General features: G+C 42.8%; 1 protein-coding gene across 1 annotated transcript; it reads right to left on the minus strand.

Annotated features, from left to right (window-relative positions):
* Positions 1 to 5287: 5287 nt before the first annotated feature.
* LOC126412482 (UDP-glucosyltransferase 2-like) lies at positions 5288 to 114815 on the minus strand. The gene is made up of 7 exons (XM_050082102.1): positions 114759 to 114815; positions 97306 to 97490; positions 84219 to 84400; positions 79724 to 80183; positions 68204 to 68426; positions 29834 to 30053; positions 5288 to 6442 (listed from the first exon to the last, which is right to left on the minus strand). The coding sequence occupies exons 2-7, from the start codon at positions 97486 to 97488 to the stop codon at positions 6163 to 6165; spliced, it is 1548 nt and encodes a 515-aa protein (XP_049938059.1). The 5' UTR covers positions 97489 to 97490; positions 114759 to 114815; the 3' UTR covers positions 5288 to 6162.
* Between the last annotated feature and the right edge of the window lie 29364 nt (positions 114816 to 144179).

A 144179-nucleotide genomic window follows, 5' to 3' on the forward strand; every position in this document is an offset into this window, starting at 1 on the left:
ACAGTAAAAACAATATAATTATTTATTTCATTCAGTGTAACTGCCCAACTGTTTGAGATTTTCATCAAGTTGTTGTTTGAGATTTTCATTATTTTCATTAATTTGTTGTTTGAGATTTTCATTAAGTTGTAGCAACAATGCCATAACTCGATCCATGCCAAAATTAGCTGCTGTATTCTCTGTGCTGGGTGATGGTGTATCTGCATGTGTCACGTTTTGTGTACCGGTAACCATTTGGTCATTGTCTGATTCACAAAAAGGTTTGCCAATCGGATGTGCACTGTTGGTCACTACATCGGAATCAAATAAATTTGACGTGTTTTGTGTATATTGTTCACCTTCGTTAGAAATATTTATCTGTTCACTGTGTAAATTTTGCAAATCTGGTGTGTTAAACTGGGCAGCGTTCATTGTAACGGAAAGTGCCGCGTCATCAAATGTCGTTAAATTTCCAGTGGACATAATTGAATTTGTTTGCTCATCATTTGGATCAGAATCATAACTAGTGATCGGCACGCACCGATTATCTGTAATTAGAGGATTATCACTATTACACTGAGTGTCGCTAGTATTATCGGTCAAATTATTCGAGTCGGCTTTTTCACTCATTGCACATCGCGATGTACTGTTAGCAGTTTTGCACGGCATTTTCACAACTCAAAGCTAAGCACAAAATCAAACAAACACAAAGCAAAAATGGAACAAATACACTGACAACAAAGAGCAATAAATTGTCGATGATCTGTGAATGAAAGAGTGACAGATTAGTAAATGCGTTGCGCCAGATGCAAACTTCATTTAACAATAGTGTAAATAAGAGCAGATATATGACTACTTCTCAGAAATTCACAAAAATACGATCCTGGCCGGTTGTCAAGTGTAACCTCCCCACAGTAAAATAATATGAATAATATTCAGATTTAGTGTAACCTCCCCACAAAATAAATTCCGTAACCTCCCAACAGTAAAAAATATAACATTGAGATTTAGCGTAACCTCCCAATAAATAAATTGCGTAACCTCCCAACAGTAAAAACAATATAATTATTTATTTCATTCAGTGTAACTGCCCAACTGTTTGAGATTTTCATCAAGTTGTTGTTTGAGATTTTCATTATTTTCATTAATTTGTTGTTTGAGATTTTCATTAAGTTGTAGCAACAATGCCATAACTCGATCCATGCCAAAATTAGCTGCTGTATTCTCTGTGCTGGGTGATGGTGTATCTGCATGTGTCACGTTTTGTGTACCGGTAACCATTTGGTCATTGTCTGATTCACAAAAAGGTTTGCCAATCGGATGTGCACTGTTGGTCACTACATCGGAATCAAATAAATTTGACGTGTTTTGTGTATATTGTTCACCTTCGTTAGAAATATTTATATGTTCACTGTGTAAATTTTGCAAATCTGGTGTGTTAAACTGGGCAGCGTTCATTGTAACGGAAAGTGCCGCGTCATCAATTGTCGTTAAATTTCCAGTGGACATAATTGAATTTGTTTGCTCATCATTTAGATCAGAATCATAACTAGTGATCGGCACGCACCGATTATCTGTAATTAGAGGATTATCACTATTACACTGAGTGTCGCTAGTATTATCGGTCAAATTATTCGAGTCGGCTTTTTCACTCACTGCACATCGCGATGTACTGTTAGCAGTTTTTAACGGCATTTTCAAAACTCAAAGTTAAGCAGAAAATCAAACAAAGACAAAGCAAAAATGGAACAAATACACTGACAACACAGAGCAATAAATTGTCGATGATCTGTGAATGAAAGAGTGACAGATTAGTAAATGCGTTGCGCCAGATGCAAACTTCATTTAACAATAGTGTAAATAAGAGCAGATATATGACTACTTCTCAGAAATTCACAAAAATACGATCCTGGCCGGTTGTCGACAAGTGTAACCTCCCCACAGTAAAATAATATGAATAATATTCAAATTTAGTGTAACCTCCCCACAAAATAAATTCCGTAACCTCCCAACAGTAAAAAATATAACATTGAGATTTAGCGTAACCTCCCAATAAATAAATTGCGTAACCTCCCAACAGTAAAAACAATATAATTATTTATTTCATTCAGTGTAACTGCCCAACAGATAAATTTCGTAACCTACCAATAATACAATGTGACTAACCTCTCAATTAAATTGCGACTCACTTATAACCTTTCAATAATTGACTGTGAATTTAAACTGGTAAATTTTGGACCTCAGCAGTGCGGCGTCATGGCCCTGAAAATTCATTCTGAATAAATAGAAAAATCTTAGGTCGCCGGATAACTCGTATATATCTGCTCCTATGAGACATTTTTCTGGCGTAGCTCAGTGCAATGCTGGCCGATAGATTTGTCATGTGTAAAAAGAAACAACTGATTTTTCTTTTCAATAATCGGGATGACCAAGGATTGGAGAAATTAGTAAATTCTTTAAATTGAAATGAATGATTGTCAAAAGTTACTTTTTATGAGAAAGATTATTATTCAGAGATTTTTTTAAAACATTTACATGGGATTTGATATAACAATACTACATACGCGCGAGGCTGCTTTTACGTTATACTACAGCGCTCAGGCTCCGCCATCGCTCCACCACGACCGGCCCAGCCAGCACGATACACCAGTCTGCTAGCAACTACTTCCTCCTACTGACACATTGTTCCTACAGTTGACAACACTGCTCTCTGGTCTGAGATTCTCTTATAGCTTACATATCGCAGGCACCGCGTGAGCAATCCATCGAAATTACATCTGCTCGAGTGCGCTAGCAACAAATTCCTTATTCATAGACCTCTTACAACCTGTACAGTTTTTAATTGGTAAAATATTTTCATAAATTGCTTTCGACCTGGCACATTTGTTACTGATTTTGTTCGTAGATTACTCTTTTAGGTTTTTAGCTTTGAAATCTTGCTACAGGCACGAAAGTCGTTGGCTTCGCTCTGGATATGTCTTACACACTCGCGCCTTCGATGTATTTACGTAAAATCACCTTTAACAGTCATTTCTCAGAGAACTTCAGAATTGTTTTCCATTGTGACATGACCACTTACACTGGGTAGTCTATTGCAATCTAATTTCCTTCACTGGAATAACAACCGACTATTGTTGCGGGTACATTATTTATGTTACCATATTGCGCTGACGTTGTGCTCCAGGAAGTGTGTGTTTTATTTTCATTACTCGATTTTCTTATAATAAATAACAGCGGTTAGAAGCAAATAAACATATTTTCATTGTGGAGATGCAAGGTGATAAATATTTATGGCATTGGTTATGAAGGATAATTTATTATAAAGAAGTATTCCTCAGTCGTTCGTAAAAGATACAGTAGCAAATCGCACAGTGTTGTGTTTTGCACCACATGTAATGGAATGTACGTACGTGGTCCACTCCAGAAACATATACATTCACCAAAATAGTGAGTACAAACATTGAGCAAAATTACATGAAAAGCCCATAATATTTTAATACATTTTTGTCTTGAAAACTGTAACTTTTTTGAAACGACGGTGTGGTCTACTAAAAAGAGCCACTGCGATGTTACTGGTAAGTACCACCAGGGTTTCAGAAGGAGGCTGCTTATAAACCACAAGAATTACAGATAATAGACACACATCAGTGGATGGAACGTCTCTCCAAGCTTAGCTTCGTAATACACGCCGTGGCGTAACTACAGAGCGCGCCACTAAAGGCAGCGGAGTCAGAAAATGGTGTATAATGGAGCGATGCGCGCGATTTGTGTCCTTGAATCGCTAAATGTGAGTCGGTTGTGACGGTTCAGCGACGATTTTGTCCCAAATATCAGGTAAAAACTCTGCTGATAATTCAGGCCACTCGGAACAGTTAGTTCCGTTCTGACGTTTACAATGCTACCGCAGAAAGACTTCTTGTAGAACCTGGTTGTAGTGATCAAGCCACGTTTCATGAGTGTGGAAAGGTGAATCGTCGTAACGTGCGTGTTTCAGGCAAAGAAAGTTCACGCGAGATTGTGGCAAACATTTGTGATTTTCCTATAGGCACCTTTTTTCCCATCTCTCTTAAAAAAATTTATGAATTTTTATTTTATTTTATTATAATTTTTTTTTTTTCAGAGAAAGCTGTTACTGGTTTCGTGCACGTGGTCGTGCTTGAGAAACTGATTACGACACAATTACAAGAAGACAGCGCTGACTTGATTTTGGAATGTGATGGTGCTCCACCACACTTTCTTCCCCACAGTCGTTATCACCTGGATGTCAAACTGCCTCAGCGTTGGACTGGAGGAGCAACGGATCATGACTCTTCTTTAGTTACCCATATAGTCACCTGGCTTAACTCCTGGTGATTTCTTCTTATGAGTTATGTCAAATGTCACGTGTTGCTGTCGCCACTGGCACTTTGGAACAGTTCAAAATGGTTCAAATGGCTCTGAGCACTATGCGACTTAACTTCTGAGGTCATCAGTCGCCTACAACTCAGAAGTAATTAAACCTAACTAACCTAAGGACATCACACACATCCATGCCCGAGGCAGGATTCGAACCTGCGACCGTAGCGGTCACGCGGTTCCAGACTGAAGCGCCTTTAACCGCACGGCCACACCGGCCGGATTTGGAACAGTTGTAAGAAAGCATAATTAATGTGGTTGTTGATATAGACCATGCCATGTTGGGACACGTGTCGCATCACAGACGGTGACAATACCGAGCATCTGTAATGTGAGTTACAAACCTGGAGAGAAGTTCCATCCACCGATTATGTGTGGTTGTTTACTATATGTCTTGTACATTACGTGCATCGTCTTCTGAAACCCTGGTGGAATTTATAAATAAGAAAGTGCTGGATTCGTCACGATGCAGTTGATGACGATGAAATACCACGAAAGGTTCAAAGGGCTACTTTAAAAGCATCATATTCTGTTCCTGATTATGAAAAGTAAAAAAAGTCAGTGTTTAAAATTGTGAGATACGTAGCCACAAACTTTTGTTCGAGTTCTAGCAAAGCAGATTTGTGCACGATGCAGCAAGAATGAGTGATTTTTCTTTACCTATATGTGCCGTATTTTAGATTAAAAGCCGGCCGGAGTGGCCGAGCCGTTCTAGACGCTACAGTCTGGAACCGCGCGGCCGCTACGGTCGCAGGTTCGAATCCTGCCTCGGGCGTGGATGTGTGTGATAATCTAAGAAGTTAAGTCCCATAGTGCTCAGAGCCATTTGAACCATTCTTTTTAGATTAAAAAAATAGACTATTTTCTTTTGTGCAGTGCGTTTATTTCTTTTGTTTTTGTGTAATAACGCATGACTGGAAGTAATACATACACAAATTCTAGACATGTGTTTCTCAAGCACTTCTTTTTGCCACTTTAGGCTGTATATATTTGGTAGCTGTGTATTTTGACGTCGTTTCTTTTAACAGGTGGTGCCTGTCGCCAATCCTAGGTATATGCAGATTACATGTTATTCCTCCCGATGGAAAGCAATTTGCAAGCGATGTTCAATTTGTTCAGTTACAGCCTCTGGTTTGTTTTTGTCTGTCTTCGGCTAAACTAGTAAAAGAATAACAACTTTTCAGCTAAGTGAGCAAATATTTGTGTGTGTCGACGGGAGTACTTTGCAAAACAGATACAGTAATTGTTGCGCCCTAGTGTACTCGTCGGACAGCTGGCAGAACAAAGTGGGGCAGCTTTCGCTCAGTTTGAAACGAAATGTAGCCAGTGTGACGTGTTGTTGCTGGGCGTGCGGTACTCGGCAGCCCGAATGTCTCAGGTTACAAGTAGGCTCTGTCATCCTGCCCAGGGATACAGCCAGCGGCTGTGTAGGGCTGGCTTTGAGACCTGACACACTGATGCAGAATAAACTCTTACTGGTATGAACTACGAATGAAATTGGGATTATCATTAGCAAAGTTTTGCACTAAAATTAGCCACAGACTGCAATGCTCTGGACGAGACTCACGCGACAGCACCTGACTACTGATGATTTAGTTGCAACACCACATACTGGACGACGACGATATGCAGTATTTTTTTGGATTGGTGACGGTAAAAGAGCCCCATCAACGTTGAAAAGAATACACAGGGAGGCGTGTGGAGCAGACGGATTATCAGAAGGCTCCACTGTGACACCACTTTGCAGCTAGTACGGGACAAATGACACGGTTCTGGAGACGCTGGCGTTCAGGCGACTTTGGCTTTGACCCTCCAGGCGCTGAGCCCGCTGAAGAGACGCCTCGCCAGCAGGTAGGCGGCGGCGGAGGCGGCGGCGGCGGCGGCCAGCACGAAGGCGATGACGTCGAGCAGCAGCAGCTGCCACCAGCGGAGGTCCAGGGCGGCGCTGCGCAGGTGCGGCGCTCCCCTGTGGCGCATCACGTACTCGATCCACCAGACTGCGCGCTCCACCGAGTCCGCCTTGTGCTCCCTGAACACCGCTGACAGCCGCTTCATGTTCTCCTTGTACCTGCCGCAGAGAGCGACCAGTATTAAAGGGAACCGCCGACTTTTAGCAGATCTACATCTACAGACTAAGAAATAACTAAATTTTCAGAAAAACTGGATGAGTTATCCAAGACAAATATCTTCACAAACAGAGCAAGTCAATAAAGCGTTCATCCACTTCTGGCCTTATGCAAGCAGTCACTCTGCTTGGGGATTGATTGATACAGTTGTTGGATGTTCGCCTGAGGGATATCGTGCTAAATTCTGTCCAGCTGGAGCGTGAGATCATAGTGCTCCATAATGCTCCAAACGTTCTGAATCGAGGAGACATCCGGCGGTCTTGCCGGCCAAGGTAGGTTCTGGCAAGCGGGACGACACGCAGTAGAAACTCCCGCGACGTCCTATACCTCCAATGTTAAATGTAAGGAACATTTTCTGATGAACTATTAACACCAGAATGATGAAACTTTTACAGTATAATATTACATACATTTAATACCATGTACCATATAGATTTTAATTTATTGGTGCTTTTTTGGGAAGATATTAATTATTTTGTTACTGAAAATAATTGACACATTTTTTGGCAGAGTATCTTTGAAATAAAATCTGTTATCAATTATGTATCACAAAAAGACTATGATACAAGGTGCATATTGGCACTGTTTACATTCCTTGAAAATTTTAAGTCTTTATCTCTAATAGTTTAGCAGAAAAAGTTTCTTATATGGTAAAAAAGTGAACTTGTGGAAAACGAGTTTCAAAGTTTCGCTAACATTTTAGTGGAGTCCAGCACAATAAGAATGGTTTTCACTGTCACTAGACATCTCCCCATCTAGCCTTCTTTTCACACCTTTCATTCTTTGTCTGGCTTGCTCCTCACACTCCTTTTCTTTCCTTTCAGCATCCCGTTTCCTCTCATTGTCTATTGACATCATTGCACTCACCATGTACTTTCCGGGCATCACATCCAACTTCTGCATCACATTGCACTTTATAATGTTACCTTTGTTGTACGTAGCAATGGCATCATATACTCCAAAATGAACGGTATGAATTTCCACAAACACATTTTTTGGGATTCTGGTCCAAATTACATTATTCACACTCTCATTTTGATTTTGTGTACGTCCATGGAGACATTTCTTCAAAAGTTCAGTTGCAGAAAGATCTCTGAAAATTGGTTTTATAGCCTTCATGACAGTTTCTGGTAGACTGTGATGATGCTTGTATACACGTTCAGATCCCTGATATTTGTTGTACTTCCACCAGGAATTGGGTCCTTGTGGGCATAGTCCATGTAGTGGTTCCTCGTCAGTCGATAAGGGTTGGTAATGAAGTGCCATTACAGCCTTTCCCATTGCATCAACACTGTGAGTATTTTGTCTTATTGCCAGTCCATAGCCTCTCTGCAATCTGTTGGTTACCTCGTCTGTCAATCGTTTAGCTCCACCCAAAGGTTTTCCATCACAGAGTACTTGGCCTTTCATTGTGGTCTTCAGTCGACGCAGCCTTGTTCCCATATGTTTCTGAACGTGAGCTATGCACTAAAGGTAACATCATTTCCATTCGGTTTCAGCTCAGATACAGCAGAAAAAGACTTCGAAACACCATCACGCAGGAACTGTAGGTTCCACAGAAGAGAGCGTCTGAAAATGTCTTTCACACCGGAAACTTCCATGGCCCCACTAGACCCACTGTAATTCCTTCGACAGTTTTCTGCATGCTCTTCCTTCACTCTTTTAGGACACCTACAGTGCTTGGATTTAATTACAACATCTATAACTTTTGTAGTACCAGCACTTGTTGCCGTTATTACCCCATTATGTCAAGTGTGCCCGCGCTTCTGCCACGTACCATCTAGTGCGACAGTCAGGTCCCGAGGATTCTGAACATCTGGAATTTCTTCATTCACCGCCACAGCCTCCTCCACTGCTTCTTTCATGGATTCTTGGGCAATATCTTCAACACAGGATCCAACAACCGAGTTATATTTTGAGAATTTCGTTGGTGGTGGTGGTAGATTCATTACACCACAAAACATTTGACCAGCGGAGTATCCCTTACCGATTGACCTTAGAGCATAAACACATCTAATATTTACACCATAGTACTTGCTTTTCTCACTATCAGTTTCACCTTGGCCTATTTCGACATATTCTGAGTTCCAAAATAAAACACTGTAATGACAACTAGTACAATGGAGACAGATTTCTGCTGCAAGTCCTATGTGTCACTTTACATTTGCTGACATACCCAATTTGCAACATTCCTTAAACAGTACTGAACTCTCAATCACCTTTGAGAGCAATGAAATGTTAATTGTTTCGTTCACATTATCCTCACTACACTTCTCCAATAAACTGCAGTATTTTTCAGTTGATCCATGCAACTTCTTGCTTGTGCTCGAGACAGGAGTAGATTTCACTTAATGAATAACCTCACTATTTTCAGAATCATTTCCCAAGGTCGGAGAAATTGTCACAGTTCCACTAGTGTACCTCGGAGGAGGCTTCTTCCTCTTGTAAACTCTGTTACTACATCGAGACATATTTGATAAGTTCCAGTTACGCAATAGAAATACAACACAAATCGTGCAATAACCACCAAATGCTCAATGTAAACAACAGTATCCAATACGCAGACAAATCGTGTTGCCAACATAATATAAAGTCTTTGGAAAGACCGGAAGTTTTGAAAAACGATGTTTTCAATGAACATGTATCCATGGAAATTCAATGTCGCGACATGCCCTCCACAGCACATTATTGAAAATAATATTTTCAATACTTGGAGTTGAGCTACAGGTAAGATTAATATGTCATTTTAAAGAGGAAGATCTGTAGTATTTTATTTCACAATAAACTGAAAACCCGAAATTTTCATCATTTTTAGGCTCCGGGTTCCCTTAAAGGCGAGCATTATCCTGCAGAAATGTGAGTCCACGATGATTTGCCCTGCAGGGCAACAAAATGCGTAGAGTAAGGGCGACATACCGCTGTGCTCTAAGGACGTCGCGCATGACAACCAAAGCGGTGCTGCTGTGAAAAGAAATGTGACGCCAGACTGTCGCTCCTGGTTGTTGGCCATTATGGCGGGTGACATTCAGGTTGGTTTCCACACTGGTTTCTGGGGAATTCGAAGTGGTATTCATTGCTTCTACTCCAGTCAATGAGATTCCAGGCGGGAGACGTGCCTTGGAGGTTCCCTAAACAGCGGTGGTATACGAACCTCACAATCGCCTGCCACACAGCTCGACATCCAGGAGTCATGATCTGGGGTGCATATCTTCATTTATTCTAGTGGCAGGACCCCTTTGGTTGTTATCCATGGCACACTTGTAGCACAGGACGATATTCTATACCCTGTTTTGTTTACCTTCATGGCAAGCCTTCGTGCGCTTGCACTGCAGCAAGACAGTGCCTGCCTATGGCGAAAATTTCTACTGCTTCTCCTCGCGCTTGCCAAACCCTACGCTGGCCAGCACGGTCACCAGACCTTTCCCCAGTAGAGAACGTTTGGAGCAATACTGGCAAAGCCCTCCAACCATCTCCGGATTGTGACGATCTAGCCCGCCAATAGGACAGAATTTGACACAATATCCCTCACAGGGACATTGAAGAACTCTGCCAATCATCGCTGAGCCGCATAACTGCTTGCACAAGGGCCCTAGAAGGGGGTCAACGCTTCATTGACTTGCTCAATTTGTGAAGCTCCCTCTCTTGAATAATTATGCAATTTTGTGAAACTGTAATCGTTTGTTTATCGGTATCTTAACATTGCAGCTACCGATTTCCGTCCTATTCGGATAATTCCTTCCTCGTGAGTCGGTCTTTTGTCTTAAAGTGTATAAAAGAGTAGCACTTGACGAAAGCTGCACATATATTCAATGAAATCTTGATGAGGTTTCTAAGTGGTACAAAGACTGGCACTGGCTATATGTTTACAGAAATGTCATATTTTGCACATCACAAAATCAGAGAAAAGTAATATCCTGCTGAAACCCCTCCGTCAGATTTCTGGATGACTCGTTTCTTCTAGATTAATTTGTGCCACCTTTTAAGATTATTTCCCGCAGCTCACTGTATCCAAGAACAAGAATGTATCAGATATAACGGAAATAACTGCGATCTGACAAGTAGCTAGTATCCTTATCCCTTTCCTTTCTGTGTGGTTTTATGCACCTCTTACTATAGTGATGTACAAGCAATTTTAATATTATTATAAGAGGTTTCGATTGTCTTCTTGCGACAATATTTCCGGTGGGGACCGCCCAGCCAGCTTCAGGGGAGTGTCCTCCAATGTCTGTGTCAGTGGCGGAGACTCACCTGAAGATGGCTAGACGGTTACCAACCGAAATATTGTCTCAAGAAGGCAACATGATCCGGCTGCAATCCAGAAACCTTGTTTTATATTCAGTACGCCGGGAAAACTTCAAGAATCACAAGTTTAATTTTAATAAAACAATAAATGTTCCACCATTTAGCATGGATAGGTATTCGTGTTTCATTTTGGTCATACCGTGTTTTCTCTGGGCGGCCTTCTCTCACATTCCTATGATGGCGGCATATCGGCGCCTCACTGACAGTTACCAGCTTTTAGGCGCGCTTTTTCTTTCACGGGTGAGCCTGGTCGGTTACTTTCCAATGTTTCTGGGGAGAGGGGCTCGCGACGGTAACCTCCTCTCACGCCACAGGCTGCCAGTAGGTTACGTGCATCGCCGACCATTGCTGTTGTAGGCACGCCTTTTTCTTTTGTGGGGGCGTCAGGAGGAGGCAGGTGCAAAGTGTTTTGTGAGTATGGACGTTGGTTCGGTAAAGTTTACACGTATCCAGCGTAGTGTCTGCTGTTTTGCTGCGATGGTTTAGTTCAACCAATAGCGGCGGTTGCATGCCACTGACTCATTTGGATGATTGCCTAGCACCCCCTCCCCATCCCCCGCCCTCACACCACGGCCAGCTCACTATTTCTATGGTATCTATGAATGTGGAGTGGAGAGTGGTCCATGGAGACAACATTTTCGTTTCTAATAACTTGCGACCCACTCCTGTCTAAAGTATGATCCATATAACTGTCCCCTGTATATTTATGTCACTCCAATGTAAATTTTATTTATATGCAGTTTTTAAGTGTGTGTTTATTAGAATAAATAAATAGGGGATTGACTCGACTTTTTGTGTTAATACTGGATATGTCTTCCCCCTTATTACTCCCTGATTTTGCAAATACAGCACTAATTACTCATTTACGAGAGTCTTGGGATCGGTCAGTTCACACAAATACACCCAGAGAGGGAACAGCTATTACATCAGATTAATTGGCACAATTGAAGTCTGGAGTGAGCAGACCACGAGACAGCGTCGCGAGGATTAGTCGGTAAAGGAGCCATTGGTCTGCTGGACGCACCGTCGTTATGAGCGTCCAAACAATTTATTAATTGCAATGAGGTGGAAAGGTGCAAAGTTTTCATTAAGCACCGGCATGGCCGGAAATGGCCACAACACGTTTGACACACAAAACAATGTCTTCCACACACTGCTGGGGAAAGAGAGCGTGGGATCTCAACCCTGCTCTCCACTAGAGCGATACAAGCACGCGGATTCCATGGAGTTGTCGGAGTTTGAGCGTCCGTCACGGAACTGGACGGGACATTGGTCACATCTTTTAGCTTGTACAAGAGGAGGGAACGTTGACTACGTCCTAAGCTTTCTCTCCCCGGAAGAACCGACCAAGGACGCAGTCGTCTGCTTTCAGTCGCCTATCAGACTGTATGTGGTCAGTAAGATGTGAGACAGGATCGTTGTAGAAGGTAAGTGCTTGGTAGCGTGCTTTCTGCCACCAGAGAAACAATCATTTGTTTCATTAGTTTAGCTTAGACTTAAACTAATTAAGATCCGTTTACAATAGAGTGTGTCGTATGCTTCATTGATGTAAGTCGAGTAATTACTCTGCGGAACAAATCCACAGTAACTACAATTCGTTGGCTGTTTATTTCTTTGATAGGGCCTGGCACCTCACTGATATATATATCCCAGTGGACAAAGGAAAACTAGGGGAAGAAAGATCATGTAGTCGCAAAATTCTGCACAGTGATAGAATAGACCACCATGAATAACACACTACAAAACCCAACCGGAGGAGTGTGAGCATTGGGTGGGGGTGGTGGAGGGGGGCGTTTAAACGTTACTTTTTTACGTTTTCCTTCTAGCGAAAACGTTTCCCGGGACTACATTAAATTACGTACAAGTTCTGATCACTCTTCGTCCAGGACTAATAGTTTCCGCGTTACAGAACGTGAAAAAAAAGACATATTACTAAAAACAGTTTTTTAATATTATAAAATTTATATTTACTGTTATATGAAGTGGATTAAGAACAAATTTTAAATATCTATACCACGTCTAAGTTCATTTGAGCCATATTAATGGATTTTTATGTTCTGGGGTACAACAGGGTGAAGGAGGCGGACTTGGAGGTTAAAAGCGCGAGAGAATGTAGGTTGCCGGATCGGTATAACTTCGCGAAACGTCCTTTAGTTGCTTTTCGTGTTGTCGTAGGTAGCTTGCAGACCTTTGAAGAAGGGGATGGCATGACAAAAATCAGGCGACTTACCTTCCCTCGCGCTTCTGCTCTCCACCTCCCGTCCCTGGACCCTGTTACATCCCGAGAAAACAATTTATCCCTTACTGCGTGTCTAATGCACTTAGACGCGATACAGATATTTAATATCTGTTCTTGACCCACTTCATTTAGAAATGAACATGAATTTTATGCCATTAAAATATTACTTTTAATAGTACGCAATTTTCCCATTCTGTACAATGCTTCTAGACAAAAATGAATTGGAAATTTTTTTTAGGAATCTTAATTTAGTACTGGGAAATATTTCATTTAGAAGTCACGGTTTTCGCGTTATTCAAGCCTTCAAAAGTCCCACTCCCCTACTCCACTTTCACCAATGTTTTCCTCTTTTTTTCTTTTTTTTTTAAAAAAATGGGGTTCATTACACTCCTCCATTGTACAAAAATTTGCAACTTAGGAGCTTTTTCCTCAATTCGATCGTTTTTTATCTTCATTGACAGAGCTAATATTTCAGTATACTGCTTCACAAAAAATGTGAATCGCCCTGAAGGGGAGGAGGAAACGAAATGAAACTGCACGGAATGTTTCAGTGATTACAAAATCGAGTCAAATTTACAAAGAACAAGGCTGTATGAGGCCACTTATCAGTATGATGTTGCACCACCTGTGGCCTGGATGCGCCCAGAGATTAGGTTGGGAAGGCGCTGTGTCGTATCCTGAAGCAATAACTCCTGCTTCTGGTCCTCGATATCCTTGATACTGTCAGCTGAGAACGTGTTGACGTCCGAGCTTGTCCCACCCATGTTTTATTGGGGACAGATTTGGGGATCATGCTGGCGACGGAAGTACTTCAAGATGACGTAGAGTGTTGCTAAGGATGCGTGCCACATGTAGAAGTGCACTGTCCTGCTGAAGAATGGCAACACGATACTGTCGCATGAGAGGTAACACATGAGGACACAGGATGTCCGTGACGTACTGCAGCGCCATCACAGTTCCCTAATCTCCTGTCAGCCGTGACCTAAAGTCATAACCTATAGGTCCCCACGTCAGGAGTGACACCGCTGGACCTCTTCAAAACAGTGGATGAATGTGACATCTCCACAGACCGCCACCGTACTCGCCAACGATGGATACCCGTGGCAGTGCTTTAGCACAATTCGTTATTGGACATTATGTGACACACTTCAGCGGCAGTCCACGCTTCCCGATCTCGCCATCTGGTGTTAATGGCAACCTACACACATGACGGTAACGGCTCAGTTCAGCTGATGCTGTTTTCCGCTCTGTGGTGCAGGATGACAATGAGTTTTGCATTGAGTCAACTACCTGTTCTCGACTGGCAGACACAAATGTAAAGGGGTTTATGAAGATCCTCCCTAACTGTGGCAGATGTGGTCTTCCGGAGCCTTAACGAAGAGTATGCCGGCACTCGCGATCTCAGGCAGTCCCATGTCGAGCCACTGTCACAATCGAATGCCCCACAGATTTGGATATTGCACGATTCGACGAGGAAGCCCAATAGAGACCTACAGTGAGCATCATTCCAAACTGTCAGGTGCTGACGACGCTCTCTCACACGACTACGCGGCGTCTTCGAGTCCGTCACGGTGATCACTCAACATCTGACGCTGTTCACGCCGCTTATGCTCTCTTCCACGCAGCGTGACAACACTAATACCGTCTGTGACCGCTCTGTCACAGACGACAGTAACTCTTAATCATTTACGTACCCGCCGGTGGTCTGTAGGCATACGACGTTACACTGACATCAGACCATGTCTTCAGGGAGCTGTACTTTTTGTCAGGTAGTGTATTACTTCGCCACAGTCTAGTAGTTTTTATTAACAGTAGCCACAAGGTAACGTGTTTCGTTTCAGGAACTAGCTCCTGGCTCAATACGTTGCGTTTTAGAGGACGAAACGAAGTGACCGGTACATAAGATGGAGCACCAGCAGACACCACTAACAGCACATGTAAAATAGCGTGCACCAGATGTAAATATCCAGGGATATGAAATGTAACCGTCACATAGTCTCATTCGGAGGCAAATAAGATGGAAGCATTCACGGGTAGCACAGAAAAAGCAATCAGCCTACAAAGACATTGCTCATAAAACACTCGTGGAACCAATCCAAGAATACTGCTCAAGTGTATAGAATCCATACCAAATAGAACTAACGCGGGATACTGAACTATACAAAGAACGGCGGCACAGATAGTTACGAGTTTCTTTGGCCAGTGGGAGACCGTCACGGAGTGCTGGAAAAACTGAAATGGCGGACGCTCGAATATAGATGCAAACTATCCTGCGAGGTCTACGAGTACTTACAAAATTTCAAGAAACAGTTTTTAAGTAAGGAATATGGGAATATACTACAACATATTCCTCCAGCAGCTCTGGCGGAGATAAGATTACACTAGTGTTCAAACAATTATTCTTTGCGCACTCCAGACGACAATGGAAGGAGAAGAAGCTCTAGTAACGGGTATGTTGGTAAGCAAAGTCACCCAGTCAGTCCACAGTGGACTGCGGAGTACAGATGTAGAACGTAGGTGTGATTGTATAAGTTTGCTGTCAGCAGTACGAAGATACACTCATGTTCAGAAAAAAACAGAACACCTTGCCCAGATACAGGACACTCATGTGCACACGACACGTACATCAGTATGTTCTGCAGACATTGTTAACATTTGAACCATGTTGGCCCATGGGTCAATGTCGATGTCGCAGCGGAACACCACCTACCGGCAAAAGGTGCCTACGGCCCTCGTTGTCGCCATAAATCGAAGACAATACAACGGTGTGATTTGAGCAGCTGTGCAGGATGCCTCGCAGATGTTTTTGCGAACCGCACCGCCAAGTCAGTGAGTTTGAAAGAGGGTGCATTATTGGCATGAGAGAATGTGATGCATACATCCTGGAAATTGCTCTCGTGTGGGACGAAGTGTTTCAGCAGTGCAACGACTGGGTGCAGAATGGTTCACGGAAGGCCGTAGAACCCGACGAGATTCCTCTGGTTGACCACCCAGACCACCCACCGAGAAGACCGACACGTCAACCGAATGGCATTTCACGACAACAGATCTTCCACCCCCCCCCCCTCCCCTCCGGCTCTGGCGCAACAGCGGAATACTGTAACACATTCTACTCTATCAGAGGTGACACTCTGACCAAGTTTATTATGGCATGGGTTACGTGCGCTTCGTCCACTTTGACGAATGTGCAGAATTGGTGTATGGAGCGACGTCACTGGGAACAGGAATGGCATCAGATATTGTTTTCCGACGAATCCAGGTTCTGTTTGTTTGAAAATGATTGCCACATTTTGATTCGGCGCAGATACGGGAAGCAGCATCACAGTGACTGCATTCGCACAAGACATATAGAGCCAGCTCAAGGCCTTATCGTGTGGGATGCTATTGGATACAACTACAAATCACAGCTGGTGCGTGTTCAAGTCTCTGTGACCAGTGTGTACTATGTGAATGACATGCTACAACCGGTGGCCATACTCTTTCTGCCCAACACCCCAGACGCCATTTTTTCAGCAAGACAATGCACGACCACATGTTTCTGCACGAACGCTTGCCTTCTTGCTGTCACAGGAATTCAGCCTTTTGCCCTGGCCCGCCAGATCAGCAGACTTGTCGCCAATCGAAAATGTGTGGGATGTGGTGAAACTACGGGTGCAGCGCTTTGACCCATTGCCAACCACCACATATGAACTTTGGAACAAACAGGTGAACGCATCATGCATGGCTATACTGCAGGACGCAATTCGCGCCTTATACGCGTCGATGTCATCGCGCATGAAGCAAGTTACCAGGGGCCATGGCGGCCGCTGTGTCCAGTAGGCAACAGGGCACACGCTGAACCGAGGAGACTAAAGCGCTTATCATTTGAGTAGAACACATTAATGTACATGTCCTGTGAGTATGAACGTCCTACCTCTAGTCGCTCAACGTGTTCTTTTTTTACTGATCATGACTGTATTGTATGTTATTTCTACGTATGATTTACAAGTAGCTTCTGTATTCGATTATTTTTATGAAAAAAGAAACTGCTCAGGTGCGAGTAGGTCAGGCGCACTGGGGATTTCGTACAGACTTAATAATTTATGCAGACAGTTCATGTATTTCGGGAATAGAGGATCTAGACTATTTTGCCAGTTATCGACATTGATAGTGGAAAAAAATCTGTTCCAAGGCTAACAAAATTTTCTCGGGATCCAGCCGCGTCAGATGGTTAAAATCCCACGAGCTATCGACCGAGCTCTGCTCAGTCATTGTCAGATGGCAAGACTGACTGTTGTGTCGCCGTGGTCGCGTCGTTATATAGCCGGACAGCTGGCTGTGACGTCACTGGTGCTCTCTTCCTCGCCATATGTGGTAATGTTTTCATCCCGCGTCCGTCGCGCCCGTTTTAATCTTGCGATGGCCGGGTCCCAGGCTGTGCTGAGCTGCAAACCGCCGTCCTTGTTGATGGTGTTTTCAGAGGTTTTTATTTCAATAGCTTCTTCTATGATGCTATCCCAAAAGAAGGCTAGCCTCTTAAGCTCTCTAGCCTTCCTGCTACGCTGTCGAGATGAGAACACGATTCCACGATTTGCCGTGGTGAGCCATCACATCAACACCTCGGCAGCCAGAAGAATCTATCGTCGTGTCAGCTTCGCCCTGTTGCTGGAAAGGTTACACTACTGGCTGGTTCTAGGCGCTACAGTCTGGAACCGCGCGACCGCTACGATCGCAGGTTCGAATTCTGCCTCGGGCATGTATGTGTGTGACATCCTTAGGTTAGGTAGTTCTAAGCTTTAGGGGACTGATGACCTCAGATGTTTAGTCCCATAGTGCTCAGAGCCACCTTACCACTGCTGGCTATCCATCACCAATTGACAGAGGTACTCTCGCAATTAGATTGGGAGTTGATCGAAGCGGCCATCTCAGCACAACAGGTGTCATCGCAAAGGAAGACCACTCAGAAATAGAAAGATAAGTTCACGCGGCAACAACAACACGGTGCAGAACGAAAATCAACAGGACGAACTGTCAACATGACGCGGGTGCCATTTCGGCGCTTAAGAAAGGTCTTAACTTCGCACTAGCGCCTCGGAGCATCCCTATCTGTGACATTATAAGTGGGGTAGAACAAGCAATCCGCAAGACGCCTTGCGAGAGTGCAGACGAAATTCGCCGAGAAACGTACCGTATCATTTCAAAATCTAAACCACCGAGGTCTAACTTGTCTAGGGCTGAACGCAGTGGTCTTCACGCGCTCCGCAACGACCCCCTCATCGTGATTCTGCCAGCTGACAAGGGCAATGCATCCGTCACTCTGAATAAAGCTGACGACGACGCCAAAATTCAGTTCATTCTTGAAGAGGATACATACGGGAAACTGCCACGGGACCCGACGTCAAGAATAATGAGGAAGACATCAGAGCTTCTAAAGCAGTCAACACTGGATGAGCGCATTATTAAGAATTTCCTCCCTCAGGCGCCGAGACCACCTACGCTTTATGGACCACCAAAAATCCGCAAGTTCCATTGTGAACACCATTGGGTCACCCACTTACAGACTGGCAAAACACCTGGACAGCCTCCTTGCGCCGCATGTGGGTCGTTGTGTGCATCACATCAAGAACACCGACGACTTTATCAACAGAATTAAACAACTGCGTCTTAGTCAAGGAGATGTAATGGTTGGTTTTGATGTGGTCTCCTTGTTTACGTGTGTTCCGGTCAAAGACTGTATAGATCTCCTCTCCCAGTTATTTGATAGCACAATTGTGGGACTGTTTAAGCCCACGTTGACATCGTCGTATTTCCTACATGGCGGGCAGTATTTCGACCAGTTGAACGGCGTGGCTATGGGAAGCCCATTAGCTCCATCCTGAGCCAACCTTTTTATGGAAAAATTTGAAAACATCGCCTTCGACACGGCTCCAGCTAAGACAAGTTGCTTTTATCGTTGCGTCGATGACACATGGTCGTGAAAAACTGGGAGAATTCTTAGAACACCTGAACAGCATTCACAGCCACATCAAGTTGGTGCATTGCCCTTCCTTGGCGTCGTCGTTCGACGGAAAACCAATGGGCACCCCAGCCATTGTGTCTACAGGAAATCGCCACACACAGATTGGTATCTGCACGCTCTCAGCCACCACCATCCGGCTCAAAAACGTGGCGTTCTGAATACCTTCGTCCATCGTGCTAAAGTCGTCTCAGACGCTGAAAGTCTGCCACTAGAGCTGAGCCACCTCCGAAAAGTCTTCAGGGAAAACGGGTACAGCCACGGACAGGTGTCACAGGCTATATCTGGTGTGACACGCAAGAAACACGCCAACAGAGAAGAGAAACACCACCGGAGAAGAAGGCAAGAGACTTGTGTTTTTGCCTTTCTGTGGTACAGTGTCGGGAAAGATTAGCCGGCTCCTGAAGAGATATAACATTTCATCGGTGTTCAGGCCCCCAGCAAAAATTTGACAGCTCATGAGGCCTGTGAAGGACGAACGCCTGGAGTGTACAAGATACCACGTCAGTGTGGCTGTTACTACGTCGACCAAACAGTACGCACTGTGCAGCAACGCCGGACGGAACACGAGAAGTGCTGACGCCTACGCTATGCAGAAAAATCAGCCGTGGCAGAACACGCCCTAGAAAATGGACACTGAATTCTATTCGACGAAACATCTGTCGTTATGAGGACGAAGGGATTTTGGGATAGCGTCATAAAAGAAGCTATTGAAATAAAAACGTCTGAAAAATCCATCAACAAGGACGGAGATCTGCAGCTCAGCACAGCCTGGGACCCTGCCATCGAGAGATTAAAACGGGCGCGACGGACGCAGGATGAAAACATTACCATTTATGGCCAGGAAGAGAGCACCAGTGACTTCACAGCCAGCAGTGCGGCTATATAACGACGCGGCCACGGCGACACAGGAGTCATTCTACCACTTGACAATGACTGAGGAGAGCTCGTTCAAAAGCTCGTGGGATTTTAACCACCTGATGCGCCTGGAAGCCCCAGAAAATTTTATTAATTCATATCGCCGCGAAACCACGCATTCATACACTGTCAATAATGTTTTAATTTCAATAATTGCCCGGTATTGTCAGAAGGAGAGCAATCTCTATGTCAGTGTAAGAAAGCTCCCAAAACTGAAGTTTTATTGCCCACATCGCAGTTTATGCATATCCTGATAAATAGTTTCAGCAATGTTATATTGTCACTTTCAGATCATCGGATACATGAATTATAAAGCCACTACATGTGGCACATTGTCATCTGGCCATGGAGGTGAACTGACGGAAAAGACTTCCCCATGCAACGTGAAGAACTCGAAAATAAAAGTCATAAGTGTATCGGCAAGGCACAGAGGTGTCAAGTACGTCAGATAAAACACATACACCTTGACAGCAGGCTAACTATCTATTTGATGTACCTCTATGGTTTCCTGATACGGTTATGGCTTTTATGTTAGTGTACGAGTACTTAAGTGTTGTATGGCAGTTTCTTTTCTGTGAGTTTACCTCCATGTTTTCAATAGCAAGATGACAGTGTACGACACGTAGTGGTCTTATCATTCACGTATCCGATGATCTGGAGATGCCAACGTAACTTCGCTGAAACTAGTAACCCTATACGTATCATGTACATCTACATTATTACTCCGCAGTTCAAAATAAAGTGCCTGGCAGAGGGTTCATCGAACCACCTTTAATCTACTACCATTCCATTCTCGCACAGCGTCCGAGGTCTAATTTTTCTTATTTTATTGTGATTGTCATTTCTCCCTATGCAATGCCAACAAAATATTTTCACAGTCTGAGGAGAAAGTTGGTGTCATGAAAAGGTCCTGCCGCAGCGAGAAACGCCTTGATTTTAATGACTGCCACCCCAATTCGTCTATTAGCTGTGATCTAGGCAATAATACTTCTATTTTGGAAACTTTTTTACATGTTAATTTTGAGTTTGAAGTTGGATAGCAAATAACAAAAGAAATATTCTTTTTGTGTGATGTAATTACAAATTAACAAATTTCTGATTCTTATCCTGTCCTTGTACTGTGAATCCTTTCTTATTGCCAAATCTCATGACTCTGGTCCAACGGGAAGTACCCCGTAGTTTTTGATGAGTGTATTCGCGAGTACCAAAATATGTGACACAAATGGCTGTGTCCTGTTTTACATCGCCAAGAGAACGTCAACCTTAATATGTGACATATATTCAACTTGTTCCTGAGAAAAAGGGTTTAAAACAGACAGACAGATGGACAAGAAAGAAGTGATCCTATAACGGTTCCGTTTCTATAGACTGTTACGGAAACCTAAGGTATATGATCCTATAAGCATCTGAATGTAACTTCGTGGCACATGCTACCTGTCTGCTTACCGATTGCTGCGGCTCTTCTATCTAAAGCATCACTGCACAGCACTGATGGAAGGAGATGTAACCATTCAAAACCACCCTGCTTATTAACATCGACATCAGAACCGTTACAGGAATGAACACGTTGCTCTGCAGCAGAGGGTACGGTGTTTCGAAACTTCCCGGCACATTAAGACTGCGTACAGGATCGGGACTCGAAACCGTGCCTTTAGCAAAAGATGCTCTTACCAAGTAAGGTACTCAGGCACGACTCAAAAAGGATCTCACGGCTTCACTTCCGCCAGTACTTCGTCTACCTCCCTCTGGTGGGCCACGGTTCAAACGCTGTCGAGATTGAGATTTTCCGCGATTGGCCTTTTCCTTCTTCATCCTTTACCGAATTCAAACCTGTCCTCCATCTCCAGATACCTCTATGTTGACGAGATATTAAACTCTAATCTTAATTTTTTTGGAGGACGTTGTTCTAGTTCTTCCATCAATGAAAAATCCTGTCGTATGTGGAGACTTTCATGACTAAGAATGATGCAGGTAAGGTTATACGCGTTATAATGTTGCCCGTGGAAGACATTAACTGAAATACAATGGCTGACGAAAGAGCGAAGCTGCCACAAGGGGAGGAGCAAACGAAGTGAGATGGTATGTGATGTCTTCTCAGTGTTTACAAAATGGAGTCAAAGTTCCAAACAACTTGGCAGTGTGAGCCAACTCATCGCTGTCAGCTTACACTCCCTTTGAACTGGATGCATGCAGTGATTCACTTTGGAAGACCATCGTAAAGTCGTTGCATCTCTCCTGAGGGAAACTGGCCCACATGTGTTGTAATTGGCCCTAAATATCCTGGATACTATACTCGTCGGAAATGACCTCATAGCTAATCTCTTTAGTCCCATTAATCCCACACATGTTTTCGTTTTCCTTTTCTTTTTTTAGTCATGAGTCTTCTGAGAGGTTTGATGCGGCCCGCCACGAATTCCTCTCCTGTGGCAGCCTCCTCATCTCAGAGCAGCTCTTGCAACCTACGTCCTCAGTTATTTGCTGGATGTTTTCCAGTCTCTGACTTCCTCTACAGCTCCCTCTAGTATCATGGAAATCATTTCCTGATGCCTTGACAGATATCATATCATCCCGCCCTTCTCCTTGTCAGTGTTTCCCTTATATTCTTTTCCTCTCCGATTCTGCGCAGAACCTCCTTACTTCTTACCTCGTTCCTCACCTAATTTTGGACGTTCTTCTATAGCACGACATCTCAAATGCTTCGATTCTTTTCCGGGTTTTTCAACTGCCATGTTTCACTACCATTCAACGCTGTGCTCCAAACCTACATTCTCAGAAATTTCTTCCTCAAATTAAGGCCTATTTTTGATACTAGCAGACTTCTCTTGGCCACGAAAGCCGTTTTTGCAAGTACTAGTCTGCTTTCGATGTCCTCCTTGCTCGGTCCGTCATTGGTTACTTCTGTTGCCTAGGCAGTAGAATTCCTTAAGTTCATCTATTTCGTTACCATCAATTCTGATGTTGTTTCTCTCTGTCGTCATTTCTGCTACTTCTCATTACTTTCGTCCTATTTATATTTACTCTCAATTCATATTCTGTACTCATTACACTGCTCATTCAATTCCGCAGATCAGATAATTCTTCTTCACTTTCACTCAGGATAGCAATGTCATCAGCGAATCGTATCATTGATATTCTTTCACCTTGAATTTTAATCCCACTCCCGAAACTTTCTTTCATTTGCCTCACTGCTTCTTCGATGTACAGATTGAACAGTAGGGGCGAAAGACTACATACTTGTCTTACACCCTGTTTAATTTGAGCAGGTCATTCTTAGTCCACTCTATTCCCTCTTGTCTCTTGTACATATTATCTATTACCCGTCTCTCGCTATAGCTTACCCCTATTTTTCGCCGAATTTCGAATTTCTTGCACCATTTGACATTGTCGGACGCTATTTCCAGGTCAAAAAATCCTACGAATTAGTCTCGATTTTTCTTTGTCGTGCTTCTATTATCAGCTGCAACGTCAGAATCGGCTCTCTGGCTGCTTTACCTTTCCTAAAGCCAAACTGTCGTCGTCTAACACATCGTCAAATCTCTTTCTATTAAGAACACATATCGGGATCTTGCTTGCCACAGGAGTACCTCATCATCGCGCAGACAGTCCATAGAGACACATTTCTGGAAAAGCATTTTTCTGCTGAAAAATGGCAGTACGATACTCTCGTATGAAAGGTAACACATGAGGACGCTGGATGTCCGTGACGTGCCGTACTGCTGTCAGAGTTCTACACCTGCATCTACACCTACGTACTCCGCATGGGACCGTATGGTGCATTCCTCAGTCACAATAAGCCGTGACCTGAAATCATACCTGATGGCTCCCCCCCCCCCCCCCCCCTCTACCGATACGCACACAGCTTGACGGTAGGCGGGAGGTAACACCGCTGTGCCGCTGCCAAGGTTGCCGGCACACTCGCCGGCGGCTGTCGCCCTGGCCAGTGCAGAAGCGCGACTCGTCGGTGAACACAATGAGGCGCCATTCACGCGCAACCCGCGGCTCCCGGTCACGGGACAACTCCGAACTCGGTCAACTGAGCTACTGAGATGTTGTATTTTCACACCGCCACATCTCATCACATAAAATACTGATTTGAGTAATGAAAGAGGCTAAGAGCCATTTATTTGCCAATGTATAATATTTAACTATGCATTGCAATGATGTAGTTTGACGATTTACAAGGGGAAATCAATCCAGCGCTACTGACGCGTCAAAGAAACTATAGGCTAATTCAGCGCGACTGTAGAAACATCGATATTAAAGACAGACTCTTAAGACATTTGAATATTACAAAAAACAAGAGCGCAACCTATCGTCCACTGCCGGACGATATTTCTCTTTTTATCTCCTGTATAATACGGACGCACCTTTACATAGGCGTCATTATAAGATTTGTAATTCGTTTAAATCTACAGAGATATACTATTATTTTGTTGCATGTGAGACTAGTATGTGAGAAAAACGCAGAGTGGTTAATGAATGAACATTTCTACGTTATTTCTAAACTTTTCAAACCACTCAAGCTCTGTCATTGTTATTGACTTAAGTGTTAACATGTTATACGTGTTTTTAATCCAAGTTCGTACATATAGTGTCAATTACTCTAAATTTACGTTTGCTTTGGTAGTTGCACAACCTTAATCATTTACTTTCTATGTGCCAACTTCTTTTCCACAGAGCCAACAGTGTTCGAAGCGTCATTGTGAGGACAAAACAAAAAAAATATGGTTCAAATGGTTCTGAGCACTATGGGACTTAACTTCTGAGGTCATCAGTCCCCTAGAACTTAGAACTACTTAAACCTAACTAACCTAAATACATCACACACATCCACGCCCGAGGCAGGATACGAACCTGGGACCGTAGCGGTCGCGCGGTTCCGTACTGTAGCCCTAGAACCGCTCGGCCACCCCGGCCGGCGAGGACGAAACAGTTGAAGCCGACGTCAACATACTACTTACATTCTCCCGTTGTAATCTCAGTTTTAAACTGGCCCTTAGGTACATTTTCAGTGCGAGTGACGTCCGGGAATTTCTTAGCAAACTTTACTTCTCAAATCGCACATCGCTCGCACAAAGCTTCGCTGTTCCACAATGGTACGCGGCACTTTCTAAACGGTAAAGGGAGCCACGCAAGTATATGTTGCTTCCCCTTAGTCTGATGCTTAGTTGTAATAATAATATTTCCTTACATGAGATTACACTGTTAGCGGCAACGTACGTGTGGGAGGGCAGTTATTTACTCCGATTTCTGTTAGTCTCCGGTCTCCGAGCATTGGTGTGGGACGATACAGCCTCGGTGAACAGCAGGACGATCCATCCTAGCGGTGATCAGTGGCGGTCAGCGGGAACCTCGGGGACGAGTGTGCCCGCGCCCACGTGTTCCCGTGCAGTGCAGCGTCGGGCCACAGTCACATGCGAGTGCCCAGCAATTCTGGGCCTTTCATAATTCCGCGATGACGCTCCAATCAGACTCTGCCAGGTGCTAGTACTAGTTAAAGTCTGTCTCGCATCTGCGTGTCCTTCACACTCACTGCTCGAGATCTGACGCTGTTCACAAACCGTGTAAACCCTGCCACTCCTGGTAACAACAGTGCGAACAGTACCAACGCACTATGTTCACATAGAGAACAACAACTCCAACAGTTTACATTCCCACCGATGGTGTGTATGTATACGGAATTACACTGACATCGGACTCTGTCTTCTACATCTACATCTACATTGATACTCCGCAAGCCACCCAACGGTGTGTGGCGGAGGGCACTTTACGTGCCACTGTCATTACCTCCCTTTCCTGTTCCAGTCGCGTATGGTTCGCGGGAAGAACGACTGTCTGAAAGCCTCCGTGCGCGCTCTAATCTCTCTAATTTTACATTCGTGATCTCCTCGGGAGGTATAAGTAGGGGAAAGCAATATATTCGATACCTCATCCAGAAACGCACCCTCTCGAAACCTGGCGAGCAAGCTACACCGCGATGCAGAGCGCCTCTCTTGCAGAGTCTGCCACTTGAGTTTATTAAACATCTCCGTAACGCTATCACGGTTACCAAATAACCCGGTGACAAAACGCGCCGCTCTTCTTTGGATCTTCTCTATCTCCTCCGTCAACCCGACCTAGTACGGATCCCACACTGATGAGCAATACTCAAGTATAGGTCGAACGAGTGTTTTGTAAGCCACCTCCTTTGTTGATGGACTACATTTTCTAAGCACTCTCCCAATGAATCTCAACCTGGTACCCGCCTTACCAACAATTAATTTTATATGATCATTCCACTTCATATCGTTCCGTACGCACACTCCCAGATATTTTACAGAAGTAACTGCTACCAGTGTTTGTTCCGCTATCATATAATCATACAATAAAGGATCCTTCTTTCTATGTATTCGCAATACATTACATTTGTCTATGTTAAGGGTCAGTTGCCACTCCCTGCACCAAGTGCCTATCCGCTGCAGATCTTCCTGTATTTCGCTACAATTTTCTAATGCAGCAACTTCTCTGTATACTACAGCATCATCCGCGAAAAGCCGCATGGAACTTCCGACACTATCTACTAGGTCATTTATATATATTGTGAAAAGCAATGGTCCCATAACACTCCCCTGTGGCACGCCAGAGGTTACTTTAACGTCTGTAGACGTCTCTCCATTGATAACAACATGCTGTGTTCTGTTTGCTAAAAACTCTTCAATCCAGCCACACAGCTGGTCTGATATTCCGTAGGCTCTTACTTTGTTTATCAGGCGACAGTGCGGAACTGTATCGAACGCCTTCCGGAAGTCAAGAAAAATAGCATCTACCTGGGAGCCTGTATCTAATATTTTCTGGGTCTCATGAACAAATAAGGCGAGTTGGGTCTCACACGATCGCTGTTTCCGGAATCCATGTTGATTCCTACATAGTAGATTCTGGGTTTCCAGAAATGACATGATACGCGAGCAAAAAACATGTTCTAAAATTCTACAAGAGATCGACGTAAGAGATATAGGTCTATAGTTTTGCGCATCTGCTCGACGACCCTTCTTGAAGACTGGGACTATCTGTGCTCTTTTCCAATCATTTGGAACCCTCCGTTCCTCTAGAGACTTGCGGTACACGGCTGTTAGAAGGGGGGCAAGTTCTTTCGCGTACTCTGTGTAGAATCGAATTGGTATCCCGTCAGGTCCAGTGGACTTTCCTCTATTGAGTGATTCCAGTTGCTTTCCTATTCCTTGGACACTTATTTCGATGTCAGCCATTTTTTCGTTTGTGTGAGGATTTAGAGAAGGAACTGCAGTGCGGTCTTCCTCTGTGAAACAGCTTTGGAAAAAGGTGTTTAGTATTTCAGCTTTACGCGTGTCATCCTCTGTTTCAATGCCATCATCATCCCGTAGTGTCTGGATATGCTGTTTCGAGCCACTTACTGATTTAACGTAAGACCAGAACTTCTGGGTGATTCACTATTTTTTCCAGACAGTTTCTGAAAGATAGTGACTCTTCTTCTCGCAAATCACTGTTAGTCTCTTTTTATTACCGTGACGAGTTCAGAGATTTAAATCTCACAAGTTAGTCTAAAATCTTTCATATGTCATTAGGTTGTATTCCTGAAAGTCAGACATGGAAGTGATACAGAGCAGAATCAGTAAAAGGACGAACGTGCTGTTTTACTGTGGGTTGGGTCCGGTAATCCAACTCCCATTATTGGAATCTCCATCCTCACACGAAGTATGCGGGTGACACAACCACACTCTCCAACTGAAGACTTCTTAAATGTAAGTGTGTCTCACCCTTATCGTTCCATTGCGTTTCTGTTTCTTGCAAAGACTTTTCTTTTCTTCAGTAGGCTACATAACATCACTTCCTTCACTAACTGATTTTCGAGGAATTTTTAGATTATTTTATGTTATCTGTATACGGATAGCTTTTGCTATAAACGTACGTCTTAAAAAAAATTGGTTCTGAAATGCAGTCAATTGTTCGGAATGAGATGTCCTCGTCTGTTTCCAAACGACGACTACCTTTCTTTATAAAATGGGGAGCTCTCATTAGGTCCAACTAAGATAGTATTAGGTGGGCGCGTAAGTTTGTAGCGCCTTTGTTTTGCACTTTGGTGTTCCAGTTGCTATGGGTACCGGCTGTCATTTCCTGTTTGTAGTTCACTGTTGTTCTTTAAGTTTACATAGTGTCATTTAGAGATAGTGACTGGAGCGGTGGACGCTAGAAAATGTTGTAGACCTACTATGTCGAGAAATCGGAACGTCTCCGACATACTCTCCCCTACTAGTTCGGTAGAGGGGTGCCAGCAGCGAAGGCAGCCAGAAACATATGCTCCGTGTATGGCGATAATGAGACAGGACGGAGCAAGGCAAGAAAATAGATCGTTTTGACATTAATGACTCTCCACGTTCAGGAAGACCTCCTGGGTTTGATGAAGATCGTTTAAACGCATTAATTCACAATGGTCCTTGTCAGGGTACTCGAGGACTGGCAAGTGTCATGAGCTGTGATCATTCCACCATCGTGCGACATTTGTACTTAATGGGGAAGGTTGAAAAATCGGGTGTATTTGTACCGCATGCTCTAAACCAAAATCACAAAATTCAGCGAGTGGCCATACATGCGTCTCTGCTTGCTAGTGATCAATTGGCTAGTGAACAACACCGACCTTTCCTGTCCTGTATCGGTAATGGTGACAAGAAATTGTGTCTTTATGCTAGCATAAGGAAAAGAATGGAATGGTTGAGCCCATGCAAAGCAGCAACTCCCCAAACAAAGACCAGCGCACATCCACGAAAGATAATGTAGTGCATCTGGTGGAACAGCGGTGGTGTGGTGTACTAACAATTGCTTCCCCGAGGTCTAACCATCACTCCCGGCTTCTGTTGTCAATAGCTGAGGCGTCTTGCACCTGGAGTCCGTGAACAACTACCAGGAAGACTGTGTGAAGTGATGTTACTGCACGATAACGCGCGGCCGCATTCTGGTAGACTCACAAAATAACTCGAGGAATTGTCATCTGACTATTGGGTGGGCTTGTTACTGGAAGTTACGGAATCCAGTTGATTATGATCCCGCTTCACTCGACTTTGTTGGTTACACATGCTGCCGTAACATGCTTAATACACTGTACTGTTTCGATTTGAAGAATTCGTTGTTCTCTGTCGTTTTGGTTCGTACGTTGATGGCAGATTACGGGAGGGGCCTGAAGATGACGTCTTTGCAGTAGAAACTGGTAACATGTTTTGAGTAAACGACGTCGGATTACAATAAAGCTATTGGTTTCAATAGTCATTATTCAGTTGTTAAAAGTTATAGTAAGGATTCTGAAGAGTTTCGAGCGCACATTATTTGGGAAGCAAGAGCAAAGAGCACTACTCTTTTTCCATTGTTCCCGTGAGATACCGAAGTTAAGCGCTGTCGTGCATTGTCGGCAGTTGGGTGGGTGACCATCCAAACCGCCATGCGCTGTTGCCATTTTTCGGGGTGCACTCAGCCTCGTGATGCCAATTGAGGAGCTACTCGACCGAATAGTTGCGGCTTCGGTCAAGAATACCATCATAACGACCGGGAGAGCGGTGTGCTGACCACACGCCCCTCCTGTCCGCATCTTCCACTGAGGATGACACGGCGGTCGCATGGTCCCGGTAGGCTTTTTAGTGCCTCGTAAGTTGCACATAGATATTACTGTAGAGTGGGGAACGCTATTAGAAACTTCATTTCTGACGAATCGAGTCAGCGTTCGTTAACAGTGATTTAGAGAGGCACAACATAAATCAGGCTGGACAGCTGAAGATTTGTTCAGACACTGCCGAGTATGAAGAGCATCAGATCTTTCTTTGCCATCTCATAGCGGTTGGAACCGACTTTTGGAGACGGAGCACGCCCGCTACTTACATGCTGTCCTGCTGTATAGCCCTGAGGTCGCGCAGCAGAGCGTCCTTGGTGACGTCGGCGTACTCCAGCCAGAGCCCCACCTGGGCCTGCTGCACCTTGGCGGCGTTGTGGGCCTGGTCGGAGAAGAAGGGCACCACCAGCAGCGGCACGGCGTGGTACGCCGCCTCGTTGAGGCTCTGCAGGCCGCCCTGGCTGATGAACACCCGCACCTTAGGGTGGGCTGCGGAAACAAACAGGTTACCTCCAAGTCAGCAGTGGGCAGCGGCTGAAGATATGGCACGCTCAGTAAGTAACTCCTAGTCGAGACGTGTTTTGCTTTCGCTAAACACAGGTTACGTAACTCTAAGATTTTGTGTGTTTAGGGGAAGGCGGGGAAAGATGGGGAAGCTAATTATAAATCCTTACAAAAGGGTTAAAAATAAACAAATTCAAGTAGGTTTGGTTATCATTTGTTTACTTAACCACTGAATTACAATAGCACGCAAAGAAACCTGGAAATTTGTTACATTCAGTTAGAAATATCTCAATTTGAAACATAAACTGCCAATTCGCCGTCTTGCCCCATATGCGGGGTAAGATGGGGAACTAGCATGAATTCATCTCTAAAGCTTAAATAAGGACTGGAATAACGAAATCATGTGACGATAAGGTTTCGATACATGGTTCTGCGAATTGTTGAATCAGGTATTACGTTTTATTTGGGCCTCTTACGTTCACACAGTACACAAGTGTGGACAGCCTCGTCATCATCACTTTCTGTCCCTGCTCAAGTGTGGTGGGCCCAGCGTCCGCAGCTAATACACCGTATCCAGCGTCCTTCAGACAAGTCATAGCAGTGTAAACGTTCTTCACGCTCTTCCTCATTGTCATTCGGCCTTAGTTTATTATCGCTTGAGCATGAAAGTGTGGTTAAGACATCAGTAGCGTTCGTCACTTTTTCGTTGTCATTATGTCCTTTTGGTGGTATCCCAGGTTTATTAAACGTCTTTGAGAAGAGTTTTCGTTTACATGCAGCACGTCTGGGGACTCCTTTTCGTTTAATTTCTTCAGATAGTTCACTCCTATAAGGAGATTCGGTTAAAACAACGAGTTTTCCACACCTTTTAGATGCTTTCCTTTTGTTTTTTTATCCACCTTTGGAATAGCTAACACCATTTCAGGACTGGTAACCTGAAAGTTAGAGGAAACAGAGGCTTGATAGTAAGTTGTTAATTGTTTAGGTGTTTTACGTCTGGACAACATCTCTGGTATTTGGTCTTCCATTTCTGTAACTTCAGATGCGTGAGCATGATGAATGTCTGTGGTTGAACAGGGAAGGTAATCACTTTCTTGAAACACATTTCTCTTTACAGGCCAAATGCCTGTTTTCCGAAACCCGTTCACTGCTATGGACATTGTAGCTGAATGAATGAAGGCTTTGCCGAATAAACTTGCGATCTGATGCAGCGTAACAACTTTTCCAGGATGGGTGCGAAGCCACGATCTTACTTCATCTTCGTGAAATTTACTGAGAGATTTCATAAATGCCACGTCCAATGGTTAAAGACGGTGTGAGCAGTGTGGTGGCAAACACAGCAAGACAACCCCATTTTCGCGGGCCACATCTATCAGTTCTAAATTCTTGGTGTGCGTTTTGTGGCCGTCCAATATGAGAAGTATTGGTCTTTCCTTTGACGCTCCAGTAAATGCAATAAACTTCTTAAACCAAGTCAAAAATAGTTCTTTCGTCATCCAACCAGTTTCTTGGACTTCTACCCAGGCACCAGGGGCAGGCCAGTCTCAAACGCTTGTTGCATTCGTTTTTGAGGATAAATTAACATAGGTGGTACGTAGCACCCCGGCGCTGAAACACAGATTTCTGCAGTCACAGTCTGGCCTCTTTCTGCTGAAGTAACTGCTCCCACCTGTCTGCACCCTTTCAAAGCAACCACCTTTGTGTGAGCTTTTGGAATGACTGTTAAACCAGTCTCATCGCAATTGAAAATTATGTCTCCCGTAAACTTGAAAGTGTCTAATTGACTTTCTAACAGATCGAAAAACTGATCTACAGCAACTCGATTAAACCCCATTGCTCGTGCGATTGATGTGGCCTTTGGTTTTCGTATTGTTAAGGTAGGATTTCGTGTAAGAAACCCATTTAACCAGTCTCTTCCAGCAGATTTGGCTGCAGTATTAGATGGATGTTTGACGTTGTTTCGTTCAGCTAGCTGAAAAACAAGTTCACAAAGTTCTTTAAGTGTTAGGCCAAAATACTGTCCTTCCATCTGTGTTAAGTAGTCCTTAAGATCTGCCTCTTCTGTGGTAAACACACTAGTGATTGGTCCTAACCTTTTCAGAACTGTATAGCCAGGATTAGCACGTTTCTTTGCCACACGTCGTTCAATCATTGTCTGTGGCATGTTGAACTGTCGAGCAGCCCTGAAAGAACCCAAATGACCTTCTATAACAGCATTTACAGCGCCTTCCATTGACTCCAATGACCAATCTTGCCTAGACGTTTGTCGCCGATTCTTGCGAACCATCTGAAATAAAACACGTGGAACGTACTATTGAGTCAGATCATTCCTGGTAATCTATATTATATAGTAAATACCATATTTCCAATAGTCAGTTGTTAAAGCATAGCAAGAATAATGACTCTGCACGTTTTGTGTATTTTTATTCACCATATAGCCTCAGGCATACTTTGTAATTAATTACGAAACGTTGGAATAACAAATACCATTCTATTTACAATTGTATTCAACGTATAATATACGTGTTCAAAACCCGCAGTGAGGTAAACACATGAGACGATAAGAAGATAATGGTTGGACAAATAGTAGGGGCAAGACGGGGAAGTTCCCCATCTTGCCCCACCTCGTCTTGCCCCCTACCATGCTGTCAGGTTATGTTACGCCTACATGAACACTATGTAGTGAACATTGACTACTGACACTGCAATTTACTGTTAATAAGACATACTATTCAGTGCTATATATACAGTCTGTAAAAATGTTCACGAAACACATGTTTTAGGACCTCGAAAGGTGTAAAACATTGCAAATCAATATAACAATTGTAGTACTTTGCAAAGCTCTCAGAAACCGCCTCGAAATTAAGGTTCAGCAATGCCAACACACTGGGACCTGTGTACTGATGATGTTGACGTAGCTATCCACGGATGACAACACTCTAACTGTGGCTTACAGCCCTTCCCCGTCTTACCCCACCTCCCCGTCTTGCCCCGCCTTCCCCTATATTGCTTGTGTCTTCTGCAACTGACAGCTACGCAGCTTGGTAACTCCATGATTAAAGGTACGAGGGTCATTAATGAGTAAAGAGACAGATTGATCTGGGGAAAAAACTGTTAGTAGGGCAAGTTTCATACTTTTATGGCATTAAGTTGGCATCACTGGGATGAGCCCTGATAAGCTGATGTATCAACATTGTTTTGTTCATAACCTCAAATATACATTTCAACATGGTGAGTCCGCTTGAAACGTCCACATTAGTTGAACAAAGTTCTGTTATTCGCTTTTACTTGAAGGCGAGAAACCAGTGAATGTCTAAAGTTTATGGTGAAGGTTGTATGAATAGTTCAAATTTTTACAAGTGGATAGAGCCGCTCAAAAACAGTCGCGACTCAGTGACTGACGAACACCGTTCTGCCCGACCAGTTGCAGTTTCAACGCCCTCACTTGCAAATTGAACTGATGACGCTACTCCTGTCGACCGCCGTGTGACTGTGGAAATGATAGGTTATAAGGTTCAAGTTAGTACTGGTACAGTTCATAACTTCCTTTATCATTTAGCTACAATATAGCAGGTCAGCAACTGGAAGCAGTTAGTTCCATAAATTATCTGGGAGTAGGCATTAGGAGTGATTTAAAATGGAATGACCATATAAAATTAATCGTCGCAAAAGCAGATGTCAGACAGAGATTCATTGGAAGAATCCTAAGGAAATGCAGTCCGAAAACCAAGGAAGTAGGTTACAGTACACTTGTTCGCCCACTGCTTGAATACTGCTCACCAGTGTGGGATCCATACCAGATAGGGTTGATAGAAGAGATAGAGAAGATCCAACGGAGAGCAGCGCGCTTCGTTACAGGATCATTTAGTAATCGCAAAAGCATTACGGAGATGATAGATAAATTCCAGTGGAAGTCTCTGCAAGATAGACGCTCAGTAGCTCGGTACGGGCTTTTCTTGAAGTTTCGAGAACATAACTTCACCGAGGAGTGAAGCAGTATATTGCTCCCTCCTACGCATATTTCGCGAACAGACCATGAGGAAAAAATCAGAGAAATTAGAGCCCATACAGAGGCATACCGACAATCTTTCTTTCCACGAACAATACGAGACTGGAATAGACGGGAGAATCGGTAGAGGTACTCAAGGTACCCTCCGCCACACACCGTCAGGTGGCTTGCGGAGCATGGATGTAGATGTAGATGTATATTATCTGTGACAAGCTGAAGTACCGCAAAACATGTGCAAGATGGGTCCCAAAGGAGTCGACGCGGCTACACTAGGAAACAAGGTTGAGAGCTAAAGGAACATTATGAAAGAGAAAGTGAGCACTTCCTCAACAAAATTTTGTGACTTAACTTGGGTTCACTATTATGAGCCAGAATCAAAAAGACGAAGCTTGGAGTGGAAGCACAGCAACTCACCTCTCAAGAAAAAATTCAAAACCGAAGCATCAGCAGGAAAAGTCATGTTGAGGGTGTTTTGGGATCCTGAAGGTCCATTTTATTGTGATTATCTCGAGGAGCAGAGTACAATGAACAGCCGATACTACTCGGATTCGCTTTTAAACAAGGTGAAGCCAGCCATAAGAGAGAGACGCTGTGGATCTCATAGCCGGCCGAAGTGGCCGTGCGGTTAAAGGCGCTGCAGTCTGGCACCGCAAGACCGCTACGGTCGCAGGTTCGAATCCTGCCTCGGGCATGGATGTTTGTGATGTCCTTAGGTTAGTTAGGTTTAACTAGTTCTAAGTTCTAGGGGACTAATGACCTCAGCAGTTGAGTCCCATAGTGCTCCGAGCCATTTGAACCATTTGATCTCATAGGACAGGTGTGATTCTCCAACAAGACAACGCACGCCCTCAAATTGCCCAACTAACCCGTGAAACCATCGTCAAAATGGGCTGGGAAGTACTGCCTCATCTCCCTTACAGTCCTGATTTAGCACTTAGTGATTTCCATTTGTTTGGTGCACCGAAGGAGGCATTACGTGGGAAGAGGTTTCAGGACAACAAGGATGTGAAAAAGTTTGTGGGATATTGGTTTAAATATAAAGATAAAAAGTTATTTGCACCCGAAATAAAAAACCTTGTACCCCGTTGGAACAGGTGCATAAATGTTCAAGGGGATTATGCTGAAAAGTAGGAAAAGTATTGTTTTGTAAAAATAAAAGCTTTTTTTCTAGAGACCAATTTGTCTCTTTAATTATTGAATGACCGTTGCATATTACGTTGTAGGTTTTCATAATACGGATACTAGCAACAGTGTGGAAGGAGCTATTATCTGCAAGAGATACAGCCTGAAGTCGTAAGGCTTCTGTTGTAAATCACTCACCTATACATCCATTACTTGTCCTAATAACCGTGGACAGTATCACTGTCAGAAATAAATTCTGTGATCTATTCAATACGCATCTTGAAGATATGCGTAATGAATGCTAAAGCTTTCTATTTGAATAGCGAACACGAAACGTGAATAAAATCCCAATTGACAAAAAAATCCTGGATACTGTTATGACTTCCATTGCACTCTGTGTGGTTCTTCAGTGGATACAGGTGCGAGGAACAGATGTTGTTCATGAACAGATAATTCAAATATTAATTTGTTCTACATTTAATATCAAATAGTAAATACAGTACATGACTTTGTTACTGTTGCCACAGCGGCAGTTGCTAATGGTAGCTTTGAATGTTGAAACGTATACAGACACAAGAGATTTACAAATCTGTCAGTCTTCAGTACACTGTCTATTCAGAAGACGTCGAGCCCTGGCCGCAATGCAAGTCTGTGGCAGTGGCGTAATCGTTCGTGGCAACGCCGCGTGCAGCGTTGGCGGCTGTACGAAATGCGGCGGCGAAGCTGCTGGCGCACTTATTTGAAAGTGCGGTCGACCGGATAGCGGCCGATACCGCAGATCGCAACCGTACGAAAGCTAGGCACCAAGAACTAATTGTTACCTCTGTGCTGTTGCACATCCTAATTGGTTAGCGTTGTATATCGAATTATCCAGCGGTAGCTGGATTGCTCGCATTGTTGACACCCCATTCCACAACCATAGACCGATTCCAAAGGGAAAAAAGGTTACTCTCCTAGAAATATGTATGTGAACAGTTCAGCAAGTTGTAGTATCTCCCGAGAGCTTCGGATGATTTGTCTGGGTTACTTATAAGTCTAGGGCACAGCGACTGCATGACTCTCCATTGCCTAAGGAACGGGACCTATTCGGGATGAATGCGTGCTCTTGTGAGGGGAAAAGAAAAGAGAGAAATTCACCAACGAAAATTGAACATATGGAACTATTATACCAGGAGTGTCTGGTGCCAGGAGTGGGAAATGCCCGTCCAGCCATCCAGTTTTAACTTTCCGCTGGTTTCCCTGATTCGACTAAGGCGGATGATGGGATGGTTCCTATGAAGAGACCACGGTCATTTTGTCCCTCGCTCTGTCCAGCCTTTGAGACCTCGTTCGCCGATCCGCAGTTGACCCCACAGTCCTCTTTGTTTCATTGTACCAAAAACCTCTCGAAGAAGTAAGACACGAGGGGTCCTGAAGTTTTAACGGAGTTACGGTCTGACTACAAATCTTCAGGGGCTGGATTTGAATGGACTGTGGGAAAAAGGGAAAAGAAGGGAATCAAAGTGTTGGAGATGTAGTACTACAGAAAGATGGTGAAAATTAGGTGGGTGGAGGAGATACGAAATGAGGTTCTACACAGAATCAGCGAGGAGATGAACAGCTGTGAAAAACTGACAAGAAGAAGGGACGATAGGACATATGTTAAGGCATAAAGGAATAACCTTTATGGTATTTGAGTGACTTGCAGAGGGTAAAAGCAGTAGGAGAAGAGAGACATTGCAATAACCAAAAAATAATTGTGGGCATTAAGTGCAAGTGCTGCTCTGAAACCAAGGGACTGACACAGATGAATTAGGAGAGGGCCGGAGATCTTTCAAGGGCTAATAATGAATGTGCTGTGGTCATAGGAGCACCCTTTAGATTGATGATAGCTCCACTTTTCCTGTACTACTGGTTGTTAACGTGAGGGAGAAAGGAGACCATGATGACTTCATCCACATGCTACATCTCAGCTAGGAAATTGAAAGGCTTATCTATGCATACACTAACATAGGGAACTAGATGAAATACATTTGATGCACTTCTTACTCACCCAGAAAGCCCTGCTGGGGCAGCCACTTTATGACAACGTGAGTAGTGGGGTAATGTTGGTATGAGCAGATTTCGTTTGTGTAGGTTGCGTACATTAAAGGGCCAGCATACATTCAGAGGCAAACTTGATTGATTTATGACTTTAACCTATGACAATTGATTTATGCCCCTTGAGGGTTGATTTACTAACCCTGGGAATAATCCCCATCCCTCCTCTCGCCCTCCACCTCCCCCAGCCCTCTGGGAAATTTCCAATCCATCTTCCCTGCCCTTGCCAATAGAAGCACACTTTTGATATGAAATTAATTTAGTACTTAATCAAAAAATCATAGTTTTTTGAATGTGTATATGTTTTTATTATTAAAAAATAATATGCGGTTTTCGGTAATATCAGTGAGATGGATAGACGGCTCTTCCCCATTCCATGTGAGGGTGAAATGCCACAGTGGGTGGAGAAGATGGAGACGGACCTTCAACAGTGTGAGTATGTGTTGGATGACTGAGGCAGATGCCAAGGAGCCAGAGTGAAATAGGGAATTTATATACATGCACTCGTTAAACTAACATATAATAATAGTCAATTTGGGAGGCAATTTTTTGCAAAACAGCATGGCAGAGGTACCGGGGGTCGGCGAAGACTGTTTTGTTAAAGCAGAGTCCAATGAGGCATTCCCTGCCAACAAGGGCACCGCTAGTCACTGTGTGAGAAGCCACCACTTCCACTGCTGCTCCCATCCCTGCTCCCACCTAGCACTGCCCTGGCATCCATGAGCCACCCTCCTTTTGGCAACTGGTTCAGGGCTGAAGCAGCAGCAGCAGCAGCCACAGCCGGGCTGCTCAGACTGGCGCAAAGTTGCTGTGCCTCCTCCTCCTCCTCCTCCTCCACCTTCTTGTTCTCGCTAGAATTGGCAGCAATGCAAAGTAGAGCACATGACTCTCTGCTCTGCTCCACAAGCAGCCACATCACCATCGTCAACTAGTTGTAGCAATTGCAGTAATAGCCCTGTGGTTAGTGGTAGCTCTCTCTCCTATCGTTTTAGTGAATGATATCCCAATAGCAACATCATACCACAATTGGAATACTCGGTGATTGCAGATGCCGGTGAGGAGCGAATCTCGTTGATTGTGATCGAGAATCTGGCAGGAGGGTACTGCGACCCTGTTGATTCCTAAAAGCATGCCTTCATGTTCTGGAAACAAAGCTCATCAAGGTTGTATCCCCCTACCTCTCCCTCCCCCCCCCCCCCCCCCAAACCTGTCTCTGACATTAAAGAGACAATTCATTGTTTTTGGTGGGAAAATGGCGTGATAACACGGAGCACATCAATCACTGGACAGTTTCATGGGTCCACCTTCAGAACTATGAGGGTTGTAACTTTAATAGTGGCAACTATTTATCTACAGCTCGTACAAAACAGATACGGTTTCAAAGTTTTACTGACCTTCAGAGTAGTCACCAGCATTGTGTCTAACGCATTGCCAGCGATGTGTAAGTCGTATGATACTCTTAGCAGTGCCAGTTGTGTTGACAGTTAGAGTGGCGCGTCTGTTGCCTGACGAATTTGTAGCAGCTCTGAAGGCTTAAGTCAGGGGAGTGCAGTAGGTGGTATAGCACTTAGCAACCCCATCAGTGAAACAAATCAATAACAGCTTGCAGTGTATATGCTTGAGCATTGTCCTGCAAAATAATGGTCAGGTCCTGCAGAAAGTGTCATTACTTCTGTCTCTATTCCGTTCAATTTTGGAGCGAAACCTACGACTAGCTTAGAGACAGAAGTGATACACTTTCTGCAGGACCTGACCATCATTTTGTAGGATAATGCTCAAGCACGTACACTGCAAGCTGTTACTGATTTGTTTCACTGATGGGGTTGCTAAGTGCTATACCTCCTACTGCACCCCCCTGACTTAAGCCTTCAGAGCTGTTACAAATTAGTCAGGCAACAGACCGCGCCACTCTAACTGTCAACACAACTGGCACTGGCAAAGGATTATACACAGTGCTGGTGAGTACTTTGAAGGTCAGTAAAACTTTGAAACATGTATCTATTTTGTACGAGCTGTAAGTAAATAGTGGCCACTATTAAAGTTCCAACCGTTGTATATTGGCTCGATTTTCCGATATGGAAGTTTGGGGGTCAGCTAAAGCACTCAGCCGAATACTACACCTGGACATGCATATGCATGTCTGTGATCTGGTAAATGGGGGTCAAGCTATACAGAGCTATCTGAAGATATAGCCGCCAACATGCATGCATTAATGTTAAAAATAGAACCAACCAGGCTTTCTTTGGATGGTCAATTCTAGCTTGTGAGAGAAATCAGGAGAAAAACCTGCATCTCGATAAGGTAGATACTATGACATTCATAATGTTATAACTTTCACAGTATTGAGTTCCCCCTTGAACTCCAGGATGTATCTAAATTTGAGGTTCAGAATACCGGAACATCGGTTCATGTCTATTGCCTGGAAAAACGCAAGAACGAGCATACAGTTGTTGGCCCACCTACATTTCTCAAAATCTGCTGGAGAGCGTAAGATGCATACCCGTTTTGTTCCATAATCTAAGTGGGTATGACGCTCACTTTCTTCTTGATCACTTGACTAATTTCAGCATGAAGAATGATCAAGTTAGTGTCTTACCTGAGACCGTTGAGGCCGGCCGGGGTGGCGGAGCGGTTCTAGGCGCTACAGTATGGAACCGCGTGACCACTATGGTCGCAGGTTCGAATCCTGCCTCGGGCATCGATGTGTGTGATGTCCTTAGGTTAGTTAGGTTTAAGTAGTTCTAAGTTCTAGGGAACTGATGACCTGAGAAGTTAAGTCCCATAGTACTCAGAGCCATTTGAACCATTTGAGACCGTTGAGAAATACATTTCATTCTCCAAACGAATGATGCCAAGAATTACGCTTCGCATCCTTAACTTGCTATGCTTTATGCAGGCACCACTCCAGAAACTCGTTGAAACTCTACCTAGGGGCGATATGCATATCATTCGAGCTGCATTTCCTGATGAGTAAAAGTTTCATCTTGTGACTAGGAAGCGGGTTTCCCCATACGAGTATCTGGATAGTATGGCAAAACTTAACGAAACAAGACTACCCGACATAACTGCATTCTCCAGCAACCTTACAGGCAATGCCATAACAGATGCACAATATGAGCATGTCATGAATGTGGTAGTTCAACATCTCCCCTTAAGGAAAGTACAAACAGCTTCGTGGGCTTGCTTATGGACGTTTTCGAGAAATTCCGGTGTCCATGCTCGACCACATATTCTCTGGATCTCATCTTTTGTTACACAGCACATGGATTGTCCTGGGACGCTATGTTCAAGAAAACTAAGAGCAGCATCAAATTATTGACCGATGCTGACATGCTTCTTTGCTTTGAGCGAGGGATCCTTGGGGGACTTTGTCAATGTGTCCATAGGCACGCCAAGAGAAATAAATAACGTATGGCTGACAGGTACAGCACATCCCTTGATTCGAGTTACATCATGTGCCTGTATGTCAATAACTTACATGGGCACGCTATGCAATAATCACTGCGGATTGGGGAATTTCGGTTGGTGCCCAAAGATGAATGCAAGAGATTAGGTGGAAAAATCGTTGTGGTGATGGCAGCTGATTCTGATGAGCGGTATGTGGTGGAAGCAGGACTCACATATCCTATTAGTTAGCAAGATGTGCACGCTGATTTGCTGCTGAATCTGGAGTAAATAGTTCAGCGAGGGGCTCCACCCCAAAACTGATGACAACGGTGGAGGATAAGCGGAGATACATTATTCACTGTCATAATCTCCAGCAGTTTCTCAGGTTTGGGGTGGAGTGGTTACAATCACCAGGACTATCTCCTTAAAGCAAGCCCCATAGTTGAAGGAGTATATTGATCTGAATATGGCACTGATGTGCCACTTGAGAAACTTTTTTTTTTTTTTTTTGAGTTAATGAATCATTCAGTTTTCGGTAAAACAGTGGAGAATTCTGAGGGACCATCGTGAAATTTTGATTAGAATCTAATGGGATGGGCGGTGGGGCATAACAAAATGCATCGCCAGACGAAATTTTAAACAGGTTACAATATTCAATGAGAACTTTGTTGCTGTGGAGATGCCAAAAGTTGCAGTAGAGTTTACGAAACCTATTTATGTGGGGATGCGTGTACTAGACTGATCGAAACTCAACATGTACTGCTTTCATTATGAGTTTGGAAAACCTCCTTTCGCTGATCAAAAATTACTTTATACGAATACAGGTAGATTCATCTATTGGCTGAAGAACTGCAATCCATATGAAGTAATGAGGTACCAAATAAATGAATTCGACATTTCCTCATATGTGATTGACAATCCTTACAGTGCTGTTCCACAGAACAAGAAGGAATCGGCCTTATGAAAGGCGAGGCGAATGGATTGCCGATTGTGGAGTTCGTAGGTGTGTGAGCAAAAATGTATGCGTATCACACTTAGCAAGGTGCCACTCAGAGGCGGGCTAAGGGTGTGCACCTTGTGGCATCAAGAGCCCTCTCTAGCGAAGACTGTTTGCCATGTCTGAACAGCGATGGTCCAACACAGCTGCAGCACATGATGTGGCAAACTAGTGTTCAATCGAGACGACACGGGGTGTACACTGCGTTGCAATCTAAAGTCGGCCTGTCACTTCATGACGATAAAAGAATCGTTGTGGTGATGGGATTGAAACTCTTGCGTCCTCACACTATTCACTTGTTGTGAAAGAAGTGGTGGGGGACTCTGATTGCGTGAAAGCGAGAGAATGAGATTTAGTGTAAATGCTGCAGAATAGTATGACCATTTTATCATAGTGTGGGTAACTGAGTGTCTGTGCGTGTGTCACGTAAATTTTTTTATTTATGTGCACTATGTGTCTACTGTGTACACCAATGTAAATACATTTGCACACTGCGTATGCTAAATAAAAGACTATGTAAGTGTGGATGCACACAACGTATTTGCTGATCAACAAAAAAACTGTATACAATTGTAAAACAAATATATGTTCGAGAAACAACAAATGTATATCTTGTATCTTGCAAATGGCTCAAATGGCTCTGAGCACTATGGGACTCAACTGCTGAGGTTATTAGTCCCCTAGAACTTAGAACTAGTTAAACCTAACTAACCTAAGGACATTACAAACATCCATGCCCGAGGCAGGATTCGAACCTGCGACCGTAGCGGTCTTGCGGTTCCAGACTGCAGCGCCTTTAACCGCACGGCCACTTCGGCCGGCTTGTGTCTTGCACACCATATATATATATATATATATATATATATATATATATATATATATATATATATATATATATGATGTGCAAGGCATCACAACAACGTTTCACCAGGTAACGTCGGTCAACTGCTCTGAAAAGCTAATCATTTGTATATCACATCATCTTCTTCTTGTCGGTTAAATTTCGCGTCTGTAACTCGTCATCTTCGTGGCGCAGCAATTTTAATGGCCAATAGTGTATATCTGTGAGGATTGACTAAATGAAAAAATTCGTTGCCATACGTCTTTGCTGTTGTTATTTACAAAAAACCTATCCCAGTTTTATATATAGAGGATGTGGAGGACGCAAATGACATTAGTTTTGAACTTGAAGGTGGAGTTTAACGTGGAGAGTAAAAAAATGTATAGAATTGTTGCATGGGAGCATGCCTATCGTACAGCACGAATTGGCTTATGGGAGCATGACGCATGTGACTGTGTCCCCTTCCAAAGATATAGAGCACAAGTACTTTAGGAAACCATCGACATAGTATTTGCATAAAACTGTGTTGTATCAAAGTAGGAACAGGGTAAAGAGAAATCATACACTGGCTGTGCGGTAAAAAAAAAAAAAAAAAAAAAAAAAAAAATCGTTTACTCTCATGCAACTTAAAAGTATACATAATTTTACATTTTCATCAGCAGATACAGCAACACTATTTTCACACATCTTCCTGAGTCGATTTAGATCAGGGCACCCGCAGAATTGCAGGTCTCGAATAGAAGCAAACTTGAAGATTCGACGCGTCCATGTGTTCTTCTCCTCGCCTCTGATGTAGATGGTAATATCTGTGTGGTCGACTAATCAAAACAACTTTACCATTTCCGTATAGGGTATACCACAATCATGTCAGTGAAGCCCATGGTAGAAATATCTTAACCACTTCGCACTCCTCCATGTTTTTGCACACTTCACATTCTTGAAAGAACTCGGGTGTTTGCTGAGTATGTCTCTGTTACTCCAACATCTTCTGTGAGTTCTGTGAATACAACATCTTAAAACATGAACTGTCTACACTCATCATCATAGAAACTGCGAGAGTCTGCAATGATGTTCTCACCTTCAGACACCATGGTGGAATGCTCTGGGTTTGGCCGCAGCCCTTGTTAACTTATACAGCTCATTGCACGACAATGGTGAGCACGCAGTAGGTAATCACACAGTCACGTAGAACTGGAGCATATGCTGCAGTAAGATCTGGGGTGGCTGAGTGATCAGCGCGACAGAATGTCAATCCTAAGGGCCTAGGTTCGATTCCCAGCTGGTTCGGAGGTTTTCTCCGCTCAGTGACTGGGTGTTCTTTTATCCTAAACATCATCATTTCATCCCCCTCGACGCTCAAGTTGCTGAAGTCGAAAGACTCGGACCCGGCGAACAGTATACCCGACAGGAGGGCCTAGCCACACGACATTTGCATTTTTTTAGTGATTTCTGGGAAATCTGCCGAAGATTCAAATTCAATTCGTACTTCTGTAGGCCCAGATTTAATCATCTCGTTCAGTCTTGAGCAATCTATTACGATGATTGGCGCCAGCTCCTTGAATTTCCGTGGACTGAGTAGACTCCCTCCTTCTCGTAGTACGAAGCATGAAACTGTGCATACATGTCATATGACAGACTGAACACATTTTCATCCCACTGCAGGTGTAAATTATCATACGGGTATAATTCGGAGTTCAGGTACTCTCTGGCATTAGTTAACCTGCAATTATCAAATTCGCTCTATTAATGTGCTACATTCCTTCTTCTGTTGGTCTGAATCGCAAGTAGGAGGAACCTGGCTACCTCCATTTAAGGAAAAGTTTTAATAGACTACGTCTGCTTGCTGTTGGGGGACTGGGTACTCGAAAACCACCCATGAGTGGAAAGATAACAGTATAAATACACCGGCATTCAGAAATTTTAAAAGCTTCAAACCCTGCTCATCCTATACAGTAATGTATGGCATTTTCCATATTATTTTGTTGATGGTGATATCGTTCTCCCCTTGAGTTCCTTGAATGTATGAATTGGTATCTATTGCTCTCTGTACGAGAATAAGTTTCTGTTTAGCAGTCAGAACAGTTCGCTGTCAAAGTATCCCATAAGCAATTTTAAAGGTATACATGCACTAAATCACTTGTACTCTTCCACTGTTCTATCCACTGCCTCGTCTACGAACCATCCAACATTTTCTGAATAGTTCAGATACGAGGGAGAAGCAGAGACATATGTTTTAAGAGTTGATGTTATGCCTGCGTTATATGCACGATCAGTCTCGACTCTGCTAAGTTCATTTTGTACCTCATGAAACAGGAATGCTGAAGCATACATGTAAGGTTCGATGCCACTGTAGCTGTACCATCCCTTTTCGTAAATGATCCATCAATGTACGAGTATGTGGAACTCCTGCACGTGATGGTTAAAGCGACTTCATATTGGGTGACAATCCTAAATTTGTCGTTCTTGCTAAAAGTGATTGATGCATAAGATTTATGCGAGAAGTATTCCTGACCTATAGTACACTCGTCATATTCCACTGGGCTAGTTACACCGAACGACGTCACTGCGTGGCTTCAGACCCACTGATTTAAGGAACTCGTAGTTTGCACGTGTTATCACCTTGGAGTTCCGTTGTAGAGTACTGTACTGTGCATTGTGTACATCGTGTGTTTGGCTTTACTCCCGTCCTCTCTTCGTTAGCAATATGGGGACGCCACGATTCCTGACTGGTTGAACTTCGTGGACAACGCTTCTGCCTCCAACAGGTACGGGCTGCTTGAAGGCTACTACCGCTTCATTGTCTGTACACTTTCAAGGTCACTGTTTGTTCCGCTTTAGATGTAGCCGTACAATGATTTCTTCGCCACGAAAATCGACAAGCTCATTGTCGTGGTCCACAATACGCAGCTTCAGTTACTCAAATATCTGAAATGATGCTGGGAGGTAAGCCCGCATCTCGTGGTCGTGCGGTAGCTTTCTCGCTTCCCACGCCCGGGTTCCCGGGTTCGATTCCCGGCGGGGTCAGGGATTTTCTCTGCCTCGTGATGGCTGGGTGTTGTGTGCTGTCCTTAGGTTAGTTAGATTTAAGTAGTTCTAAGTTCTAGGGGACTGATGACCCTAGATGTTAAGTCCCATAGTGCTCAGAGCCCTTTGAACCATTTTTGCTGGGAGGTAAATAGCATTGTTATGGCTGCCAACGATCTCATACTCTGTTCCCACCGATGGGAAGAATCCGTAAATTGTTACTGAGATAAGAATTTGTTGCAATGTTACACTTGACACATATTATACTGACAGGAACTATATCCACTGACTGATCGGATCTGTAGAATTTATTAGGCTCCTTCTTCATAACTTGTCCTTCTGTAAAACCCAGTAGCTGTCATATTGAACCTTTCTGGTTAAAGTCAGTCTTTGCACTTGTCTTTATTTGAGATTTAAGTGTATTGGTGTTTGCACGGAGCGCTATCCCTTTTCCAGACCGTTCTTCGGTCAGTCGTTTAATTCGTCAGTATCGTATGCACTAGGTTCTATGTCCACACTTTCTTTTCCACCTTTAATTTCGAGATGAGATTTATTGTTAGCCTCTGTGATATTCGAAATATTGTTGTAAGTCTCCAGTACAGTCAGCGCATCACTTCCCACTGCTTAAACCAGTCAGTAGGAAGAAATTCGCACGTAATACTGACGATCGTTATTTTAAAGTCAGAGTATACGACACTGCATCTGAACCTTGACTGGTGGGTGGATGCTTAATGCTTCTTCGTAAACGTTAGGAAGAATGTGCTGTGCCTGCAGAAGTAGATTAAGTCTTGGTAGCTCTGAAGATTGTAGAACATTTGTCTTCTGTCGGTGAAATATCGTTGTAACAGTTCTGGCGCCTGGATGAGCCAAAATAGTAGACGTTTATTTGTACTTTTCTTAACATGCGTCACCCAGTGGTTTCCTGGTCCTCCAGCAACATCTCAATTCATAATTGCACATTCTCCGGATTTCCACGTAGTCTTCGGTAATAAATCTCCCATAAAATTCTTATGGAATCTTGGAGTGCTGAATTGTTTTCTGATAAACTTGAGAAGATCTTTATTTATAATAGATCCATCCAGTACGATAGCTAACAAGCTTTTTTTTTCAATTTATGAGTAGACCTAGTCCTTTATTGTATGGTGTTCGGCATAGACCTTTCCGATGGCTGCTGCTTCCATCACGTAGTTACGTCTTCTTGCTTTGTCCAGTTGCTCCGGGGTGTTCTGTGCGTTCTTGCCTGTTCTGGTAACAGTAGCAGCACCGACAGCCAATAAGCCCGTCGCTGAGAGACTTGCTGGGGCTGGAATGAGGAAAGGGATTATCCCACCTGATGTCTTGAGTATCGGTAGAATCCTGGGTGCTTTAACGGGTCCTTTATGCTTCAGGGCACTCTTAGCTGCATACATCGCTGTCAGGATACAGTTGTTTAAACATCCCCGCCCTGGCTTCTTCTTCTCGTTCTTCAGTGCAAGACGTCCAACGTTCATAAGTCGTTTGTAATCATCACCCCCGAAGTCAAGCTTAGTTTTACCGCGCATGATTTTATCACCTACAAATGCTGCAGTGCGCTGTCCTATACCGATGTCCTTTCCCTCACGCACTGCCTTGGGTTCATCAGCTAAAATTGGCTCTGCAGCATGACGTCTTGTGCGATCTTTATGTTCTGCGTACGGAGTGTCGGGTCCTAAACACACCTCGTCAAGCAGATTAATGCTCTTATCACCACAAACGCTTTTCAAGTTTTGTACCATGTCTGCAGTAATTATACACTGGAATGTGCTATTCGACAGAAAGTTTGTCGAGAATGCCTCCATCTCCTATAATACACTCCTGGAAATGGAAAAAAGAACACATTGACACCGGTGTGTCAGACCCACCATACTTGCTCCGGACACTGCGAGAGGGCTGTACAAGCAATGATCACACGCACGGCACAGCGGACACACCAGGAACCGCGGTGTTGGCCGTCGAATGGCGCTAGCTGCGCAGCATTTGTGCACCGCCGCCGTCAGTGTCAGCCAGTTTGCCGTGGCATACGGAGCTCCATCGCAGTCTTTAACACTGGTAGCATGCCGCGACAGCGTGGACGTGAACCGTATGTGCAGTTGACGGACTTTGAGCGAGGGCGTATAGTGGGCATGCGGGAGGCCGGGTGGACGTACCGCCGAATTGCTCAACACGTGGGGCGTGAGGTCTCCACAGTACATCGATGTTGTCGCCAGTGGTCGGCGGAAGGTGCACGTGCCCGTCGACCTGGGACCGGACCGCAGCGACGCACGGATGCACGCCAAGACCGTAGGATCCTACGCAGTGCCGTAGGGGACCGCAGCGCCACTTCCCAGCAAATTAGGGACACTGTTTCTCCTGGGGTATCGGCGAGGACCATTCGCAACCGTCTCCATGAAGCTGGGCTACGGTCCCGCACACCGTTAGGCCGTCTTCCGCTCACGCCCCAACATCGTGCAGCCCGCCTCCAGTGGTGTCGCGACAGGCGTGAATGGAGGGACGAATGGAGACGTGTCGTCTTCAGCGATGAGAGTCGCTTCTGTCTTGGTGCCAATGATGGTCGTATGCGTGTTTGGCGCCGTGCAGGTGAGCGCCACAATCAGGACTGCATACGACCGAGGCACACAGGGCCAACACCCGGCATCATGGTGTGGGGAGCGATCTCCTACACTGGCCGTACACCACTGGTGATCGTCGAGGGGACACTGAATAGTGCACGGTACATCCAAACCGTCATCGAACCCATAGTTCTACCATTCCTAGACCGGCAAGGGAACTTGCTGTTCCAACAGGACAATGCACGTCCGCATGTATCCCGTGCCACCCAACGTGCTCTAGAAGGTGTAAGTCAACTACCCTGGCCAGCAAGATCTCCAGATCTGTCCCCCATTGAGCATGTTTGGGACTGGATGAAGCGTCGTCTCACGCGGTCTGCACGTCCAGCACGAACGCTGGTCCAACTGAGGCGCCAGGTGGAAATGGCATGGCAAGCCGTTCCACAGGACTACATCCAGCATCTCTACGATCGTCTCCATGGGAGAATAGCAGCCTGCATTGCTGCGAAAGGTGGATATACACTGTACTAGTGCCGACATTGTGCATGCTCTGTTGCCTGTGTCTATGTGCCTGTGGTTCTGTCAGTGTGATCATGTGATGTATCTGACCCCAGGAATGTGTCAATAAAGTTTCCCCTTCCTGGGACAATGAATTCACGGTCTTCTTATTTCAATTTCCAGGAGTGTAAGTCTCCTATCACGCATGTTGTGCTACTTTGATGATTGTGCTCTATGCACCCCATTTTATAGCAAATCTTTAGCGTCAATCCATCTGTTTTATGTAGCAGGAAAACCAAGCCATTTATTTAACTGGTGCTCTTTTCTCTCGACGTCTTATGACACAATCTGTGAGAAGAGTGGTTCTGAGATCGGCTGCATTTTTTCGGCGTAAAACCATTCTGAAATTTCAGTGCCACTGCTATCCTTTAAGATATAAGTTCTGGGATTTGTTCTCTGCACTCTGGAAGCTGTTAATATCTTCCTCGACTACTTTGGGAGGTATGAATTCTCAAATGCTGTCTTGTATTTTGAGATATGTACCAAATCACCTACATTAAATTTCTGCTTACGTGGATCGAGCACTTTAATATGATAGTACACTATATCGATGAGTCCATTATCGCGAATATTGATAGCTCTCATTCTTATTGTCCTATGGTTCGGTTATATTGTGGATCTGTTTCTGGGAGGATGTCTGTCCATTTGTATGAAGCACAGAGATTAAAACGCATCCACATTCGACCTTTTATTGTTCTGTTCAGATGTTCCACGATACTCGCTTTCAGGTGTTGGATGTTGAGTAGTGATATATTCGATACCGCCGTGTCACGGTCCTCACATACCTATCGTAAAACTCTCCACCATGGTCGGTTTGGAGATTATCACGGCATCGATTCATCCCTGTCTGCAATAAATGCTCGAACACATCCGCAACGCTTCTCACAATTTTTGTTTTAACAGGTACTGCCCTGGTAAATTGGGAGTATCTATCAATAATCATTAAAATATATTCGAATTCATTGCTCTCATGTGGATATTACCTCATATCTACAAGATCAGCCTACCACAAATCATCCAAACCTTTGATCATAACATACCTACGAGGGTATGTTTTGCATGCTGGTTTGTGAAGTTCTCCAAATACTGTCGTCAGACTTATTCGATTACCTCTCACTATCAATTATTGAGACAACCTCATCTGAATGAGTGGTATTGCTTGCAGCAGCTGATGCCATGAGCAGTCGTAGTTGATCTATTAGCTCATAGGGGTCGTTGAAATGTTCAAATGTGTATGAATTTCTAAGGGACCAAACTGCTGAGGTCATCGTTGTCTAGACTTACACACTACTTAAACTACCTTATGCAAAGAACAAAACACACGCTCAAGTCCGAGGGGGGACTCGAACCTCCGACGGGAGGGTCCGCGCAACCAGTGACGTGGCGCCTCTAACTACGCGGCCACTCCGAGCGGCCATAGGGGTCGTCATAATGTATATATTGACGGGTCTGATAGCTGATTCTTTTATGCTGGATGTCATTACCATCACCAATGCTATACCGACCTTCTAATAATAATGGTTTCGTAATGTGTCTGTATTTCGCACTGCATTGGTTTCCTGCTTTCCTGTGTACATTGGTCAGTTGTATTATTTCATCACACATCTCCAGATCTTTGGGTAAAAGTTTACTGTTTTTTGAGGGTTCTGGGAAAATGAAGTTCAGTAGACCTGGCGTTCTGTGAAATTCCCCATCGCCTATCTGTATTGTTTTTTCATTTAAAGTTATTGGCAGGATGCCCAATATCTATGGTTTTTAACCACTGACACTGCATATTTTGTCTCTCCCAGCACCGCTGTGATAGTTAATGAAACCAGCAACAGCGTCGTCATCGTCGTTGTGAAATTTCATTCAGAGTCCATCGTGAGATTCAGTGACTGGTTTAAAGGTTCCTCTCAATCTCTGCTCTCGTTCCAAATGCCCTAACCTTGGTAGCCGTAACTTCACTCGAACAACCTTCCATGCTGCTATTACATTATGCGTAGTCGGCACCTTGTTATATATTCAGAGTGCTGATTCACAGGCTGCACCTTACACACATTTCGCTCAACCTTCTACATCTGCATGGATACTCTGCAAATCACATTTAAGTGCCTGGCAGAGGGTTCATCGAACCACCTTCACAATTCTCTATTATTCCAATCTCGTATAGCGCGTGGAAAGAACGAACAGCTATCTCTCTCCGTACGAGCTCTCATTTCCCTTATTTTATGGTGGTGATCGTTTCTCCGTATGTGGGTTGGTGTCAACAAAATATTTTCGCATTCGGAGGAGACACTTGGTGATTGGAATTTCGTGAGACGTTTCCTTCGTAACGAAAAACGCCTTTCATTTAATGATGTCCAGCCCAAATCCTGTATCATTTCAGTGTCACTCTCTCCCATATTTCGCGATAATACAAAACATACTGCCCTTCTTTGACCATTTTCGATGTACTCCGTCAGTCTTATCTAGTGAGGATCCCACACTGCGCCGCAGTATTCTAGAACAGGACGGACAACCGTAGTGTAGGCAGTCTCCTTAGTAGATCTATTACATTTTCTAAGTGTCCTACCAATAAAACGCAGTCTTTGGTTAGCCTTCCCAACAACATTTTCTATGTGTTTCTTCCAGTTTAAGTTGTTTGTAATTGTAATTCTTAGGTATTCAGTTGAATTATGGTGTTGATTTATCGTGTAACGGAAGTTTGACGAATTCCTTTTAGCACTCGTGTGGATGATCTCATTCTTTTCGTTATTTAGGGTCAACTACCAATTTTCGTACCATTCATATATCTTTTTTAAATCGTTTTGCGATTTGTTTTGATCTTCTGGTGACTTTATTAGTCGATAAACGACAGCGTCATCTGCAAAAAACGTAAGAAGGCTGCTCAGATTGTCTCCTAAATAGTTTATATAGATAAGGAACAGCAAAGGGCTTATAACACTACCTTAAGGAACGCCAGCAATCACTTCTGTTTTGCTCGATGACTTTCCGTCAGTTACTACGAACTGTGACCTCTCTGACATGAAACCACAAATCCAGTCAATAACTGAGTCGCTATTCCACAAGCACGCAATTTCACTACAAGCAGCTTGTGTAGTACAGTGTCAAAACCCTTCCGGAAACCGAGAAATACGGAATCGATTAGAAATCCCCTATCAATAGCACTCAACACTTCATGCGAATAAAGAGTTAGTTGTGTTTAACAAGAACGATGCTTTCTAAACCGATGTTGACTGTGTGTCAACAGGCCGTTTCCTTCGAGGTAATTCATAATGTTCGAACACAATATATGTGGTGTCACCGCCAGACACCACACTTGCTAGGTGGTAGCCTTTAAATCGGCCGCAGTCCGTTAGTATACGTCGGACCCGCGTGTCGCCACTATCAGTGATTCCAGACCGAGCGCCGCCACACGGCAGGTCTAGAGAGACTTCCTAGCACTCGCCCCAGTTGTACAGCCGACTTTGCTAGCGATGGTTCACTGACAAATTACGCTCTCATTTGCCGAGACGATGGTTACCATAGCCTTCAGCTACGTCATTTGCTACGACCTAGCAAGGCGCCATTACCAGTTACTATTGATGCTGTGAAACATGTACCGTCAAGAGCGATGTTCACCATTTACGGATTAAAGTTAAGTATTCCAACAGCTACGTCCTTTTTTTGCTAAAGTCTAACTTCCTTGTCCTGTTCCAGACCTCACGCCAGCCTGCGTGAGCTAAAACGCGTGCCTTTCGGCTTCCTCTCATAGTGGGTTGGCTCTCTTGCCAATCCACAACAATACATGTTCCAAAATCCTGCTGCATACGGGCGTTAACGATATGGGCCTGTAATTAAGTGGATTACTACTACTACTACTATTACTACTACTACTTTTCTTGAATATTGGTGAGACCTGTACAACTTTCCAGTCTTTGGGTACGGATCTTTCGTGGAGCAAACGGTTGTGTATGATTCTTAAGTATGGAGCTAATGCATTAGCATACTCAGAAAGGAACCTTATTGGTATACAGTCTAGACTAGAAGACTTGCTTTTATTAAGTGATTTAAGTTGCTTCACTACTCCGAGGATATTTACTTCTACGGTTCTCATGTTGGTAGCTGTTCTTGATTCGAATTCGGGAATATTTACTTTGTCTTCTTTTGCGAAGGCATTTCGGAAGGCTGTGTTTACTAATTCTGCTTTCTCAGCACTGTCTCTGACAGTATCTCCTCGCCAGCCGTTGTGGCCGAGCGGTTCTAGGCGCTTCAGTCGGGAACCGCGCTGCTGCTACGGTCGCAGGTTCGAATCCTGCCTCAGGCATGGATGTGTGTGATGCCCTTAGGTTAGTTAGCTTTAAGTAGTTCTAAGTCTAGGGGACTGATGACCTCAGATGTTAAGTTCATTAGTGCTTAGAGCCATTTGTACCTTTTTTTAATATCTCCGCTGCTATCGCGCAGAGAAGGCATCGATTGTTTCTTGCCGCTAACATACTCCACATACGACCAGAATCTCTTTGCATTTTCTGCCAGATTTCGTTGTGGAAACTGTTGTAAGCATCTCGCATTGAAGTCCGCGCTAAATTGTGAGCCTTTGTAAGAGATCGCCAATCTTGGAGATTTTGCGTCTGTTTAAATTTGGCGTGTTTGTTTCGTTGTTTCTGCAACAGTGTTCTGACCCGTTTTGTGTACCAAGGGTAGTCATCTCCTTCATTTGTTAATTTATTTGGTATAAATCTCTCAATTGCTGCCGATACTATTTCTTTGAATTCAAGCCACATATGGTCTACACTTATATTATTAATTTGGAAGGAGTGGAGATTGTCTCTCAGGAAGGCATCAAGTGAATTTTTATCTGCTTTTCCAAATAGGTATATTTGTTTATTTTTGGAGACTTTGCCAGCCGCGGTGACCGAGCGGTTCTAGGCGCTTCAGTCTGGTACCGCGCGACTGCTACTGTCGCAGGTTGGAATCCTGCCTCGAGCATGGATGTGTGTGATGTCCTTAGTTTGGTTAGGTTTAAGTAGTTCTAAGTTCTAGGGGACTGATGACCTCAGATGTTATGTCCCATAGTGCTCAGAGCCATTTGAACCATTTGGAGAATTTGTGGGTTACAATATCCAGTCTCGCTACGACAACCCCGTGTTTACTAATCACTGTATCCGTTTTGATGCTCGTTATTAACTCAGGATTATTTGTTGCTGAGAGGTCAAGTGTGTTTTCACAACCGTTTACTATTCTCCTGGGTTCTTAAACTAACTGTTCGAGAGAAAATGTGTTTAGCACAATTTCGGATGTTGTTTTAAGCGTACCTCCAGAACTGAACATGTATTTTCGCCAACATATCGAGGGTAAATTAAAGTCACCACCTACTATAATCGTATGAGTCGGGTACGTGTCTGAAATCAAACTCAAGTTTTCTTTGAACCTTTCAGCAATTATATCATCTGAATTGCAAGTTCGGTAAAAGGGTACAATTATTATTTTGTTGCGGTTACCAACAGTGACCTCTGCCCAAACTAACTCACAGGAAATATTTACTTCAATTTCGCGACAAGATAAACTACTTCTAACAGCAGCAAACACGCCAGCGCCAATAGTATTTAGCCTATCCTTTCGGAACACCGTTAGGTTCTTTGCAAAAATTTTCCCTGAGCTTATATTCAGGTTTAGCTAGCTTTCAATGCCTATAATGATTTGAGCATCAATGCTTTCTATTATCGCTTGGAGCTCTGGTACTTTCCCAACACAGCTACGACAATTTACAACTGTTATACCAATGATTCCTGTATCTACGTTCTTCCTGTGTTCGACCTGCACCCTTTGTGACTGAAGCCCTTCTTGTGTTTTCCCGAGACCCTCTAACCTAAAAAACCGCCCAGTCCACGCCACACAGCCCCTGCTACCCGTGTAGCCGCCTCCTGCGTATAGTGGACACCTGACCTATTCAGCGGAACCAAAACCCAACCATCCTTTGGCCCAAGTCGAGGAACCTGCAGCCTGCACGGTCGAAGAACCGTCTGTGCCTCTGATTCAGACGCTCCACTTGGGTCTGTACCAGAGGTCCGCAATCGGTCCTGTCGACTATACTGCAAATGGTGAGCTCTGCTTTCATCTTGCAAGTAAGTCTGTCGGCATTCACAGTTACGTACTTTCTTTTCAGTTCCATCAACCTTTAGAGCTAAGTCGTTTACTTTCTTTCCCAGAATGATGTAAGTGTAGTCTAGTTCCTTAACCTTAGCATCTATTTCGTTTATCAGCCTGAGAGGAGTCTGGGAAGACATCTTTAGCTCCTTAAATTTACGCCCAAGAGACTGAAATTTTCCATGTACAGACGCATTCTCTGTCTATGCACACCTATCCCCTCGGGCTGAGTGCCTGACATATGTGCGAACTTGCCCATGATGCAGCATATACTAACCCATCATCACTTTTGTCATAGCTACATATATATAAAAACTCCTGGAAGTTCCATCTGTACCTAGCATCATTCAGTTTTCTTGACATCACTAACGCGAAACCCGCTGTGTGTGATTGCAGCAATCTGTGTACATCTTTACAAAATCATTGACTCACATGTCGGTACCTACATGCGCCTGGTAAATGTGTTTTAAATTCAAACTGTCTCGTTTAAAAGCTATAGTTAAATTTGCATTATCCCTCATCAACTGTTTTGGGATTCCGGAATATGTCTGACTCAAATAAATACGTCAACACCCATATGATGACCAAACCAGAAATATTGTAGAATTTGATCCCGGTTTTCCACAGCAACATCGTCAAATTCGAACACTGTGTTTCGCTTTACCATTTCGGGGGGCAGGGATATTTGTCTGCTTTGACTAAGTGTCGTGTATTTTTCACCATCCACACCATGCAATATCTTTTGCAGTAGCTGGTACTTGGGTTAAAACAGCGTTTTTAAAATACACATAAATTCTCAAAGAGGACTCCATCCACCTTGACATGATCCATGATGCTCACTAAAACAGGTTTTGGTGGGCAATGGGCTTTTATAAAAAAATGAACACTTGTGATAACAGTATGTGTAGCCACTATAGCGCAATCATCTTAGAAACTGATCTATCGTGACTAAATTATAAAGAGAGGGTTCTGAATTAAGAAATAATTCACAGGATTTGCGTTAATATATATGTATAGAGGGTGTTTCAGAAGTGATGGTCAATAATTCACACATGGAAAGTACGGATCAAAAGTAACTAAGAAGCTCCAATAAACATGGATCAGCAAATCAACCGTTGCCAAGGTATAACATTAATTTGCGTTGGGAAACGACTGTAAATTCCCTTGCATACTGCAGTATTGACTTTGGTATCTCAGGGTTTGGATTGACTGTCTGTTTGTTGCATGCGCAGCTACTTCCCTTTCCCCTCCATGCACTGTGCCATACTGGCCTCACAATCAGCTACGAATGTGAAGAGTATGCAGATGTGACTTCATCTATGGCAAGGCAAATGGCAGTGCCCTTGAGTTTGCATGATTATATGAAGAAGGTTTTCCTCTTCACAGGCAGCCTGACAGGTATACATTTAGCTGGCTACATCAGCGTCATAAGAAACTTCTAGTTTTGCACACGATATACAAAAAGGTCAACTCAGATCTAGAACACCCGATGTTGAGGGAAAAGTTATACACTTTGTACATGAATGTCCGAGTACATCACCAAGGAGGATTACTACCTAAGAGCGTGTCCTGAGTCACAGCAGTGTGTAGCGGGTTTTACATCGACAAGTACTCTATCCATATTATCTCCAGCGAGTGCATGCCCTCAATAATGCAGACTTCCCTCCTAGAGAGAAATTCTGCCAATGGCTGCAACAACAGTGTGCCCTAAATCTCCTGTTTGTAAGCAGTATACACAAATGAAGCTGGATTTAACTGTGACAGTATTTTTAACTACCATTACTGTCACATTTGGGCCAATGTCAATTCTAATGCAACACATGCATCACGTCATCAGCAGCATTATTCGTTGAACGTCTGGGCAGGACTGCTTGGAGACCACATAACTGTGCCATGCCTCAAACCCCTCAGACTAACCAGACAGCAGTACATGCGGTTCCTGCGGACTGTACTTCCAGATGTACATTAATATGTGCGACTGACCCACTCCTGAACATGGAGCTCCAATACATTTACATTTACAAGTGTGCCAGCTTCTAACTCAGACATACGGTTGTGTTGGTGTAAGCTGTTGCCAGCACACCATCGGCAAAGAAGGAATGCGAAGATCGGTATTAGGCACTGGATTAAGAGTGCCTATCACGAGAGACCAGAGACACACCGACAAGCAAAGGGTCACCAACGCTCTCTCGACAGCATGTATTTAGGCCGCTGCCACTGATCAGAGGGCCTTACTGACTCAATCACGCAGTTGGCGTCAGTCAGTATACTCACAGAATGGTGATAGTTCTTCACAGGTTACGACAGTACATAGAGACCAGATTAGTGACTGTAGCAGTACTTCTACTTACTAGCAGTGAGACTCAAATTTACAATAGCAAGATTACCGATATTGTCTGCAAGAGGACTACTACTGAAGAGCTTGTACCACAACACATGGACTCTATTCAAGTTTCCAGTTCATGTAAATGAAGACTTGTAGTAATCCACGTGTGCATTTCTGTTGCAGAAAGAGGATAGCAGCCACTCATAACAACATGCTCTGCCATGCTTCCTCTACAATAGTCCACATCGGATAGGTAGAGGAGGGCCTCTGCTATGGCCTCCAAGGTCTCTGGATTGAAATCCCATGGATTTCTGTGTGTGGGGCCATTTCAAAAGCCCGGTCTATGCTACAGAGGTCAACTCTCTTGAGGAATTATGCTTGTGGACTGGAGCAGCCTTTGAGCATTTACGGAATTCCCCAGCATTGTGTCAGAGGTTTCGTAACATATTTCAGAGACGAGTTCAATCTTGCATTCAGATGCACAAACAACATATCATACATCTACTTAAACGTTTAGAGATGCCATATGTTCCCAGACACTGATGAACTGCAACAGAAAATGTGTTATATCTCGACAACAGTTGATTTGTGCAGCCATGTTTATTTGAGCTTTTTAACAACTTTTGGCCTGTGCTTTCCATGTGTGAATTATTAACCATTGTAAGTAGGCTGTTTAGGTTTTTATATTGGTAACGCCACGTAGCGCTCTGTACGAAAATCACTGACTGTGCTGTGTGCAGTCTGTAGCTAGTTTGTATTGCTGTCTGCCATTGTAGTGTTGGGCAGTTGGCTGTGAACAGCGCGTAGCGTTGTGCAGTTGGAGGTGAGCCGCCAGCAGTGATGGATGTGGGGAGAGAAATGGCTGAGTTTCGAAATTTGTAAGACTGGATGTCATGAACTGCTATGTATATTATGATTTTTCAACACTGTTAAGGTAAATACATTGTTTGTTCTCTATTAAAATCTTTCATTTGCTAACTATGCCTATCAGTTGTTAGTGCCTTCAGTAGTTTGAATCTTTTATTTAGTTGGCAGTAGTGGCTCTCGCTGTATTGCAGTAGTTCGAGTAACGAAGATTTTTGTGAGGTAAGTGATTTGTGAAAGGTATAGGTTAATGTTAGTCAGGGCCATTCTTTTGTAGGGATTACTGAAAGTCAGATTGCGTTGCGCCAGAAATATTGTGTGTCAGTTTAAGCACAGTCTTGTATAATTGTTCTAAGGGGACGTTTCATATGTCGACCCTTAGCCGAGGATACCTCACTGGAATCTTCTGATTTTTTTTAGTTTGTGTAATTAGTGTAGCTTTTGTTTATTGCTAGCGCGTAATTGTAGAGAGAATCTCCTTTGTAGTTGCAGTTTTTCATTGTTGTACAGTAAAACAGTCGTGGCATGCATGTAGATTTGCACCAAGTATTTCGCAGCTGCGCTTGCAATTAACGATATATTATTTTCAATGCTATGTTAATGTGTTTTCTTATTTTTCTCTTCAAATTGTGCTTTTCTATGTTATCGTGTGAAATATTGTGACAATAATGGCGTGTGAAAAACGTAATACAAGGCTCCAAAGTAAACTAAGAAATGACAGTGAAGACGAAAGCAGAGTGTTAGCGCCACTGTGTAATGAATTAACTAATGTTCAACCAAGTAATTTGGTAATTGTGCATCGGGAAATGGAGTGGGCTGCAAATAATGGTGTAGACAGTGAAACAATTAGTGAACAGGGAAGCATTACCGATCGATCGGTCGGCAACAGCTCGCCTCATAAATCCGAAATGACAGGACACAATTTCGCAAAAACTGTAGATTCAGGTTTTGGGTCCTCACCGTTTTCTCAAATAAGTCAAGACACAATTTCTGCTTGTCAAAATGTGAATGTTGCCGGTGCAACTTCACTGCCGAAAAGCACTGAGGAACATGTTTCAGACACCAGTGCATTGTTATTACAGTTAATGCAACAAATGGGACAAAGGCTACAAAAGTTAGACACAACGCTTGAACAAAATCAAAAACAAATGGGACAAAATCTTCAAAAGTTAGACAAAATGGAACAAAATCATCAAAAGTTAGACACCACACTTGAACAAACACGTGAAGATTTAACTACTGAGTTACATAAAATCGAATCGAAATGTCAAAAAGTCTGTAATGACGTAAAAACACAAATTTGTGAGCATTTCCAACCCATTTTTTCGCGTCATGCAAATGCATTACAAAATCACGAAGCAGCCATAAAGGAACTGCAAACTATTGTTCATGAAAATCACGACACCTTGCAAGCTAAAATTGACTCAGTTGCATCTACCGATTCGGTTACGCAACTTGCAAAAACTCAGGAAAACTTAAAGGACGCAGTAGATACTCTGAAAATTGGCTCAGAAAGACACATGGAGGAAATTAGTTCATTATCAGAGAAAGTAGCTGAACTTTCGGATCAGCTAAATAATTTATCTACGAAGGTAGATGATAATCTGAATGACACAAAACCGGTAGTCTTTAATGACACAGAAGAGTGCAAACAAATTAGGAAATTCAAACAAAATCAGAATCAAATTAATACGCAACACCAAAGAGAAATCCAGGAATACAAGATCAGTTGACACAGGTAATAGAGGAATTACATGTTTTAGAGGACACTCGCGCTCCAATACGGGAAGAGGGACATCGAAATACGGAAAAGTCAAAAAATAATAACACAGGGCACTTCGGAAATTATGAAAGAAATTGGCAAGGTACACCGAATTTTGAGATGGAACCGCCGAAACGACGTAACAATGACCGACATGCGACTCGCCGACATGACGATTTTGACTATAAGCTGTTTATTACTACACGCAAATTCAAAACATTTAAGAATTCTGGCAACGACATTCATGCACAAGCATGGCTCCATCAATTCTCTCATTGTTTTCCTCCCAACTGGTCATTAGAGCACAGATTAGAGTTTATGTGTGGCTATTTAAAGAATGAACCAGCTGTAAGAATGCGATCGGCCATTCACGATTGCCACAGTGAAGGAGAATTTTATCATGCCTTCCTCTCAGCATGTTGGTCTCAAGCTACACAAGACCGAGTAAAACATAGCATCATAATGATGAAACATTTCGAACAATCTGAATTTTGCAGTCTTGTGAAATATTTTGAAGACATGTTGCACAAGAATCAGTACCTGTCAAACCCATACAGCCCCTCAGAACTCATCCGCATTTGCTTAATCAAATTACCTGAACATTTACGACATATTATTTTGGCAGGACGCTGCAAAGACGACATTGAAGCTTTTCAGGGACTCTTACAAGAATTAGAAATTGACACTGACAATGGCGGAAAGCGAAAACTGGAACACAACAATTACAGGTCACATCCGTCGCAATTCCGCGATGAAAGAAATAATAACTGTACATGACAAGGCTATTCTGACAACACAAATCATGACCAAAACAGACACCACCCGTATGACAACCGTTGGCAGAATAATAGTTACAGAGAAAGATCGCACTTCCGTAGTAATGAATATGACAGAGACAATCATAGAAACAGACAATATGGCAACCAGAACTATTACTATCACGGGAGACAAAATAAGTTCAGATGCAACGGTCCACCGTGCAGTGATAATTCAGGGAGAAATTCTCCACCACTTAACCGACAAGAAAGAAACTACAGGAACTACCGACATGACGACAGACGATATAATCTTAACAACAGAACAGAATTTAACCAAAATTGGCGTGGCTCAAACAGTGCAGGGGCATCTCGGCAAGGTGAATTTGTAGAAGTTAGGTCTCCTAATCCCAATAACGACGCACGCCAACAAAGAGATAGCAGACAACGACTCGCACCGCAGGGAGCCACGTGCGCCGGCTGCCTCAGAGAAAAATAACATAGACGCTAACCTTGAGAAACATTTGAGCATTCTTTACCGATGTACCGTATACCACATGATAGTTGCGTTGAAGTTGAAACTCTGCGTACTAGGAAGAGTAAAGGTTTACACCACATTTCAGATGTAAAACCGTTTCTTGAATGATAATCTGCTTTTTAACTTAGTCTTTGCTATAAAATTTTTCACTTCACGTTACTGGTACTCTTTGTCACACTTACAAAATGTTAACATGCAACTATGTTTTAAAGTTAACTATCCAGTCAAGAACCTAGGGAACTTAGACAAGTAATTACGAATGCATTGTTATAGTGAACAGACGACACAGTGTTGTTATTTGTACATTCTTCCTTGTTAGTTGCACGATTACATAACGAATATATGGCTTACATACTTCGAACATATACTGTTAATGAGATTTTAATGCAACATTTTGGTTTACTTGAAAAGACATTCTTTATTTGAAGTACTTTACGTGAGATTACTGATGACTTAGTATTTGGTTTCTTTGACAGCTACACGATTATATCACGATACTACTAATATGTGACAAAATTTACATTGTTACTTTTGCGGTGTATCTGTTTTGTATCTGTACAGTTTTTTTGTATTATTCTGGAAATTAAAACATGTTTTAGTAGCAACTTTTGTGGTATAGCTACAATGAGACAGCCTTTTTCGTAGCACAACAATACGTCACATTATAGTACTTTCTTGATCACGGTAAGGTACATAATAACTACGATATCTATACGCAAAGCATTTCACTTTCGTTTATGATGAGGTAAGTACATTGTCTTAGAACTTTGCTTATAGAGGACGATAACTACGACACTTCCACAGAATTATCTTACAGCAAGATGCACATTTAGCGCTACAGGACACGTATTTGAGTGATTAATTTTGTACGTAAAGCATTTATTTTTAAAGATTTTTGAATTACAAAGAAAGTTTTCTGTAATACATTTCATTCCATTGCTGTAATCTGTAACACCTGAGGGTATAATTACATTAATCCTCAGGGGGGTACATGTTCACTTTGTGTACCATGTGTTTGGCAAGCACAAGGAGCCCTAGCTAATACGGTATTTGCTTATACAACTTTACACATCGGTAGCATATTTCTCTAACACAGAATTACACAACTATCTGATCATTTAACTGAGAGAGACAAATATTTACTTTACTACATCAGTGACAGATGTTTACGTAATTACGCAGTTGGATAACTTCACACTTACGAAATTGTATTTTGTCTGTACTTTGTGAACTGTTCATATTTTTTCGGAACCACTGTGATACTATGAGAGCTTTGAATGATGTATTTGGTATGGGATCATGATTTTAAAGTACATTTGAGGTAGATGACACTACTGAAATGAGCAGAGAATTTTTTTTAGGTTCTGAAATTATTGGAGGAAGCTACGACGATTTTGAGAATTGACTGAGATGTTATGATATTATTATGACGACGATATGTATTATGCTGTTGAGGTATGTTTATGATCAATAAGATGATGCTACCGTAAATGAGGAATTTGATTATGCTACGTATTTATTTTGATGAAATATTGAAGAAGTGTCAACGAATATGTATATGTGTAATAAAGTAAGGAATAACGAGTGATGGTTAGGGACTCTGGTTTGTGAAAAAGGATGTTGGAAACCAAGAATCGTACTTTAAGAGTTATGAAATGTGTGTAAATGCGCGAATGTATCACAATGCCGACGAAAACTTTTTGAACACTGTTATATTCATAGGATTTTGTTTCTACACATTTGCAACACAAATTCTCGACCTGTGAAATTTTTTATATGTGACTGTCACTGTAATGCAAACTGGTGTCGTAAATATTTCAGTAAGAAAGTTAAGTGACCACCTTCACGTAATGAGTCGTGGGCACCCAGCTGCGCGATAGTCGCCTGGCAAAAAGCCATTAGTGTGTGCCTTTCAGAGGCACAGGTGGAGAAAAAAAAAGGGGGAGGCCATTATCCTTGCTATTGACATTCCTTTGTAGAAAGCACCGCAAATACAACACGCTCAAACTTGAAAACATGTGATTATACTGTGGATCTCTTAATTTATGATATTTACTAAAATGCCTAATGAAACGATGAGAAACATTTCACGGCTATTGTCTTGCTAGTTGAGAGAAATGCCATATGGCTAGCTTTATGTATTTATTTACTCATTTTGTTTAATATCTAGTTGCTAGCTGCACTGCAGCATTGGTTAAAATAAAATTTAGTAGATGTACTAATATAGTTATTTTATGCCTACAGATCCAGTCAAAAGAAAACGAGGGCACATAAATAGACATTTCCCTTCACAGGAATGGCATAAATAATTTTTTTACGATTTGGTAACTTATCTGCTAGCGTAAGTTCTTGTGATGCATCACTCTAGTGTTAAGATGTGACATAGGTATTAAACATGGCCATTTTTACTGTAATATTTTTTCTGCTTGAGCTTTGTCATGTTTAGATATAAGTTATTGCATTTGCTGCTGCTTGCTTTGCCAATTTCCATTCTTTTTTGTCATTGCTGTTTGTATTAATTGTTCTGTGCTGCTGCATTGCCTCGTCCCTTAGTTTAGCATCTGAGCTCAGTAGATTTAAGTTAGTTTAAGAGGGAGTAGACTATATAAGAGAATGAGTTGCGATGAATTGGAAGAAATGCATAGAGAGGTTATACGAAACAAGTACAGAAAGCAGGTATAGATAGGACTTTTTGGGAATAATGATGAACGAAGGGAGATCTCCAAGAAAAAAAAGGTTTTGTTTGCAAAATACTGCAGTACCAAATGTTACACTGACAACAAACCCTGTCCTTTCCCACTGTGTTATTCTGCTATGTGTTTGTGTACTCTTGTATATTTGTGTTCTTCCTGTCTTTATGTGTTTATCTGATGAGAGTTACATTGTAGAATTTTTCTGATAATATGTTATTTACTTTGTAAAGATGTTTAGACATTATTTATTCTGTTTTGTTGCTCATATGTGAAGGTGATGTTTCAAAATTTATTCTCATCTTTATGTATGTACTCATGTCATAATTCCAGTAACACTGATGTATATGTTATTTCGATTCTTTTGTAAAGCCTGTACTACAAATGTTATCTGTATTGGTATGTTCTTTACTTATGTATTTTGTACCTTTGTAATTGTATTCTTATGTTATAAAATTGTAATTGACACCAGTTCATCATATTATTAACTTGTAAGTTCCATTTCACTGCACACGTTTCTGTTGGTCATAGTATATGGACAATATGTGAGAAGTAGGGACTGTTAGTGTTTGCACGTGTGTTAATAATTCAGCAAGGGACTGGATAACAGCATTGCTGGTTCTAAAGAAAAAAAAATTGTGAGTGCCCAAGTGGTGGTTTATGGACTTGCTATATAGTAGAAGACTCTTCGATGGTGATTGTGCACCTGCACAGTCGCAACAGATGGCTGTTGGCCGTCTCTACATGGACTACAGTGGATCTGCATCTTTGATGGCCCACCAATACCATTATTTCTACAAGGACTACAGTGGGTCTACACCTTGTCTGACTCACAAGTACCATTATTTCTACAAGGACTGCAGTGTGTCTGCACCTCTGGTGGCCCACCAATATCATAATCTCTACCAGGACTACAGTGGGTCTGCTCTGTGATGACCTACCTACCAGTATTCTTCAAAACTTTGAATGACTCTGCTGTGGGTTTGCTCTGTTGTGGCCCATTACCTGTCTGCATGTCGAGAGTCAGCACTGTCTTTCCGATGGAAGGACAACACTACTTCTTCAAGACTGCGTGGAAATCCACTACTTCCGTGTGCATTTTCTTTTACTGCTCAGCCTTTGAGAAAAACACTGCAATTTTACTGTGATGAATGATCAGGACTGTCTTTATGGACTGTGAGAAAATTTTAGCTGTTGACCAACATTGTATCAATAAGTGTGTGCATTTGATATCTTTGTTATTGTAATTATGAAAAATTTTATCAAATCATTATTGGCCACTGCGCAAAACAATTTGTAAAATTTTTTGTGGGGAGCATGGGGGGCTATGTAAGTAGGCTGTTTAGGTTTTTATATTGGTAACGCCACGTAGCACTCTGTATGAAAATCACTGGCTGTGCTGTGTGCAGTCTATGGCTAGTTTGCATTGTTGTCTGCCATTGTAGTGTTGGGCAGTTGGCTGTGAACAGCGCGTAGCGTTGCGCAGTTGGAGGTGAGCTGCCAGCAGTGATGGATGTGGGGAGAGAAATGGTGGAGTTTTGAAATTTGTAAGACTGGATGTCATGAACTGCTATGTATATTATGATTTTTCAACACTATTAAGGTAAATACATTGTTTGTTCTCTATTAAAATCTTTCATTTGCTAACTATGCCTATCAGTAGTTAGTGCCTTCCGTAGTTTGAATCTTTTATTTAGCTGGTAGTAGTGGTGCTCGCTGTATTGTAGTGGCGCTCGCTGTATTGCAGTAGTTCGAGTAACGAAGATTTTTGTGAGGTAAGTGATTTGTGAAAGGTAAAGGTTAATGTTAGTCAGGGCCATTCTTTTGTAGTGATTTTTGAAAGTCAGATTGCATTGCGCTAAAAATATTGTGTGTCAGTTTAAGCACAGTCATTTATAATTTTTCTAAGGAGACATTTCATACCATGACTTCTGAATATATAATTTACATTTATAAATGATTTACATTTCAGCATTGATACATAGGATACATTACATCAACAACAAAAAACACTTGTCCGCAAGTCACGGTCTCGCAGTCGCGTTCTCGCTTCCCGAGCACGGGGTCCCGGATTCGATTCCTGGCGGGGTCAGGGATTTTCACCTGCCTCGAGATGACTGAGTGTTTGTGTTGTCCTCATCATTTCATCACCATTCATGAAAGTGGTGAGACTGGACTGAACAAAGGTTGGGAATTTGTTCGGGTGCAAATAACCGCGCAGTTGAGCACCCCACGAGCCAAACCTCAGCAACAAAAACCACTAATTCATTTTTTACAGTATTTCCGGTATACTCTAATTTCCCTGTGTATTTCTTTCAAACTAATGGGTGTTCCTTTAGTTTCTTCTTTCGGCACCATATTGATACACAGTTCTAAATTGTCTGCATGCACACTATATGTGCGGAGATAGTTCATGATGTCTTTACACACACTTTGAACATACAGCAGCCCACGGTTCAGTCTTTCCAGCACAAGGGATAGCACCATCTGTAGGCTGAACTGGTTTGTAATGGTGGAGTGTTGCAGATAAATGAATCAACGTATAGGTTTCTCCATGAGTGTCACGCCATCGTACAATGATGTTATAGATAGGGTCAGGCCACCAAAGTAAATGTTCAGAGATGGAGAACACTCGGAATGCATCTTTTGCTTGATGCAGTATTGTGCATGACACAGTTCATCCCATTACAACTCTGTAAACCAGACTCTGACACTTCTCGATTAATTTTCAGTCTCTAACACAACACGCCAGTCACTGCCTACTGATGCTTCTATGTGAATATCTAAGCGCTTCGAAATGTTAGCTGTTAAAAAAGTTGAAGTGAAAAGGAGTAGAGCACTGGGGGAATTGGCAGCTTCTCATCCACCACAGAACACTCTGTCCTTGCAGTAACACTGGAATGTCCTGGGATGATGCGTATCTTGGAGCCCAGTACAGTCCTCCAAAGGCCACATTTATTGGTTCCAACATGCTGACAAGCTCTGCTAGAGGATCACACACCACTGCAGGTCCCAGCGAGCTGGATGTCATCTCAGCTGAAGCTGAAGTCGAAAAGATGAAGAACCATTATATCCAATAATAGCACCTACAGACAGAGAGACCAAGATTTATTATTTAGTAAGGAGTACTTAATCCTCTGCTTCATCCTATTCTGCTAGGGGTAGCTGTACGATCTCTGCTGTTCACACTTCATGGTTCTTCTTCTTCCAGAGACTGACTATGAGACCAGGGAGCTACCTTCTCCACCTTATATCCCCTACATCATGATCACATGACTGGAAGTTAATTAGTCAACCTATTTATTGACTTTGGCAACGATTCATAGTCAGTCATTTGTCTTTGAAGAAGTTCTCGCCTGCGCCAGTACCCAACAAGTGAAGGCTTGGGTGTTTCCCAGGTGAACGCTAGCTGGCCGGGGTGGCAAGGGGTTCTAGGCACTACAGTCTGGAACCGCGCGACCGCTACGGTCGTAGGTTCGAATCCTGCCTCGGGCATGGATGTGTGTGATGTCCTTAGGTTAGTTAGGTTTAAGTAGTTCTAAGTTCCAGGGAACTGGTGACCTTAGATGTTAAGTCCCATAGTGCTCAGAGCCATTTGAACCAGGTGAACGCTACTTTTTTCGTGATCTGGTCTGGCCACAACTGGCAGCATATGCGGAACCAGCTGTGGTACGTGATGGGAAGTAACCATTTGAAGCACGTTAGTATCACTATACATCGGCGGTCCTTCACAGGGTGATGCAGGATCTGACAGCTGTGCTATCACAATAAAAAATGAGTCGCCATTGTTTGAATATTCCACACGCTGTATCAGATAAAATGTTTAAGTAAACAATATTCCACACACTGCAATCGATTTTCCACCAATCAATCAATATTTTCAGAAGGGGGCAGTTCCGCCAAGGAAACGTTCCACACAAAAGGATATAAATTAATTAGTCAATCAATCTGAGTGGTGGGAAGGGGACTGCTCGAATAGCTCAAGCCTCACCTGAAGCAGCTCATGTTCAATGACAGAATATTGGATGTGGCACAATAGGTCAAGGGTTATTCCTGCAAATTTTTTTCTATAAACGCAATTAATTCATCGATTAATTTGATATCAAAAGTGTGCTTTTATCGGCGAGGGCGAGGGGGAAGGGGTTGGGCATATCCCAGATGGGTGGGGAAGGTGGAGGAGTAAGGGGTGCGCTTTCTCTGAAGGACGGATTATCCCTAGGGGGTCATAAATCAATTAGCACAACAGTAGGTTAAGGCCATAAATCCATACCCTTGCCCCTTAATGTACACAATCCGCTCATACCACCATTATGCCACATTTCATGAGGTTGGCTGGCTGATCAGGCAGGGTGTCGCTTCCTCACTTCCAGAGCACACAGTGTGTAGTTTGGGTACTCACCCAGAATGTTCTGCTGGGGCAGCCACTTGCTGACCATGAGGTTGGCTGGCTGGTCAGGCAGGGTATCACTCTCTCACTTCCAGAGCACACAGTGTGGTGTTCGGGTACTCACCCAGAATGGCCTGCTGGGGCAGCCACTTGCTGACCATAAGGTTGGCTGGCTGATCGGGCAGGGTGTCGCTCTCCCACTTCCAGAGCACGCGCTGTGGCAGCTCGCGGAATGCCTCCACAAATGCCTGTCGCTTCCAGTCTGGCAGCGAGTTGCTGCGCACGTTAGAGCCCAGGCTGAAGTAGATCACTCCATGCTCTGCTTCGTCCAGGAATTTCTTCACGTCCTGTGGGTACAAATATGTCTCCTTTAATCACACTGTCTGTACATATATTTTGGACTGACGTGAACATGACTTGGGAGTGTTGTGCGGATGGAGTTGTGTGGTCCTCTGCAGAGGAACAAACCCAGATTAATTATGTGTAAAGAGAATAAGGTAAAATGTCTGGAAGATGTAGAAAACTCAGTCCATCTTTCCATCTTGCTCAAATTGAGGTGGCCATAAAATCTAGATGTACTAAAATATGCATGCTGTATCACGGTTGCTGGGTGCGTCTGATGCATTTACTAGAAAAATAGAAATCAAGGTAAAAAAAACCTTTTATTACAGATATAGAGTACTGTAAAAATACACATGATCCTGTACATGCTAGATTGCAAAGCAGGCCAAACAGACTAATGTAAACAAATGGCTGTAGCTTTACAATAAAATAACACATTAATATATTAGTACCAAAGAATTAGATATTGCATACTACTTCACTGACAAAATACGCGCGGGAATGTTTCAAAATGGTATTACATCATTAAACAATGTTTTTTTTATAGTCCCTTGGTCGTTTTATCGTTATGATTTCTTTGTTGCGTAGAAATCAGATTTAAAGTGTGCATTATAAATTTATATATATACATACCTGACATGCACTTGCCCTTCTTATATTGCGTTTGTCATGTGTAATATTAGGTTTAGATCAAATCTCAAACTGTTGTATGTGCTCTACACAACTTGGAGCTCTAGGCATTGGTTTCTGAGATTTTTGCTCTGTCTGTAACCTCATTTATTGCGACTTCGGGAAAATTGGAAAATTTTATCTTTGCCGAAATTTACACCATCGTACTATTCCTAGTTTTTAATGTAGCCATGTGACACCTTGAACAAGATAATCAAATAAAATTCTCTTCAAGAGAACCCTTAGTTGTCTTTTATGAGATAATTAATCTGTAATATATCATTTTTTTTTTAATGTCGAATCCATAAGAATCCATAAAATAGAAAACTGATGTGTCAGTTTCTGCGAACCTGACCGACCACAAAATTTGGAGGACTTTACACATTTTTATCCATATTCTTGAAGTGTGGAATTGTTTCAACTGAAATTGGAGAGAAATTGGCTCTGCCTTTTTGAATCAATGTGAAAGACTTTTTCACCAGAAGTAGGAAGCAAACATTCAAGAGACATGAGTAACTCGGAAGATGGAGCGTAGCAGAGGACCAGTCTTGACTGAGACACTTTATTTAGCATCCCCATATAAATTCTGTACAAAAATAATGTAAATTGAGTCACTGAACTAGATAGCATCAATTCATTAAAGAGCAAAGGTGGCAAAAATAGCAAGACACACCCGTTATTCACATTTTACTTCAAGTAAGAACAAAGTTAGTCTCTGTGAAGGAGTGAAACGTGATGTGCAAACATAACAATGAACTCGTATTTTCTGTAATTACTGTACCGCCAATAAACGCGAAAGGATTCCATGCATCTTAAACAGAAGGGTAAGTGACCTCTTCAAACCATTCACTATCTCATGCACTGTATGATCTAAATTTCAGTGGAAACCAAGCTTAGTAAAGGATCGGGAACCAGGAACAAAATACACTAGGTGATCAAAAGTATCTGGATACCCCCCAAAACATATTTTTCATATTAGGTGTTTTGTGCTGCCACCTACTGCCAGGTACTCCATACCAACGAGCTCATTAGTCATTAGACATCGTGAAAGAGCAGAACAGGGCGCTGCGCGGAAGTCGCGGACCTCGAACGCGGTGATTGGTGTCACTTGTGTCATACGTCTGTACGCGAGATTTCCACACTCCTAAACACCTCTAGGTCCACTGGTTCTGTTGTGATAGTGAAGTAGACGCGTGAAGGGACACGTACAGCACAAGTACAGGCCGACCTTGTTGGATGACTGACAGCTACCGCCGACCGTTGAAGAGGGTCGTAGTGTGCAATATGCAAACATCTATCCTGCCGATCACACAGGAATTCCAAACTGCATCAGGATCCACTGCAAATACTTTGACGGCTAGGTGAGAGGTGAGAAAACTTGGATTTCATAGTCGAGTGGCTGCTCGTAAGCCATACATCATGCCGGTAAATGCCAAACGACGACTCGCTTGATGTAAGTAGCGTAATCATTGGACGATTGAAGAGTGGAAAAACGTTGTGTGTAGTGACGGATCACGGTACACAACCTGGCGATCCGATGGCAGGATGTGGGTATGGAGAATGTCCTGTGAACGTCATCTGCCAGCGTGTGTAGTGCGAACAGTAAAATTCGGAGGCGGTGGTATTATGGTGTGGTCGTGTTTTCCATGGAGGGGGCTTGCAACCCTTGTTGTTCTGCGTGGCGCTATCACAGCACAGGCCTACATTGATATTTTAAGAACTTTCTTGCTTCCCAGTGTTAAAGAGCACTTACGGGATGGTGATTGCATCTTTCAACACGTTGGAGCACCTGTTCATATGCACGACCTGTGGCGGAAGGTTACACGACAATAACATCGCTGTAATGGACTGGCCTGCACAGAGTCGTGACCTGAATCCTATGGAACACCTGTGGGATATTTTGGAACGCCGACTTGGTGCCAGGCCTCACCGACCGACATCGATACCTCTCCTCAGTGCAGCACTCCGTGAAGGATGGGCTGCCATTTCCCAAGAAACTTTACAACACCTGATCGAACGTATGCCTGCGAGAGTGGAAGCTGTCATTAAGGCTAAGGGTGGGCCGACACCATACATTACCGCTGGAGGCGCCACGAATTGTTAAGTCATTTTCAGCCAGATGTCTGTGTACTTTTGATAACATAGCGTAACTACTCTGCAATACATACTCGTAGTGTGTGATACTTCAACGGCTGTAATTTAGACACTCCTACTCCATAAAGTTACGCAAAAATCGTAGAGAAGTTGTAAGGGATCCGTGATCCCACGAACATAGATGCTAGTATCCGACGCCCAGGTCGATAGTAGACAGGAGTCGATTGTCAAGCGCTGCAGAAGGCAGTGAGACAAGTGTTGAGTGAGGAGTAGTACTGGAGAGTGTCAAGTGAAAAGGAGTGCGGGAAAGACGGGCAAGAATGGTGGTCGAGTAAAATTCACCGGAGTATGACGAGTGAGCACGTCCCCCTGATCGTCGTGGGGTTGACCCTCACTAATACCGATTCGCGAGTGATATGAAACAAAGTGACAAGTGCCGAATTACGTGTTTCGCGTCAACCGCGTCGGCCAGCAACAACCATGGACTGCAGTGAGGATTGTTGTGAATGTTAACCATCAGATTGCATGTGACGAAGTACTGAAAACCAACAACCAATAAAAAGATGTAACTGTAATTAGATGTGTAAGGCGAAGGTAGCAACTGCCTCCGAATTTGTGTGTTAGTAGGAAATATATATCAGTTTGTACATCACAACCTTAATGGTCCTTAATAATAGACAAACTTTCAATCATTCCACTATTTAGTTTCAAAACAGCCGCACTCGGTTGAAATACCCCCGAAACCACAGCAGAAAAACCGATAGCCTTTCATCCATTAAGCACACGGTCATATAATTATAATAATTAACTGTTTGGCGGCTTCGATAAATTACACAAAATTCAAGAAGGAAATTTAATCGGGGGTGTTTCATCTTGGCTCCCGTGAAAAGGACAGTTGCAATCTTCGGATCCGAACAATGATTTCTTAAGCACCATTTTTGGTTTCAGTGGAAAGACATTTGCTATTATCGGACGATTTTAGTGCAAGAATAATTCGGTATTGTCGTTACAGTGACAATAATTATAGTATTCCAACTAGAAACAGTGTAATGTAACGTATTTATGGTGAAATTAGAAATCGCGGGAACGAAGCACATTATTTAGACAATACAGTGCAAAAGTGACTGAGAAACAGTGAACAGTTTGTTTTTACGAGTTGAAATGACAAGAGCAGTCTTAATAAACAATATATTGAAGTATGGACACGAGAACCTGCGTTAATTGCAGTAAAATTCATATTCTAAGAAAAGACGCGTTTGTGTATAATCGCGACTGAACCAGTTAAAATTCGGTTACAAGAGTATCAGGAGAATGTTTTCAAGTGACTTTGTATCCGAAATTATCTTTTGAACAGTGTAAATAGCTCAATTTGATGTGGACCCATAAACTGTTACTGCGTTTGCGAGTAATTGTTGGCGTAATTGTTGGATGACATCACACAGATTGTGAGCGGCTAGCCAAGGAATCTGAGGCAGTGAAGAAGTTCCACATGCCGCAACAGCAAGGACTTGGATAGCGGAGATGTACCACACTGACCAGTGACTGCAGCGGAGCCAAGTGGCTGAAGCTGAAACAACGACGACGCGGAGTTAGACATCTAGTGGCGAACCCCCCGAAGTATACGACGCCTGCGCCATCTACCCGCCTACCAACGAACTACGAGACTGCGTCAGCGCGATTCGCCGCGAGCTTCGCTTTGCACACGGCACCACACACCAGATACAGCATCACATCGCCTGACAGCTGCCGCGTCGGAGGAGCCATCGCCAACACGACTATAGTTCAATTCTTTTATCTTGGCGGCACGCGCATGCCCGCCCAGACGCTAGAGATTGCTGCGTTGCCAGTTGCACACGACGCACGCGCCAATAGAAGCAGCGCCATAGTATAGCATAGTTCGCAAGCTTACGTGTAGGGGGGAGCGCGCAGTTCGTGAAATAAAGCCACCACGGTCGCGTTAACCCTTTCGCTGCTACAAAGACGTGCTCCCTGCATTCCTCGCTGTGGGCGATTTTGTCACTGCACTGCTCGCTTGTGCAGACACATTGTGTTCCGACTGCTTTGACACTCTTTATCACTCGATTCCACAAAAACTATTTGGCTCAAAAATTAGATTTTTACCTATCTTCTTGACTGATACCTTCTCCCCATAAATGACTTAATTTTGTTTCGATGTTCAACGCAGTTATTATGCAGCATTAAATATAGTAAACCTTTGCACGAAATTTTGAAGAGTTTAAATAGAGTATACTTTCTGTACGGTCGATTTTAGTTGCCACAATGTTGAGAATGAAATATGGACAAGATACCTATACATTTAATTTAATTTAAGTACCACATAAGTGTCGTATGTAATATTGAGAAATATTCCACCTTTCGCGACTGTAACAAAACTTTTACTTACACTGGGCACGTTTGGCTTTATTTTAAAGCACTTCAATCAATCAAAAGGAAGTAGACAAAATACATTAAACAAAACTGTGGACTTACAAAAACATTAGGACTTGAATATACCGTCTGTCAGTGAAGTGCTCAGAGCTATGTCAAATATAATTTTGTGTGGGGCACACACAAACAGCATTTATTTGCTAAAACACTGATGAACCAACACAAACGTTGAATATTGTGCTACCGCAGCACAAAACTACGAAAGGTGTCTTGGCAATGGAGGACACAATATACAGTCCTCTTATGATGCTTCAAAAGAGAGAAACGCGTCTGGTCTAAATAAGTCGCTTATTACAGTTGCAGAAGAGGGATATATTTCAATACCATTGATAAAACTGCGACTGTGGAACAAAAACAAGAAATAGAACATGAATACCATTGTGTATGTGCCATACCTTTCACCGATGGAAGTGCTTTAAAATAAAGCCAAACGTGCCATGTGTATGTAAAACTTTTATTACAGTCGCGAAAGACGGAATATTTCTCAATATTACATACGACACCTTTGTGGTACTTAAATTAAATGAGATATTGTTATACAGTAAATATTATATTAAATTTAGGTATCTTGTCCACATTTCATTCTCAACATTGTGGCAACTAAAATCGACCATATGGCAAGTATACGCTATGGGCTTTTACCTCTGCAAACTCTTCAAAATTTCGTGCAGTGGTTTACTACATTTAATGCTGCACATCAAAACCAAATTAAGTCGTTTATGGGGGGAAGGTATCAGGCAATAAGACGTGTAAAAATCAAATTTTTTGGCCAAATAGTTTTTGTGAAATCGAATGATAAGTGTGTCAAAGCAGTGGGAACACCATGTGTCTGCACAGGCGAGAAGTGCAGTGATGACAAAATCGCGTGGAATGCGGGGAGCACGTGTCTGCAGCAGCGAAAAAGTTAATGAAGAGGCAAAGCACTAGAAATTTCATTCAAACGAATAAAATTCGTGAAGTAAGGCACTCCAATATTGTTTTTAAATAAAGAAAATGTTAAGCACCACACAAGGTTTGAACTCATAACCTTTCACTTGGCAGCCCAACACCTTAACCGTTCCGCTACCTCAACTCATCGAACAATGAAATTCCATAAGGACTCTCACCTCACGCAACTACTTATAAACACTGTTGGTATGATTATGAATTACTCATGCTTCGTCGAAGTACAATAGGAAATAAACAATTACGGCTGTTCTTTATTGTGAAAAAGCAGTTCGTGAGATTGCAACAAACACCTTTCCTTGCTATCGCCTGAATTAGGAGTCTTATTGCTTGTTCGGTTTAATTAATTAATAGAATATGAAGCAATTGGTATAAAGAATGCTTTTTCCAAACTTTCTGTAAAAGAAAGTCTGCTATCAAGACATTGCTTTTGTTCTATTACTTTATTTATGACTGAATGTTTCTAAAACTGAAGACACTCGTCCGTGCTCTGCACTGCTGTCGAGATCTGGCAACGTCGTTCTCTGTTCGTTGGCTGACTATGTTTTGTGACGTCAGATGCGCAGAACGAACCTAAACTCGGCCGCGAAGATATATGACACACACTTTAGTAGCGCGACCTCAAACGTCAAAACATCGCGACTTCGACGAGCGTCGAGGGGTGAGTGAGGCCGATATGTTGGCGCGAGACTAATTAACAGTGCGCAAGGAACTTCAAATTAAATTTGACAATTGCAGAAATCATAAGAACAATATTTTTTAACATTTTTTTGCAAATTTGCTCTGAAGCATGGTGTACTATTATGCATGTGTTTTTATGCTGTACAGCACAGAATAGTGTCTCATTTGCATTATTTATTATAAACTACATGTTTATATGTCTTTTAAGTTGTGTTTATGTTACTTTGAAATTTTGTGTATAAATGCAGTCATTAAAGTTTGATCTGGGTAGGCTTCTGTAATTTATGCTGTTCAATGGAGAGGTCTATTTTGCCAGTCAGGGTTAACCTAATACAGTGAAGGATTATTTCGTTATTAGCTAATTAGTGAGTGTTTGAATTACTAGGAGTTTATTTTTTTCTTGTCTGTGCATAGTGAATAGTTGAGAATGGATCCTGAATTGAAAGAAAAGGTTGTGGAGGAGGTAGTTAGAAAAATGAGGAAAAGGCAAACCAAGATAATGGAATAGAGACAGAGAGGGTGTAGGGAGCCAGCAAGTCTTTTGCTGGTATACCAAGTGGCAACTGGTACACTCCCAGCTGGGTGGGACTTTATTTCTTGTTTCAAGTTTCACTACTCTACCATCTTTCTCTATTCTTAGGTTAGGGAAGTTAGTTTGTAGTAGTTAGGATAGATAGTGGTCGTCCAAATAATTCAGTCAGGAACCATGTGCAAATGTATAGTTGACTTAAAATAAGGATAAGTAGTTAATTTTGATGCAGAGTGTGAGATGTCTGAGAATCAATAAGTTAAAAATCAGCTTAGTGTCAGTACATTGCAAAATTATTAGTGCCAGAAGTAACAAAATGAGAACCAGATCAGAAAGCTAATGTTTATAAAATGTGGTGGGGAAGCTAATTGGTCAAACAAGAGTTTGTGCAATCTTGTAGAGTGAGGCATGAAAAGGTCAAACTGTTGTAACAAAATTGAAGTAATGTATCAGCTTATAATTAAGATGAACATACACTCCTGGAAATGGAAAAAAGAACACATTGACACCGGTGTGTCAGACCCACCATACTTGCTCCGGACACTGCGAGAGGGCTGTACAAGCAATGATCACACGCACGGCACAGTGGACACACCAGGAACCGCGGTGTTGGCCGTCGAATGGCGCTAGCTGCGCAGCATTTGTGCACCGCCGCCATCAGTGTCAGCCAGTTTGCCGTGGCATACGGAGCTCCATCACAGTCTTTAACACTGGTAGCATGCCGCGACAGCGTGGACGTGAACCGTATGTGCAGTTGACGGACTTTGAGCGAGGGCGTATAGTGGGCATGCGGGAGGCCGGGTGGACGTACCGCCGAATTGCTCAACACGTGGGGCGTGAGGTCTCCACAGTACATCGATGTTGTCACCAGTGGTCGGCGGAAGGTGCACGTGCCTGTCGACCTGGGACCGGACCGCAGCGACGCACGGATGCACGCCAAGACCGTAGGATCCTACGCAGTGCCGTAGGGGACCGCACCGCCACTTCCCAGCAAATTAGGGACACTGTTGCTCCTGGGGTATCGGCGAGAACCATTCGCAACCGTCTCCATGAAGCTGGGCTACGGTCCCACACACCGTTAGGCCGTCTTCCGCTCACGCCCCAACATCGTGCAGCCCGCCTCCAGTGGTGTCGCGACAGGCGTGAATGGAGGGACGAATGGAGACGTGTCGTCTTCAGCGATGAGAGTCGCTTCTGCCTTGGGTCAATGATGGTCGTATGCGTGTTTGGCGCCGTGCAGGTGAACGCCAAAATCAGGACTGCATACGACCGAGGTACACAAGGCCAGCACCCGGCATCATGGTGTGGGGAGCGATCTCCTACACTGGCCGTACACCACTGGTGATCGTTGAGGGGACACTGAATAGTGCACGTTACATCCAAACCGTCATCGAACCCATCGTTCTACCATTCCTAGACCGGCAAGGGAACTTGCTGTTCCAACAGGACAATGCACGTCCGCATGTATCCCGTGCCACCCAACGTGCTCTAGAAGTGTAAGTCAACTACCCTGGCCAGCAAGATCTCTGGATCTGTCCCCCATTGAGCATGTTTGGGACTGGATGAAGCGTCGTCTCACGCGGTCTGCACGTCCAGCACGAACGCTGGTCCAACTGAGGCGCCAGGTGGAAATGGCATGGCAAGCCGTTCCACAGGACTACATCCAGCATCTCTACGATCGTCTCCATGGGAGAATAGCAGCCTGCATTGCTGCGAAAGGTGGATATACACTGTACTAGTGCCGACATTGTGCATGCTCTGTTGCCTGTGTCTATGTGTCTGTGGTTCTGTCAGTGTGATCATGTGATGTATCTGACCCCAGGAATGTGTCAATAAAGTTTCCCCTTCCTGGGACAATGAATTCACGGTGTTCTTATTTCAATTTCCAGGAGTGTATAAAGAAACAAATACATGAGGAGATAGTTGTTCGAATAAATGATGTGAAATATGATGAACGGAGAGGCCAAGGAGCCTGGAGTAGTATTTTTATGTAGTTATTGCAGCGAATATGGAGGGTAGATGTAGTTTGAAGATGTATATTTATTTGCAGTTGAAGTTGCTGTTAAGTTGAGGGAGTTAGGTGTAATGAAGTGTATTGAGTACGAGATGTTTGAAGTATTGAAGTTTATGGAGGATTGATGTAGGTTGATGATATATATTTATTTGCAGTTGAAGTTGGTGTTATGTTGAGGGAGTTATGTGTAATGAAGTGTATTGTGTATGAGATGTTTGAAGTATTTGATGTATGTCATTTAGCACATGAGCAACATCTGTTTGCAAGTTATTTGTAGGTATACTTGTTGATCTGAGGTATGCTGATAAAACAGAAAGTGTAACTCATGAGTAATGAGTAAGTCATGTATCCAATTAGCTATCAGAGTCAGAGTTTTCGAAGCAGAATTCTGGTACTGTGTAATGATTAATAAATATCCACATAGCAAATCTGGGTTTATGTCAATATAACAGGAAATATTATATTTTTCATCTGAGCAAAATGAAATGATCAGTAATTTAAACTTTTTCATTGGGTGACCACATTAGTTATAATGATACAAATAGTTACATATAACATATTTAGTGGTATAATGGAGCGTTTAATATTATTGAATCTGTAGAGATATGAGGGATTGTAAAATAATTGCATAAGTCAAGGTGTAAATGCTATATTTTGTTTTGATATTCAATTTTGCTTGTGTTCAAGACTCAAATGAATAAGTTGTGAATTTCTTCCTTAAGTTTGATGTGTGTTGGCCAAGTGAGTTATAAGTTAGAGTGATAGTAGTATGGATGGCAGGAACCCCGCTGAAAGGACGGCATATACCAAAGGTGTAACTGGAATTCAACTAGCTTGTTTTCTTGTCTTTGCTGTAGCAAATTATAAGAGATTCACCAGTAACAAGTATGTAGTTAATGGCCCACACAAACCCTTGAAAGTGATGATTTTTGGTAATTGAATGAAAGATAAGTTTGTAAAAATATTTACCATGCTATGCTAATTAAGATAGATTGATAGTGTAAGATGTTTCTGTAGGGGCAGTTTGCTACCGGAGTACATAGGGTATTATTTGTGATACGTTGTAATTTTCAGTATGTGAACCAGAACTTATGTTCCTCATTTTCATTTATATACTATGTGATAATTTTTTCCTATTATTCTTTTTCGCCTGTGGCTACAAAGAAGGTTTTTAGGGCGGGAATGTAAGGGATCCGTGATTCCACGAACATAGATGCTAGTATCCGACGCCCAGGTCGATAGTAGACAGGAGTCGATTGTCAAGCGCTGCAGAAGGCAGTGAGACGAGTGTTTAGTGAGGAGTAGTACTGGAGAGTGTCAAGTGAAAAGGAGTGCGGGAAAGACGGTCAAGAATGGTGGTCGAGTAAAATTCACCAGAGTATGACGAGTGAGCAAGTCCCCCTGATCGTCGTGGGGTTGACCCTCACTAATACTGATTCGCGAGTGATATGAAACAAAGTGACAAGTGCCGAATTATGTGTTTCGCGTCAATCGCGTCGGCCAGCAACAACTATGGATTGCAGTGAGGACTGTTGTGAATGTTAACCATCAGCATTGCGTGTGACGAAGTACTGAAAATCAACAACCAATAAAAAGATATAACTGTAGTTAGATGTGTAAGGTGAAGGTAGTAACTGCCTCAGAATTTGTGTGTTAGTAGGAAATATATATCAGTTTGTACATCACAACCTTAATGGTCCTTAATAATAGACAAAGTTTCAATCATTCCACTATTTAGTTGCAAAACAGCTGCACTCGGTTGAAATACCCCCGAATCCACAGCAGAAAAACCGATAGCCTTTCATCCATTAAGCACACGGTCATATAATCATAATAATTAACTGTTTGGCGGCTTCGATAAATTACACAAAATCCAATAAGGAAATTTAATTGGGGGTGTTTCAAAGTATCGAGAGCCTTACCTTTGGCAGTGGCTTCTGCTCAGTTGCAACGTGTATGCCGGTCAGCTCGATGATATTTGGAAGGTGTGGCCGGGGATACTCCATGCAGAAGTGGTTGTTAATGATTAAGAGGCTGAAGTTCCTTTCCATCTCGTAGATAGGTGGAAGATCGGACCCAAAGTACTTGTGCATCAGCTGCTCTTGAGCGGGCATCAGGTCGTAGAACCACATGTACATCAGCCTCAGGTAGAAGTAGGTGTTGTAGAGGCGCTGCCAGAAGTCCATGTGATCCGAGTAGCCGAGCCACATATCGGGCATGTAGGCAGGGTTCATCGGGTTCCCGAAGCCGTGGTAGATGGACGACGGCGGCGACAGCGTGATGAAGGCCACTGCGGGCGGCGCGCCCACCCTCTGGATCAGGCCGTAGTACGCGAGGTAGCCGAGGCGCTCGAAGATCACCAGGTCGAACTTCTCACCGGAACTGCCAAAGCAAAATGAACTGTTAGTGTTGTAGTTGGCAGAAGAGCCAACACCGTTTTACTAGAGGAGGCCGAAATGCACGCGTCTTAGCTCACGCAGGCTGGCGTGAGGAGGGAAGAACTACACTGACGTGAGGTCTGGACCATGACAAGGAATGAGAATTCAGAAAGCAGACGTAATTAGTTTCATACTTAACTTTAATCCATTAATGATGAACGTCGCTCTTGACGGTACATGATTCACAATAGTATCTGTTCAGAATACTAACTGAGTATGGCGCCTTGCTAGGTCGTAGCAAATGACGTAGCTGAAGGCTATGCTAAACTGTCATCTTGGCAAATGAGAGCGTATGTAGGCAGTGAACCATTGCTAGCAAAGTCGGCTGTACAACTGGGGCGAGTGCTAGGGAGTCTCTCTAGACTAGACTTGCCGTGTGGCGGCGCTCGGTCTGCAATCACTGATAGTGGCGACACGCGGGTCCGACGTATACTAACGGACAGCGGCCGATTTAAAGGCTACCACCTACCAGGTGTGGTGTCTAGCGGTGACACCACAGTAAGCTTTTCCAATAAAAAGTTGTGAGGTACGGTTTTTTTAAAACTTACACCACTGCGTGATTGATGAGATGCATATGTTTCACTAAAACGTCTCACAGCCCGTTCTTTTAATTTTTCCGTTTGTTTTAATCGTCTTCCATTCCATCCCGAAATAAAGAGAGGGGGACTTGTAGAACGTGGTTCTTTCGAGATCAGTCTAGCTGTAGCATTTGGCCAGAGGGATTCAAATTCGGTATAGCACGATATTTTTGAAGTTGCGGCCCTTAGGTAGTCGTAGTAAGGTGGGCTGCGACCCACTGTAGTGGCAAGTCTGTATATCCCGACACTAAAGTAATACACAGTTTTGACTTCTGACGGTTGGGCGGTATGTGCCCCAAAAATGTCTGGTGCTGCCACCTAGGGAGAAGCTTTCGGAACTTGGTAAAAAAAGAAAAAAATACTGAAATCTCGGGCTAGGCTTTATTCGGTGCTGGTGCAACAGTGCTTAACTGGCTGTTAGCCATAGTTTGTACAACCGGTCCAAGTGCATGCCTATATACAAGGTGATCAAGTGGCGGGATGTGTGTGTGTGTGTGTGTGTGTGTGTGTGTGTGTGTGTGTAGCTGATGTGGCGTGTCTGTTTTACGAAAATCAGATCAAATCATATCACTGTCTTCTTCATTCCAAGAATGTCTGTAATTGTGTTTCCCCACACATTATAAACAGCGTTTTGAAAGATTACTACACTCAGTAAATCTGCCGGTGTGTACGTAATTGATAATAGACTGCATATGTCGCAACAGACTTGGTGTAATGCAAACAAAATTGGTGTGATATCTCAAAATCATCTTCAGATTTTGTGTTGATAATTTGTATGCTATATTTTAAGTTTTTAATTCTCATGAGAATAAGCGTATTCTGGTACTGAATCACACGTTTTCCATATTTACCATTCTGCTAAGTCTCTCTACAAACAAAAATTTAACTTTAAAGTCCTAGATCTTAGTGAGGACATGTACCTAGTTAGGTTCATGGCACATATGTGACACACCGTATTGATTTTCAAAATCGATCAGTACAACATGTGTTTTATTGGTACTAAAAGAGCAAGTTTGTTAATGAATGACGTAGGTTTTCTACCTTCTACTTTTTGAAATATTTCAATGCATAAGTTACGCTTAAACAGAAGGTACGACAGTGCAGCAGATATAACGCTTTTGTCTCAGAATATGGGGTAACAGATATGGAAGTTAAATTTAAGTGGAAATGACTCTACCTCTACGTCTTTACTACGGAAGTCACTGTACGTTTGTGTCGGAGGACGCATACGATCCCCCTCCCCCCCCCCCCCCAACCTTCCCCAAGTTCTCATCCAAGTTATCTATACTATATGCGGATGGTGCTGGGAGGAAAGAAAGACTGTAGGTACTTCTATTTACTCGTACGTTCACACTGAGTTTGATACAGGCTGAACGAAATTTCTTGATTCGCATTAAAACGTGAGTTTTCTGAATGTTTAGAGTACATCTCTTCGCAACGCACAGCGTTTCTGGTACATAGAATCTCGCTATGGACTTTGTTGCGTTTCTTGCTCTTACACCGGTTCAGAAAACGCGTAATAAAACTCGCACTTTACCTTTGAATTTTGTCTCTTTCATTAATCCAGTTTAGTACAGGTCTCAATTAGAAATATCTTAAAATTGGTGGAGTGAGTGTTTTTAAGAGATGCAGTTACGCTTGTACAGTTACTGAGTAGAAGATCTCCAAAGCAATGAATTTTCGTTAATGAACATATGAACATGAATACGCTCGTGATTCGCTGAGTTACTGTAATCCTGGTGAGATACGGATAACGGTCAAAAATACTGGATCTGCTTATCAGATGTTCACAATTAAATGAGGCTGACTCAAGGGAATACCCCTCGCGTTAATTCTATTGCAGATGTGTCCAACGGCTATGAGGTTTGTTGAAGTCAGGTTTCAGGTAAACACTCTGCGTCTATTGTGAGTTCATCGACTCAGTATGGCCGGCCGCTGTGGCCGAGCGCTTCTAGGCGCTTCAGTCCGGAACGGAGCTGCTGTTACGGCCGCAGGTTCGAAACCTGCCTCGGGAATGGGTGTGTGTGATGTCCTTAGGTTAATTAGGTTAAAGTAGTTATAAATATAGGGGACTGATGACCTCAGATGTTAAGTCCCATAGTGCTTAGAGCCATTTGAACCATTTTTCATTCAATATGATACAGCTCAGGAAAAATGGGGAGGTCCGATGTAGCATAGAGCCCATGCTGTCTAGCGAGGCAGTCGATACGTTGCTACTCACCGTATTCCAGTGTTCGATTGTGGCTCTCCCAAAGTCACTCAGTCCGTGAGAAGGTTGCCGCGACGCAGTTCAACTGGTCGGATTCATACCAGGCTGGGACCGATGACCATAGCAGTCTGGTCCCTTTAATCCCCCAAACCAACCAACCAATCATACCAGGCTGTTCTATTTATTTGATTCCTGACTCATGGTGGAAGGTGTTACCAAGGTGGGTGCAGTCAGCACGTGCGTTGTCCTAAGACGAACTTTAGCTGAAGTGTTGAACGTAGGTTTGTGCAATAGTTTTTTTTAGGATCCTGTTCCAATGCTGTAGAGCTTCAAATTACCCTACATACCAACGAGAGACGATTGAAATCCATACATGATTCCGAAACAAAGCTTGCATGACACACCATCCTGGTGAACAAGTGGTAGTGCATATGTCGGATGGGCAATGGCAGCTAGCTGGATGCACACTCTTCTTCGAAAATCATCAGGAGTACGGAAAGTTCTGCATTCGTCGGTTTCCATTTTAGTTCCCACGCCCACCTTCTCCGCACAAAACTGTCGTGGGCTTTGTATCTGTGTTCGTCATGGCCACCAAGAGCTCACACTGATCGAGTAGAGACCAATATGTATCGTCCAGTCCTCACAGTAGCCTCCAAAAACGCACCTCGCAGTGGCCTTGCCTCCTCTCCCTATCGATCAACTTATTTTGTGGTTTTCTGTCAACAGCTGGTGATGCTAACCGCGGGTCACCACTATGACATAGATATTCAGTGTTTAGTGTCTCACGGTTACAACTGGAATCGAGCGAGTTAATGCAGTAGTTGTGACGCTAAAATCGTTTTCCAAAGGAGAAGAGCTATTCGGAGTTAGTTTCTTGTATTGAGTCACTACCCGAATTAATACATCCCTGTAAAATCCCAGCTTATGCTCTATCTCTAAGAATTTCGTTGTCCATGCGATGTTAAACTCAAAATCTTCGTTCCTCGTGGGTGTTTAACTTATTCTGGAGGAGAATACTGGTAGCTCTTTCTTATAGTCAGTTCCCATAACATTTAAGCAACTGGAGACGTGCCAAGCGGCTTTATCTGCCAATTTTAATATGTTATTTGTCAATTCATTCTGCTAGTGCATTGCATTTTATACTCAATGTCACATGTAAATATCTCATGGCTGTTCACTGAAGAGTACTCACGTTACGAATTTTTGAACTTGTGGATCACTCATCTGCAGTTCTATTGAAGCTCTTGGAAAGTCACGCAACATTTTGACCGTCTCCGTTGGTGGTTCTTGGGACATCTTCACAAAATCGTAGTCACCACGCATATGCTTGTAAGAGATTGACAGGTCCACTTCTGTGTAGTTTTCATGATTTATCTGCAAAGAAATAAATTTATTCTGCAGAGTCTGTACAGCTATATTCACCTTAGAAAGAGCAGGATAGGATCTACGGAAAGAGTGACGATTCTTCTGAGTTATAAACACATCAGACAAATATACGATGTTCAAAGAATGTGATAGTACCTTTTATTTCTGAATAGAGTCTATTTTACTTAGGGATTTATAACGTAGCACCAGGCATCACACATATAAAATACAATGAGGTGAAAGAGCCATGGGATAGGGATTTGAAAATATACAGATCCCGTACACAAGGTATAAAAGGGCAGCGCATTGGTGAATCTGTTCTTTGTACTCAGGTGTTTCATGTTAAAAGATTTACGACCTGGTTACGACTGCACGACGGGAACTAACAGGCGTTGAACATGGAATGGTAGTTGGAGCCAGACGCATGGGACATTCCATTTCTGAAATCGTTACGGAACTCAATATTCCGAGACACAGTGTCAGGAGTACCCCGAGAATACCATATTTCTGGCATTACGTTTCACCACGGACGATGCAATGGCCGACGGCTTTCATTTAACGACTGAGAGCAGAGGTGTTTCCGTGGAGTTGTCAATGCTGGCAGACAAGCGCCACTGCTTGAAACAACCACAGAAATCAATGTGGGACGCACGACGAACGTATCCGTTAGGACAGTGCGGCAAAATCTGGCGTTAACGGCCTATGGCAGCAGACAACCAATGAGAGAGTGCCTTTGCTAACAGCCCGACATCGACTGCAGCGCCTCTCCTGGACTCGTGACCATGTCGGTTGGATCCTAGACGACTGGAAAACCGTGGCTTCGTCACATGAGTCCCAAGCGGTTAAGAGCTATTAGTAGGGTTCGAGTGCGGCGCAGACACCACCAACTCATGGACCCAAGTTGTCAACAAGGCACTGTGTTCGCTGGTGGTGGCTCTGTAATGGTGTGGGCTGAGTTTACACGGAATAGACTGAGTCCTCTGGTCCAACTGAACTCATCATTGACTGGGAATGGCGATGTTCGTCTACTTGAAGACCATCTGCACTCATTCATGGACTTCGTGTTCCCAAACAACGATGGAATTTTTATGGATGACAGTGCTCCATGTAACCAGGCCAAAATTGTTCGCAACTGGTTAGAACAACATTCTAGCCCATTCTAACTAATGACTTGAGCACCCATATTGCCTGACATGAATCCAGTCGAAACTTTATTGGACGTAATTAAGAGGTCGGTTCGTGCATAAAATCCCGCAGTGGCAACACTTTGGAAATTTTTGACAGCTACATGGGCAGCATGGCTCAAGATCTGTGCAGGAGACTTCCAGCGACTTGCTGAGTCCAAACCACGCCGAGTTGCTGCAATACGCCGGGCAAAAGGGGGTCCGACACGATCTTAGGGCATATCCCACAACTTCTGTCATCTAAGTCAGAAGTTGGGCTCGTACAGCTGGTGAGTGAGGGGTCCACCGTGACAGACGTATGCTAGTGTCGCAGGGCTACCTGCTGACAGCTTACGGCGTCGGCCTAGATATGTCACTGCCGTACAGGAGACGAACTGTTATGCCTGATATTGTAAAACTGAAAGCAACATTTACCATATAACAAATGAAATAAAACTTTATACCGTGTATTCGTATTTCAATAGCTAACAGTAGTGTAAATTTCAGTAGCATATTTGCTGCACTTTCAGAGATATGATAAAACGGCTGAAAACGTAGAATGTAAAGCTTACATGAACTACTAACCTCTTGTCAGGTGCATGCATGTTAGCTAACAAATTATTTTGATTTTACGTAAGACTGCTTATTTGTCGTCTTACTAACCGGGACGTGCCGGTATGTGTTTTGTGAATATTTGTAAGTGTGCATAACTGACTGTGTGATGTGGACTGTAGGACTGTGTATCTGGACTGAGTGAGTGACCCATATGAGAAGCGGAATTTGTGATCTGTAATACGACAGTTTGTGATACTGGGGAAACAAAAATTTACTCTAGTGGTTCAGATATGTAAAGCAGTGATTATTTTGTTATTTTTGGGTTCTCAGAAACTAATTATCTAGTAAGCAAATTTTAAGATATCTTATTACGTGATCAGTGAGCGGGCGAAGGTGGAGTCACTGAGAATCACAGTAATTTCAGTATGAATTGCTATGACGCTTCCTAGCCAATCATAAGAGGTTAACTACACGCCCGTTTTGTAAGCGAGGCGGCTGCATTCTTGAGGCCGGCTGGTGTGGCCGAGCGGTTCTAGGCGCTTCAGTCTGGAACCGCGCGACCGCTACGGGTGCAGGTTCGAATCCTGCCTCGGGCATGGATGTGTGTGATGTGCTTATGTTAGTTAGGTTTAGGTAGTTTTAAGTTACAGGGGACTGATAACCTCAGATGTTAAGTCCGATAGTGTTGAGCCATTTGAACCATTTTTGAGTCTAACGATATTCGGGATCGCTCATTATTATGGTCGGACGTGTTAGTACTCAGCACTGAAAAGATGTTATAATTTTGACTGTTCGTGGCATTAAAAAAATCGTGGAGTGTCGGAAAATATTAATGGACGAACTGTAAAGTCGTATGTGGAAATTTCAGATTTTTTTGTACGATCTGTGACTTTAGTGAGTAACTTAGATCCGCGTGGCGTACTGTACAAGTTGTAACCTAAAACTAGTACTTCAAAGACATCATGTTTACGCCAGTGACTGTTAAAGTTTTTGTTTCCACTCTTGCAATTTCGGCCTTAGGCCATTTTCAGGCTCAGATGTTTTGTCTTTAAGCCATGTCAACTTTACACATGCTGACACATTTATATGTCGTTGTCATTTGCTGTTATATACATTCGTATCGCTGCTAAGTAGTGTCAGCGTGTATAAATCTGACATGGCTTAAAGCCAAAACATCTGCACTTGATTATGGACTAAGGCCGAAATTGCAATAGTGAAAATAAAAAGTCTAACAGTCACTCGCGTAAACATGATGTCTTTCAAAAAATTTTACATGACCGTGAATTCCAGATGTGAAAAGTTAATTTAGTACTTCAAAGTTAGCAGTATGTACAGTACAGCGCGAGCAATCAATCCACAGACAACCTGTGTGTATCCTTCCGATAGCATGTTACGGTGTATACCGTAAGATGACTGGTGCGAATGATTGTGCTTACATGTTTTTAACGTTCTGTTCAAAAGTACAAACTAATGTGGACTTGGTAGCTGAAAGTGTATTCAATGAATGACGATAATCGGAATTTTCGATAAAAACCTTTACCTCATTTAGTAGCTTAGAAAATATATTGTGCACCCTGCAGATCCGTTAAGTACAACTAGTTTTAAGGTGCAAATTCACTAGTCGATACACCCTACCCGCTGCTTCACGAAAGGCGTGTTCTGCAGGGGAAGAAACCAACGAAAGGAGGGTGACTTTCTGTGTGCAGCGACAATCCAAACCGTGCCTCTGCACAGAAGGAGAAGAAAGAAACGACAGAAATGGCCAAAAAGTGTTTCAGGTGTCTCCGAATTGCTAGCTGCTCTGTTAACAGAATCAGCGTCTACGGTTGGAACCCCACTCGGATTTTGTACAGGTTACATCTTTTTATTTACTCCATTTTGAGCCATTTTCGTCCAGATACAATCCTTTTTCAAATCGCGAACAGTCTTCTTCTACACAAGTAAAGCTCATATCAAGTCTCTCATTTGCTTACCAGTGCTTCAAGGCTTTAAAAGCGATGAGATTTGATCACTATTTGAAATTACAAATAGTGACAGTGACTCACATTCGCTGAAAGATATCATCTTCATCGGTATTGGTGCCGCTGTGGCCGAGCGGTTCTAGTCGCTTCAGTCCGGAACCGCGCTGCTGCTACGGTCATGGATGAGTGTGATGTCCTTAGGGTAGTTTAGGTTTAATTAGTTCTAAGTCTAGGGGACTGATGACCTCAGATGTTAAGTGCGATAGTGCTCAGAGCCATTTGAACCATACACCGACGGTAAAAAAACCTAACACCAAGAAGAAGTTGTGCGACATCTGAAACGTGATATTTATCCAGATTTAGCGCCAGTCGCATAAGAGCGGGCCTAGTAGCGCCACTACGAGTATGCAAATCAGATTTGCTTAAAATACGCGCTATAACGGTCGTGAGCGTTAGATACCTTTGAGACTGGACGTGGTGCCTTGACGTTAGTCAAGAATGCCTTTATGGCGACAACACGCCATTATAAACACCTCACTGAATTTGGTCGAGGTCGTGTAGCAGGGCTACTAGATGTTTGATTTTCCTTCTGTGTTGTTGCGGAAAGACTTGGCAGGAACGTGCATGACTGCTGGCAGCGATGGTCACCAGAACGTAGAGTCGCAAGGAGACCGTGCTCCGGACGGCCACGTGGCCCTACCGAGAGCATCGTGTTCGGCGTGTGAATCTGGCGCATCGTGCTGCTTCTGCATCAGCAGTCTGAGCACCAGTTGGCACCACAGTGACACAACGAGCTGTTACAGATCGGCCACTTCAAGGACAGCTCCGACAGACGCCATGTACCGTACATTCCACAGATCCCACTTGCGACTTCAGTGATGTCGAGCGAGAGCTCACTAGAGGGCACGAGAGAGGTCTGTTGTGTCTTCTGATGAAAGCTGGTTCTGCCTCGATGCCAGTGATGACCTTGTGTCTGTTAGATTTGGGCCAGTTGAGGGCCTGCAACCAACTTGTCTGCATGCTAGACATACTGGACCTAAACCTGGAGTTATGGTCTGATACACGATTTTGTGTGATCACAGGAGCGCTCTCCTCGTTAGCACACGCACCCTGACTGCAAATTTGTACATCAGTGTGGTGATCCGACCTGTTGTGCAGCCATTCATAAACAACTGTGCAGGGGGGGTGTTTTCCAACAGGATAACGCTCGTCCACATACCACTGTTATAATCGAAGATGCTCTACACAGTGCCGACGTGTTGTCTTGGCCTGCTTGATCGCCAGATCAGTCTCCAGTCGAGCACGTTTAGGACATCGTCGGACGACAACTCCAGCGTCATCCACAAACACCATCAACCATCCCTGTTTTGACTGGCCAACCAAGCGCAATATGCATGGATCCTTATCCCACAAACTGACATCCAGCATCTGTACAACACGACGCACGCACGTTTACATGCTTGCATTCAACGTTCTTTCGTTTACACCGATTATTAATGTACCTACATGTCACATTTGCAATGACTTGTCTCGCGTTTACATTAACCTGTCATATTACAATGTTACTCACTTAAATATGTTACCTAGACAAACGTTTACTCGAAATTTCATTGCTCTACATTAATCAGTTTTTGGTGCTGCGATTGTTTTCCGCCAGTGTATTATATAGTTTATGTTATTACTAGACTATAGTAAATCACATTAAAAAACGTTTTTCATTTGGTAAAAGTTCACATGATTTTTTTGAATTTTACGTCTTGTAACGTTCTTTTATAAAAAAAATAACTTTAGACTTTACGATGACCTTGAATGAATGTCTGATTTGTGGACTGGGTATTGAATCATCGTGCAGCGTGTTGCAACTGCAAGTGCTGTGCTTACTCTGTGTTGTGGTTAGCAAAACTTTCACACGAATTGATTGGGCCATGCAACTCCCAGTACCAATAAAGAAATACAGTCACTGCAAAATACTTTTAGCCTCTTAGGCACTGAATCATCTGGCCCTGTTAAATTGACACTTTTTGGTCTCTGTCCACATTACAAATAAATTAAATTGTCATACCTCTAAAGCAGCTATGGAGTAACGCGGTAATATACTGGTCTCTCACGAAATATATAAATATGCTACCTACAGGCTCAGCAGAGTGCAACGCTGGTCATAATACTTAGAAATGCGTATGAAATTGTTTTGGCTGATAAATGAAAACATTAATTAAAAAATCCAACTTTTTTGGAAAACATATGACCCGGGCCGTGGGTGGGTGGGGGGGGGGGGGGAGCGGTACTGATTGTGGTGAATTACTACCACTGAGTTTCTGAGTTTCTTTTTTTAGCAAAATTACATTATAAGTTTGTCTCTTCATAAACGTTCTGACAAGTGAAGTTACATTACACACAACCGAGTCACAAACAATGACATTTAAACAGCAAGTATTATCTAACCCCACTAATTCAACATAAATGCAAATCATCAAATTAAATATAGGTCTGTTAACAACTCCCCCATGAACCATGGACCTTGCCGTTGCTGGGGAGGCTTGCGTGCCTCAGCGATACAGATAGCCGTACCGTAGGTGCAACCACAACGGAGGGGTATCTGTTGAGAGGCCAGACAAACGTGTGGTTCCTGGAGAGAGGCAGCAGACTTTTCAGTAGTTGCTGGGGCAACAGTCTGGATGATTGACTGAACTGGCCTTGTAATACTAACGAAAACGGCCTTGCTGTGCTGGTACTGCGAACGGCTGAAAGCAAGGGGAAACTACGGCCGTAATTTTTCCCGAGGGCATGCAGCTTTACTGTATGGTTAAATGATGATGACGTCCTCTTGGGTAAAATATTCCGGAGGTAAAATAGTCCCCCATTCGGTCCTCCGGGCGGGGACTACTCAAGAGGACGTAGTTATCAGGAGAAAGAAAACTGGCGCTCTACGGATCGGAGCGTGGAATGTCAGATTCCTTAATCGGGCAAGTAGGTTAGAAAATTTAAAAAGGGAAATGGATAGATTAGACTTAGATATAGTGGGAATTAGTTCGGTGGAAGGAGGAACAAGACTTCTGGTCAGGTGACTACAGGGTTATAAACACAAAATCAAATAGGGGTAATGCAGGAGTAGGTTTAATAATGAATACGAAAATAGGAATGCGGGTAAGCTACTACAAACAGCATAGTGAACGCATTACTGTGGTCAAGATAGATACGAAGCCAACGCCTACTACAGTAGTAAAAGTTTATATGCCAAATAGCTCTGAAGATGACGAAGATATTGAAGAAATGTATGATGAAATAAAAGAAATTATTCAGATTGTGAAGGGAAACGAAAATTTAATAGTCATGGGTGACTGGAATTCGGCAGTAGGAAAAGGGAGAGAAGGAAATGTAGTAGGTGAATATGGATTGGGGCTAAAAAATGAAAGAGGAAGCCGCCTGGTAGAATTTTGCACAGAGCACAACTTAATCATAGCTAACAGTTGGTTTAAGAATCATGAAAGAAAGTTCTATACATGGAAGAAGCCTGGAGATACTGACAGTTTCAGATAGATTATATAATGGTAAGACAGAGATTTAGGAACCAGGTTTTAAATTGTAAGACATTTCCAGGGGCAGATGTGGATTCTGACCACAATCTATTGGTTATGACCTGTAGATTAAAAGTGAAGAAACTGCAAAAAGGTGGGAATTTAAGGAGATGGGACCTGGATAAACTGACTAAATCAGAGGTTGTACAGAGTTTCAGGGAGAGCACAAGGGAACAATTGACAGGAATGGGGGAAAGAAATACAGTAGAAGAAGAATAGGTAGCTTTGAGGGATGAAGTAGTGAAGGCAGCAGAGGATCAAGTAGGTAAAAAGACGAGGGCTAGTAGAAATCCTTGGGTGACAGAAGAAAAACTGAATTTAATTGATAAAAGGAGAAAACATAAAAATGCAGTAAATGAAGTAGACAAAAAGGAATACAAACGTCTCAAAAATGAGATCCACAGGAAGTGCAAAATGGCTAAGCAGGCATGGCTAGAGGACAAATGTAAGGATGTAGAGGCTTATCTCACTAGGGGTAAGATAGATACAGCCTACAGGAAAATTAAACAGACCTTTGGAGTAAGGAGAACCACTTGTATGAATATCAAGAGCTTTGATGGAAACCTAATTCTAGGCAAAGAAGGGAAAGCAGAAAGGTGGAAGGAGTATATAGAGGGTCTATACAAGGATGATGTACTTGAAGACAATATTATGGAAATGGAAGAGGATGTAGATGAAATGGGAGATATGATACTGCGTGAAGAGTTTGACAGAGCACTGAAAGACCTAAGTCGGAACAAGGTCCCGGGAGTAGACAACATTCCATTAGAACTACTGACAGCCTTCGGAGAGCCAGTCCTGACGAAACTCTACCATCTGGTGAGCAAGATGTATGAAACAGGCGAAATACCCTCAGACTTCAAGAAGAATATAAGTATCCCAATCCCAAAGAGATCAGGTGTTGACAAATGTGAAAATTACCGAACTATCAGTTTAATAAGTCACGGCTGCTAAATACTAACGCGAATTCTTTACAGACGAATGGAAAAACTAGTAGAAGCCGACCTCGGGGAAGATCAGTTTGGATTCCCTAGAAATGTTGGAACACGTGAGGCAATACTGACCCTACTACTTATCTTAGAAACTAGATTAAGGAAAGGCAAACCTACATTTCTAGCATTTGTAGACTTAGAGAAAGCTTTTGACAATGTTGACTGGAATACGCTCTTTCAAATTCTGAAGGTGGCAGGCGTAAAATACAGGGAGCGAAAGGCTATTTACAATTTGTACAGAAACCAGATGGCAGTTATAAGAGTCGAGAGGTAAGAAAGGGAAGCAGTGGTTGGGGAGGGGGTGAGACAAGGTTGTAGTCTCTCCCCGATGTTATTCAATCTGTAAATTGAGCATGCAGTGAAGGAAACAAAAGAAAAATTCGGAGTAGGTATTAAAATCCATGGAGAAGAAATAAAAACTTTGAGGTTCGCTGATGACATTGTAATTCTGTCAGAGACAGCAAAGGACTTGGAAGAGCAATTGAATGGGATGGATAATGTCTTGAAAGGAGGGTGTAACATCAACAAAAGCAAAACGAGGATAATGGAATGTAGTAGAATTAAATCGGGTGATGCTGAGGGAATTAGATTGGGAAATGAGACACTTAAAGTAGTAAAGGCACTTTGATATTTGGGGAGAAAAATAACTGATGATGGTCGAAGTAGAGAGGATATAAAATGTAGACTGGCAATGGCAAGGAAAGCGTTTCTGAATAACAGAAATTTGTTAACATCAAGTATTGATTTAAGTGTTAGGAAGTCGTCTCTGAAAGTATTTGTATGGAGTGTAGCCGTGTATGGAAGTGAAACATGGACGATAAATAGTTTGGACAAGAAGAGAACAGAAGCTTTCGAAATGTGGTGCTACAGAAGAATGCTGAAGATTAGATGGGTAGATCACATAACTAATGCGGAAGTATTGAATAGGATTGGGGAGAAGAGAAGTTTGTGTCGGTTAGTAGGACATGTGTTGAGGCATCAAGGGATCACCAATTTAGTATTGGAGGGCGGCATGGAGGGTAAAAATCGTAGAGGGAGACCAAGAGATGAATACACTAAGCAGATTCAGAAGGATGTCGGTTGCAGTAGGTACTGGGATATGAAGAAGCTTGCACAGGATAGAGTAGCATGGAGAGCTGCATCAAACCAGTTTCCGGACTGGAGACCACAACAACAACAACTGTTAACAAATCTTAGAAACATAACGTAAGTGAAATATCTAACTAGCCTTTTTATCAAACCAGTTTACGTACATTCTGGGGTTACTCGACAATTAAAAATTATCAGCCAATTAGCCTATACAAACGCGCTGGCAAAAACAGAAATCATAATTATTTAACATCTGTACTCCTGCTTCCATGTCCAACAATACTGACATGCGGTGGTGGCTTCACACAGCACACCACAAAGACTGCCTACTCCATCATATTTCCGCCACAGATAGCTAGACCGAGCGAGGTGGCGCATTGGTTAGCACTTTGGACTCGCATTCGGGAGGACGACGGTTCAATCCCGCGTCCGGCCATGCTGATTTAGGTTTTCCGCGATTTCCCCAAATCGCTTCAGGCAAATGCCGGGATGATTCCTTTGACAGGGCAGGCTCGACTTCGTTCCCCAACCTTCCTTAATCCGATGAGACCGATGACCTCGCTGTTTGGTCTCTTCCCCCAAAATTCCCCCCCCCCCCTCCCCCCCGCAACAGAGTTATCTATAACTGTGCGTCAAGCGCTGTCTTACTCCAACACTATAATAATCTCAGAGCAGAAGCAGTAACTCTGGGTCTCCGGTCTAACATAGTCAGCGATATAAAGCCTCTCAAAGACATATACCGTTTATAAAATCATATTCGGGTGCCACATATGTGTCCCAGTAGACTAGGCTGTTCGTTGGTGCTGAAGAATTTTGGTTGCGAGAGCGTCCACAGCCACAACAGATTACCAGAATGATTATATTTTACCAGGTAAAGTGTAATCATTCAGGTAATGATGTCGGTAGTTCCTACCACACACAAGTGTGGAAATCATTGATGAGTTATTAGGCCTTATTGACCCTTGCAGTAATTGTAACTTACACATATGGAAGATACCTTGAATCTCTTTCTCTGCATTACTAATGATTGTACTTTTCCTGAGTTGTTTCCTCTACAATCAGTGCGTCGTATGATATTTCGAAATGCTTTCTCTTATTTCTTCCAAACATTTTGTGGAAGGTAACCTCTGAGTTACACGCATGCGAGGTCAATGACACTGTGAAACCTTCATTTTGGACAAGCCATCAGTTATAGAAATACTCTTTCATAAGCATGGTGCTCAACAGTTTTGAAGGCTAAACAGTCAGTACTGGTTTTTATAAGTCTACTGCAGTACTGCCGTTATAAAGAAAGAACAGAAATTTGTCTCTGGATCTTTGGTGGTTGGTTTTAAACAACCTTCTATTTGATGGTCGTATTGCTACTGGTAGCATTTCCGATTCACTTCTTTTGCGATTCGAGCACCAGTCTTCTCATCAAACACCTTGTGGAAAGAGAGGAAGAAAATGGAGATGAGAATTTACATCCGGTGAACGACGGAATAATTGGAGACGAAGCATCTGCTCGGATTGGAAAAGAGAATCGGCATTGTCCTTTTCAAAGGAACCGCTCCGGTATTTGCCGAGAAACACCCAAATCTGGATTGCTGGACAGCAGTTTGAACCGTTGTCCTCCCGAATGCAACTCCAGTCTGTTAATCAGTTTGCATTCTCTAGAGGTTTGTAGAAAGTAAAAATGGAGCAATTTTCTATTGGACAGATCCCAATTTGGAGTACCGCAGTAATAAAAACCAAAATTTTTCGGTTGTTACGACTTTATTCTTACAAGGAAATGTACATCTTACAATATTTTCCAGCGTTTGCTTGCAACACGATATGCGCCGTTGTATTCGGAGCGCTGTTTGAGAGAGGGATACTTACAGAGACGAAGCTTTTTCACTTCAACACAGGTGCGCAGAATAGTATTAACTAGTGGTGGGACAGACTGCTCAGTAATTTCTTTGTCCAGTTTAATTACACACATTGGTCTTATCCTTCTACGGCCTGTACTGCAACAGCGACCGATGAAGGAAGCCGATAAAGGAGCGCAGCATCATCGACTTGAAAGTCACCTCTGTTAAACCCTATGAGGTATCTATAAGGACTGTAAAGCGATGTTAACAGTCTTCTAGTGACAGTGGGAGCCGTACATAGAAGCACTGACCAGGCACGCAGGCTTCAGAAGTCTAGTGATGTGACTACAGGATGTTGTCCGTTCTCAGAGCTTTACTTTTCGCTACAGTCACGTAATCTCTCAGCGCATAGCTTTATTTCATTTCTTTGCAACTGTTATATATTGAGTGCATCATATACAGTTAGTTCCACAAGAAAGTTTACGCCGCTATCCGTATGAGATAAAAGACACTATTATGAATATAAGTTTACATGAAAATACGTGTTATTACTAATCGTACAATTACCTAATACTTAATTCAGTTGCCACCATTATAGATTACAGCTTGGCACCTCTTTGGCGTGCTTTTCACGAGTTTTTTCTGCATATTCTTTCTCTTGGTAACGATCTCCATATCGTCCTGATTTTATGACAGCTGCTTCAAAGTACATATTGGCTTTCCTTGAAGCTCAATCTTAATACACGACCGAACATTTCGATCGGATTTGCATCCGGAGACATTGCAGGCCAGTCCATCGTGGACACCCCATTGCCTTGTTTCCACGCTGTACAGAGACACCTGTGACGTTTCGGATCGCGTCGCATCGTATCCGCCGTTGTTTTATTTCCGCCTGACTCAAAGTATGATCTGGTTTCTGCTTCAAAAGACGCATGCTCTAATTCTCCTGAGGTTTTGTTGTCGCTCACGTTAGCCCTGTCTCCGGTAAATCTTCCACGTTTACAACCTGTAAATATCGTTGGACCCACTTCGCAACAAACGTCTTTGACTTTCTAAGAATTTTAGCAGCTACGCCATATGAAAACTTTGGCCGCTCTGGGTGATTTACAAGTAACACTGCCTTGTGAGGCTTCAGATATTTTGCACTCATTTTAAACTGCAACCGACAAAACAAAACATTCAACTCTCGCACTGTTTAACTAAACACTGTGAAAAGGCACACTGATTACAGATCCGAAGCCACTTCTAGAGATGTCGCTTCGGACGTTATATTTAAAATTACGGCGTACACTTTCTTGTGGAACTGACTACATACAAAATTAGCATGTCTTAATGCACCACAAAAGGTCGTCTACTTTATTTTTATGAAGCAATGAGCCACATGCTGCTCAAGAGCCTTATCATTTAGACCAAACAGTATGTATTTTGGGTCGAGGAAGTGAAGTCTGATCCATTAAGAAGTTACCTGACTATGAGGAACACTAGTGAAATTGCAGAAGAACAGTGTGAAACAATTTAAACTCAGTTCAATACGTGGCTCTCACTGTAGAGACTGACAAAATAGGTCCGCTGTATTTTTAGAATCCACTCCGTAGGATGTAAGCGTATTAACTGCCTCTAGTATTAGCTGAACCTACCATTACTCGCAGTAACTTCTTCTGCACATAATAAGCAAATTTTACACTGTTATACATCCATTGTGAATAAAGTAGACTATATGCCCACCAGTCTCATTTTTTTCCCTTACCTTTGGAGAGTCTGTTGTCATCAAAGTGACGCGGTGTCCTCTTTCGAGGAGTGCTTTGGTCACGATGTGAAACGGCAACTGGTGGCTGAACGAAGCGGTCGGCGAAATAACCAAAATCTTCGCGGCAGACGAACCACCAGCGAATGCCAGGATTGCGAGAAGGACAGCTCCGAACGTTGCCATTGCTGAAACAATTATTTGTGGCTGTAGAAGGAATATCAATGTAAAAAGAACGGAATTTAACAATACCGGTAAGTATAACCAAGATATTCTGTAAACAATAGTCTCTTTGTCCAGCTTGCAGAGATAACTGCAGTTGACTGTGATCTTGTTGGACGGAAATCCTTAACGAGTGATTATACACTAAAGTGCCACAGAAACTGGTACACTACCTAATATCGTGTAGTGCCCTCACGGGCATGCAGAAATGCCGCAGCATGACGTGGCATGGACCCGACTAAAGTCTGAAGTAGTGCTGGAGGGAATTGACACCAGGAATCCTGCAGGGCTGTCCATAAATCCATAAGATGACGAGGGGCAAGGCATCCCAGATATTGTAAGTAATGTTCATGTCTGGGGAGTTTGATAGCCAACGGAAGGGTTTAAAGTCGGAAGGGTGTTCCTGGAACCATTCTCTAGCAATTTCGGAAGTGTGGGGTGTCGCATTGTCCTGCTGGAATTTACCATGTCCGTCGCAATGCACAATGGACCTGAATGGATGCAGGTAATCAGACAGGATGCTTACGTACGTGTCACCTGTCAGAGTCGTAACTAGTCCCATATCGCTCCTACTGCACACGACCCACATCATTACAGAGCCTCCACCAGCTTGAACAGTCCCTTGCTGACATGCAGGGTCCGCGGATTCATGAGGTTGTCTCCGCAGCCGTACACGTCCACCCGCTCGGTACAATTTGAAACGAGGCTCGTCTGACCAGGCAACATTTTTCCAGTTATCAATAGTCCAACGTCGGCGTTGACAGCCCCAGGCGAGGCATAAAGTTTTGTGTCGTGCAGTCATCAAGGGTACACGAGTGGGCCTTTGGCTCTAAAAGGCCATATCGATGATGTTTCGTTGTATGGTTCACACGCTGACACTTGTTGATGGCCCAGCGCTGAAATCTGCGGCAATTTGCGGAAGGGTTGCAATTCTGTCACCTTGAACGATTCTCTTCAATCGTCGGTGGTCCTGTTCTTAACTTTTTCCGGTCGCAGCGATGTCGGAGGTTTGATGATTTACCGGATTTCTGACATTCACTGTACACTCGTGTAATGGTCGTACGGAAAAATCACCACTTCATCGCTACCTCGGAGTGCTGTGTCCTATCCCTCGTGCGCCAACTGTAACACCACGTTCAAACTCTTTATAACCTGCCATTGTAGCAGCAGTAACCGACCTAACAACTGCCCCATACACTTGGCTTATACAGGGTGATTCACGAAGATATGGAAATATTTTAAAGCTAAAGAAAAGAGTTCATATAAACATAGGTCCGCAAATGTTTAATTACGGTGTTACGAATAAAAAAAGATTTTTGCCTGAAATTTAGCAACTTCGCTAATATGAAGCCATTGCAAAACTGTACGAGGTCAAATAAAGCACCATTTCTTTTTATTTTGTTGTTATAATTCTGGTGAATCTAATAAAACATGTCCCAGGCTTGTATCTGCAGTAGTTTTCCAGAACAACCAGAGAAGCAACGAAGTAACTTCGTAAATGTTTTAATTTATTAACTACTTGGCCCAATTTGTTTTTTAAATTCCAGAAAGTTGCGCAAAGTTTTCAACAGAAGTTGTAGAAAATTTGATTTTGGAAACTGTATGAATGTGTCAGATAATCTGCTTTTATTAATACCATAGCACACGTGAATTCATGTTAAACCGGTAAAAACAAAGGTTAGTGTTAAGGAAGTTGTCCAGTGTACACACAATTTCACAATACATTCGCAATACTTGTTCGAAAACGTCTCCACCGAGTTCAACGCATTTAGCTGCACGTGTATGAACAGATTTTGTTGCTAGTTTCGTTTATTGCATTCATAATGTGAGTTAAAAATGCCTCACGTGTATTGATTTTCTCCTCAAAACTATATCTTTGAATCATCCCCACACACAAAAATCCATTGGTGTTAAATCGGGCGATCTGGGTGGTCACAACCGTGTAGTACCACGACCAATCCATTTCTGGGGAAAAAATGTTCATTTAAATGTGTAGTAATGGTCTTGGTGAAATATGGAGGAGCGCCGTCATGTTGAAAATACATTTGAAATCGCGTAGCAAGTGTAACATCTCGAGCAAGCGGGACTTATGTTCTTAAAGGAATTGTAAGTACGTCTCGCCCGTTAGACGTCTTGGGAAAATGAATGGTCAAATATATTGAAAAATCCGCCTCAGTTGCGAACATTTTCTGGTCTTAAATGAATGGTCTAATGAAGTGTGTGTTGATTGTACCGCACGACACAACACGTTTATGATAAATCGCTATAGGAAATAGAGTTGCACGTGTGCGTCTTGGTTTGCTTCATAGCATACACGCTCGTTATGTAAATTGGTTATACCAACTTCAGTAAAAAAAAAGAAAAGGCCGAATCTTATTTCCGTCGACGTTTTTGATCTCTTCATTCAGTTTTTTTAATTTAATTAAAGAGACCAGCCAGCTCTCTGACCGAACACGCTTGAGCTACTGTGCTGGCACCCACTCAGCTAAGCAGGCGGATTCCATCTCGAGTAAACTGTACCTCAGCAGTAAATAACATGTATTTGTGTAACTGCTGATTAGTATTTAACCAGTTTCACAACTCCAAGCGAAGGGCACGATCTCCCTGATGTAAATTATGTACTTTTTGTTTGTGGTAAGGATACAAACCTGTGGTTCCTGAAGAGAGGCGACAGCCTTTACAGTAGTTGCACGTGCAACAGTGTGGATGATTAAAAGATCTGCTCTTGTAACATCAACCAAAATGGCCTTGCTGCGCTAGTATTGGGTAAGGCTGAAAACAAGGGGAAACTACAGCCGTAATTTTTCCCGAGGGCATGCAGCTTTACTGTATGGTTAAATGATGATAGCGTCCTCTTGGGTAAATTATTTCGGAGGTAAAATAGTCCCCCATTCGGATCTCCGGGCGGGGACTACTCAAGAGGACGTCGTTATCAGGAGAAAGAAAACTGGCGTTCTACGTATCGGAGCGTGGAATGTCAGATCCCTTAATCGGGCAGGTAGGTTAGAAAATTTAAAGAGGGAAATGGATAGGTTAGATATAGTGTGAATTAGCGACGTTTGGCGGCAGGAGGAACAAGACTTTTTGACAGATGAATACAGGGTTATAAATACAAAATAAAATAAAGGTAAAGCAGGAGTAGGTTTAATAACGAATAAAAAAAATTGGAGCACAGGTAAGCTACTACTAACAACATGGTGAGCGCATTATTGTAGCCAAGATAGACACGAAGCCCACGCCTGCCACAGTAGTACAAGTTTATATGCCAACTAGCTCCGCAGATGATGAAGAGATCGAAGAAGCATATGATGGCGATAAAATAAATTATTCAGATAGTTAAGGGAGATGAAAATTTAATAGTCATGAGAGTCTGGAATTCGATAGTAGGGGAAGAAACAGAAGGGTAAGTAGTATGTGAATATGGACTGAGGGTAAGGAATAAAAAGGAAGCCGCCTGGTAGAATTTTGCGCAGAGCATAACTTGCAATACTTGGTATAAGAATCTTGTTAAGAAGGTTGTATACGTGGAAGAGGCCTGGAAACACTGGAAGACTTCAGATAGATTATATAATGGTAAAACAGAGGTTCAGGAACTAGTTTTTAAATTCTAAGACATTTCCAAGGGCAAAAGTGGACTCTGACCACAATTTATTGGTTATAAACTCTAGATTAAAACTGAAGAAACTGCAAAAAGGTACGAATTTAGAGAGATGGGACCTGGATGAACCGATAGAACCAGAGGTTGTACGCAGTTTCAGAGAGAGCATTAAGCAACGATTGACAAATATAGGGGAAAGAAATACAGTAGAAGAAGAATGGGTAGCTTTGAGAGATGAAATAGTGAAGGCTGCGGACGATAAAGTAGGTAAAAAGACGAGGGCCAGTAGAAATCCTTGGGTAACAGAAGAAATACTGAATTTAATAGATTAAAATGCAGTAAATGAAGCAGGCGAAGAGGAATACAAATGTCTTAAAAATAAAATCGACAGGAAGTGCAAAATGGCTAAGCAAGGACGGCTAGAGGACAAATGTAAGGATGTAGAGGCATATATCACTAGGGGTAAGGTAGATACCGCCTTTGGAGAAAAGAGAACCACTTGCATGAATTAGCTCAGATGGAAATCCAGTTCTAAACAAAGAAGGGAAAGCAGAAAGGTGGAAAGAGTATATAGAGGATCTACACAAGGGCGATGTAGTTGAGAGCAATATTATGGAAATGGAAGAGGACGTAGATGAGAATGACATAGGAGATACGATACTGCGTGAAGAATTTGACAGAGGACTGAAAGACTTAAGTAAGAAGAAAGATTACAGCTACTGATAGCCTTGAGAGAGCCAGCCATGACAAAACTCTACCATCTGGTGAGAAAGATGTATGAGACAGGCGAAATACCCTCAGATTTCAAGAAGGATATAATAAATCCAATCCCAAAGAAAGCAGGTGTCGACAGGTGTGAAAATTACCGAACTATCAGTTTAATAAGACACGGATGTACAATACTAACACGAATTCTTTACAGGCGAATGGAAAAACTGGTAGAAACCGAATCCGGGAAAGATCAGTTGGGATTCCGTAGAAATGTTGGAACACGCGAGGCAATACTGACCCTGCGACTTATCTTAGAAGATAGGTTAAGGGTTAAGGAAAGGCAAACCTACGTTTCTAGCATTTGTAGACTTGGAGAAAGCTTTCGACAATGTTGACAGGAATACTCTCTTTAAAATTCTGAAGGTATCAGGGGTAAAATACAGTGAGCAAAAGACTATTTACAATTTATACAGAAACCAGGTGGCAATTATAAGAGTTGAGGGGCATGAAAGGGAAGCAGTGGTTGTGAAGGAAGTGAGACAGGGTTGTAGCTTATCCTCGATGTTATTCAATCTGTATACTGAGCAACCAGTAAAGGAAACAAAAGAAAAATTTGGAGCAGGAATTAAAATCCATGGAGAAGAAATAAAAAACTTTGAGGTTTGCCGATGTCATTGTAATTCTGTCAGAGACAGCAAAGGACCTGGAAGAGCAGTTGAACGGAGCGGACAGTGTCTTGAAAGGAGGATATAAGATGAGCATTAACAAAAGCAAAAGGAGGATAATTGAATGTAGTCGAATGAAGTCAGGTGACGCTGAGGGGATTAGATTAGGAAATGAGACAAAGCAGTAAATGAGTTTTGCTATTTGGAAAGCAAAATAACTGATGACGGTCGAAGTAGAGAGGATATAAAATGTAGACTGGCTACGCCAAGGCAAGCATTTCTGAAGAAGAGAAATTTGTTAACATCGAGTATGGATTTAAGTGTCAGGAAGTCTTTTTTGAAAGTATTTCTATGGAGTGTAGCCATGTGTGGAAGTGAAACATGGACGATAAATAGTTTAAACAAGATGAGAATAGGTGCTTTTGAAATGTGGTGCCACAGTAGAATGCTGAAGATTAGATGGGTAGATCACGCAAGTAATAAGGAGGTACTGAATAGAATTAGAGAGAAGAGGTAATTGTGGCACAACCTGACTAAAAGAAGAGTTAGTAGGCCACGTTCTGAGATATCAAGGAATCACCAATTTAGGATTGGAGGGTATCGTGGAGGGTAAAAATAGTAGAGGTAGACCAAGAGATGAATACACTAAGCAGATTCAGAAGTTTGTAGGTTGCAGTAGGTACTGGGAAATGAAGAAGCTTGCACAGGATAGAGTAGCACGGAGAGATGCATCAAACCAGTCTCTGGACTGAAGATCACAACAACAAGGATACAGATTATTGTACTCCAGTGTACGCCATACCTAAGATTGTGAAATGCATTATCATTGAGAGGTATGTCGTGTACTGGTACCCGGGCTACGTTGAACATCATCCGTAATATCCTCATCATAGTCGTCACTTATACAGCGCTCGCACTTACTATGAAAGCTAGGTAGAGAACCTGTATCCCGTAACATTCGAAGTACTCCACTAATGGTTCGTGCACTCGGAATCCTCCGAGTTGGATAACGTGCGTGATATTCGTTAACTGCAGCCGTAGCAATACCATCACATGTGCCATAAATAAACACCATATCGGCGTATTCCTCTGCCGTAAATTTGAAAGGCATCCCTATTTCATAAATAATCTACAAACTACCACAGTACTATGTGGTTTCACTTAAATACACTGTTGTTATTGTGTTCTTTCTCTCAACAATACCGGAAACTAACTCCTTTCAAGGTTAGGAAACGACTGAAACTATTCACTAACGGTTGACAACAATGACATAAACGTTTCTAAATTCCTAATCGAAAGTAAACAAATTTAGTTGTATAATAATCTTTCCTTCTATGGACGTTCTGGAAAACTACTGCAGATACACGTCTGGGTCATGTTTTATTAGATCCAGCAGACCGATAACAACAAAATAAGTGGAAATCGTGATTTACTTTGACCTCGTACAGTTTTGCAATGGCTTCACTTTAGCGAAGTTGCTAAATTTCAGGCAAAATCTTTTATTAGTCTTAACTCCGTAACTAAACCTATGTTTGTATGAGATTTTTTCTTTTGTTTTACTCGTAGAGTAACATATTAAAATATTTGCATATGTTCCTGAATCACACTGTGTAGGCGTTGCCTACCGCAGCGTCGTTTTTTGCTAGTTTACATATCTCTGTATTTGAATGCGCATACCTATACCAGTTTCTTTGGCGCTTCAGTGTACTTCTGCTTCTACACGTGAACTCCGGCAGCCACCTTATGCCGTGTGCCGAAGAGCCCTCTGTGACACACCAGTGTCACCCTCTGCTGCTGTCTCCGTTCATTATAAGAATAAGCTTGATGTAAACGAACACAAACACGATGACTGATCAGAAGCCGTAGCGCACGCACACCAGTGTTGTTACGCTCTTGGAAGTAGGTCCTACTTATGTATTAGATAGATTACGTTAAATTAAACTTTTAAGATATTCTAATGTATTAACAGCCATCAACGTTTTTCTTAATCACGCTTTAGCTATGTAGTTTTTATTTTAAAAATCGTGTACAGTTACAGTCACTGCACTGTTGTACTCCGATTGTCGCACTATTAATATGCAGGTTCAAAATGACAGACTACTTCTTCTTCCATAGTGAAACATGGGTGTGGAACACTGCTCAAAAAGTGCCGAGAAATAGGTTGTTCTTAATGTTTTTCGTAAGTCTACAGAAAAAAAGCTTTGAAGTTTTTCGAGAGAGTGTATTCGATACAGTTGAGTAGGAACATGCACTGGATGTATAGCGGAGTTGGTAGAGTAGTAACTGTTAAACTGTGTGCAGTTCATGGATCTCTGGTTCAGGTCTCGCCTTAGTCATTTTGTTCGTTCAATTTGAAATATCTACATCTCGTAATTGTAAAATTCTTTGTCATTTTTTATGACTAACGCACGTCTTCTTGTTTCTAATTGCATATTTCACGCGAAACTCCTGCTTCCATTTAAATATAAAGCATTAATTACCCATAGTTAATGAAAGACTGTTAAAAAAGATTGCTTGAATTAAGAAAGCTTAACAATGTAACTTTAGGGCAATAATGAAAACTGAAATAGTCCATTCGTTTATACCACAGATGTCTCACACGAACCAGAGTGAAAAGTGCCGTAGAAACATGAAAAACAGCATCGAACACACCGTACAAATGTTACAATATGAACCCAACAGAACTGATGTGGAGCCAAGTTAAGGGATCTGGCCCGAGAAATAACATGACTGTTAAGCTGCCAGACGTAGTGGAACTAACGCACGGTGATTTTTCACGTCACTGCCGAACGCTGGCGGGATATAAAACGGCACCGCCATAAAAGGAGAAAATGCGGTGCCTGGTTGATTTCGTGGATTCTGTTGTTGATCGACTCGTTATCAACGTAGCAGATGACACTTCCAGAACTGCCGGCCACAGTGACCAAGCGGTTCTAGGCGCTTCAGTCTGGATTCGCGCGACCGCTACGGTCGCGGGTTCGAATCCTGTCCCAGGCATGGATGTGTGTGATGTCCTTAGGTTAGTTAGGTTTAAGTAGTTCTAAGTTCTAGGGAACTGATGACCTCAGATGTTAAGTCCCATAGTGCTCAGAGCCATTTGAACTTCCAGAACTGAAACGTGTTTTTCGAATTTGGATAACGAAAGAGCCAAGAGATTACCAGACGATTGACTGTCATTAACACCTTCAGTGGCTCAGTATTCAACAGTTCAGTGAAATCCCTGAGCATGCTTTTGCATCAGACATAGCTAGCTCAGAAAAATTACCCTGTATGTAAGTTAGGAATTTTCATCTCTCTTGTTTGTAAATATAATACTGTTTTAGGTGACAACATTTTATGCTTTCCATCTGGTCACCTAAGAAGCGTGCGGTAGTGCTGGAGTTTTGCCGAATATTATTTCATTCTGTTAAAAAATTAAATGACATTCCAAGCTATATTGTTTCTTCGGTCGTCTCTTTTTACGTATGAACTACAACTGCTCACATCGTTGCAGGTTAGCTGGACCAGCTGGCTGGCAAGTGCTGCCGAAGTTTAATGCACTGGTAAAGCTGTTGTTCTACATTATTGTTCAGCCTATAAGCGTGTAAAACAGCATAAAACATGTCCTTATGATCGTACTTGACTGTACTGGACACAGCTTGGCTTCCGCTCCACTTGAAACGAAATCCAATGTGATTTAACCAAACGCGTAAGAATACATGGCGTAATTTCACAAGCTGCGATATCGTCGCGAAAAAAACACAGTGACCCTTACATGTAATAAGTTTCCTTTAATTTACGTCTATGGTCACAATATTTTTTGTTTAACAGATTATCGGTTTCGGTCTTTAATGACCATCATCAGATCTGTTTCATAAAAACAAAGTCCTTATATGGCAGCACTATATTAGGACTTTGTTTTTATGAAACAGATCTGATGATGGTCATTAAAGACCGAAACCGGTAATCTGTTAAAAAAAAAATGATTGTGACCATAGACGCACATTAAAGGAAACTTATTACATGGCGTAATGTTTACATCAGATTTATCCTTATGATGTACACAGTACAGCGGTTGTAGGTAAACCTCTGTGTGCGCTCCAATCTCTCTAATTTTACCACCGCGGTCTCTCTGCGAGATATACGTAGGAGGAGGAAGCAATGTATTGATTGACTCTCCTACGATCGTACATTACCTGAATTTTAACAGGTAACCACACCGCCGTGTGGTGGCACCCTTCTGGCAGCTGCCATTGGAGTTGAATGAGGTTTAGCGCTTACTAAACGAGCTGCGACGAAACGCGCTGCTCTTATTTGAATCTTGGTGTTTCCTCTATCAATGCAGTCTCTCGCGAAAACCAGATTGATAAGCAGTATTCAAGTATTGCTCGAACGAAGGTCTTGCAAGTTTCCTCCTTCGTGGGTGGTCTGCGCGGGATTAGCCGAGCGGTGTTAGGCGCTGCAGTCATGGACTGTGCGGCTGGTCCCGGCGAAGATTCGAGTCCTCGCTTGGCCATGAGTGTGTGTGTTTGTCCTTAGGAAATTTAGGTTAAGTAGTGTGTAAGCTTAGGGACTGATGACGTTAGCAGTTAAGTCCCATAAGATTTCACACACATTTAAACACATCATGGGTGGTCTACACTTCCTGAGAATTGGTTCAAAAATGGTTCAAATGGCTCTGAGCACTATGGGACTCAACTGCTGAGGTCATTAGTCCCCTAGAACTTAGAACTAGTTAAACCTAACTAACCTAAGGACATCACAAACATCCATGCCCGAGGCAGGATTCGAACCTGCGACCTTAGCGGTCTTGCGGTTCCAGACTGCAGCGCCTTTAACCGCACGGCCACTTCGGCCGGCTCCTGAGAATTCTTCCAGTGAATCTCAGTCTGGCGTTGACAGATTTGCGATTAGTTTTTTACGGTCTTCCCACTTTAAGTCGCTCTGTACTCTCAGGTATTTAGTGAACGTGGCTACTTCCAATGATTGTTCTAGAATTCTGTAATCATACAGTAAAGCGTCTTTCCGCCTATTCATGCGCAATACAAGGCATTTGTTGATACTAACGTTGCAGCAAGCACTGACATTCTGCAGGTATTATGGCATCTCATTACAGTTTCCTAGCGCTTTGACTTCTCCTTGTATAACAGCATCATCCGCGACAAGCCTCATGCAACCTCCGATGTTGTGCAGAAGATCACTTACAGATATTGTGAAAATATATGGTGCTATATTTCTCCTCTGAGGTACGTTCGAAGTTACTTTTACCTCAGAAAATATTTTTCAATTAGAATGGATTTCTGTGTTCTACTTGCTCGTAACTGTTCAGTGAAATCAGAAAGTGGAGCTGATACGTCGTACGCTTGTGTTATGTTCATAAGGTGACAGTGCGCAACTACATCGGACGCCTTCGGGAAGTCACGGAACACGGCCTCAGTGTGGGGAGCTGCATCAGATTCCCGGCACTCGTGGACCAACCGAGCGAGCCGAGCTTCGCACGGCCATTGTTTGCGGCGTCCGCGTTGCTTCCTGTAGACCGGAATTTCGTTCTGCACATACGTCGTAATACGCGAGCGTAAAGCACGATCCAAAACTCCGCAACATATTGACGTCAGTGATATGGGTCCAAAGTGTTGTGCGCCTGGTCGAGGACGCATTTGGAGAGCGGTGAGTGAGTAGTGGCTGCAGTTGGCAGCACAGTGGCAGCAGAACGCCGTGCATGCGATCCACGAGACGCGGATGGTCGGCTGCCGGTAGTTGGAGAGAGTCGTTAAATATCCACAACTTTCGGTACTATTTTAAGAGATCCAATTTCAGACATGTACAAATTTTATGTGTATATTCAGTTGATATTTACATAAAATACTTTCGAATGAACCAAATTAATCACATAAAACTAGGGACACGATCGATGTTCCCGCCTTAGAGTCCGAGAGCCACTCCATCTCTTTCTGCTTTTACTCAGGTTGTGTGCTCTTTTGTGAGATCAGCTGAACTGCTGTCTGGAAAAAAACAACGTAGTGACGAATTTGTCTTCTCGTTGTTAAGTTTAAAGTTCAAAGATTTTTATACAACTACATGTAAATTTCTTTTTTTTTTTTATCTTCATCAGTCTGCTGTCGGGTTTGATGTGGCCCGCCACGAATTCATCTCCTGTGGTTCAAAGTGATTCAAATGGCTGTGAGCACTATGGGACTTAACATCTGAGGTCATCAGTCCCGTAGACGTAGAACTACAGAAACATAACTATCCTATGGACATCACACACATCCATGCCCGAGGCAAAATGGTTCAAATGGCTCTGAGCACTATGGGACTTTACATCTGAAGTCATCAGTCCCCTAGATTTAGAACTACTGAAACCTAACTATCCTATGGACATCACACACATCCATGCCCGAGGAAGTATTCGAACCTGCGACCGTAGCAACAGCGCGGTTCCGGACTGAAGCGAACCGCTCGGCCACAACGGCCAGCTCATCTCCTGTGTCAACCTCTTCATCTCAGAGTAGCACTTGCAACTTACGTCCTCAATTACTTGGTGTATATATTCCAATTTCTGTCTTCCTCTACAGTTTTTACCCTCTGCAGTTGCCTCTAGTACCATGGAGATAATTCCCTGACGTCTTAACAGATGTCCTACCATATGTCCCTTCGTCTTGTAGATATCTTCCAAATATTCCATTCCTCTCCGATTCTGCGCAGAACCTCCGCATTCCTTATCTTATCAGTCCACCTAATTTTCAACATTCGTCTGTAGTATCGAATCTCAAATGCTTGGATTTTGTTCTGTTCCGGTTTGCCCACAGTCCATGTTTCACTACCATACAATGCTGTTTGCTCCAGATGTACATTCTCACGATTTTCTTCGTCAAATTATGGCCTATGTTTACTAGTCTGTTCCTTGGTAGTCCTCCTTGCTCCGTCTGTCATTGTTTATTTTGCTGCCTAGCGAGTAGAATTCTGTAACTTCATATACATCGTGACTATCAATCCTGATATTAAGTTTCTCGCTTGTCTCATTTTTCTTCTTCTCATTGCTTTCGTCTTTCTTCGATTTACTCTCAATCCGTATTCTGTACTCATTAGACTGTACATTCCATTCAGCAGATCATGTAATTCTTCATCACTTTCGTTGAGGATAGCAATGTCATCAGTCAATCGTATCACAGATATCCTCCCACCATGAATTTTAATTTCACTCCTGAACCTTTCTTTTAATTCCATCATTGCTTCTTCGATCTTGCACCGTTTGACGTTGTCGAACGCTTTTTATAGGTCGACAAATCCTATTAACGTGTCTTGATGTTTATTTAGTCTTACTTCCATTATCAACAGTGACGTCAGAACTGACATTCTGGTGCAGATTATCAGGCATAATGGTTATAGTACTTTGATGAAATGAAGGCAACTCACTGTCAACATACAGATAATTTGAACAAAATGTCGTGTGCAAAAAGGCACACTGCAGAATTGGAAAAAGGCAAAGAATACATTAGCGTTCCACTTCTGAAGTTTTCTTGCCGTTGTAAAATCAGCTACTGTGTTTAATAGTGCTGTTTAAGGAAATGGAGCTTGAATGCAGTAGGTGACCGATCTCAGTCATAGAAGTGGCGTTGGATCAGAGATTTGACAGTAGAAAAAAATGAAATCTAGATATCTAATAAGAATCGTCAACACCATGAAAGTTAATGTTTGTTTCTAAGGTAACTGTACTTTTATCGCAAACATTTTCTTCTCCTGTAGTGGCTATTATACAGTCTAGTAAGATGAGAGATTGAACGTAAATGTGACTGAAAAGAAATTGAAGCAAACAGAATAAAGAGAAGTGAAACGAAACAGGTTTGACCAGGGTGTGCAACATGTTTTGAAACATTGCTGGGGAACTCTCCTGGTGTGTACGCCGTAGGTTGGGCTATAGAGCGCACAAAACATTCCAGCCTATGACTCGCGACTGGGGAAGACCTAGAACGACGAGGACACCTGCAATGGACGAGGCAATTCTTCGTGCAGTTGACGATAACCCTAATGTCAGTGTCAGAAAAGTTGCTGCTGTACAAGGTAACGTTGACAACGTCACTGTATGGAGAGTGCTACGGGAGAACCAGTTGTTTCCATACCATGTACAGCGTGTGCAGGCACTATCAGCAGGTGATTGGCCTCCACGGGTACACTTCTGCGAATGGTTCATCCAACAATGTGTCAATCCTCATTCCATTGCAAATGTTCTCTTTACGGATGAGGATTCATTCCAACGTGATCAAATTGTAAATTTTCACAATCAACATGTGTGGGCAGACGAGAATCCGCATGCAATTGTGCAATCACGTCATCAACACAGATCTTCTGTGAACGTTTGGGCAGGCATTGTTGGTGATGTCTTGCTTGGGCCCCATGTTCTTGCACCTACGCTCAATGGAGCACGTTATCATGATTTCATACAGTATACTCTACCTGTGCTGCTAGAACATGTGCCTTTACAAGTACGACACAACATGGGGTTCATGCACGATGGAGCTCCTGCACATTTCAGTCGAAGTGTTCGTACGCTTCTCAACAACAGATTCGGTGACCGATGGATTGGTAGAGGCGGACCAATTCCATGGTCTCCACGCTCTCCTGACCTCAACCCTCTTGACTTTCATTTATGGGGGCATTTGAAAGCTCTTGTCTACGGAACCCCGGTACCAAATGTAGAGACTCTTTGTGCTCGTATTGTGGACGGCTGTGATATAATACGCCATTCTCCAGGGCTGCATCAGGGATTCCATACGACGGAGGGTGGATGCATGTACCCTCGCTAACGGAGGACATTTTGAACATTTCCTGTAACAAAGTGTTTGAAGTCACGCTGGTACGTTCTGTTGTTGTGTGTTTCCATTCCATGATTAATGTGATTTGAAGAGAGGCAATAAAATGAGCTCTAACATGGGAAGTGAGCGTTTCCGGACACATGTCCACAAACATATTTTCTTTCTTTGTGTAAGGAATGTTTCCTGAAAGTTTGGCCGTACCTTTTTGTAACACCCTGTATAATCTGCTTAATCTTGCCCTTATTCTTCTATATCCATCTTACTGGAATTAGATGATGTCAATTTACTGGCTAAGTGAGATGCTAACAGGCGGCCATGGTGGCCGAGCGGTGCCAGCCGCTTCAGTCCGGAACCGCGCGACTGCTACGGTCGCAGGTTCGAATCCTGCCTTGGGCATGGATGTGTGTGATGTTCTTAGGTTAGTTAGGTTTAAGTAGTTCTATTTTCTAGGGGACTGATGACCTCAGATGTTAAGTGCCATAGTGCTCAGAGCCATTTGCACTATTTTTTGAGATGCTAACAACTGCTTTTCTGGTCTGTCTAACAGAAACTCTCCTAGCCTTCTTGACTGATTTATTAACTTTCCTGGCCATAGCTGCTATACTGACATCATAATCGCTAATCCCTGTTTCTTTACTGACATTGTAGATTAGCCCCCCTCTATTTGTAGCTACAAGGTCCGAGATATTCCCATTGCGTGTGGGTTGCCGAGCTAGCTGCTCAAGACAGTTTTCAGAAAACGTGTTCTAAAGCATTTCGCATGACTGTCTTTCTGTACCGTAGACATCTCAGTCTAAACACGGCAGGTTTATATCGCAGCCAACTAGTATTGCATTATCTGGGTATCTACGCGCTACTGACCGTAGGTGTTCTTTGAATGACTCTAGAACTGCCACAACGGAATCGGGTGGCCGGTAAAAACATCCAACAATACTTGGCTTCTCTTACATCTGTTATTCGCGACCACACAACTTCACTGCCACACTCAACTTCGACCTCAATAGAAACAATATTTTTGTCTATATATGACGGTAGTATCTGTTCCCGAAAGAACAGTTACCGTGGATGACCATGCAGCTTTGCTAGAAATGAAATGATAATTAAATGGACACCCTAGCTGCAAACAGGCGTTGATGCACTTCATTGGAGACATGTTGAAAATGTGTGCCCCGACCGGGACTCGAATCCGGGATCTCCTGCTTACATGGCAGACGCTCTATCCATCTGAGCCACCGCGGGCACAGAGGTTAATGCGTCTGCAGGGACTTATCCCTAGCATGCTCCCCGTGAGATCCACATTTCCAACATGTCCACACCATTACATTCGTAGTGCGCCTAATATTTTTGTCAGCTGCAACGAACACTCATCCTCCTACGACCTCTAATCTGTCTGTGAGATACACTTTGCACGTCTCTTAAAATGCCTCAGAGCTTTCCACTTCGGCTTTCATCCAGCTCTCGGTTCCAAGAATAATTTGAGTACGAGAAGATTCCTGGAGGGCAGTAAATTCAGGGACTTTATTACGAATACTTCCACATTTTACTGATAAAATTTTAACAGTCGGACTGTCTTTATTTCGGAACGCCGTCTGACTTCCCTTGCAGCGTATCGATTGGCCAGTGTTCATCAGTAGGACGTCAAACTACCGACAACCGCCCCCCCCCCCCCCCAAAAAAAATCCTCATGTGCACTCGGCGAATACTCTGAAACCCGAGTAGCTGCTGCGTTTGTGTAGTGCACACCTGACCTATCAAACGGAGTCCTACAATTCCCACCGATAGCGCAGGTCTAGAAATGTGCAGCCAAGAACATCGCGAAGCCTTTGGTTGAGACCCTTGACGCACACGCTAGTAATTTTCTACAAACTTTCATTTTTTTTCATCGTGACACTTTCCGTCTCACATGAAAAACCGTGAAAACAGATGCTCGACTTTAATCGTGGTCATCACCATCAATGTGCTCTGGGGAACTATTACCAGGGTATTGTTTATTGTTGGATAAACGACACGGAGAACTTGACAGGATGAATATTTCTGCGCGTCGAAAGCTCCCTAGAGTCACGCGACTTTAAGATGGTGCAGCTGAATATGCCACGATAACTGGTGCGTTTAGGAAACCCAGATATGTTAGGGCCTGCCTCTTTGTTTGATGATGATGTGGCACGCTTGTGCATTGGTGCCTGAAGCCGAGGTATCCGAACACTATTCTGGTGGTGATAAATTTACATTACGACTGTCGACATGGCAATGTGAGAGAAGGTTGTTGCACATAGTCCCCAATCAACAAACTTTGCCTCAATGTCCGATGTTAAAAGAATGATTCTCCTCACTGTCTCACAGAGTGCGAGTAAGGGGAAGTAGCGTCCATGAAGCTTGGCGCAGTCCTTGGTGGTAGCTGAATGAACGCCGAGGCTGCCGTCTTCATTTCTTTTTCACCATCATCTTGCAGCATACAAATACAGCAGTCAATTACACAAAAACTCACCACGAACACCCACAAAACTCTAACGCACGTGTGACACACTTCAGTGACATAAGAGAGGCAGTATACCATTGTAATTAAGTCCCCCCCTTCCAACAACGATTTAAATAGATCACAACGTTCAGATTTTAACTAATGTTGTGTATGAACTCCAAGAAAACTATTTATACAAAAAATCTGATGAAAGGTACTTCGGCAGATGAAAAGCCATACCATCAGAAGACGTGACAAAGTTCATCATTATTTATGTCAGCACACAGGCAGTGATATTAATAAGCTACAACAACAGCTGTCTTGATACACATTTATTATGTCACGACTGGTTCCGTTTGAAAGTACATCAAGTTACACTGCCAAGAGTCCTCGTAAGAAATCCCCACACGTACCAGTGTAATGACCTTAGAAATCCTGTTATCTTATGAGGGGTTAAAGGCAAATTCTGCAACCCGACAGTCTTGTGTAAACTACTAGACTGGAGGCTAGAGTCCACTACTAGATTAGAGTCTATCAGACAGAAGCACGCCAACTTGCGTGCACTCACTGCTCGCCATGCTTCAGTCATGTGGTCGACGGTGTGTTTATAATAATTATGATCACTATGTTGTACGATTGGCTTTTAACCTTACGTAAGATAACTAGAGTTCTTAGGTCAATAGGCACAACCTAGTGGGGATTCCTGACGAGAACTCTTGGCAGTGTAACCTGATGATGTTCTTACTAACGAAATTGATAGATAATAAATGCGTACCACTACATCTGTAGTGGTTTCTTATTAACATTAACATGACTCAGCTGTGGAGCCCAAGGCGATCAATATTATGCAGACATGTTGGAACTAACTAGTCAATTAAATACCACAGAACTATTATCAGATAATGCGGAACAAAGAAACCTCAGATTGGCTCCTTCGCGTGCGAACTTGCCGTCAGTTGTCAACAAAGAATAGTACTCCTACAAGAAGCACAGCAAAGATACGTGTCCCTCACTTTGCGCTCTGCGATGACGTCTGTGGAACAGCAGAAGTGACGACTTTAGCCGTACCCCTCGCGGTCCCAGTGACTGCTGCGTGGAGCAACGACGCAGCTTAATATATGACGCAACGGTCGCGCCGACCTCGAATCGCAAGGCAGTCACTGATAAGGCGTGACTCGGCAGCTGGCTACCTCTTAACGTTGCGCAATATGTCGTCACAACCGACGCGTGAACTCTGTGTCTCCTGCAGCACCCAGCTATTCGACCGTTTGAGTGGCAATACTACAAATCTTCCTGTATATTTGCTATTACGATCAGGGAGGATCACAAAACTGACAATTCGTAATATTTTGTTCGGGACATCGAACTGGAGGGAACCCATGTTCGCAATGCACAATTTCGGCGTTGCGGAGCTTAGTTCGAGAACGATGGACTGTGTTTGGTACGCCACTTAGTTATGGAAACCATTCGCTATCGTTGCAAAATAGCAGCAGGGCCTTACGCCTTCGAAGCGCTTAGACTGTTGAGCAGTAAGGTGAACTGATAATTTTCCAAGAAATAAACCATGTCTGGAGATATACAGTAGTGTTTTTACCTGGCGCAGTTAGCCCGTCCTCTTTAAGCTTGTTTTTGCTGCATAAGTCTACTCATCCCTGTAAAACGGCTGCGAACTCCTTTACGTCCATTTGAAGTTGTTTGCTGCATTCAAAGTCTGGTCTTTGTCTATAATTTTTATTCCCCCCACCCACACACTCCTCCCTCCTTTACCAAACTAACTATTCCCTGATGTCTCTCCGACTTACTCCTTCTCTTAGCCAAGTTTTGCCACAGAGATCTCTTCTCTCCATGATTTGATTTGCAACCTTTTCATTGGTTCCTGATCTATCCAACACAAGCCACAGATTAAGTCCATTGGACACTTAATGAGGTCCCCTGTCTACTTAGAAATGTATTTGTAATGTATATTTTCTAAAAAATGAATAATGTAGATGTAATGGCTGACAAAAAATCAAGTATTTATAATGCATGTACCCTCTACTATATAATAATTGTGATTCACATACTTGAAGAAACTCAGAAAACATACATGAAGTAACTCAGAAAACGAACAAACATTTATCACAGTAACCATCAAGTGCAAAAACAAAACAAAAAAAAATAAATAAATAAAAAATAAAATAAAAAAAGGTAAAGAATAGAATAAGAAAATAACCTTTCATTTTGTACGTATGGAAACAAAGCTTGTGCAGTTATAATATCAGTTGGTTTCGTAACCTTTGTGCGAGATAGTAGCTATTATCGCTATTATTATAGTACATGTTTTCGTGTCTTTGTTTTACTGAAAATGTCGTATATATTTGAAACTCCTCTTTCAGTTGAAATGGACCGACTGGCTGGTCGGTCGTGATTCATCGTAAGGCGAAGATAATCTTTTATTAGTTTCAGTTGAGAGAAATTTCACTGGCGTAGAGTGACAAATACAAATGGTCAAGAAGTATTGGATTATAAATGACGCACAGTGTAATCAATTACTTAAGTTATATTTAATTATAAATTGAAGGATTTTTTGAGCTGTCTATTTAGCAGGAACGTCCACAGTCGTACTGGTTGTACACAAATCGCTACGGTATCCTTTTATTTCTTGCAGCGCCTGCTCCTTACCAAACTCATCAAAATTCCTACTCCATTCTCCAGAGCGACAGCCAGAATGTCATTAAAAGCTTCAAGCATACATTTTGTTTCAACAACTAGGACAATTTTAGTGTTTTTCTTCAGGGAAGTGTATCGTTGTGACAATTCTTGTATACATCGCTCTGTGCATTCAAACATTGACCTTGAAGCTTCTTCTCGAATCGATGATCCACCGTCATGAAGTAATTCTCAGCATTGTTTTATTCCTTCCTCGTCGGTCAATGTTATTGACCATATATTGTTTTTTTTTATTGCCAGAAGTAACGCTATTGTCAATAACTGCAGTTCGTTGCATTACAAAAACTTCATTCAGGTTTTTTTTTTTTAATTTGACAACATTTTTATCGAAAGTCATTTTTGGAGATAGTAAATATCAAGGTTTCCTTGGACTGGTCTTGCATATCTTCCAAAGTGCTCACAATTGTTTGCAAGCATTCTCTCACAGTTACTGAATTGTAATCAGCACTCCAGCGACTGTCAGATAACCGTTTCAATCGTTTTCCTGTGTCTTCTGCATCTATGCGTAGAAGACGACATGAACATATATAGCTTCTCTGCAGTTCCAAAACAGGTGACGCTAGAGGTAACACACGAGAATGCATGAGCTCCACAAAGATATAAAGAATCATCAGCACGAGGACTGAAGAGAGCTTTTGGACTGGCTTCTCCAATTTTTCATCGTACTCGTCCACGTGCGCCAGACATTGAAGCGGCGTTGTCGTAACCTTGAGCCCTGAACAACGCAATGTGCAGTCCATCTTCTTCCAGCTGCTGTTGAATTTTTTTGACATATCCTCTTGTTCATCTAGTTGGATTTTTATATTCGAAAAACAAATTACATAATTATTATATGTAATCCTTGAAAAAAGTAAATTTTTAGATTGTAATTCTTCGGTTTAGAAATTAATACACGGCCTGTAAGCTCTTCACTGTCTTGACGCGACTACTTTTAACTGTACTTACAGCGCCTCCACTCATCGAATCCAAGAGATTTTTAAAGGTCCATTAGATTCTTCAGAAAAGGATACGTACTGCGGGTATATTGGCATTGAGGATAAAACTGACAATACAGTTTTGGAAAGAACGAAAGATATGGAAATTTGGTGGGAATTTTTTAGGAGCTTTTAAATGTTGAAGACTGAAGTGCAGAAATGGAGGCTCAGCATGGATATCAGAACGGAGAGCACTTAGCTGCACCGCTTACATTGAAAGAGGCAGCAGGCGGGAGCAGAATACTAGAAAACAACAAAGCTTCAGGGAATGATTGATTAACAGCTCAACTAGTTATGAAGGGAGGAGATACAACTGCGAAAAAGTACATAAACTCGTGACGTATTTTTGCAATGAAGAAAGAATGCCATCAGAGTGGAAAGAAGTGATCATAGTACCAATCCATAGAAATGGAGATAAACAAGAATGCAGAAATTAGATGCAACTCATTAATTTTTTCTCAAAGGTTCTCCAGAAAAGATTGCAACCATATGTAAGAGATCATAGATAAGAAGCAAGCGGGGTTTATCAAGAATCAATCTACCACTCATCAAATATTTGTACTGAAAGAAGCCACAGCAGAATACTCCGAATAAAACAGAATGGATACACTTCTTAAAAAGTCTACAATGGTATAAAAAGAGAAAAGCTTTGAGACAAAATGCAGAAGTTTGGAACACCAAAGAAGATTAAAAATCTTGCGAAAATAACACTGAGAGGCTCAAACGGGGTAGTGAAAATGGATGAGAATATTACATGTTTTTGACATAAAACAGTAGTCAGGCAAAGACTTGGAATCTCACTACCCTTGTTCAGTATAATAATGCAGGAAACGCTGGGCGTAACAAGTGAAGCAGAGAAGTGAATTACTATAAGAATAGAAATGAATGTACTGGCCTATGTGTATGATAGAGCATTAATCGCACAAAATCTAGATCGTCTGAAAATAAAATCTAGATCGTCTGAAAATACAGGCAAGAAAGCTATTTAAAAAAGCAGAGCAAGTTGGATTAGCGATAAATGACGAGAAAATAAAATTCATGAGGCTAGAAGAAAATTAAAAGTAAAAAAGGCGGAAGCTATACTGATTGTTGACCACTTGTTTGAGGAAGCAAAGAAGTTTAAATATCAGGGGGGTTGCAATAAATGACAGAAATGATGAGAAACACAAAACAGAAACAACGCTAAAAGCGGCATGCAGAGCATCAGAATCACTAAACAAACTCTCAACCAAAATTTTGTCGAGAGGCACCAAAATAATGATATATAAACTATAATCAGACCAGTACTGCTGTATGCGGCACACATATGTGTAATACGCTGAAGAGCCAAAGAAACTGGTACACTGACTAATATAGTGTAGAGCCTTTGTGAGCCCGTACAAGTACCACAACACGACTTGGAATGCTACTGGAGGAAATGGACACCATGAATCCTGGAGGGCTGCCCATAAATCCATGAAAGTGCAATAGGGTGGAGATCTACAGCACGTTGCACGACATCCCAGATATACTCAAAAATGTTCATGTCTGGGGAGTTTGGGTGTAGGAAAAGTATTTCAACTCAGACGTCTTCCTGGAAACACTGTGCAGAATTTCTGGACGTGTGGGGTGTCACATTGTCCTGCTGGAATTGCCCAAGTCCGTCGGAAAGCACAATGGACATGAATGGATGCAGGTGCTCAGACAGAATCGTATCTAGACATATCAGGGCTCCCATACCACTCCAACTGCACACGCCTCACACCATTACAGAACCAGCACCAAATTGAACAGTCCCCTGCTGACATGCAGGGGTCCATGTCTTCCAGACCCGTGCACGTCCATCCCCTCGACATAAATTGAAACGAGACTCGTCCGACCAGGCAAGGCAACATATTTAGTCAGCATTAGTCCAATGTCAGTGCTGACAGGTCCGGGTGTGGCGTAAAGCTTTGTGTTGCGCGGTAGTCAAGGGTACACAAGTGGGTCTTCAGCTCCGAAAGCCTATATCGACGATGTTTCGTTGAATGGTATGCTCGTTGACACTTGTTGATGGCCCAGTATTGAAATCTGCAGCATTTTGCGGAAGGGTTCCACTTGTCACGTTGAACGATTCTGAGCTGTACTCTGGTTCGTGTTGATGCTGTTGTAGGTTTCCGTCCTCTGTTGGTGGCTAGACTGTATCGTTTAGTTCATTTTCTTCTTCTTGTGTTGACTGGCGCCACTTGGTTTCGCAAGTGTTGCCTGCCCATTAGTGGCAGCAACGGCGTTATCGATATGTAGTAACTGTGGCCCTATCTGCGGGGTGACGTTGTTCTTCCGGGTCGTGTGAGGACCAGTTCGGCTGGGGACGCAGGAGGAGCCAGGTCTGCCCAGAGCGAGAAAACGCCGGGACCGCTGGCAGCGCGCGTGGACTGCCGGATGGAAGGGCTGTGGTCACAAGGGTGCATGACCTCGTCGAAACCGGATCCTGCAAGTTTTAAGTTGATTGCATTTCATTTGAGTATAGAAACCTCCACCATTGTGAAATCTCGCGATTCTCCAGTGACTTGGGTTCGTGTTGCTGCTCGTAGTGTCGCCGAGGCGAAGAGCAGCGATTGGAGTGCTTGGGGAAGGCGTATCTGATTTGCTTTCCTGGGCTTCTAATTACTATTTAGTACCTTCAGCTTGTTACTATTGTTAAGTTCAACCAGTGGTATTTTCCTGCCAGGTGGCCACTAACGCCCCAGTTACCTGCCCTTGGGGTTAGTGTATGTAACGGCAGTGTACGTTTCCTCGCCTTGCTGCCGCTGTCCGGTGAGGCGTGTAAGTTTGATAGCTTTCTTGATTGTAGATTGATTGGCGATTCTTTTATCTCGGTGGTAGTGATTCCGTTCTTGTTCCGTGCGCTCTATGCACAGTATTCTGTGGGCGGAGTCCTGACCACTGGTTCCGGCCTTCGCGTATTTTTACATCTTTGTTTTGATTTAGTGGACATCAGGTAGCCTCACCAAGATTATCATTAGTCACTCGTTAGACTGTCACTAGTCTGAGTTACCATCTTGTGATGTGAATGCAACTCTTGGCTGCCTTTCTCATCGCTCGCGAAAGTGTTTTTGGCCTGATCTACTCAGAGGTCGATTCCTGGAGCATTATCTGTGACTAGCCCTTGTGTTTTATTATTGTTTTATTATTTTGTTACCAAGTTACCATCATTTGTCTCACCTATTTGGTGATCGGTTGCCTGTCTTTTAAATTAACTTTTGCTGTTGCTTTGCTGCTTGATAGCATGTCTGTTAAATTTTTTAAATAATTGCCATTCTCGGCGTTAAAGGCCTTCAGCCGTGACTGTGGTTACTTGCCTTAAAATTGTAATTGCGACCACATTTCCTTGCTTTCAAAACATTATTTACTGTAAATGATAACTAATTGAAAGCCTCAGCTGCTGACAGGTGTTGTTGACATACCTCAAAGGGGACAGCTGAAAATGTGTGCCCCGACCGGGACTGAACCCGGGATCTCCTGCTTACATGACAGACGCTCTATCCATCTGAGCCACCGAGGACATAGATGAATAGCGCGACACGGGGGGCGTGCAAGGGATAAGCCCTGCAGTCGCGCTATTCATGTGTCTTCAGTGTCTCAGATGGACAGAACGTCTGCATGTAAGCAGGAGATCCCGGGTTCGAGTCCCGGTCGGGGCACACATTTTCAGTTGTCCCCATCGAGGTTCATCAACAACACCTGTCGGCAGCTGAGGGTTTCAATTAGTTATCATTTATTCTAGAGAAACTGCACTGTCATCAATGGTATCTTCATATATTATTTGCTGTGTCTGTATTTTATGCTTACTGGGTAAATTGTAATGTACTGAAAGTACTATTAATTAGACAGCTGTTTCTTCCCTATTATTAACGTGTGAATTTTTATTTATTGCTGAGTCTGGAATTATTGTCTTGAAACAAATGCGATAAATTGCAAAAGCAAACCAATAGTAACTGATTGGTGCCCCGTCGGCAATGGTAACCGAATCCTGCCTTCCTTGAGTATTGGGTCTCACATTCCCTTCAGTCGTCGTTGGTCCCGTTCTTGCAGGATCTTTTTCCGGCTGCAGCGATGTCAGAGATTTGATGTTCTACCGGATTCCTGATATTCACGGTACACTCGTGAAATGGTCGTACGAGAAAATCTCACTTCATTGCTATCTCGGAGATGCTGTGCCCCCTCGTTCGTGCGCCGACTATAACACCACGTTCAAACTCACTTAAATCTTGATAACCTGCCGTTGTAGCAGCAGTAACCGATCTAACAGCGGTGCCTGACGCTAGTTGTCTTATATAGGCTTTGCCGACCGCTGCGGCGTATTCTGCCTCTTTACATATCTCTGTACTTGAACACGCATGCCTGTAGCATTTTCTTTGGCACTTCAGTGTAGATTAGTATTCAGGAAGGAAAATAAAATCCTGTAGAACACACTTGGACCAATTTGTTAGGAAGAAGAATGGCGAAGAAGAAAAAAAAAAAAAAAACAGGGAGCTCGTTGAGGTATTACAGATACTAAACCACATATTGTTGCGGAAGCCCGAGATAAGACGGACACGTCCATAGCAGAGTGAAGATACTAAGACTGAGAAGAAACCCAAAGGAGGAACACATTTAGCTAGACAGAAAATAAGATGGGTGACCATGTGGCCAAGGATCTCCAGATACTTGGAGCGAGGGAAGAAGATGCCGAGGACAGAACCCTGTGGAGGCGGCTATTTGACGGGGCCAAAAGCCGGCTGCTGTTTGTGGCGCCAGGAGAGTAAGTGCAAGTAAGTAAGACTACTGGAACTACACCTGCGCTCGTGGTACAGGTGTCAAAAAAACATTTGGCGTAATTGCTTCTAGCATACGACTGATTACTTTACTATAGTTTTTAGGTTTCAAGCAATGTTTTGCAGTACTCATAAGAATTCTGAACACACATACTGACAAGTTCCATGGCCTGATAATGGGTAAGTGCGTACTTATGTTTATATTTTGCGTACATATGGGACCTAGAACTCCAAACTGCCTCTTATTTAGTGAACACATTTTGGTCCTGTTTGGAATTTCAATAGAATGGTATAGTGCTGGGGGGGGGGGGGGGGGGGTGGCTCATAGCCTCGAAGCCTTCGAGATCTGGAGGCGTAACGTTAGCGACAGCCCCGGACGGTGCACAAGTCCCACCCAATCACCCCCATCCACACCAATCCATATCCTAAGCTCCGCCCATGATCTGCCGCATGTTCCAACATCAAAGTTGTCCGTATCACAGATATGCTAGTCATAACAAGGGAGAAAATCAGTAGTTAGTACGAAATACAGTTTTTCCGGTACCATTGTGAAAAGAATTAGAAATATGTTCATTGAATACGCGAGTTGAAAGATCATCAGTAAGAATGAAAAATAAAAATGGTATCCACACTGTCTTTTTTATTTCATGAGCTTTCATCTGCGCTATATCAAAACATCTGATATTTGTTAACTGCAGTGAGCGCAAATTTCCGTCACCTCGAGTAGTGTAAGAAATTCTGTTGGGAAATATTAATGGTAGTATCGCCAAGGATGCTGTCCATTATCTAGATTGTCTAAAGTCAAAGTTGTGCATAAACAAGGCAAAGTCGATGTCTTGGTTTGTTTCTGATTACCTCATTAAGACTAAAGAATATAAGAGTGGGATAATGTAAAAATGCGTAATGCAAGCAGTCAGATATTTATACAGTGACATTCTTCATTAATATTTGCCTGTGTAATGGGTGAATTTTTACTTGTGAACTCTTATGACTGCTTGCTTATAGCAGACACGAGATTACTTTGAGTTCTTTTTCAGTGTTTGAGAGCTTTAGAGCTGCCTATTGTTGAACATATGTACATAATTTCGCCAGTGTCATTCCAACACACGATTTTGGTTGGTGTGGCGGGGGTAGGTGTGGAGGGGGGTAAATGGGCGTGGCTTGTGCAAATGTCCGGGGCTGTCGCTAACGTTTCCTGATCTGGAGGGCCTCCACGTCCAGAGGCCCGGGGCGGACCGCCCTCTCCGCCCCCTCTTAGTCCACCACTAGTCGTCATATTTTTAGTTTTCCTCTGTAAGGTGTATATCAGAACCTCATATTGTCTTCTTGTCTGCACTGTGTATCGCCTACGTTTCACTTCCATCCACAGCTGCACCTCAAACGAATAGCTTCAAAAAAAGCTTTTCTTGCTATTACCATCCTGTGTAATGTACTCTCGTTGCTTTTAACATTATCAGTTATTTTGTTGCCCAGACAGCAAAAGTCATCCAGTCATACATTCTCTAATGTAATTGCCTCAGCATCTGCTCACTCTCTTCCAATACATTCCGCTACCTTTCATTTACTTTTTTGATGTTCATCTTGTAACTAGTTTTTAAGACACTGTCCCTTCCATTTAACTGATCTTGCAAGTTCTTTGAGCCTCTGATAGAATTACCACGTCATCAGCAAAGCTTAAAGGTTTTGTTCCTTCTCCTTGAACTTCAGTTTCTTCTCCAAATGTCTCCTTAGTTTCCTTCACTGTTTGTTGCCTGTGCAGATAGAATCACATTGGTGCTAGGCTACAAGGCTGTTGATACCTTTCTCAAGCACTGCCTCCATTTTACTATGTGATATTGGTTTTCAATAGATATTGGTGACCTAAGATTAATATGCGTAAATCACACCCCTCGCGTGATTTTCATTCCTCCTTACGATTGAACTTGCCGTGAGTGATCCGGTCCTGTGTAGCGGAGTTTCCGCGTGTTCTTACCAGAACTTTTGCAAAATTCTTCATCAAACTGACAGTATTCTCTTAATGAAAACCCAATTATGATCTAATTAAACTTTACTTACATTGGCACATTCTGCACAATGATGATAGCCAAGTGTCAGCCTGATACACTGAACGACTTCCTTTTTCAGGCAGATTTTTCCTATTGCACATGTGTCATTCAAATGGCATATTAATATTCTTTCTTTTATAAGGGTGATCGCCAACGGACGTTCATCCATAGTTGGTGAAGACTGATAAGTAGTCTGATCTTTCATTAAAAAGGGTTGAGGAAGGGGTATCTGAAACCAAACTTTACTTCTCTGGATATGTGAGAAAAACGTCCCATAACTGCAAACACAAATGAAATATCGATGAAGTGCAATATGTGGCAATGAGTTTTGTCCGATCAAAGGTATATAAATTGGCTCACTTTGTGACCATATTTGAAGAAACAGAACAGTAAACTGTACATTTAAGAATTAATCATGAGAACGTTTGAGTTCAGTAGTTGCCTTATTTGTAGAACTCACAGCAAAAGGAAGAGCAAATACGATTTTCTCAGAAGTGCTTTGACTATTAAAGAGTTCAACCAGTTTTGAACGCCGATTCGTTACTGTGGATGAACTTGAGTATACTACGTCACGCTAGAAACAAAAAAGCAAAAATGTAGTGCATCCAAATCGCTGGCATTGAGGGAAGAAAGTGGAGTTCATTCGCTGAAGCGGCTAATCCTGGTGGAGGTTCGAGTCCTCCCTCGGGCATGGGTGTGTGTGTTTGTCCTTAGGATAATTTAGGTTAAGTACTGTGTAAGTTTAGAGACTGATGACCTTAGCAGTTAAGTCCCATAAGATTTCACACACATCATCATCATTCGCTGAAAATTCTGTGGGTAATGTATTCCTCAATGCAAAATAGTTTCTCATTATTGATTACCTCTAAGAGAGTCCATCAACAACAGGCGAGTACAGTGCATGTGTTATGGGCCAAACCGACATTAAAAAAATGTGAGAAGACTCCAGGACAGCAAACGGAGAAAGACAGAAATTCTGAACGTTGACCTACCAATAAAAATATTACGGCAGTGGGAAAGTTGAAGGAATTGACGTACGCCGTTCATCAGACCCGCTGTTCATCATATTCGCTAGATTCGGCGCCCTAATGTCCATCTATAAACACATGTAAAGAAATCTGAGATTCGGAAACGTTTTGAGTCCAACGGTAGTTACGACGGCGATACATGGATATTCATCACTCTTTGGTTGCCGCGGTGAGAAACTGTTACTCAAGCATATATTTCTGAGTTTTTGAATGTGTGAACACATTTCAGTGCATTTAGTTCATAATCACCGGCTGCATTTTAGTTACTGATCCGAAATTTTAATCAAGAATGCATTGAAAATAATTAAAATATACATTATAGCTGAATATAATATTTTCGAAATATACACCTTGAAAGGTGGCTACACTGAGCCACAGCGCGAGAGAGTTTTGTTTCGCCGCCTCCACTGGCAGTGATTATTGAGAAGTAGCGGAGGGCAGTGCTTGTTGAGAACTCGTAGTAGTCTGTGCTTGCTGAGACGTCGTAGTGAAGAGTGCTTGTCGAGATGTGGCAGTAGTCAGTTCTTGTTGAGATGTGGTAGCAGCGAGTCGGTGTGGAGATATTGTAAGGATTAGAGTGTTTTTCATCAATATATATGAAGGTAAAAAAAATTTTTCCTTTTCTTTTTATTATCTCAATGTCTTAAATAATGCGTCATTACAGGTTCAGTCAACAAAGCATCTGGCTTGTGTTCTTGTATTAGAGTGTAATTCTGGTTTTCTTGCGCAATTACAGTATTTCTAATTTCTTTTAATGACTTCAGTATAAATGGTATTTGAAATTTCTTGTCGTATTGAAGAAGAACCGTGCCAGATGTGTACGTTGAGTCATACTTCCACACACAGAACAGTTATACTTGTGCTTTGGTTTCGTAGGTTTTATAGTTGCTGGGGACTTAATTAATTAATTGTATTAACGGAAATGTTCATTTCATTCTTTGTTGTTGTTCTATGCAGTTCAAAAAAATGGTTCAAATGGTTCTGAGCACTATGGGACTCAACTGCTGAGGTCATTAGTCCCCTAGAACTTAGAACTAGTTAAACCTAACTAACCTAAGGACATCACAAATATCCATGCCCGAGGCAGGATTCGAACCTGCGACCGTAGCGGTCTTGCGGTTCCAGACTGCAGCGCCTTTAACCGCACGGCCGCTTCGGCCGGCTTCTATGCAGTCAGATTGCGTTCAAATACTAATCAGGGCCAACCGTTTACGAGACACAGCGTAATCGGACATACAGCTACTAAAAATATATTTGCATTTTGTTTAATTAAGCCCCCATGCAACCTCTGATTGGTACAAAGTTTTCAGAGCTATGAAAACCTTGTATCAATCAGAGGTGTATATTTGGAAAATATTACATTCAGCTATAATGTATATTTTAATTATTTTCAATCCATTCTTGATTAAAATTTCGGATCAGTAACTAAAAAGCTTATGCAGTGGCTATAATCTGGTATTACAGTTTTACGTAATGTTGGCCGCAGACACTGTTGTTGTGGTCTTCAGTTCTGAGTCTGGTTTGATGCAGCTCTCCATGCTACTCTACCCTGTGCAAGCTTCTTCATATCCCAGTACCTACTGTAACCTACATCCTTCTGAATCTGCTTAGTGTATTCATCGCTTGGTCTCCCTCTACGATTTTTACCCTCCACGCTGCCCTCCAATACTAAATTGGTGGTCCCTTGATGCCTCAGAATATGTCCTACCAACCGATCCCTTCTTCTGGTCAAGTTGTGCCACAAACTTCTCTTCTCCCCAATCCTATTCAATACTTCCTCATTAGTTATGTGATCTACCCATCTAATCTTCAGCATTCTTCTGTAGCACCACATTTCAAAAGCTTCTATTCTCTTCTTGTCCAAACTATTTATCGTCCATGTTTCACTTCCATACATGGCTACACTCCATACGAATACTTTCAGAAAAGACTTCCTGACTCTTAAATCTATACTCGATGTTAACAAATTTCTCTTCTTCAGGAACGCTTTCCTTGCCATTGCCAGTCTACATTTTATATCCTCTCTACTTCGACCATCATCAGTTATTTTGCTCCCCAAATAGCAAAACTCCTTTACTACTTTAAGTGTCTCATTTCCTAATCTAATTCCCTCAGCATCACCCGACTTATTTCGACTACATTCCATTAACCTCGTTTTGCTTTTGTTGATGTTCATCTTATATCCTCCTTTCAAGACACTGTCCATTCCGTTCAGCTGCTCTTCCAGGTCCTTTGCTGTCTCTGACAGAATTACAATGTCATCGGCGAACCTCAAAGTTTTTATTTCTTCTCCATGGATCTTAATTCCTACTCCGAATTTTTCTTTTGTTTCCTTTACTGCTTGCTCAATATACAGATTCTCTGACTTAAACATTACAATTCATATGAATATTCGTATCAGTGCAATACTGTTACCTAGGCCGCTACAACGCAAGTGTGAAAGAGATTCGTTACTACCGTCGAGCAATCTGATGCTGAGGTTAATAGCCATGAGTTGGAAACGTCTTTTGACCATCGTGATTTCCCCTTAATTCCCGATAGACACGGGGTGATGATTTACAAAACAAAGCCCGAACCGATCTCCTTCCCTCTGGTTATGATCTCTGTCTCGAAGCACCCCGTTGTCGTCGAAACTTGGACTAGAAGCTCCTGTCTTCTTAATTTCCGCTACATCTTCTGCGTCTTGTGAAGACCGTATTTAGGGGCGTGGTTTATTATTTAGTGCTGCCCTGTCATTCACTCGGAAAGCGAAACTAACTTCGGGATGCAGTTGTGCTACAGAGCGCCATCCCGTTGACATGTGCTGTATTGGCAATATTCTATATAATGACATAAATATTAAACACCGTTGATAGTTTGCCGGGGAATATTAAACAACCATAAAACAAATCGCTAAAGGAACCACAAATGAAAGAAAACATACTGCTGCACATAATAACTGTTTTTTTAACTCTTCCTCTTTTTAACAATATTACTTTCGTCGTGTTCTTCTTTTTATCGCTTTTTATTACTGTAATGCCTTTTATACGTTATAAGCTTATTATAGACTTCAACTATTGTATCCCCCTTTATTTTCGCTGTTTCAATTAATTATTGAAAACTTGTGTATGCCGACATTAGGGACATCTGGTGAACTTACAACACAAACATCTTGTGGCTACTGTACGGCAGCTTGTTTTAAACAGTAGTACTACTGACAACATGACTCGTGCATGTGATGTTATCCATATGTATTTGACGATAATGGTGCTGATTCCGCATTTAACACTTGACGATGCCACTATGGCTGCAGTACATTAGGACTTTGTTTTTGTGAAACCTTTATGTCTCTTCATATTTAAGGCGCACAAATCTAAATTTTGTCAGGACTACTTTTCATTATGGTCTATGTATTGTTCTTAAGCTGTATACAGTTTGCGAGCGTATTTATTTTTCCCCATTTGCTGCAGATCTGATGATGGTCATTAAAGACAGAAACCGGTAATCTGTTATCAAACAGTTTGAGACCATAGACGTAAATTAAAGGAAACTTATTACATACATGGGTCACTATTTTTTCGCGACGATGTCGCAGCTTGTGAATCTGTAGGGGCGAGTTAGGTTAACTGGACAGGTCAGGTCAACTGGTCCTTGCTTGTAAATTGTATCAGAATCTGTTTTCTGTGTCTTCCAGAAGATGGCTCAAGTAGCTACTCATATCAAAGATCTTCAGCTACCAGTAACAGTTGGAAAGCAATAAACAACTGTTTTGTGTGGCTTTCTTTGTTTCCGAGGTCCCACATTTTTTTCCCGCTCATATTGTTTGTTGTTTATTTGTGACTTCAGGAACAGTTTTGGAGAAGTCAAATACACCATAGCAATTGTAAGTGTTTACCCTTTGCAGCAGATGGTTCTGTTTTTGACTAACGTTAGTTTAGCAGTTGTTTTAGCGACATTAAAACAAAAAGGTGTGGTTAAGTTAACTGGACACCAAGGCAGTTAGGTTATGTGGACCGGTCCAGTTAACCCCAACATAACTATTTACTTTTGTAACTTACACAGCTTTTATTTTCAAAATAATTCACGCAATATTTAGTTAGAATAGTGATGGACTGTACTTAAGGCCTGTTTTAGCTGAGGTATAAGGTTTTCTTTCAGATGCCACGAGTTCCGGTCGTATTCAGCTGAATATCTTAAACTAGCAGTGACAGCTATCAAAGAAGGAACTAGTATTCATGCAGCATCTAATCGCTTTCAGATTCCTCGAACAACGCTAAAACGTTATGTCTGCAAATCTGCGGATGACCGTGAAGTAAAATTCAGGCCATCAAATGAGCACAAAAGGGTGTTTACACCAGCAGAGGAGCTTTCTTGCTGGTATGCATTACGGTTTATCATTCACAGATACGAGGAAGTTAGTATATGAATTTGCTGCAGCTAACAAGAAGGAACTTCTGGCAAACTGGCAGCAGCAAAATATGGCTGGGAAAGAGTGGCTTCGTTCTTTTATGAAGAGGCATCAGCTCTCTCTCTTAGACAACCTGAAGCTACTAGTCTGACTCGTGCTACTAGTTTCAATAAGTCAAATGTTGGTAAATTTTATACCAATTTGAAGGAAGCTTATAAAATCTTCAAATTTGGTCCAGAAGACGTCTACAACCTTGATGAGACTGGCCTCACAACTGGCCTGGAAAGGTAGTGTCTCCATGTGGCCAGAAGCAAGTGGGGAAGATAACTTCTGCGGAGAGAGGCACGCTTGTAGCCATGTGTGGCATAATTGGGAGCACTGGAAGAGCTGTTCCTCCATTTTTTGTGTTCCCACGTGTCCATTTTCATCATCACACGCTCCACAATGCACCACTTGGAAGTGCAGGGGCGGCTCATACCTCAGGATGGATGACCGGGAACATATTTATGGACGTATTGGCAGATTTTGTCAAACATGAATGACCAAGCAAAGAAGAGCCAAAATTTCTCATCATTGACAATCATGAAAGCCACATGTCCATAAGGGCAATAACATTTGCCAAAGAAAATGACATAGTTTTGTTAACAATACCACCACACTGTAGCCATAAGCTGCAGCCTCTGGATGTTGCCGTTCTTAGGTCTTTCCTTTTACAACAAAGCTTGTGACAGATGGCTACTAAATCATCCTGGTCAGACACTGCGTATCTATGATGTAGCAGGACTAGTAGGTGAAGCATTTCCATGTGCTTTCACTCCGTCTAATATCAGCAAAGGTTTCAAAGCTACAGGAACAATGCCTTTCAATTATGAAACGTTTAGTGACGCAGATTTTTTTGTGTTCATCTGTGACAGACCGACCATTTGAGCCAACTGAGAATGAAGTTGTTTCAGAAAGTAGTGTTCCTAATACAGTTCCAGGTTCAGTTCCTCCACCTCCTCCATCTGCTTCTCATCCAGTTCCTTCAACTTCTGCTGATAATCTCATTCCTCATTGTCCTCACGAACAAGAATTCAAAGCAGAACTGTTTGTGGCTCCAGAAGCTTTGCTTCCATTTCCAAAGAGTGATCCGCGAAAAAGAGATAATCGTGGCCGAAACAAAGGACAATCCCTTATTCTTACAAGTTCACCAGTGAAGGCTCGCCTGGAAGAGGAAGCCTCTGCCAGAGATGAAAAGAAGAATAAAAAGAATAAAAAGAAACCTTCTCCAGAAGAACCAGATTCATCATCAGAAGACAGCACTCACTTGATTTTAGAAGAATCCGATTGTTCATGGGATGAAGACATTGAAGCAGATGAGGATATTTTAGATATTAAAGCTGGTGACTTCTTAATTGTTAAAGTCCATGGAATTAAAAAAGACTCAGGTAGCAATTACGTAGCTGTTGTGAAAAAATCTCTTAGTTCTGGGGCTGAAGTGATTTTCTATAAGCGGCACAAACCGTCTAACAGATTTTTCATAACACATGAAAATGGATTTGTTACCACTGCGGACATTATTATTAAAGTACCCCAGCCCCTTAAAGACTTCCGCCAAAGATTTGAAGACATGATTTATTTCAATGTCGATTTATATGAATACAGCCTTCGCTAAGACTGCTTTTATTTAAAATTTCAATCAGTACATTCGACATGTAATGTAATAAAAACTAAATGTTGGTGAAAATACTTTAAAACATTGTAAAACTCAAAACTAAATTTATTTACTGTATTTCTATTGATTTTACTACCTGGACCAGTTAACCATACCACCTCGGAGCAGTTAACCTTACCGGTTAGGTTAAGTGGTCATTTTACAGAGAAGTTTATTACCTCAGATTACACACAAACTGGAAGTAATACAGTGTCCTTGAACACTACATTGCAAAGAAAACATGTATCCTAGGCTTCGCGTAAAATTAAACACTGATAAGTTGTACCGAAAATGATTCAGACCAATTTTAAAAAATGTGGCCCAGTTAACCTAACTCTCCCCTATTACAACTGCGCTACAGTGGGCAGCAGATTAGAGCACTTTTGCAAATTCTGTCTGATACAACAGTTTTTACGCGGTGAATGCTGATCCGTGTGAGCAGATGACAGGTGTTCGAGGAGTGCCACGATTCTGCAGCGTTCTCGTTGTACTCTCCGGGGCTCTGCTCACACCACGTGACGGTGCTGTCCTCTCCACGAGGCGGCCGGGACGCTGCTGCCCCGGGCCGCCCCACACTCGGCCAGCGCCTCTCCAGACGTCCTGCGACCGCTCCCCCGGGTTCGCCTCGGCAACAAAGGCAGACTGTTTAGCTCGGCTGGTTCCTGGTTGCTGTCCAAAGATATTGTCGAGGTAGGCTCGGCGCGCTCGTGCGTTGTAGTCTCGAGAGGCGAACCCACCGCCGAAATGTTGACCGTCGGGTGGACAGTAGGTTAGAAGTCTTGCCCCGACACGTCATGGGCCCGTAATTGCCCTCGTTAGTGCTGACGTCCGCTCGTGATAACGACATTGCCTTCCTGTCCAGTCCGCGGCACTGCACGCCTGACATCTGCCCAGGTTCACCGTGGTCGATGGTTCAAATGGTTCAAATGGCTCTTAGCACTGTGGGACTTAACATCTGAGGTCATCAGTTCCCTAGACTTAGAACTACATAAACCTAACTAACCTAAGGACGCCACACACATCCATTCCCGTGGCAGGATTCGAACCTGCGACCGATGCAGCAGCGCGGTTCCGGACTGAAGCTCCTAGAAAGGCTCGGCCACAGCGGCCGGCTCAACGCGGTGGGCGGAAAACGGACGTTTCCGTGGTGGGTAGTGTTTCCAGCGTCGGCAGCGCTCCACATCGCCGCCGGCACCCACCACTCGTAGCCCGCAAGTTTAGTTGCAGTGGATTACTGGATCGTGGAGCGTCCTGTGTTTGACCTGGAGGAATTTTGTCGAAATGGCGAGTCTATCTCAGTCATTCGGTGTGCATTCCGCCGCCGGTCAGAGTGGCCGAGCGGTTCTAGGCGCTACAGTCTGGAACCGCGCGACCTCTACGGTAGCAGGTTCGAATCCTGCCTCGGGCATGGATGTGTGTGATGTCCTTAGGTTAGTTAGGTTTAAGTAGTTCTAAGTTCTAGGGGACTGATGACCTCAGAAGTTAAGTCCCATAGTGCTCAGAGCCATTTGAATCTTTTTTTTTTTTTTTTTTTTTTTTTTTTTTTTTTTTTTTTTTTTTTTTTTTTTTGCATTCCGCCGTCACTGATAAAGAAACTGGCCCTCGTCGAACAGTGGTCGTATCAGAAAATTTTGTTATTCGAAGTCCCACGCTGGTCAACCAGGCTCCTCTCTCTTACATCCGGAATTTCTCGTCCAAGTCGGTCACAGTCTTGAACGAACATCTGAATTTTCACCCTCACACAATGATGTTCAGTTACTTCCGACTGTCTACCGTGAACGCGAACAGTTCAGTGGGAGCATGTTTGAACTTTTATAGGATGGACAGCAGTGGTAATACTGGGTGATCAAAAAGTCAGTATAAATTTGAAAACTGAATAAATCACGGAATAATATAGATAGAGAGGTAAAAATTGACACACATGCTTGCAATGACATGGGGTTTTATTACAACAACAACAAAAAATTAGAGAAGTTCAAAAATGTCCGACAGATGGCGCTTCATATGCTCAGAATAGCAATAATTAGGATAACAAAGTAAGACAAAGCAAAGATGATGTTCTTTACAGGAAATGCTCAACATGTCCATCATCATTCCTCAACAATAGCTGTAGTCGAGGAATAACGTTATGAACAGAACTGTAAAGAATGTCCGGAGTTATGGTGAGGCATTGGCGTCGGATGTTGTCTTTCAGCATCTCTAGAGATGTCGGTCGATCACGATACACTTGTGACTACAGGTAACCCCAAAGGCAATAATCGCACGGACTGAGGTCTGGGGACCTGGGAGACCAAGCATGACGAAAGTGGCGGCTGAGCACACGATCATCACCAAACGACGCGCGCAAGAGATCTTTCACGCGTCTAGGAATATGGGGTGGAGCGCCATCCTGTATAAACATCGTACGTTCCAGCAGGCAGGGAATGATGCGATTCTGTAACATATCGGCGTACCTCTCACCCGTCACCGTAGCAGTTTTGCTGTTCAGCGCCATCTGTCAGACATTTTGTGAACTTTGTTTTTTTTTTTTGGTTCCAATAAAACCCCATGTCATTCCAAGCATGTGTGTCAATTTTTACCTCTCTATCTACATTATTCCGTGGTTCATTAAGTTTTGAAATTTATGCTGACGTTTTGATAACCCGGTATTTAACGATGAGCGTCACTTCCCATTTGACGGCCACGACACCAAATAATTGTCCGTAATTGTGCGCCTAGGAACCAGAGAGAATTACACCGGCGGCCACTGCACAGTGCAAAGGTGACGGTGGAGCGTTGAATCTCCAGAATCGGAATAAATAGCCGCTATTTCTTTTTATGACGAAGGAAACGTGGCAGTAATGGTGAACTCCAAGCACTATCTCGCTATGCTTCAAGAGTTTTGTATCTGCCTTGTGGAGACTCAAATTGACACTGAGAATATCTGGTGCCACTGGTCAAGGATTACACTGGACTCGGTGCGATGGAGTTTCCCCGGACGTGTGAGTTGTCGGCAGTGTGACGTCGGCCTCAAAAAACGGTTCAAATGGCTCTGAGCACTATGCGACTTAACTTCTGAGGTCATCAGTCGCCTAGAACTTAGAACTAATGAAACCTAACCAACCTAAGGACATCACACACATCCATGCCCGAAGCAGGATTCGAACCTGCGACCGTAGCGGTCTCTCGGCTCCAGACTGTATCACCTAGAACCGCACGGCCACTCCGGCCGGCCTCCACGCTCCTCATATATCACCTCAGGCAACTTTTTCCTTCGGGCTATTTCAAGTGTATGTCGATAAACCACGAAACCTCGCAGATCTGAAGAATGGCGTCAGAAATGAAACTGCGACACCACCAGGCGATACGGTGTGGTACGGTGTACGCCGAGAGGCGAATCCGATCTTGTGAGGACGACTGCACAGTGCCTGGGGCCGGCACAGCCCGCCCAGTTGCCTCCAAGCACGCAGTTCGCTGTTGTGTTCTCGCTGTACGGTCGAAACCGTAGTTTCCAGCAACGCTCATCAGATGGCGTCGACAATTGTGGCTGACAACGGGGAGACACGACTGTACTGAGAAGGCAGCTCTCTGCTTTTAACTCCACTTCTCTGTCTGCTGACTGTATTTGCCACTTTCCTATTGTCAGCGGAGTATTTACTGCATTGTAAAGGATAGTTTCTGTTGTGTTTGCAGAAGAGCCAACACCGTGTCACGAGAGGAGGCCGAAATGCACGCGTTTTAGCTCACGCAGGCTGGCGTGGGGAAGGGAGGACTATACTGACGTGAGGTCTGGAACATGACAAGGAATTAGAATTGAGAAAGCGGACGACGGAATAAGTTTGATACTTAACTTTAATCCATTAATGATGAACGTCGCTCTTGACGGTACATGATTCACAATATTATCTGTTCAGAAGACATTCATAGTAACTGAATATGGCGCCTTGCTAGATCGTAGCAAATGACGTAGCTGAAGGCTATGCCAAACTCTCGTCTCTGCAAATGAGAGCGTATGTAGTCAGTGAACCATCGCTAGCAAAGTCGGCTGTACAACTGGGGCGAGTGCTAGGACGTCTCTCTAGACCTGCCGTGTGGCGGCGCTCGGTCTGCAATCACTGATAGTGGCGACACGCGGGTCCGACGTATACTAACGGATCGCGGCCGATTTAAAGGCTACCACCTAGCAAGTGTGGTGTCTGGCTGTGACACCACAGTTTCTACTACTTACAGTACGGTGCTGGTGGGCGTCAGTGAACCGTGATTTATCTTCAAGGAATATTCTCAAAAATTTATTTTACTTACTAGAGATTCATCAAGAAAATTAACACATTTAATCACACTATGTGAGCGTGGAAGTGTTGTCAGGGAGTAACTAATGAAATCATAATCAAATTGCTTTTAACAATTGGGAATTTTATTCCTAAAAGCGTTTTTTTTTTTAAAGGAAAAGAAACAGATTTAAAATTATAATCAGACAGCACCCCGTAAATATCAAGTTACAATTTATTCAGAGGCAGAAAGAACAAATTATTGACTGTATGAGCTTTCGGGCTGAGATCCCTGCCGCTCCCTTTTGTCACGGCCGTAGTCACGACCGCTCATAACAACCTATGAAAGACTACACTGGTGAAAAACTGCAACACACCAGATTACTTTAAACTAAAAGTTTTAACAATTCACACAAGCACATAAACTATGCACCCCGTAGGAGGGATGGAAATGGTGCAAAACACTAAAATTAAAATATTAGCTTGCCACCGAAGGTGCAACTTGATTTTAACTTTTCTTAGAAGTCTTACAGTGGAAGTGTAGCCACTTTATATACTAAAATGACCATTTAAATAAACTCCTATGAAATGCAATCTTATATAAAATTATACAAGGTTGGCCAAACGAGCTATCAAGCTCTACAGTACACATATACCGCCTCTCAAGACGATGGGCAGTATCAAAATATATTTCAGGAATTAGGCCGTTACACTCCAAGCAATAAATTCGTTAACACACCGAATCCGACAAATCTGACAGAGGCAGCTACTAACATACGGCAGATTGATAGGGAATTACCGCACAACCCGAACCGCATATTGCTCTAACCCGCCCCTACTCCACAAGGGAAAAAATGTGCACCCAATTCATAAATAACCACCTTCCCGCGGTTGGGCAAACGGAGAAAAATAGTGGGACGACCCCAAAACAGAGCGGTTGGTGACCTCACCAAGAAAAGAAGTAGAAGTTAACAAGTAAATGAAACAACATATCACCAATCACTTAACTTCTGATAAACTGCGATTTCTGGAGAAGACCTGGCGCAGCACCCCCAAATCGCTCTCTCGAAGCGTCCGCTGGTAGCCGCTTCAACGGCCGCAGGAAGGCGCGCCGATCTCCCGTCTCACGGCGTCACAGCTCCCACCGGCCAGACCGGTGTCGTGGGTTGACTCCTGTTGCTCTCGTGTCGTCCGCGAAGCCACTACCCCTCGCTATACGGCGCGGCCCACTGGACTCACGTGGCAACCTCACATGCGCCGACGTTCAAGGCGGACATCTTGTGTCTCAGTGCGCGACCGACCAACCGATCGATCCAACCGCCAGTGACCATTGCCTGAGCAAACTCGAGCACACTGGCGGCCTAACGCGCAGACTCAGATGCAGGAACTAAGCCCCGACCTGGCGACCACTCGCTGAGTTCTCTTACTGGCGGAGTGGAAAGACTCTCAATTTGCCGGCTTTAAATATTGATCCGAACGAAAGACATACTAGCACTCCGGACGACAGACGGACACTAACTGCATCACAAATTCGGACGAGAGACAGATTAGCGAGCTGGGGGCGAGAGACTGACCCAGACTGACTCACTGGCGAGCTCACAGCTCCCTTTAAATGCACGTGAGCAGGCTACCTTGACCCTTTCCCACCAGAGGGAGACACCAAAGCTGCGACTGCCACAGCGGCGTCACCGCCAGAAACGGAGGGCGACTGCTTTACACTACGCGCTGCGGCGCGCTCTTCAAAACAGCAATTTTTACCATGGCTCAGTCAGTATAGTGTTAAACCTTTTCAAAGATTGTTATCTTGACATTACGTCTACATTACGTTCAAGAATCCTTCAAGGCGTCGGGATCAATAACAATAGACTCCAGTCGCCTGAAAAATTGCAGATGATGTGAAATATCAGCAGCTGAAATTGGAAATTTGTGGTAAGGACTATGGGACCAAACTACTGAGGTCATCGGACCTTAGGATTATGCAGTACTTAATCTAACTTAAACTGGCTTACGCTAAGGACGACACACACACCCTTGCCCGAGGGAGGACTCGAACCTCCGAGGGCGGACAGCCGCAAGAACCGTGACAAGACGCCTCTGACCGCACAGCTACTCCGCGCGGCTCAGCAGCTGAACATCGCATAAATCACGTGTTGTGTATACAGGTCTAGAAAAAAAAATTATAAAACAAAACCACCATATTCAGCAGCTGACCACACGCATGTGTTCACGTGTCTGATGGCTCGCGAACAACGTTGACAATTCCTCTCCATGTATATCGTTGCTTGCAAAGATTAGTGTCTTGCTTTGAATATAAAGAAAGAAAAGAATAGCCGAGTTCTAACCGGAAACCAACACCAAATATACTGGTTTCCGTTCCTCAGCGGGCAATGCGTTCAGCTTCTGATAGCTTAAACACATCACGTACTACGTACGTCGCACACAGTTGCGTCACAGAGGCACGTGGAAGCCCTCGCAATCCGCTAATCAGTTCACCGCTGGGTTGCGTCAGCCATATCGGGGATCGCAGTGACTTGGATTTTCTGAGTGCCACTCCTGATAACAAAGTGTTGTTACTTGTTACTTTAAAATATGACGTTGCAGAATGCACTTCTGATTAAATAATTGATCTGTAGAAGACGTCATCCATAGCCCACTTTCATTACACAGTATTCAGGAAGGATGTGAGGTCAAAAATAAAGCAGTTATGGTGAGCTTTCAGTTGTTCTGACGGTAAATTAACTTCTCAATCAAAGTTTGTTTTCAAAATACAGTAATATTATAAATAATTCAATTCGTATGGTGACTTTTGGCTCACAAATGTTACACTCTATCACCAAGTGCCACTAACAGAGGCAGGAATGTTACCGCTGAAACAGAAACAGTTAGGCAGTAAGATGTTATCGTCCAAGGTGTATTTACAAAAATGTAACGAGACACTTTCATGCAACTTACACTTTAACACACAAGATAAAAAGAACAGTCTGCGCCAACACACTTCAAATTCACAATAGGCTGCCCAGCATCTGCCGCACTCATATTGTCAAAAAAAATAGAATTGGCATTACATTATGTGTTGTTAGTTAATTAGTGTATAATTAACTCTTTAAATAATAATTTTGCACAGTTTTTGCTTAATTTCATGTCTTTTCCTTGACAAAGTCATATTTTACTATACCTTCCAAAACTGCAAATATATTGCTTGATATTCATATTTGGTAAATTGGTTATGAGTTTCTGGAATCTTATTCATTATTTCATTAACATCAGAGTTCATACAATGATGTAAGCCATGCTGAATTCGTAATGAGTTATAGGTTCTTCACAAAATTACAATTTACGAGAAATTTTAGATTTAGCATTTTGTAAACACTGACATGACGCATTTAGACTATTTTTAGCAGACATTAACATCACCAATTACTAAATCCAGTTACAAACAGGAAGCAACATACTGAAAAATAGTAATAAAAATTGTTAATTATTTACTCAGTGACAAACGACAATACTAAAGGCCCGAAAAGGCAAGCTATAAGTTCGAGGAATACACACGTATTGGATATTTCATTGAAGCTAGGAACATCATAATTACATGAGTGGGATCGTTAAGTTTCAATACGACGCTCTACCTTCCCCAGAATTTAATGCGGAAAATTATGCATGAGGTTGATCCAGCATTGAGGTGTAGTGGTGGATGTCTGATAGAAAATGCAGTTATGGTCAAGTGTGAAAATTCGTTGAGACATTGCTCGAACAAGATCCACATGGGTCTTCATCTGTTACCGACGCCTCGGCAGAGTGTTTCTGTCTGTGTTCTTAATCAAAAGACATAAATTATTTCTAAACATAAAATATAGGTAACATATTATACGAATGTATGAATTCAAGATGGCGCGTGCTTTGCACCTCACAAAACTACCCATGGCACCATAAAGCTCAGGATGGAGATAAAGACAGAGGGCATCACGTCGTTTCTTGATGTCCTTGTTCGCCGTAAAGCAAAACGTGTGTCCCAAACACACTCTTTACCGGAAATTCACCCGCACGGAAAGATATCTGTTCGCTAAGAGCTATCGCCATCCATCAACAATATCGATGAGAACATACAGTTGACGATGGGGGGTAAAGACAGATGGTGCCTTGCCTTTCATGGACGTCCTTATCCATCGTAAAGCAAATCGAGTGTCTCAGACATACAGTTTACTAGAACTCACCTGCATACAGTGATATTGTATGCTAAGAGCTATCGCCGTTTTTCAACAATATCCATGACAAAGTAAAGTTGACGTCGGAGGTAAAGACTCATGGTGCGTTGCAGTTCCTTGACGTCCTTTTCGCCGTAAAGCAAATGGGTATCTCAACACAGAGTTTGGAGGAAACTCACCCACACAGACTAGTGCAACGTTAAAAAAATTCAAACAAACACTACTAACGTGTTACAAAACTTACTACTCTTTTGTAAAAGTAAGTGGATGTGTGACATTTAGAATGAGGGTGACATTGGTTTCCAGTAGCAAATAACATTTAAAATAAACAGAGCAAGTACCTTATTTACAACTTTTTACTGCTATAAAATTACCATACATGAACGATTTTCTTACTTTATGGCTAACTAGTCGTACTCGGCCATGGATTGCTGTGGCTAAGTCTGGTTAAACAGAAAAGAAACAAAAGACAAATAACACGTTTCTAAGATATGTGGGTATTGGATATACGTATATCCGTCTTAACCTGCTTCCCCTCCCCCCCCCCCTCCTTCAATCTAGTCAACCCATTCTCTTTCCTCCCCTCTCTCTTTCTGTAACCTCCACCTCCCATCCGCCTCTCCCTCTGTCCATCTCCTCTCCACGTCTCCCCCTTCTCCGACCTTGAGCCTTCTGTATTGTTATTGCAAATTCACATTCTGTAGTAATATCCTAATCATTAGATGACAAGCCAGAAATACAATTTTTCTTTTTTGTCTGAAATCCGTCTGTGTGGATGTAAACAAAACAGCATAATATTGTATACACAATTTATGTTTAAAAATATATACAATGAGAAACAGTATATATCAGAGAAACAATTTTCCTATTGTTTTAAGTGCCCCGTTACTGTCAAGGTCGTTTCTCTTTTATGTGTTAAATGTGGGTTTATATGTATTAAAATATATAGTCTATGTCTGTCTAAATGTTTTTTAAAGTATTGTGTAAAAAATAAGACTTAAATCAGTGAAGAACTGTCGACACCATGCCGACTTCTGTACAGGGGGGGAACGCTTCAAACGGTCTGTGTTTGGAAACTATTTCTCCGAGTCCAGTAGCAGCTTCTGATGCAAAACTGCAAGTTTTACTGTAACTCTTGGACCCTCACATTGGCGATGAATCATAGAAATTGAATCGGATTGAATACAACAGGCACCATGCCGGCTTCTGTCCATGCGAGTAACGCATCAAACGGTCTGTGCTTCGAACCTTTCCTGGGACTCCAGTAGTAGTTTCCGATGAACCACTTCAGATTTACTGTAAACCTTGGACTTTCACATTGACAATGAAACACAGAACTTGCTTCGGGTTGAATACAACATGCACCATGCCGACTTCTGTCCAGGAGAGTAACGCTACAAACTGACTGTGATCGGAACCTTTCTGGGCGTCCAGCAGTAGTTTCCGATGCACCACTGCAGATTTGCTGAAACCCTTGGACCTTCACAATGAATATGAAACACAGAAATTGCATCGGGACAAATACAACACACACCATGCCGATTTTTGTCCAGGGGGGGGGGGGGGGGGCAACGCTTCCAACAGTCTGTGCTTAGAATATTTAGTGGAAGTCGAGTATATTTTTCCGATGAACCACTGCAGCCTCACTGTAATCCTTGGAATTTCACATTGACGATGAAACACAAAAATGGCATCGGATTTAATACATCAGGCACCATGTCGACCTCTGTCCAGCGGAGTAAAGCTTGTAACGTCTAGAAAGAAACAAAAACAACATATTATGTAGTAACGAGAAAATTATATGTATCATATTGTGTTATTGTATAAAATTATGTATTTTTTTTATTATTTATTTTTGAGAATATCTGCGTCGGCGAGTAATGAAACCGCCACAGACGATAAATGTCGAACAAAGATTAAAATAAGTAACTAGTATATAATACGTGACGAATAGCAATTTCTTTGTCTTCTTCATCTGGGAGTCGAGCGAGTAAGATATCCTGTGTCGTAGTAGCGAACGCTAGTGTAGCATTCTTTTGTCGAGACTAACAGATGTACGCCATTACGTGTGAATTCATAAAGGTGTGTAACAATTGAAATATTTAAATGTTTTAATAGAGTTATGTAAATGAAAACTTGCATTATTAATTGTTAAAGCTTGCTTGCCTATTATCCCATCCAGTTGAGACATTTTTCAGTTATATAAATATTATCTGTGGTGATGAGCTGCGTGGCGAACGAAAGAGCCGCTGCCGCGGCGTATTTAAACGACTTCCAATATAGTCTATCATACCGCAAGGAAGCGGTAAAGTAACAGTAAAATAATATTATTTCTTTTAGCTTCCAGACTTGCAGTGCAGATCAGCAGATTTTATGATGTGTTGCAGGTTGACGCGGGCTGCTGATAGTATATAACTCACAGTACAAATAAGTTAATGTACCGTCAAAATCTAATAGGAATCTTGCTGTGCTCCGTTCTGGTCTGGCAAACTTTATAGTGAAAACGTATTTTTTTTAATAAGAGTCACATGTTCTTGTGCTAGTCGTGGTATTGAATGGTGATTACCGAGAAACAAAATCCACTGCAAAATTTTGTTGTTGAACGATCATACGAACTGTAACATCAGTGTTCATAACCAAGTAATTTCAATTTTCAATAACTATAAAGTAGGGAAGATATGTTGATTTTTAGAATGAGTTACAGTCACGAAAACTTGTAGGCCAGATACAGAACAATAAGATCTCAATATATATATTTTTTGCTTTGTTAAAAGGTAATGATGATAAAGAAATTCAAAGCACGGCGTTACTAACAGATATTTCGCGGCTCTTTTCGTATATGCGATAATAAACAAAACGCGAAACTGTCGCCCAAAAACGCGGGGCCCGAATTTGCAGTGGCCACAAAATTTTTATGTATTTTCCTTTCAGTGTCTATTGTTATATATGTATATATATATGTATTTAGTGATAAATGTATGTATGTGTATCATGATTAATGCAATGTATTAATGAATGTGCAACCACTCTTTCATGAAAAAACGTACTACTGCAAGCGAGTCAGAGAAGACGATCCTGATAGTACTGAGAAACTGTAACGACTACGTAATCCGGGGGCAGCCGAACCCCGAGATCAGATAAACTAAAGGTAAGACTACAGTGTAGTTGTCCTGTTTGTAGAAGCTGAGCTCCAGTGAAGTGATCTCATATCGCTAGTGGTGTGCATATTGTGTGTAGTTTGATGTTAGTGTTATGACAGGACAAAGTTGATGGCAGATAGTAATTTTTAGTGGGCAGTGTAGTGTAGATAAATTAACGTATTTTGTGTGCAAGTGGCAAAACTGTCAGATTTTGTGTTTGAGTAAGCAATTTAGGAATATGGTTAAGTTGCGTAGTCAACGTCCGAGCAATATGGATACTGAGGAACAGCAATTAGTTAGTGCAGGAAATGTTGAACCGGGTACCTTAAGCAGTACAAGTACTCTTTTTGAGGATATACCACGCGAAAATGTGGGGGCAGGGGCACAGGAAGTGATGCCACCACCCACCAGTGCTCAAGGAGAGGTAGATAAAGAAATTACACCACCCCCAGAAAAGCAGGAACCAGAGAGTGGTAATCTGCCTGGTGGGTATTCACTTCAGGCGATATTAGAGCGCGTGCTGGATTACCAGGCCAAATTTGCGCAACAACAAGCTGAAAAAGACGAAAAAATTGAAATCTTTCTCGCACAGCAAGCCGAGCGAGATCGCCAGCAAGCTGAGCGAGATCGCCGGCAAGCTGAGCGAGATCGTCAATTAACAGAAAATTTACTTGCACAGCAAGCGGAGCGAGATCGCCAGCAAGCTGAGCGGGACCAGCAACTTGTGCAATTGTTAGAACATATGAAAAAGGAGATTGCCTGTATGAAACAGAATTATGAGTCGATACCTAAGGCCGTGCAGGAGTTGACTGTACAGGTCAACAACCTGCAAGTAGCAAACACTAACATGGTAGATGAGATAGGTGTCTTAGCCAACCGGTTAGAAAAGCTAGAGGTAGATTCCACACAGCTTGTAGAGCAGAAGTGGAACGAACAAGCGAATAAAATTGAAACCGAATTCAACTCATGGCTAGAAGTGAAGGAGAGCGAGATTGACAAAAATATTAATTCTAAAGTACAAGCAGCCATAGCAGATAGAAATTCCGAATCGTTCAGTACCGCAGTAAATAGTCAGGTACAGAACGACGTGCAAACCATCAAACAAATACTCAGTGAGGATATTCCGCAGTGGCAAGTGAACATTAGCAAACGGATATCCGACTTGGAAAAGGGTTTAGCACCAAGCAGAAAACATCTGGAACATGAAACTGTGTCGCCAACAGCAAATGTTTTT

The sequence above is a fragment of the Schistocerca serialis genome, chromosome 7 (genome assembly GCF_023864345.2).
Source record: "Schistocerca serialis cubense isolate TAMUIC-IGC-003099 chromosome 7, iqSchSeri2.2, whole genome shotgun sequence".
In the NCBI taxonomy this organism is placed as follows: Eukaryota; Metazoa; Arthropoda; class Insecta; order Orthoptera; family Acrididae; genus Schistocerca; species Schistocerca serialis.

Bases quoted from the DNA above. Each gene is read 5' to 3' on its own strand.
- LOC126412482 (XM_050082102.1), bottom strand. From the start codon at position 97,488: ATGGCAACGTTCGGAGCTGTCCTTCTCGCAATCCTGGCATTCGCTGGT. The intron at 84,401-97,305 runs GTAAGGGAAAAA...ATTTCTTTGCAG, and splicing joins TGACAACAGACTCTCCAAAG to ATAAATCATGAAAACTACAC. The intron at 30,054-68,203 runs GTGAGTACCCGA...TTGTTTCCGCAG, and splicing joins GCCCCAGCAGGCCATTCTGG to CCCACCCTAAGGTGCGGGTG.